The 144,179-nt window shown below is 37.6% G+C and overlaps 2 protein-coding genes across 9 annotated transcripts; one reads left to right on the top strand and one right to left on the bottom strand.

Moving 5' to 3' along the window:
- Positions 1-19,057: 19,057 nt before the first annotated feature.
- SPOPL (speckle type BTB/POZ protein like) lies at positions 19,058-87,995 on the bottom strand. Of its 8 annotated transcripts, XM_033231635.1 has the most exons (13): positions 87,645-87,774; positions 55,032-55,215; positions 51,855-51,926; positions 43,097-43,234; positions 42,787-42,908; positions 42,361-42,512; positions 40,682-40,809; positions 34,174-34,351; positions 34,037-34,092; positions 32,427-32,549; positions 28,684-28,826; positions 28,541-28,594; positions 23,898-24,418 (listed from the first exon to the last, which is right to left on the bottom strand). In XM_033231635.1, exons 4-13 carry the CDS (start codon positions 43,172-43,174, stop codon positions 24,274-24,276), a joined length of 1,179 nt encoding a protein of 392 aa, XP_033087526.1. In that variant the 5' UTR covers positions 43,175-43,234; positions 51,855-51,926; positions 55,032-55,215; positions 87,645-87,774; the 3' UTR covers positions 23,898-24,273. The 8 variants fall into 8 exon arrangements, with proteins under 8 accessions (XP_033087524.1, XP_033087526.1, XP_033087531.1 ...); XM_033231640.1 differs by lacking the exons at positions 51,855-51,926; positions 55,032-55,215 and adding an exon at positions 38,832-38,928 and having other exon boundaries at positions 42,361-42,441; positions 87,645-87,778; XM_033231639.1 differs by lacking the exons at positions 51,855-51,926; positions 55,032-55,215 and adding an exon at positions 38,832-38,928 and having other exon boundaries at positions 87,645-87,778.
- LOC117094221 (collagen alpha-1(I) chain-like) lies at positions 87,182-88,916 on the top strand. Its single transcript, XM_033229415.1, has 3 exons — positions 87,182-87,217; positions 87,316-88,426; positions 88,865-88,916. Exons 1-2 carry the CDS (start codon positions 87,182-87,184, stop codon positions 88,159-88,161), a joined length of 882 nt encoding a protein of 293 aa, XP_033085306.1. The 3' UTR covers positions 88,162-88,426; positions 88,865-88,916.
- Positions 88,917-144,179: the final 55,263 nt, after the last annotated feature.

The raw sequence follows: 144,179 nt of genomic DNA on the forward strand, positions 1-144,179 counted from the left end.
TGTACAACAACAGGAAGGCACTGTCACTGGACTGTATGTTTTTAAATGGTTAATTTTATGTTATGTGAATTTTACCCTAACAAAGACAGAAGGGTATCAAGCAATTCATGGGGGTGAAGAAGAGTATTGTCAACAAAATGGCACTAGGATCAACAGAACAGGATATCCATTCTAAATTTAAAAAGAATAAAAGAACTTTGAAACTTTACCCAATGGCATTCAAAAAAATCAATTCAAAATGAGTCATAAAGCCATATGTATAATCTAGAATTTGGATGTGTTAAAGGAAAACAGAAAAGAATGTCTACATGAATGTAGGGTAGACAAAAATTGTTTTAGACAGGACACAAAAATTACTAACCATGTTTTGAAATAGAAAAATTATATTTTATCAAAATGTAAAACTTCTTGTTCCTCAAAAGTTACCATTAAGAAAATGAAGAGACAGGCTGGGCGCGGTGGCTCAAGCCTGTAATCCCAGCACTTTGGGAGGCCGAGACGGGCGGATCACGAGGTCAGGAGATCGAGACCATCCTGGCTAACACGGTGAAACCCCGTCTCTCCTAAAAATACAAAAAATTAGCCGGGTGAGGTGGCGGGCGCCTGTAGTCCCAGCTACTCGGGAGGCTGAGGCAGGAGAATGGCCTAAACCTGGGAGGCGGAGCTTGCAGTGAGCTGAGATCCGGCCACAGCACTCCAGCCTGGGCGACAAATCACAGACTAAGATTTTCTTAAATGGTCTATTTGGCAAATGATTTATATCTGGAATATAAAAAGAACTACAAATTAATAAAAATTAATCATAAAATAATACAATAAAATAAAAACATTTAAAGTAGATAAAACTCTTGAACAAGGACTTCACAAAAGAAGGTATATGGATAACCAACAGCACTTAAAAATGTTCAATGTCCCTGTATTCCTGTGGATAATAATGTAAACTTAATCATGAGGGGAAAAAAAACAGACCTACTTAAATTAAGGGACATTCTATAAAATAATTAACGGTAATCTTCAAAAATGTCAAGGTCATGAAAGTCAAGGAAAGACCGAAGGAAGGTAAACAGATATCACAACTAATTATGACATGTGACACTGAACTGGCTCCTTTTGCCACAAAGAGCATTGAGACAATCATTGAAATGTGAACGGGGTCTTAGATTAGATGGTGTGATGGTCGGTTTTACGTGTCAACTAGAATGGGCCACAGGATGCCCAGATATCCTGTAAAATGTTATTTAAGGGTGTTTCTGGAAGAGATCAGCAATTGAATAGATGGACCAAGTAAAGCACATGACCCTCCCCAATATGGGTGGGTACCATCCAGTTTGCTGAGGGCCTGAATGAAACAAAACGTGAAGGAAGGTCAAATTCTTTTTTATTTGACTGCTTGAGCTGGGATGTTGATTTTCTTCTACCCCTGATGCTCCTGGTTCTCAGGCCTTCAGACTCTGACTAGAATCCACATCATCAACCCTCTGGTTCTCAGGTCTTCAAACTATACCAACTTGTGGACAGAAGACTGTGGGACTTAGCCTTCAAAGTCATGGGAGTGCATACTTTATAATAAATCCCTTTACATACATGCACATATCCTATTTGTTCTGTTTCCCTGACCTAACCAATATATACGGTCTTGATGCACTGATGTTGATTACCTGATTTTGATGATTTTATTGCATAACATCCTTGTATGTTGGAAATTCACACTAAAGTATTCAGAGTTATGGAGGATTGGGTCAGTAGTTAACTTTCAAGTGGTTAGTAAAATAAGTTCTTTGTTTTGTGCTTGCAGCTTCTCTGTAGGTTTGTGGTTGTTTCAAAAAATATTTTAAAAGACAACTATGTAAAAGTATAGGATATAAAGTATGTTCCAAATGTGAAAATATAAAACAAAATTATGTATTGTTTTATGTAGATAAAGGAAAAAGAAATAGGTCTGTAGAGCTTTAGATGAGGAGTGGTTACATTTGGGAAAGATAGTTGATTGGGGAAATTAGGACAGATTCTAGTTTGTGATTCCAAATCTTTCTATGTTGTTTGACATATTTATACAATGATAATATAGTCATATATTGCTTATATGAAATGAAAAAGGGGAGATAAAACCACCACTGCTTTCTGATTATGTGATTTTAATATTTGGGGAGTTTAAAAATAAACTAGAAAACTACTACAAGCAGTAAGAGAATTCAGTAAGGTAGCAGATTATAAAATTAATACACAGAAATCAATAGATTTCATGTATACCATGAAATCAGAAAATGTACAAGTTGGGAAATGTCATAGAAGACAAAAATCTCATTCTAATTGCAATAAAAATGATATAATGCTTAGGAGTGAAAATAACAAGAACTATATAAGTCCTATGTGAGACAAGCATTTCAGAAGTTTCAGAAGGTCAGGAGACTTAAGCAAATAAAAAGGTATTCTTGAATGAAAGACTCATCACAGAAATGTTACTTTTCCCTAAATTAATTTAGAAATGTAATACCAAAAGTACAAACAGGATACTTTTAAATAACTTAAAAAAGGTGATTCTAAAACTCTGAAAAAGAAGAGCATTGGAAAGGGCCTAGCACTACCAGATGTTAAAATTGATGATAAATTCTCCATAATGAAAACAGTGTGTTATAGGTGCAAGATTAAGCAGAGTAAGCAATGCACAAAAGAAATACTCTCCCAGCACTTTGGGAGGCCGAGACGGGCGGATCATGAGGTCAGGAGATCGAGACCATCCTGGCTGACACGGTGAAACCTCGTCTCTACTAAAAAAATACAAAAACTAGCCGGGCGAGGTGGCGGGCGTCTGTAGTCCCAGATACTCGGGAGGCTGAGGCAGGAGAATGGCGTAAATCCGGGAGGCGGAGCTTGCAGTGAGCTGAGATCCGGCCACTGCACTCCAGCCCGGGCGACAGAGCTAGACTCCACCTCAAAAAAAAAAAAAAAAAAAAGAAATACTCAGAGACGGACCTAAATTAAGGTGGCATCTGAAATGCTACCTGACAAGGCTGACAAGCTGGACTTTTCAATAAACGATGATGGAAAAATTAGCCACATTAAGAAAGAAATAATGTTGATCCAAATCTTACATTCTATAATATGAAAAATTTTAGAGGAGTCAAATAATTGAATGTCTTTTTTGAAAACTAAAGATACTAGAAGAAAACTTAGCAAAATCTTTTATAACCTTGGAGTATGGTCTATGACTCAAAATCTAAACTCTATTAAAGAAAAAACAGATAAATATATATGTTCACACCCATAAAAATAAAATCTTGCTCTTGGTAAAACAAAAACATAAGCAGAGTCAAAATATAGGTGAATAACTGGGAAAAATAATTACAATTTATATTAGAAACATAGTACTAATTTCCCTAATATACAGAGAGCTCCCAGAAAATGATAAGACTAAAATCCATAATTTAACAGTAAAAGGAGAAAAAAGATGAATAAACCTTTTAGGGGAAAAATATTCAAATGATATTTAAATGAAAAAATACTACGCTTTATTCATAATAATAGAAATACAAACTAAAACACTACTTTCCTCTTATTATATTGGCAAAAAGCTCAATCATTTTACAGCACATTTTGTTGATGATGCTGTGGAGAAATGGCATTTTCATTCCATACTCAGTAGGAGCACAAACTGGCTGTGTGGAGGCAATGTGGCAGTAACTATGAAAACTGCAAATATATTTACCATTTGATTCAGCAACTGTGTTTCTGAGAATTTATCTTAATATACAGTCCACATACATAGACATAATGTCAATGTTATTCACTACAACATTATTTATAATAGCAAAACATTTGTCTTATGTTATCAGTAGTCATCTTACAAAAAATATTATAAACCTGAAAAGTCATCAGTCAGGGCTGGTAAAGTATCTCATGTTACATTCTTACAATGGAATACTTACATTATTAAAAAAAAAGGGGGGGGAAGGAGGGTGACAGAAAGCTACTGATATATAAGATACATTTTTTTAAAAGCAAGGCCTGTAACGGTGAATATGGTGTATTCTTTCCAAGAAAAGGAAAAAAATAAAGAATAGATATTTTTACTTGCTTACATTGATGTAAAGATATTCTGGAAGAAGATACAATAAACCATTGAAAGGATCATTAGGTTTAGATGGAGATGGGGTGGGAGAAACTTTTCTCTATATAACTGATCTTTTAAATTCCATGAGATATGGGGTAAACCGACAAGAAATTGGCAATATTTAACTATTGCTGACCTACAAAAATGTCTATTTTTAATAGTTACTATTACAGTAGTTCCTCACCTCCAGCTCACTTATCTGCGGTTTTGCTTTCTGTGATTTCAGTTACCTGTGGTCAACCTCAGTCCAAAAATATTAAATGGAAAATTCCAGAAATAAATAATTCATAAGTTTTAAATTGTACACCATTCTGAGCAGTTTGATGAAATCTCACACCATCCCACTCCAGCCTAGCTGGGATGTGAATCTTCTCTTTGTCCAGTTTATCTGTGCTGTAGATGCTCCCACCCATTAATTACATAGAAACCATTTCAGTTATCAGATATGCTGTCCCAATACTGCAGTTCTTATATTCAAATAAACCTATTTTACTTAATAATGGCAACGGTAGTGGTGCTGGCATATTGCTATAATTGTCCTATTTTATCATTAGTTATTATTGTTAATCTCTTATTGTGCCTAATTTTTTAAAATATTATTTATTTTAAGTTCTGGGATACATGGATGTGCCCATTTGTTACACAGGTAAACTTGTGCCATGGTGGTTTGCCGCACCTATCAACCCAACACCGAGGTATTAAGCCCCACATGCATTAGCTATTTATCCTGATGCTCTCCTTCCCTGCCTCTCTCACCCCCTGACAGAGCCCAAGTGTGTGTTGTTCCCCTCCCTGTGTCCATGTGTTTTCATTGTTCAGCTCCCCCTTATAAGTGAGAAAATGCAGTGTTTAGCTTTCTGTTCCTGTGTTAGTTATCCTCAGCAAACTTACTGTGCCTAATTTATAAACTAAACTTTATCACAGGTATGTATGTATAGGAAAAGAAGAGAATATCTAGAGTCCAATACTATCTATGGTTTTAAGCATCTACTGGGTGTCTTGGAACATATGCCCCTTAAGGATTCTGAAGATACGTGAGAATATTGGAGAACATGGGAAATGCTAGGTTTATTGAAATGTTGTAATCTATCAATTACATTAAGAAATCAAAATTTAGAAAAATGCTATTTGAGAAATCGATACCTTCCTTTGGTAATGTATACTATCCATTAACACTGGATAATGTTAATTGATTAGCTTTCTCTTTTTGCCTTGGCTAACTGGAATCTCAAAAACGTCTTATTTAATGATTGTCACATTTTGTCTTGGTTTTTGTTTTAATTTTTCAAGTTTCTATAGTATTGGAAAGTTTATTTGTAAAAGGTGTGGTATAAAAATAATTGTAGTTGGTGTAACTGGTGATCTTCCCTATCTAAGTAAATGGAGGACCTAAATAGTAGTGAGATGTAATTTGATAAATTAAGCCTTGAGTTCAGACAGTAACTTAAGAGGAAGAGAAGGGCACTGAGTGTGTTATCAAAGAGTCAAGAAAAACACAAAATTTTGTTGTCATTTGGACCATTGAAGATATATCCCTGGTTAGAGTAAGTGGAGGAAGACTCAGGAAATAAACTATTAAGGAGAACCCTGGGGATGAAGTGAGGAATGTGCATTAAACACAGATAAAAATACAGATTAAATCTCAATTTCAGGTGGCTGGAGACATATACTATCTCATCCAAGGGTTTTCAAACTTTTCTGCACCATGAATGAATATTTTCTCAAAATGACATTTCAAGCAGGATTACATTGGTACCTCTCCCAGAAGCAGAGAGATAAAGTCCAGTTCACTACAAGAGAAACTTAAGAAATACTTCCCTCTTACCCTAAGTTCATGATAATTCACTTCTATTGGTCTGAAAAATAAGTGACTCGCAAAGTCTTCTCTCCTAGTAAGTGTGATGTTCTGATTTCACCATTTGTTGCAACCCATCCTTAGATCCCAGTGGTCTCTAGGCAGAAGCTGTCCTCTTGTTTGATGTCGTCAGCAGTCATTTTGTCAAGGTAGAATGAGTCCCACCTTATCCTCCCAGTAGAGAGGATAAAAATTACCAGGTATCGGGAGGCTGAGGCAGGAGAATGGCATGAACCTGGGGAGCGGAGCTTGCAGTGAGCCCATATCGTGCCACTGCACTCCAGCCTGGGCAACAGAGCGAGACTCCATCTCAAAAAGAAACAACAACAACAAAGAATTACCAGGTAATTTCTCTCTCTCCAGCTTTTCTTGAATGACAACAAAATGCAGGAGAAGTGTGGCCAGGGAGAAGAATAAAGAACAGGGAAATTGAGGGAAAAAAGTGAGGATCAGCTAAAAAAAAAAAATACGTTTGAACACTGTAAGCAGAAGGTCACTTAAACCAAGGCAATTTTGGGAGAGGTTCTGAGCATCTTTTTCATAGAACAGACTCAGAATCCTAAGAGGTAAAAGCATTGACCAAGAAGATAGGAAATCACTAAACTTAAATGTAGATGAAATATGGAGGTAAATGTTTTATTATACCAATAGCTCCAAAAGGAATAAAGATAGCCATTACTTAAAGGCCTTTCTACGAAAAATAAAATGAAGAAAAATTTTGGAGAGAAAGGGAAGAAATGAGATGCTGCCCAATTGGAACACACAAACGAGCAGATACCCGATCCAGGCAGGAGGCATAGAGATGCTGTGAGGAACACTGAATTTACCGATCAGCAAGATGCTGCAGCTTCATCTATTTGTTCTTCCGGCATTTCATTCCCCAGCTCAGCAATTCAACTTCCTGAGAGTTGAGAAATAGAACATAGGTCATCTTATTAAAGGACAGCTTGTTTCAACCACAATAAAAATATAAATAAATAAATAAAATGATGCAAGTCAAATTTGAAATAATTAGCTCTTCTTTAAATTGATTTGAAGTTGCCCACCTTTTTCTTTACTATGTATTGAAAGTCATTTTTCTCCTAGGGAAACATCAAGGGACGTGGCCTTAGAAAGTAAGAGATTGGTAAGTGCAAAACTCTGAAAAAAGATCAGAGGAAACTACCCAATGCAATATGACAACTGTCCCTTACATGAGAATTAATCCTATGGTAAATCAATCTATTGGGCTGGCTTGCTCTTTAGAATTCCATGAGAAAAAAAAATTCACAGTGGAAACCTACTTTACTCCTTACTATTTTCAATGTGCAATTAATGACAAGATCTACAGAAGTTTACCCAGATTCTTGATGGCTAGTAACAGAATAAATTGAACACATTCTTAATAGGAGTTTGCATTTGAAATATTACCTTGTGAATATCTGCAATGTTAATATTGCATTTGTAATCACTGAAACACAGTGCACCTGGTTCTGTTTCAGAAAAACATTTAAGCCCAACTTCTAATTAGTAAAACATAAGTGAGATTTCCTTGGTTTACCCTAATTTTTTTTTCAGAGAGAGAGAGAGAGAGTGAATTAAGGTAAAGTGTTTCCTTGGAGCAGTAACAGAGAACATCACAAACTTTTATTTTGGTGTCTCAAGGTCCTATTTCCTGATTGCCCCATATTGCTAGAAGGAAACAGGAAGGCTTGAGAGGTCTCATGCTCATTTGAAAGAGAAAGTCATTAAGCACAAAGACACCCAAAGGCTTTGGACAACATCTGCTCTAGGATGCAGCTGATCCATTATGCAGAATTAAAGAGTCCATAGCTAGGTACTAAAAGCAAATAAGTCAATTTCTGAGAGTAGTCCCATCTGTGGAATGATTCATTCCAGCTTAATAATAAACTGGGTGCTCTCAGAGCGTTAGGAGTGAACTGATGTCCCTTTCCATAAAACCTGTCCTATCTTGCATTTTCTCACTGTCAGGGGCCATTACAGGCATTGTGAGGTTTGAAGTTTATACATTTTTAGGGGGCCTCTATAAAAAAAAACTAAATAATTATAAAAAATTTGTTAGAAAAGTGAAGATTTCAAATGAGAAAAGGTTATAATAAATTACAAACCTCGAAAAGCTGACACAGACATCACAAAATCAGTGTAAACAACACAGTATTTTATTGTCTGATATACACTATGTTTCTTCTTTTCCCACAATTTGTTTGGCTGCATAAAACCTTTGAACACTTCCTCATATTGACAATTTCTAATATCTCTAAAAAGGTAATGGAAACAAAGTTTAGTTTGAAACACGGCTGATGAAATTTGTGTTATAGATCTGATTTTTTTTAAAAAAAACTTTTGCCTTCACAACTTGTTACTGGTAAGGAGATGCAGTATGTTAGGATGCATAAAACATTACTTCACATGTCATGAAGCTGTACAGCTGTTAGGAGTACTCATACAGGTTTTGTGCCCTACATACATAGAAATTGTGATAAATTTCACACAAATTCCATCAAAAAAATATGATTATGCATTGGTAATTATATATGTGCATTTCTGAATATATTCTTACAGAACACAACTTCCATTTTGTCTAGGTATTAATGAGAACTGAATTTACCTCTTGAAATGTTACATATCTGAGAGTTGGAAGGCTTTCCCACAGGCCATTTGGCTCCATGTGTTTCAAACATTGTTTCTCTATTTAATTACCCATATACTTCAATGCCAGGTGCAATAGGACATGTTTATATCATGTAGAACATCTAGCTTTTCACCTTTTTTACATGGTTTCAGAGAGTTAGCATGGTGGGCAAGATTATTCCTAGAACCTGTTGTGTGCCCCACATGCACATGCGCAGATCCCACAAAACACAGCAGAAATACACGTCCAACTCAGTTTCCTTAGTTGGAACTGTGGCCACTCCATTACCTCTCCAAAACTAGGGGAAGAGTGACAGAAAGTTGGGGAGTGAATAGAGGCAAAAGACTTAATTGCAGTCAAAATAGTTTATTTTGTAAATCTTATGAAAATATATGAATATGCAATTGCATTACTAGAATCCCTCCCAGAGCCTTTAAAGGAGCTCATGTGTGCAGTGATGAGCCTTGAAGCTGAAGTTTCATTAGTTTCACTCTAAACCTACACTTTCATGCTAGACACAGCAGCACAGTTGGGCAATATTGGGTCTGCTCCTACCCTCCGTGCTCATGGTCATGAACTTGAGATGGGACCTCAGCACCTATTGTCCTGGAATTGCTTTATCCTCTTCCTATTCCCAATCTCAGCCTCTTTCCCTTTTCTTATGCTAGTGACATCTTCATTTTGTCTTCACACTTCCCACGTCAGAACCTCCAACTGATTGCCAGTAGCCTCAATGAAAGGCAAAAACTCTTGACTCTCTGAAGAACAATTTCTTGCCTGCCTTCCTTTCCCTCCCTCCCTCCCTCCCTCCCTCTTCCTTCCTATCTCCCTCCCTCGTTCTTCCTTTTTCTTTTATCTCTTTCTTTCCTTTTCTATTTTTTGAGACAGAGTCTCGCTCTGTCACCCAGGCTGGAGTGCAGTGCTGTGATCTCAGCTCACCACAACCTCTGCCTCCTGGGTTCAAGCGATTCTCATGCCTCAGCCTCCCGAGTAGCTGGGACTACAGGCGAGTGCCACCATGCCTGGCTAATTTTTGTTTTTAGTAGAGATGGGTTTTTGCCATGTTGACCAGGATGTGGTTTATGTTAACTACTAAGTGTCAGTTGGTGGTGGAGGGCAACTGAGAGCTATTTTCTCCAGTAGTCAGAATGTACCTGTATGTTTGCCGGTTGTGATAGCTGCATTCACAAGCCAGGCGTGGTGGCTCACGCCTGTAATCCTAGCATTTTGGGAGGCTGAGGTGGGGGGATCATTTGAGGTCAGGAGTTCGAGACAAGCCTGGCCAACATGGTGAAACCCTGTCTCTACTAAAAATACAAAAATTGGCTGGGTATGGGTGGTGCTTGCCTGTAATCCCAACTACTTGGGAGGATGAGGCAGGAGAATCACCTGAATCTGGGAGGTGGAGGTTGCAGTGAGCTGAGATGGCGCCATTGTATTCCAGCCGGGGGGACAAGAGAGAAACTCTGCCTAAAAAAAAAAAAAAAAAAAGATAGCTGCATTCACATCTACTCTATCATTCAATCCTCACAACATTACTATGAGATAGTAAAGTTATCAACATTTTTAAAGATGAAGCAATAAACTCAGAGGATAAGTAATTCGACCAAGATTACACAATAAGCAGTGAAGGATTTAATTGCAGACATTGATTCCCAATAGCTTTGATTAAATCAGTATGTGCTGAGAGCAGGGAAATACAGCTGATTGGCTGACCCAAGTCCTAATCATCTGACTTAGACTGAGTGTCCCTTCAATATCTATGCAGCTCTCTCTAGTCACTATATGAGATTTACCAAATCCTTCCTCCAGGCACAAAACATATCTATCTGGCTCATTAAGACAGAAAGTTATGCACAGGAGGAGACTTTGCTCTATACCCCCTATTGGATTTTAAGCTTGTTGGAAATCTTGACTATATACCATCCAAAGCTCAGAAGGGGTTCAGAAATTACAGAGATGACACGGACAATTATGATTTTTCCTCAGATGCTAACAGCTCTCAGATAGTCATAAATAAAGCTGATTTGGGTTATTCAGAGAGCAGAAAAAGAACATACCTTTGAAAGCCTACAAATGTCTTCTCAGAAAATAAACCTGAGACTAAGTGGAAGAAAAGGAGAAACTCTAAAAGGAAATACAGATAAAATAACTAAGAAGTAACATATCAGGCTATAAGGATGAACATGACAACAAAAATAGCTAAAAGAAAGTTAATGAAAATTTTGAAAATGAAAAAGAAATCTTATCTTTATCACTGTTAGTTCTCAGGTGAAAAGCATTTTGATTCTGTGTTTTCATTTCACTCTCATGCTGATTTCTTCATAGAGAAAACAGAACCAGAACACCTGTTTCCTACAACCATATATATATATATATATATATATAACTGTTACAGTAGGTAGCTAGTCAGGTAGGAGTGAGGCAGGAGAGGGTTCCCCACCAACCACCCTACCCCCACCCCCACCCCACCACCAGAAATGTCAGAGGTGATCATCAGATGATGGTCCAGCAGTTATCACACTGGCTTTCTAAAATAACAATTGGTTGCAGCCAGTGCCAGAGGAGGCAGTTTCCTGATGGTCCGGCAGTTGTCATACTAAAATGATAATTGGTCCAGCCAGTGCCAGGGACAGGCAATCTCCCAATAGATAAAAGCACTCGAAATTGGTAATCAGCAGCTTCCAATAAAATATTCAGGAATTGGGTGAGTGGGCACAAGCATGCACATTAAGAAGCAAAATGGTGGAGTATAACCTTCCAGGGGCATTTCACTGGAAATGGGAAGAATGCTTTAGGCAAGCATGCATACAACTCCAGTAAACACACTGCACATCCTTACCTCCAAAGTGTTAGCAGGTCACCGTACGGGTGACTCACCCTAAGGGAAGAATCATTGGAAAAGGGATTCAAGACCCTGGAAATAGGCCACCATATAAACTCCAAGTCAAAAGGTCAAATGGCACACTTGACCCTCACAGTGCCCGCTTGGGTCTCTTCCAAGTGTACTTTTCCTTGTTTTCCTGCTTTAAAACTTTTTTTTTTTTTTTTTTTGAGACGGAGTCTCGCTCTGTCGCCCAGGCTGGAGTACAGTGGCTGGATCTCAGCTCACTGCAAGCTCCGCCTCCCGGGTTTACGCCATTCTCCTGCCTCAGCCTCCCGAGTAGCTGGGACTACAGGCGCCCGCCACCTCGCCCGGCTAGTTTTTTGTATTTTTTAGTAGAGACGGGGTTTCACCGTGTTAGCCAGGATGGTCTCGATCTCCTGACCTCGTGATCCGCCCATCTCGGCCTCCCAAAGTGCTGGGATTACAGGCTTGAGCCACCGCGCCCGGCCAAAACTTTTTAATAAACTTCTACTCCTGCTGTGAAACTTGCCTCGGTCTCTTTTTCTACCTTCTGACCCTAAGTAGAATTCTTTCTTTTGAGGAGGAAAGAATTCAGGTTGCTGCAGACTGGTCAGATTCATTGATCATAACCTGGATATTTGCCACCACTAACGAAACCTACCATAACCTACTTTGATCCTACTCTCCTTCCCTCTTGTTAAATTGGACAAAAGTAACTATCCTTTCTCCTATTTACTTTATTGAATACCACCACAACGTGCATGAAATTATACACAACCCATTAGCCTGTTTCCTGTATATTTATGCCCTTCCTCTCACTTGGGTATTCCCATTAGCTTAACAATTTTTGTTTGTTATCAGAGTAGTACATGTACATAATATAAAGAGTCAAACAGTAAAACAAATGGACAGGACTGAAAGGAGAAATAAACAATTCAACAACTATAGTTGGTGAGATCAGCCTCCCTCTCTCAGTAACTGATAGAAAATAGCACACAAAAATTAGTAAAATATAGAAGATTTGAATAGCATTACCAATCAATTGGACCTAACACACATTTGTGTGTTGCTACAGAAAACAACTGACAGTTACATTCTTTTCAATGCATTTGAAACATTTACCAAGATAAACTACATGCTGAGTACTAAAACAAGCATCAGTAAGTATCAATGGCTTGAGTATATCAGAGAATTAAGTTAAAAATTAAAAATGAGAGATATAGAAAAATACCAGCTATTTGGAAATCAAGCTAAAACACTTCCAAATGACTCAATGATAAAAGAAAAAAATCACGAGGAAGTTAGAAAATGGTTGAAATGGAACAATAATGAAAACACAATAAAAATAATTTGTAAGATGCCATTAAAAGATTTTCTTAAAGTTATGGCTTTAAATGCTATGTCTGGAAGGAATAAAGGTGTAAAATCCATGATCTAAGCTTCTAACTTAAAAAGCTAGGAAAAAGATGGACAAATTAAACAGCATAATGAAAAAGAAGGAAATAATTAGTCAAGTTGGAAATCAATAAAATAGGTAATACACAACAGGAAAAAAATCAAGAGATAAAAAAATTGACCTTTGAAAAGATTAAAGCTGATAAACTTTTACCAAGAGCAATCAAGAAAGGGGAAAAAAATACTAAAATTAGAAATGAAGAAGGGCTATTACTTCATGTCATACAAACATTAAAAGGTTAACAAAAAGGGAACATAATGAACAAATAACTTCATGCAAATAAGTCTGACAACATCCATAAAATGGTTACGATAGGAAATAGTAAAAGACCCAGCTGTGGCCTAGAAATTGAAATTATCAAAGATTTGAAACTATAATAAAAATGTTGAGAATATAGTGGAAAGATGAACAATATGCATGAAGAGAATAAGAAATTTTAGTAGAGGCATTGGAACACTGAAAGAATCAGATGGAAACTCTGGAAGTAAACTCATTAGGTAGGTTTAACAGCAAACTGGACTCGATTTAGGAAATAATGTGTGAACTTGAAAATAGGTCAATAGATAATACCCACATTGAAAAACAAACCAGTTAAAGAATGAAAAAAAGAAAAACAAAACAAAACAGAGCATCTGAGATATATGAGGCAACATCAAATGACTTAATATATGCATAATTGGAGTCACAGATGGAGAGGAAAGAGTATGAAGAAGAAAAAATATTTAAAGAAATAATGACTGGAGATTTTTGAAAATTAATGAAAGACATTAACCTATACATCCAAAAAGCTCAAGAAATCCTAAGGAGGATCAATTCAGAGAAAATCATACCTGCAGTAAAACTGCTGAAAATCAAAGATAAAGAACAAATTTTAAAAGCAAATGAAGCAGGGGAAGAAAACACATATTACACACAGTGGAACAATACAAACCACCGCAAAACAAAACAAGAAACAAAAACAAAAACCACAGAGCAGGACCCAGTGAAAAAACATCTTTAAAGTCCTGGGGGCGGGGCGGGGGTGGGGAGGTGGTGCGGGGCAGGTTGGGAAACACCTATCAATTTAGCATTCAATATCCAGTGAAATGGTCATTTAAAAATGGATTCTTTCTGATCATTTTAGAAAGAAAAAATAAGTTTTAAAAAATGAAGGAGAAATAAAAGCAATTTGAGACACACAAAAGCTTCACTAGAAGAAATGCTAATAGAAATTCTTCAGGCTAAATGGAATTTACGCTAGAAGGAAATAAAGATCTGAAAGAAGGGACAAAGAGCCCTGAAAGGGTAAATATTTGGGTAAATGTAATTGATATTTTTCTGTAAGAAAAAAAAAAAAAAAAAAAAAAGGACCAGGCGCGGCGGCACACACCTGTAATCTCAGCACTTTGGGAGGCCAAGGCAGGCAGATCACGAGGCCAGGAAATTGAGACCATCCTGGCTAATATGGTGAAACCCCGTCTCTATGAAAAATACAAAAAATTTAGCAGGGCGTGATGGCGGGCGCCTGTATACAGTCCCAGCTACTTGGGAGGCTGATGTAGAAGAATGGTGTGAACCTGGCAGGCGGAGCTTGCAGTGACAGAGATCGCCCCACTGCACTCCAGCCTGGGCGACAGAGCAAGACTACCTCTCAACAACAACAACAACAACAAACACTCCGTATGTATATGTTTTAAATGTACTTTAAAAACTCTTGCCTATTTTAAATTTAAAAAATTTATCTTGTGTTTTATATCATGTGTAGAAGTAAAATATAAGCAGATAGAAGCACAAAAGGTTGAACAGAATGAGACTGCTGGATGTGAAGTGTCGTATTAGTTGAAATAGACTATGCTAAAGGTACTGTAATCTTTAGGGCAACTTGAAAACAGATGAAAGGAATTGTAGGAAAAGTTTGAATATGCAAGATAAAACGGAAAATGTTAAAGAGCAATTCATTCAGTATAAACCAGGAGAGGAGAGAGAAGGGAATAAAAAATGGATGGAATAAATAAATATTAGATATCAAGATGGAAGAGTTAAACCAAAACTTAAAAATAATCACATTAATTGAAATGGAGTAAACACTCCAAGTGCAGAGATTTTCACATTGGATAAAAGGCAAGATTCAACTATATGCTATTTACATGAAACACACTTTGGAGAGAAGTAAACTGAAGGTAAAAGAATGGGGAAAGATAACTTTTAAAACAGTATAAAAAGCTGATGTGGCAACAGTAATCATTAAAGTAACTCTAAAATGAAGAGTATATTTCCTCAAGTATATTTTTATTAAATATCGGTACATGATAGTATGGCTTATTTTTTCTACTTTATGTAGTATTCATTTATCACTATTGATAAAGATCTTTCGTGAAAATTAAAAAAATCAACAAATCAAGAAGACATAACAAACTTAAATATGTGTGCCCTTGATAACAAAATTTCAAAATACACACAAAGTTAACAGAACTAAAGGGAGAAGCACACCAATCCATGGATAAAGTTAGAGATTTTAACACCATTGTTCAGTAATTGCTGGAAAAAAGGAAACAAAAATGAGTAAACATATAGATTTAAATAGTACTATCAATCAGCTCTACCTAATTGTCATTCATAACACACAACAATTAACTGCAGAAAACAGTTTTTTCAAATGCATATAAAATCTTCACACAGACTATATTCTGTGCCATAAAACAAGTATCAATAAATGTCAACTGATTGAAATTATACAGAGTATATTATCTGACCACCACAGATTTAAGTAAGAGATCAATAAAACTATGATACCCAGGAAAATTCTCCCAAATACAGAAGGTAAACCCATGAGCCACAGAATAAATTCCAAGGCACATTAGAAAATATTTTGAACTTGTGATAATGTACATACAACAAACAAATTATAGAATGTAATTAAGGCAGCAGCTAGAGAAAAATTAAAAACTTTACATGCTTATAAGAAAAGAACTATATAAAAATCAGTGATTTAAGTCTTCACCTTAAGAAGCTAGGAAACAAAGGGTAAGTAATAAAGCTAAATGAGGACACACTGATAAAACAAAAAATGGACACCAACAGAGAAAATGAACAAAGTCTGTTTTTTATAAATATCTAGCAAGATTGATCATTATTAATAACTGTTTCTCTAATTGTCAGCAAGGTGAACTAAAGTAAAGGACACGTCTATTTTTGTATTTTTTTGGCATCACTGTATCTTATACCAAATAAGGGCTCAATTGTGTAATTATTACTAACAGGAGACAATTGTCCATTCAGCCTAAAACCTTAAATCCCAAGAGGAATGGATTTGATCAAGATTTTGATGTGCTAAGTTCTTTTATGCTTGAATGTTAACAGTTCTCACTCTCTCTCTCTCTCTCTCTCTCTCTCTCTCACACACACACACACACACACACACACACACACACACACTCGGTAAGTGTCTTTTTTAAAAAAATTTTTTAGACAGGGTCTCAATCTGTCTGGAGTGCAGTAATGTGATCTTGGCTCACTGCAGCCTTAACTTCCTAGGCTCAATCGATCGTCCCCCTTAGCTTCCCGAGTAGCTGGGACTACAGGCCCATGCCATCATACCCCGCAGTACAAAATTTCTGCAGTTTTCGTAGAGACGGGGTTTTTGAACTCCCAGGCTCAAGCGATCTGCCTGCCTCAGCCTCCCAAAGTGCTGGGATTGTAGGCATGAGCCACCTCACCCGGCTGGGAAACGTCTTTTCAAAATAAGAGGAATTTACATTATCCTAGCAATTGCATGCCACATTACTTCCAAATGATTATAAACATCTCATCACAGTAATGATGGTCTGCGTAAGAATTAAATACAAACTGCCAAATCAACCACATGACCTGTATTACGTTTCCCAAGCTTGGTGTAGTCAATTATTTCACTGATTTACTGTTCTTGATTTTACCATCTTTGCCATTCTGGATAGCTTTGATATACTGACTTGCCCAGAGTGTACATTTTAAAAATATTTAACCTTTTTTTCTTATTAATAATGTAATACATTGTTTTATGAAAAGCTTGGAAAGGCTGGGCGCGGTGGCTCAAGCCTGTAATCCCAGCACTTTGGGAGGCCGAGACGGGCGGATCACGAGGTCAGGAGATCGAGACCATCCTGGCTAACACGGTGAAACCCCGTCTCTACTAAAAAATACAAAAAACTAGCCGGGCGAGGTGGCGGGCGCCTGTAGTCCCAGCTACTCGGGAGGCTGAGGCAGGAGAATGGCGTAAACCCGGGAGGCGGAGCTTGCAGTGAGCGGAGATCCGGCCACTGCACTCCAGCCTGGGCGATAGAGCCAGACTCTGTCTCAACAAAAAAAAAAAAAAAAGAAAAGCTTGGAAAATGCGGTACATTGGAACAAATGACCCCGGTACATAATCTGAAGACAAATATTATCATTATATTCTTGTCTTATATTTTCCTCAAGTATATTTTTACTAAGTATCGGTATGTGATAGTATGGCTTATTTTTTCTACTTTATGTAGTATTCATTTTTTTTCTCCTATCTTCCAGTAAAATTTTGTGGGATATTTTCTTCCTTGTAGAGTCCGTAAGTCTCAAGAAAATTCCTAGACTTTTTCCATTTTATTTTCTGCCACTGTGTTGAGATCTTATTTCCCATCGATGGTTTCTGTCAGTACATGTATCTTGTGGATTCTCTCTGGATTTTCCTAGCCATTTTACCAAGTTGGCATGAAATTCTAAATTTGAGTCTCCTAGGAAGACAACTGTATAAAATTTCCAAATATAGGCCTACTTTCTCCTATAATTGGAGCATCCATTTCCTCACTCAGATTCTACTTCTTTCCTCAAAGATTCATTTCTTCTTTGAAAAATCTTTTACATTTTAACTTCCTATTTGGCCACTCAGCAGAACGTGACACTGTTAGACATTTCTTTTCCTGAAACATTCTCCTCTCCAACTTCCTGGAGGGAAACTTTCCTGATTTAATCTTATTATGCATCCTCTTTAGCATAATGATAAAATTTTTTGTTTCTGCCCTAAGCTGCCTTCTTTTCAGCCCACATAAGCAGATTATCATTTGTGTATTGATGATTACTTCCTTTATAACTGAGATCACTTTTATGATTCACATATCCAACCCGAATGCACCACAGGAACCCTAAGTTCAACAGCCTCCAAATGAAATTTTTTTTTTCCCAAAAATATTCCCATTCTTGTGATTACTCTATCAGTGAACAGAACTACCCTCCACCCAGTTAGCCAAATGCAAAACCTGGAACCTGGAAGCCACTCAACTCCTCTTTCTCCCTTCTACCATATGAAATTTATTTTCAAGTTGTTTCAATGTTTCCTCTCAACTCTCCCCCTAATGGAAAAAGCCCCCTCCAAACTAAGTAAAGATTGACAGATTGTTGATCAGCATGAAATACCCCCATTTGAAATACTTCTGTCCTCCCAGGTTGTCAGATTCCTTTAATAAGGTCTGTAATAAACTGTAACCCCACCTTACTGGTTTGTGTTAGTCCTTTCTTCCCTTTACACAGTAGGATATAGTCATGTTCATTTTCATTTCTATAAATGTTCTATATGAACCTTAGTCAGCCTCTAAGACTTCAAATAATGGGCTGGATGACACCCTCACTAAACTGCTTAGTTTCCACTGAATCTCAGTTTAGACATCACTTTCTCAGAAAAGTCATCTGGGACTCCCACCCTCACCCCAGTCTAGGGGCTCCTCTTGTATTCCTATCACAATTATCCCCTACTATTATATGACTGCACTTTCTTCAAGAAAATAAACTTTATGAACACACAGACCATTTCTACTTTATCACTGTAAACAGCTCTACACAGTGCCAGGCACTCCATTTAATTAACCGCTAACATAAATTAAATTGAATTGTCTTTTTCTTCATCTCTCTATTCTTGTCCTTATAATCTGGAACATTTCTCAACCTTGTCTTCTACTGATTCAAATGTCTGCTTTATCATTTCTGGTGTTGATCAAATTTAATGCACCTAACTTTAGTACCTTTTTTCAATTGCATGTCATTCTCATTTTTCATCTTTGCCTGTTACAATGACTATCACAATTATTTTACGACTTTATAAAAACAGTCTAAAAACCTCTGCTTATGGCAATGTATCTATTTTAGAGCAGAATAGCAGAGTTCTTGGTGCACTGTTTTTTTTTTTTTGCTGTAATTATTATTTACCAATCCCACCTTTTTTTCTTTGCTTGTTATCGATTAAGGCTTGGTTTGAATCTGAGCAAATGGGTAGGATACCATTGAAATTGTTCAGGTGTTATGTCACAGGCTGGCAAAAGACTACACCTGCACCCTTTACAAAAGGAACAAGGGGGTGGGGGAAGAGCCAGGGAGAGATGGAAAGGAAGCACAAGAGGACAACAGGAATGACAAACCTTTTGCTTGCCACTGTACACCGCAGAGGCATGCAGACCTCTCTGGTATTCCCCAACACCCCCCCAAAAGCAAAAACATATTATGTGAAAGATTTCTACCAATGTGTCTTCTATTTAAAAACAGTGATCAAAGCAAATGCCACTCTTTGTCTTTTCTTAGGAACAAATGATTCTGGGGTGGTAGATGGAGACATCACATCCCAATGTTCTCAAACTATTAAGGGGACTAGCTGCGGCAGAGTAGGAAGCAAAAGGTTACACAAAGTTCATTAGTAACATTTATAATATTATTAACCACTTATCCTACTTTACTATGCTTGCATATAAGATGTTCTAAATTTTTCAACCCGCTTTTATTCTATTAGAGAAAATTCAGTGCATGTATGTGTGTCTGAGATACATGGAAGGTTTTTCACTGTGCCTTTCTACTACCACATTGGTCATAATTTTAAAGCACGAATTGTGTTACTGTTATTAAACTGATTCAGGAATATCCTGCCCCAATTTGCTTTTTGATAGCATCACATGATTAAACTGTCTGGGATAACTGAAATTAATACGGGATAGGAATGACAGGGAAAAGGTGATCTCTAAGTGTTACATTAATCGTACGTAGCATTAGAATAAGTCATCCAGTATTGATGGTTCATACATATTAAAATAAATGCATATTAATATTTCACAGTTAAGAATGTCTTCAATCGGTTCCAAAAAATAAAAGCTTACCTATATAGAAAAGGCAATTACTATGCATATCAAATACATATCAAATACATGGCTCTTTCACAAAGCATCATACCAATCTAAAAAAGAGTATGCATTTTTCAAATAAACACAAGATAAGCCAATTAATTCTGAATAAGTAGTAACAACTTTATTTTAACTTATGTTGAAATGCAAAAAATATTTTCAGCAACAAGATACAAGTATTATGTATCTTATCATTAACAACAGCTAATTAAAAACGAGCCTGAAAAGTTCAATATAAGTTTTTATACACTTGAATCTTGAAAATCAATTTCCCCAAGAACTAATCTTTAAATAATTTTTGCGGAATTTCATTTTCAAAAATGAGACTCACGTAAGTTACACCTTCATTTTTTAAAACTGAATGCAAAATTTACTGGGTTACAGTATACAATGATAAATTCTGACAACAGAAAGATTTAAATATAATAATTTCTTTTCAAACATAAAGTTTACATACTGCAAACAGAAGACACTGTGTGATTTCATTCCCAGTAAGGAGTTAGTCTTGCATATGGTAGGCACTCAATATTTGTTCAACTGGACCTAAAATTTACATCATTCCATGAACACTTAAATAAAGTAGAGCTCATTAACTTGTATAAAAAAGGTTTGTAAAATATACTTATGTGTGCGGAAAGTGCTGTCTTTATAATCTGAGAACACTAAAACAAACCCACTCACCCACCCATCTTCTTTTGTAAGAATACATTGAATATTTTTATTTTATCCATCAAAGAGCATGCGTGTCCAAGTCAGAATAATTCACCTCTTCAAGTATGCTTGGCTCTAAGCCAAGTATATTTAAGTATGTTGAGTTGGATTTTCACAAGCCCTGTTCTATTTTAGTAACACTGGATCATATCTATGACCCACATTTTATAAGGAATTCTGATTAAGATTTTAAACTTATGCACAAAATTTAAACGGGTAAATTATTAATTCTAATTTTGGTCATCTAAGCTCTTATTTAGATCCAGTTTTAAAAAAACCAATAATGTTCATGACAATTTTTTGAGATCTTTGTTAATATTTTAAAACAATTTTATTATAACTCATGTCCTAAAAAGGCACTGTTTTCACATTTCATCATGCAGTAAATTGATCACATTTTTGAAAATTATCATTTGCTCTGTTAATCAATTGTCCTCCAAAGTAAAGCACATTTAAATGAAATATTTCTGCTAACCTGAACTTTCAACATTTAACTGATTTCTATTTCCAGAAATTCACTCTTTTTAACATACCACACACAAGCCTCAAGCAAATAAAGGTATTTACACACACACAGACACACACGCATACACACACACACGATCACATATTTCATGCAAGGTTCTCCAATTACCATTTCAAGACAATGACACATGACTATTCAAGGAGGTAACATTGGCAAGCCATATTATGGCACCTTCATTATTTGTGCTCCAAATATCAACACACATTAAAATTAAAAAATGAAAAGGCACAAATATAGTATTTCTAAGTGTTGGTCTAAACAACAGTTACTCAATGATTATTTTTATAGTATGTAACATTTTAAACCATTCACTACTTTCTCAGAAAAAGCCCTGCTTAAGGTGACAAAGGGAAACAGGAACAGGCTAATAGTTCAAAAGGCTGGACAGAATATCTATGCCCACTTTGAAAGTAATGTATGTAGTTTAAAATGAGGGGGAGGAGGCTATTAGAGCACTCATGTCAGAATACATTAAGTGTTTTTATCATTGCCTCAAGAACCCACAATACCAAAAATATACATAATAAATAAAAAAATAAATCAACTACCGTATGATTCTGTTAGTATAATGGTAGGCATTATATTATCTGAAAAGTGGACATTTCTACAAACATGGATATTCTTACAGCACAGTGTTTGACATTTTTGGTACAAAATGTGCTACCAAACTAAAAAAAAAATCTTTATAATAAAATCCTTAAGATTTGCAATAAACTCTTGAGTAAGTAGAAGAAGCTGAAATGTTCATTATATGGTATTTTTACTGAAGTCACTGTGGTTAGAAATATAGATTCAAGCGGTGAATTAATTCACAATGTGCCGGTGTGGTATGCATTGGATATAAATGGATACATCAGTACTTTTCTGATACATGACAACATAATTCTATAGCCTGAGGGAATTTTTGTTTTCTTATAAGACCCTCGCAAAATCTTAAATTGGAAATGTATACATATGTATGTGTGTACGTGTATTTTTAAAATTGTAATATTGCAAACTTAAGAGGCTCAATCTTATGACGGATTTAAGGAATTGAATTTCTACCTCCCATAATACCTTTACACAGGATGAAGGGTGAAGTCCATCACCAGGTAAGAATCTTTCTTCTATCCCAAGAGATTCTTCCAATTTATAATTTAAGTTACCATGACAAAGAATGAAACTACATAGAAAGTAATGAAGACAGGTGAAAATACGATCTTTTTAAACTCCAGGTTGTTGTGGATAACAAAAGGTTATTTGAGATTTTTCAATGTAAATATGAATCCAGATGAATCTGGATACATTAAAATTGCTTCAGTTAACACCTAACAAAGAGATAGCAAAAATAAGGTCTATTTGAAAACACCTCAAGCTTCATTTTTACTTTTGTCCTGAATTCAAACATTAAAGAAACAAATTATACAGATTTTTATCTGAAGAATAGTTACGTTTGCAAACATAGGTATATGCATTTTTTTCCAGTGACACACTTTTTCCCTTGTGGTCAAACATAAATCTTGCCCTTAAGAAGCACATTGTCACCACCACAGTAAGTCAGATATGATGCCCCGACACTGACTACTTCTGCTTCTCCAGGACAATGCACCAGAACAAACCTCCCTTAAGAACACAACTATCAAACACTGAACGTGTATATGCATTTAAAGCTAAAATTCATTTATAATAAAGAACTGGCCCATGAAAAGCAGTTTATAAATAGTTTATCCTGTTCACATTATGCAGAATTTCAGTATCATCCACAATGTTAGTACAGTAACCGAAACACAATGAAGAAAAACGGGAGTCGGGGGAGGTTCCTAGTGTGACCTGACATAGTCTAAGGGTTTTCTCCTTTTGTATGCATCTCCCACAGGCAAGTATCAGTTCACTATGTGAAGGAGAGTTGACTATCCAGGATTCATTTATTGTTCGGGTGTCTTTTCCAAAGTGTGAGAAAATAGGAGTCAATTCAATAATGTCTGTAATCCGAACCAATTTAACTACAATCAAGGATACCTTTCTTATCTATTATCACAAACATCCCAGTTGTCTCCATCTAAAAATTTCTTTCAAAAGACACAATTAATTATACCTTATTAATTCCCTCAAAAGCAAAAAAATATATGTACCATTCAGCATACAAAAGTTACACAGTAAAAGTGCATATATATCTTTCTTAATTGGCCCACTCATTAAATCTACATTTGGTCATCCTTACTTTTAACATGTACAGAATTCTTCATATAAATGTAGGTCAGTATAAATTAAAAAAAAATTACTTCCACACAATACATGCTTTCTTCATGAAATCTTAACCTCAATCAGTTCTTAATCATTGTAAACTTAGAATAAACCCACAGTTTGTTGGACAGTTAACATACAAGACAAACATCACAAATGTCACTAAAAATCTGGGCCAACTCATTGCATATTTGCCCCCTGAAATGAAAAATAAATTAGAACTGAAGCAGTGTATTGCCATAACTTACCTTGAAGGTAAGAGGGTTCTCCCATATTTATAGAACTTAGACTGGAGACATTACTGGTAATCTCCAATACAAGTGCTTTTAAAGAGAACTTAGTTTTAAACTTTGAGATAGCATAGGACAAACCCTATAAAATTCATTTTTCTTTTTGCAAAATAATGGAAGATCCTTTTGAAACTTAATATCTTCAGTTATCAATATTACTGCATTATGGAGCTAGTGCAATCCTGCATAGCCTTGGTCAAAATGACAAGGCACAATAAAAAAAAAATAAAGTATTATATGAACAAGAGAAGTCATTGAAGATAATTTAAGGCCTTGAAGTGAATTAATCAGTCTAATTTAAAGCTGAAGAATAAACCATAAATTATCCACCTGAAATGCAAGCAATATGCTTTTTCAGCTTCTGTTCTGTGGACAAAATAACAGAAACAACTCTTGCTTATGGTTTGTGTATTAGAATCCTTCTGGACCTGGAGGAGTAAAAGTCAGTTCCATTTTTCAACTGTTCATGGAAGATTTCAGGACTGTTTTAGCCGTTTTCGTGGAATGCCAAACTGTGGACACTGTGCAGACGCTAGTGCTCGAAAAGCTTCTGCTACTAAATGAGGGTGAGACTGAATCATGGACTTCCACCCCGATGTTTCCATTATGTCGGTTGCTTGGCTGAAAAATAGAATTAAAAAGATGTTTACTAAAGAATACTTTTCAAAATGTACTGTTGCACTGTCAATTTTTTAAAAACTTGCAAATTTCAAAATATTTGGATACTTTTTACCTAGGTATTTGAATCATTTGCTTTTATTAAAATACCATCTTTATCTTACTGGTATTTTCTGTGGCAACTGAAACTATTAAATTTTTCTGGAAGTTCTACTCCCTTAAAGTATGTGACATGGGTCTTCACAGTTCAACTCTCATTGTTACCATTTCTGTACCAGCTCTTTCAAGAGCCCCTTTTTCTTCTTTCATATGCCTCTTTTTTTTTTTTTTTTTTTTTTTTGAGACGGAGTCTCGCTCTGTCGCCCAGGCTGGAGTGCAGTGGCCGGATCTCAGCTCACTGCAAGCTCTGCCTCCCGGGTTTATGCCATTCTCCTGCCTCAGCCTCCCGAGTAGCTGGGACTACAGGCGCCCGCCACCTCGCTCGGCTAGTTTTTGTATTTTTTAGTAGAGACGGGGTTTCACCGTGTTAGCCAGGATTTATATGCCTCTTATAAGGCAGATTTTCACTTGAGTTACAAATATTGAACTCTACTCTTCTCCCTTAACATGCATGCATTATTCATTCTATCTCATCCACTATTCACAATTTTAACTATGAAATTCAATGATGTTAACTACTGATTTGCTAAATCCTAGGGCTCCACACAAAGTTCATTCCCAACCACTTGGTTTTCTCACTTGGATGTGCCTCAAGACCCATAAATTCAGGATTGTCAGATGAGAGCTCAACACCCCTCTCCCCAACCCCAATTCTTCCTCCTACCTTTCCAGTCAGCTAAAGCTTCCACCATCATCCAGTGATGCAAGCTAGAAATCTGGGAGTCACCATAGACTCTCCTCTCCAATCATCAAAACCTTATTTTAAGGTCTGAAAGGCTTCAGAGATGTCCTGAATCCCAGTTTAAGGCCCACATCATCTCACGTTTGGATTATGACAACAGACTCCTAGAGTGGTCTTCTAGTCTCCTGCGCCTCTCAAACCGAGCTTCCATAATGTTACCTTGGTAACACAAATATGAATATAGGAGGCCCTCTTCATTGTTCCCCACTGCCCATATCCAAGTTCTTTAGAAAGAGAAATACAGCATCATATTATGTTTGGTTTCTTACTCTACCCACACTTCCAACTCCCTCTTCCATGATCTGGCATTTTATACTCTGGTATTGAACTACTTTTGTACCCTATGTACACTATGCTCTCACCAAACAATAACAGTAAATAAATGCTCCAGCAACAAATCTAGTTACCCTTCCTTGCCTCATTTCTCTCCTTTATGCCATCTACCATCCAAGTAATATCTAAATATTAGATTCTCCCTTCAAAATATTTCTTTCTTTTCTCTCTAGCCCCACTGTCACCAATCAAGTCTAATTTCCACCACTCATCTCTTGCCTGAACTACTCCAATAACTTTCCAACTAGCCTACCTGTATTCAACCTTGTTTCTCAACTACTATCGCCACTGTAACCTCCCCACAATTAGTTCTCCACCCTGCATGCAGAGATTGTTAAAAACGCAAAACTAATCATGTCCCACTCTGGGTGAAAACCCTTTACTGGTCACCTACTACTCTGAATATCTAAAAATTCTAATGTTATTTTACATGGCCTTTCAGGAACTGACCTCTGCCTACTTTCTCCTGCTTCTTATTACCTACCTCCCCACTGCAACACACACACACACATATATACACACACGTACACAGACTATACTGCTCTTTCTCATTGTTAAAACTTTGCACATCTCATGCCCTTTTTCTGGGGTGTACTTTTCTTCCTCTCTTCCCTCTTGTTTACCATGGTAACCTCTACAATATTTCTGGTATTTAGTTTCATAACAATTTTTTGAGAAGGCTTTCTCTGATTCCTAGGTTAGGTTAAGTCTCTGCTATATGCTCCTATGGGTATGCTACATATTCCCTATCATCATTGCAATTACCTGTTTAATTAATCTGCTGCTAGACCATAAACTCCATGAAGGCAGGGAAAATTTATATCATGCTCACCACTGTATTCTCTATACTGTGCACCATAACTTGGGAATTTACTGGATAATAAAAGATAAGTATCTGTCAAATGAATGATCAACTACTACTTTACGCTTCTATACTTTGGTTCATGCTGTCCTTCTGTCTGCAATGCTTGCCACTTCCTTCTTAGTTCTGCTAACTCCTATTTGTGTTTTAACACTCAGCAATCTCCAGGAAGCCATTTCTAAATTTCCAGGGTTAGTCAAGTGCTTGTACATATTCTTCTATTGTATTACTTACCATATTATGATGAAATTATATATTTATATATCTATCTATATTAGATAACTTTCTCAAGACCAAGAATTTCTCTTGAAATTATTTTTATATGCATTGTACTTGAAACATAGAAGATGCTAATGTTTGCTGAACTAAATAGTAGCTGATATCAACAAAACAATTTTTTAAGTTGGCAAACATCAAATTATTAGGTTGGTGCAAAAGTAATTGTGGTTTTTGCCATTAAAAGTAATGCCAAAATCTGCAATTATTTTTGCATCAGCCTAATATCAGTGTGTCATTGTGTTCAAAATTTCAATTAGTTGTTTAGAATCACATAGATACCTATTATACCTTTTTCATTTATTAATAAATATCTATTGATGAATATGAATACAGCTTCTCCAAGGGGGTACAAAACAAGCTATTTTTTTGACACTGAAAAAGTTATAAAACGTAAAGTATTTCCTTAAGAGTAAAACTAGAGCTTGAAAATGGCTAAGTACAAAGGAGCCTAAACTGACATTTGATGCTAATATATTTTAAACGCAAAACAATTTTTCTCTAGGATCAAATACCATGATGATATCATACTAGCATACACTGATCAACATATTATATAAGACAACCAATAATTTTAAAGTTGTTATTACTTTTTACTTTCAGAAAACAGAATCTACAAACTAATAGGATGAACTCAGTGAAACAACTTCACATATATCAAAACAGATTAAAGCAATGGAAAATAATTAAGTCAATAAACTAATTCATTTCATTCTTTAAAATATTTGGCTGGGTGCGGTGGCTCACGCCTGTAATCCCAGCACTTTGGGAGGCCAAGACGGGCAGATCATGAGGTCAGGAGATCAAGACCATCCTGGCTAACTCTGCCTCTATTAAAAACACAAAAAATTAGCTGGGCGTGGTGGTGGGCTCCTGTAGTCCCAGCTACTCGGGAGGCTGAGGCAGGAGAATGGCATGAATCCAGGAAGCAGAGCTTGCAGTGAGCTGAGATTGTGCCACTGCACTCCAGCCTGGGCGACAGTGCGAGACTCTGTCTCAAAAAAAAAAAAAAAATTTTTTTCCCAGTTTCTTATATCAACTTTTGATAATTTGAGGAAGTGAAATTTAAGGGTTTATAGGCAAAACTAATCAAAATCAGACGCAAACACTTCAACCTATTGACTCCCCATTTTGATTTCAAATAATTACAAAGAATATTAAAGTAATGAAAAATAAGAGAAGGGAAAAAAGTAACAGTATGTTCATGTTCACAAGATCCAGTCTTAGAAGATATAGCAACTATCCAATCCCTTATAGGTTCACTAGGGAAAAGGGAATATCAAACTGCTACCATTTTTGGAATATTAGGAAGCTAGTCTAATATAGCGTATTACTCAAGGTTCCTGACTAACCTAAGAAGCAGTGAGTCAGCCTTCACAAAGGCTTTCTCAGCAAATCTGGAGGGTAACATTCCTCATAAGAGTAAATGAATTATTTCCCACACTTTTTGGAATGTTTTTTGAAGGGGCACGGACTGGATCTCTAGCAACACCTGGACTCTGCTATATACCACATGGCATTATGCACTTAAGATATTACAGCATCTATCCGAGGTTGCATTAGAAGCTGACCTACAAGGGAGCATAGCCTCAGGAATCCACTAAGTAGTCTTTGTTTGTTTGTTTTGAATAACTGGCAGTTTGCTTCATATAATATCTGGATTCATACTTATTGTAGATGAACAAAAGGCTATGCAAACACTTAATTTCACTTATGCAGAGCAACTTTAAGTCAGAAACTGATGTCATCTTACTTGCTGTTCCAGTTTTTCCCATCTTTACACCCAAGTTGTCGAAGTACACTGCACCTGCATTGAAGATTTAAACATACTTAAAAAAAAGTCCGGTGAAAAAATATTGAAGGTGTCATGCCCACTGAAATACAAGCATAGCTTACCTATTAATAAAGTCTATGGCTTGTGCTTTCAACTGTTCTGCACTGTGCAAATCTGCAAGGACAAGGGTATCCGCAACATTCTCTACTGAGAGGTTACTACACAAAGCTTCTTCGCACATGACCTTCAGTCGTTCCAGTGCATACTATCCAAAATGAAAACATAACCATTAAACATTTACTCCAACTAAGTTCCTGAATACATGACACATTTGTAACTTGGAAAATAAAGGTAAAGTAGATTATTCTTCACAATTATTTTAAAATTCTTTAAGTTACTGTTTTAACCTAATATGAAGAAAATATAAATGAATGCACTTAGAAAAAAGACTAATTTTCTTTAGGAAACTGCAATTTGCATAAGTGTATTTTTTAAAGTAGGATTTATTCTAAAAAGCTACCTTATTACTCAGTATTCTTAATAAATATACTTCTCTACTACTTCAAACACTAATGTGTACCACCAAGTATATGGCATGTTGCCACCACTCAGTAATGAAGAATGAATTCATTATAATGTCAAATAAATCATACTTACAACTACTAAACACTCTTGCAGTTATTAGTGTATGTTATGTAACATGTCGAGCAGCTTTACTATGGTATAACTGACACACAATAAAGTACACATAAGGTTCACACTCTGGTAAGTTTATACAGCCATAAAACCATCATTAACTCTGTAGTAAATATACCAATCGTCCCCCAAAGTTTCCCCCTACCTCTTTGTAATCCTTCCCTCTCGCCCTACCCTAGGTAATACCTCTGATATGATTTCTATCACTATAGATTACTTTGCATTTTCTGGAGTTTTCTATAAATGAAATCATATATTACATATTTGTTTTTGTCTGACTCCATTCAGTATAATTATTTTGAGAATCATGAATGTTATTGCCTATCAATAGCTCAATCCTTTTTATTCCATCATACATAGATATACAACAATACGTTTTACACATTCAACTGCTGATGAATATTTGGGTTGTTACCAGTTTTTGGCTGTTACAAATGAAGCTGTTAGTCATATACAAGTGCCTGTATGGGCATATGCTTTCTTTCCTCTTAGGTAAAAACCTAAAATTGGATTCACTAGATCACAGTGTAAGTTTATGTTTAACTGTCTGAGAAACTGTCAAACACTTTTCCAAAGTGGTTGTACCATTTTACATTTCCATCAGCAGCATATCAGAGCCTTACTTTTTCCATGTCTTTAACATATGAGAATCCTCTTCTTCCACATCCTTGACAACACTTAGTATGGGCTTTGTACTTTTAGCCATTATAATAATATGTAGGAATATCTCATGATGGTCTGAATTTACATTTCCCTAACGACCTAATGATGTTGAGTATCATTTATTTTTGAGACAGGGTCTTGCTCTGTTGCCCAGGCTGGAGTGCAGTGGCACAATTAGGGCTCATTACAGCCTCGACCTCCTGGGCTAAAGGAATTCTCCCATCTCAGCCTTCTGAGTAGCTGAGATTACAGGCACATGCCACCACACCAGGCTAATTAAAAAAAAAAATAATAATAATTGTAAAGATAGGGACTTACTATGTTGCACAGGCTGGTTTCAAACCCCTGGGCTCAAGTGATCCTCCAGCCTAGGCCTCCTAAAGTGTTGGGATTACAGGTGTGAGCCACCATGCTTGACTAGAATATCTTTTAAAGTATTTCAGAAAATGTCTGCTCAAATGTTTTGTCTACTTTTAGAAATAACATTGTTTTCTTATAACTGAGTTTTGAGAATTCTTTATATAGCCTGAATACAAAAGTCAAATATATTCTGAATAAAAGTTGTTCATTAGATATCTGCTGTGCAAAATACTTCCTCCCAGTTTGTAGCTAATCTTTTTATTCTGTCTTTTGAAGAAAAGCAGTTGAAATTTTATTGAAGTCTATTTTATCATTTTTTTCTTTTACAGATTTTTTGGTGCCACAGCTAAGAAATCTCTGCCTAACTTAACATCACAAGGACTTTCTCCTATGTTTTCTTTTAGAAGTTTTAGATTTTTAGGTTTATGATGCATTTTGCATTACTTTCTTTTTTTTTTGAGATGGAATCTTGCTTTTTTTGCCCAGGCTGGAGTGCAGTGGCATGATCTTGGCTCACTGAAACCTCTGTCTCCTGGGTTCAAGCGATTCTCCTGCCTCAGCCTCCCAAGAAACTGGGATTACAGGCACACACCACCACGCCCAACTAATTTTTGTATTTTTAGTAGAGACAAGGTTTCATTCACCATGTCGGCCAGGCTGATCTTGAACTCCTGACCTCTAGTGATCCGTTCACTTTGGCCTTCCAAAATGTTGGGATTACAGGCTTGAGCCACTGCGCCCGGCCCACACTGTCTTAATTTCTAAGGCTTTATAGTAAGTCATGATATCAGTAGTGTTAATCCTCTACTTTATTCTTTTTTTCCCCAAAGTTATTACACATAAAATCTTAAATCAGCTTGTCAACTTCTAGAAAAGAAAAAAGAAAAAAGACTGCTAGAATCTTGAGAGGAATATGGTGACTCTATCAATTTTAGAGGAATAAAATTGACTCTATCAATTTTAAAGATAACTGACATTTTAATAATATTGAGACTTTCAGTCCATGGACAAGATTTATGTACTTATTTAAGTCTTCCTGAGTTTCTTTTAGCATATTTTGCAATTCTTTTTTTCAACTTTTACTTTAAAATCAGGGAGATATATGTGCAGATTTGTTACAAAGGTATATTGTGTAATGCCATGGACATAAAGATGGGAACAACAGACACTGAGGACTCCTTGAGGGGGTAGAGAGGGAGGGGGGCAAGGAATGAAAACTTACCTATTATTGGGTACTATGATCATCACCTGGGTGATGGAGTCAATCACACCCTAAACCTCAGCATCACACAGTATACCTTTGTAATTTTCAATGTGCAGGTTTTAAACCTCTTTTTTCAAATGTATATCTATGTATTTAGTACTGACGATGCTGCTATTGTAAATGGTGTTTTTAAGTTTTTATTGAGACAGTCACAGATTCATGTACAGTTGTCAGAAAAAACAGATTCCATATACACTTGGTCCAGTTTCCCCAATAGTAACATTTTTCAAATGATGTGTATATATACACACATATCATCCATCGACACATACACATGCATAAGTACATATACACATACATACATGCATATGTGAACTTGTACACTGAATGTGCTTTTATAATTGAGAACCATTGGCTTATACATTTTTCTGATGTTTTCTGCAGTTTCTCTGCCTTCAAAAAAATCACCATTACAAAAAAAATTACAAAATTGTTAATATTGTTTTTGCTCTTTCTATGCTGTCATAATAAAAAACCATCTCTACATGGAAAGAATCAAATTACATAATATCCAATATTTTTTCCTTTTTTTAAAAAAGGTCATGCACTACATCTCAAGACTACAAATATCTGAAAATTACATATGCCACTGTGTGTGTTCTTTTAAATGGAAGTCCATATACACTTAAAACAACTGAGTTTACAGGTTACTCTCCCATGAAAAAAAACCACTTCTTTCTGGTTCAAGATGCTTTACACATCGTGACTTAAAAAAAAAAAAAAAAATTCATTTCCAGATTACCCCACTATATGGTATTTCATAAAACTCTCAAGAGCCATCTACAAATAATACAAGTTATTTGGAGTTTTCATTTGATGACAGTTTTCTATATAAATCAAGCTTGAGGGTATATTTTGGTTCCTTAAGACCTAATTACTTACTTTGTCTGCAGCTGCCAACAAGTTGTCAGCCATTTTGTCAAGGTTTGGTGCTCTCCCTGTATAAATGAATCTCATCATTTCTTTAAAAACTTCAGGGTCTAAATCATTTATTTCCACTCGATTCTGATATTGAAAAACAACACAAAAAAGTTTAAAAAAAAATGCACACACAAATGAACCAAAGTGAATCTTTGACAGTAATTTAAAAGCCCTACATCTACACTAAAATAGTGTATAACTCAAATACACATATACAGATATTTCTAAATTCTACTTTAAAATTGAGGTAGGTACATCTTCATTAAGTACTTCGGCAAAGTGAAGTGGACAAGTCCAAGAGGAAAAGCATACACTATCGGAGAGGTGGGAACCATGGCCAGCTGGAGAGCCCACATCCGGATATTCAGACCAAGCCAAGCACCACCATGCGGAAAAAGGAGCCCCAAGTTTTCAATTAAAAGCAGTAAAAAAAAAAAAAAAAACACACACAAGTAAACAAACAGAAAACTATAAGCCAAATAAAACACATCTGTGTTAAGTTTCTGATCACTATTCTAAAGGACACTGGCTATTTAACCCTTTCTTTGTTGAATCCCTAGGTCCTAATACAACACCTAAGACTCTATAACAAACAGTTCTATTTCCAGAATTTATCAAAAGTAGGGCAAGGTACCAGAGAGGTAACAACAAAGCCCACTACCTCAGAATTCTCTAATTTGCAAAAATGGCATATATTATCAAATACTGGCACTTCCTTGCTTACCTGAAAAACAGTCAAGTCCAAAGAGGACTAGTGCTTTTTTACTGCATGTTTTTGTATTTAGTTTTTTTGCTGAGATCAATAAGGCTAAATATCTAACTAAATGAGAGCAAATTTTTCTGACCCCTTGATGTCAACAGTATATGATATCATTGATGTCTCCCAACTTGAAAGTGATCAGAAGGCTGATCACAGCATCTCCCCAAACCAAAATTTGGAGAAAGAAAGCAGTTATTTTATTGCAGCATCTAGTTCTGCAGAAAGAATAAAATTGAGCCACATGAATAAACTCTGGAGTTGTCCAGCTGGAGCACCCTCCGGTCCACAAGTTATGCAAACAGCAAAGAATTAACCTCTGATCTCTAACATAACTACATTTCACGATGACAAGTGAAAGAGAAATATCTGGGGGAGTCAAGTAGGTAACATCCTGATTTTACAGTTGGTATACAATAATACTGATGTCATCTATGTTATTTTTGTTGCTAGAAAACAGATTCCAAAAATCAATCCATAAAGTCTACAAAGGGAGAATATATACCTTGAACAGAGACTTCTCAAATAGCTATGGACCAGAAGAGTCCTTTGGATAACTATCCTTTTGGATAACAACTATCCAATTTACCTACCAGATGGGCATAAAAAATAGCTGTTCCCTGGAATATTCACTGCACATCCACATTGAGCTACATCTATTGTTCTATTATAGAACACATTTTTTCTTATTTGTAAAAATTTTCCCTGCTTATCACAGTATGACAATAAGAACATTGCACTACTACTTTTAAAACATATAGCCAACTACTTTACCTTTGTATAAATTAAATATTAGCCTTTAAGCCATGTTTACCTTTTTGCTTTCTTCCATTTCATGTTCAAACATGGCGTTAAAAACTGGGGATCGAGCTGTAACAAGATTATGCATCATTATTTTATGCATAAATGTATTTTTTAAATGTACTATATTACCCCGTAAGTAGAAAGTACCTGCAAGCACAGATTTATGAGCTTTAAATTCTTGTCCTCTCACGAAAAAACTGCAATCTGTAAATTTTGTGTTTTCCCAGAGATTACCTAAATCTTCTGCTAGACGACACTCGGGCACCTTCAAAGTATTTGTATTAGTATGTCCTGATATGTTTACTGAATCTTGGACCACACTCACCTAATAAAAAAGGAACAGCAAGAAAAACACTTTCACAAAGTAATATCAATAATTAGTTTAAGTCTATACTTCAATTTTTTTTATGTTTAAGATTATTTGGATAATTCAATGTACTCCTAATCAAAATTTATAATATCTAGAAACTGACATTAAAAACACAATTTAAAGGAGAGAAATGAAAAAATTAGAAATAATATAGATCTTTTTCAATTTATTTTATGTAAATAAATGGCTTATCAATTGGTCAGAATGCTTGATTATTAAAGTAATTAAAAAAATACTTCTCAATAGAAAAGCCACAATATGATATAAACTCAAACAAGAATACATCTTTGTCAGGTGGAGAAATAAATTTTTTTATTTTCTTACACTTCAAACCTATCTACATTTAAATTTTACTATATGTACATAAACATAGTATTTTGTTTAGAAGTCAAAATGACTTTTTACAGTATAAAAAAGGTGATAAAATTACAGTCTATAATATGCAAATTGAGAAGTGTTTAAAGTGTTATTCCTAATGTTTCACTTCCAGTAAAACTAATTTAAATACATATTAAACTGATTTAAATGTTAAGGTACAAAAACTTCCACAAAAGCAACTGTAATTATTAAAGTTCATGAAAATCTTTTATGGAAGATCAACAGCCAAGAGCAATATAATTTAGTTCAATTTGCAGACTCTTATTTACTTAATAATCAATAAAAGTAGGTAATGATTACAGTATTTTTTTTATGGAAATTCCAATATAATATAGATTAAGTTATTTCCCATAAAAGATGACTACATACTGAATAATATCCTAAAACACTACTAAGTCTTGCACACAACTTTTTAAAAAATTTTATTTATTTATTTTTTATTTTTGAGACAAAGTCTGGCTCTGTCGCCCAGGCTGGAGTGCAGTGGTGTGATCTCGGCTCACTGCAACCACTGCCTCCTGGGTTCAAGTGATTCTCCTGCCTCAGATCTCCCAAGTAGCTGGGATTACAGGTGTGCACCACCATACCCGGCTAATTTTTGTAGTTTTTAGTAGAGAAGGGGTTTCACCATGTTGGTCAGGCTGGTCTTCAACCCCTGACCTTAAGTGATCTACCTGCCTTGACCTCCCAAAGAGTTGGGATTACAGGCATGAGCCACTGCACCTGGCTGCACACCACTTTTTTAAAAAACGAATTCTACTATGCTATTAACAATTTCACATTACATTTAACACATGTAAAAAATACATTTAAAGAAAACACTACCTTAACTACTAAGTAAATGTTTCAAAGTAAATGACTTTAAAACAAACAAACAAAAAGTGCTACATTATTCATCTATTGCTGTTTTCAACTTCTAAGTTTTGGGATCATTTGTTACGCAGCAATAGATAGCTGTATTAATTTAACAATATTTCATCAGGCTTTTATTAAGTAAAATATAAATAAGGACACACATATATACAATAAACTATGCAGAAAACAGAATCAGAAATAAATAAATTTGCTAAACTACCAACATGCTAACAAACACAAAGTCTAATAATGTAAAATGTTTGGAGAAGATTAAGTCTCAGAAGTCCCAATACATCCAAACATACAAACATGTATCTCATGTGAATGAATACACACTTCTAAAGAAAAATCAGAAAATTTTTATTTTTCTGAGGATATTTTTATTAACCACTTTTGCCCTAAATTTACATATTAACCTTTTGAAATCATGTGTGTCATAGAAATCATCCAATCTATTCACCTTATTTGATAAAGAGATTTCAAACCGTGCTAAAGACAAGGTAAACAAAGTGTTCCAAACCACATTGTGCTGGCTAGTACGAAAGGAAGACTACACCTAAATCTCCAGATTCCTTTCTTTTCTTTTTTCTTTTTCAGACAGAGTCTTGCTTTGTTGCCCAGGCTGGAGTGTAGTGGCGCGACCTAGGCTCCCTGCAAGCTCTGCCTCCCGGGTTCACGCCATTCTCCTGCCTCAGCCTCCCAAGTAGCTGGGACTACAGGCGCCCGCCACCATGCCTGGCTAATCTTTTGTATTTTTAGAGACGGGTTTTTAACCGTGTTAGCCATGATGGTCTCAATCTCCCGACCTCGTGATTCACCCGCCTCAGCCTCCCAAAGTGCTGGGATTACAGGCATGAACTACTGTGCCTGGCCCAGATTCCTTTCTTTATGGCTGTTTGTGCAATATTTTTTTGATATTTTTAAAAATTAGCAACATTAACACAATTATGATCAAAAAGCATTTATTACAACAATCTTGTGAGATGTTTCTCTAAGTATGGGAGCCACTAGATATTGTATAAATAAATAAATCTGCCAATAAAGGTTCTCCTATCTTATCAAGTTTTTAATCAAATTATGTCTAAAATTTTAATAACTGTAAAAGAGAAAAAAAGTTTCACTAATCCTTACCCAACTGCCCTATTCTACTACACTTATAACCTAATGATATAGACACAAAAAATGTTGGTGTTAATATTCAAGGTTTCGTAAGGGATCAGCTCTTTAGACCCTAATAGCATTTATTTGTTCATATCAAGCACTGCTCTTGAAATTTCTAGAGAGAAAAACTGGATCTGTTCAATGTCTTGCATGATATATACAGCAGAGTTACAAAATGTGATGATGTATTTAATTTCAGAAATGATTTCTTGAATTCTATTTACTGTCTCTTAACGAATTCAAAATAACGTATTTAATTAAAAATTTGGCAAAAAATCAGGTAATAAAAGGATTAAAAAATAAAGACAATATTATCAGACACAGATATTGATATTATATTTGTATCCTGTATAAGCAAGAACAATTCAGAAGATTTGTATTATTGACATACCTATCTACATAGTATTATCACAGCAACCACAAATTTTAACTAAGATACATAATTAACACTTCATACTCCAAAGAGTATTCAAGAGACTACTTATAGAGCAGAAATTAATGATCTAATTAAAAATTGACACATGCAATGGATTCTGATTTTCTTGATACCTATATTTAAGAAAATGTTAAAAATTTGGTTTTATCTATTACATACTCAAATGTAGGTAATGAATACTCTTACTGAATGGAACCTAGAATAAAAAATTCAGGAAAAAGGCTGAGATTCTTTTCTGAGGTCAAATTTATGCTTCTTTCACACACACACAGACACACACACAAAGGCAAATGTGCAATCCTCAAAATTGTTACATGTTGCAAAGCAAAGCCTCAAAGTCATTTGACAGTCCTTTTTCAAATTTGCTTTTGGCTCAACTCAAAGAATATAGTTTAGACTGACAAGGAGCATTTGAGGGATCTAATCTGTGACTATCCTGAAAAATGTGGGTCTCTTCCAATGCAGAGCTAACTATTGGTTCCAGTTTTTGAAATCTGAATTTTCCAACTAATTCTAAAAGCCAGGAATTTCCAATGCTGCATAGTACTACAATTTTGCCATTATAATCAACTAGCCAAACACCCACCACACTGGCTCCAAAGTGAGAAACTTTTAACAGTCGAATTTCACATGAATATCTTCCAGAACAGTGAGTTTTAGACTTTTTGACTTTCACAGACTGGTGTCATTTTTTTAAAAATCTGGTGACAGAAATAGGGTAGTCAACTTTTCATTTTGCCAAGAAAGGGCTTTTTAGAAAATAAATCCCAACTTCCACCCACTATCATATATAATTATTTTAAAACAGAAAGGCTATCTGCTATGCTTTGAATGTATTCCATAAAGATCATATGTTGGAAATTTAATACCCAATACAACACTCTTGAGAGGTGAGACCTTTCAGAGGTAACGAGGTCATGAGGACTCTAACCTCATGAATGGATTAATGTGTTTACTGAGACAATGGGTTTATTAAAGCGAGTTTGGCCTGTTCTTATACACATACACCCTCCTACCCTTCATCAACCCCCACTCTTCCCCTCACCTCTTCTCTGTCTTTCTCACCATGTGATGACTTCCACCATGTTATGATGTGAGAAAAAGGACCTCGCCAGATGTAGCCTTAATCTTGGACTTCAAAGCCTCCAGAACCATGAGCCGATAAAAATTCTGTTCTTTTAAAATTACCTAGTCTCAGGTATTCTGTTAATGGCAACATGAAATGGACTAAGACACTATCTTAGCAAAAGATAAACAGGATGGGAAAAAAGATGTGTCCTTAAAATGAGCTAGTTAAACCTCATGAAATACTTGTTTATATATATTTTATCTGTATATATATTTTTCCTGTATATCATGAAATGGCATGGGTCTGTAGACTATCAGAGTATTTAAAATCTGTTGGATTTCAAAAGACAAATTAAACTAACCAGTTTTCTAGTTTTCCTACTTATTTCTCAATTCCTGTTTTCTGCATCACTTTGGGAAAGAGGGCAGAGCTGCTTACACTACCAATCTCTATCTCTGGCTACTTTAACCACTGTAGGGAACTTGCAAGACTAAGTTATGTTTTGTGCAAAAAAGGGTAGGACCCAACTGCCTTACCTGTCTACAGCACCACTTGCAGGGGAGGGGGAGGAGGCAGTTCTTTAGGAAGGGTAGTGCAATGCTTCCTCCTCTTCTGCAAGCAGTGCTGGAGATTCTGTAGAAGGAAGGGCATCCGTGAGCGGGGTGGAAGAAATAATGGAGGGCATGAAGAATGTTAGTTAAAAGTACCTTTTGCCCACCTATGCTAAATATGGTGCCCAGGGTATAATTATCTATATCAGCAAAAAGATGTATATTTCAGGATCCAAAAATGAATATGGTCGATGCCAAATTTAAAATATATGTCATGCTGGGTTTTGTTTTTGGGGGTCACTAAGCAGGTGGCATATGGATACCAAGCATACAAAAAAAAAAATCTTAAACTTAATTTCAGCCTTATTTCTGAATTTCTTGGTTGTCTAGGTTCCAGCACAGTGTACTTAGGAGGATATCTGTAAATACGATTTCAATTCTAAAAAAAAAAAAAAAGGTATTTTCTAAAAAGTTTCATTTCTAAAACTATTTTAGCTGGTCATTTTTTTTTTTTTTTTTGTTAAAATTGGATCAAATAGCCTTTAAGATCCTTTCTGTTCTAAGTTAACATTTTAAAAATTTACATGTTGAAATTTAGGATAACTGCTAAAATTCTGGAAGACTCTACAGTAAGTATGCTAAAAATTTTATATAGCATAACCTATATTTATTTAGAATACTACTTAGAATATCTGCCGATTAGCAACAAATACTGTTTTCTTCCCAATTACTTAATAAGACTTGTGCTATGTGCTTTGTCAACCAAATAACTGTATTCATAATAAACTCATCATACAGTTAACGAGTCTAAGTAAAAAAATAAGATGCAATTATATAGTCCCTGGTGGCATATTTCAATTATTCTTCTGACATAATGTCATACAATTAGTTTGTAATCTTGTCAAGAAATCTTACACACTTACTGTAAAAAGATTACAGCTAACTTAAAGAAGTTATTATACTCCTAACACACTCATCTGTCCATGATAATCTGTTGAAATATATCTACTGCTGAATACTTGATAAAAATCTTTTCAACTATCTTTCTTATGAAAATTATCAACTGCCTTAAACATTTTGATAACACTGTTACTGATGTATATTCTCTATAAACTGTACTGGTTAAAAATATAATCCTTGAATTCAGTCCAAAGGTGAATCTCAAAAATTCATATAGATAAAACTACCTAATGATAACATGACAAAAGCAAATCCAAACATCAAATGAGGACAAATCGTTAAGTGTACGTTATTGGCAGAGGCAATGCTAGTAACTTTCAAAATATGCCATTCTATGCACATAATTACACCTTATAAGTTTGTCAACAGACACAGGCATATCTTAAAAATTTGAGAATTATTTCTTAGAATGCTATTTGATTAGATTAATCCAACTGCTTGAACAACCAGAAAGCTTCTTAATGTTTTCCAGGTACTCCTGGGTTCAAACTGATAAACTCTCAGTAATAATGTTGAATACAATCAATTTGAAAATTTTTTTAAAAAGTGACAATCTATGTCAGTTATTCAGAATGAAGAAAATATTTAGGAATGTTCACATATTCACATTCACAGTCTTTTCAAGAGAAGAAGGATGCAGTGTTGTAGTGTAAGTGTACACATAAATTATAGCTAGAAATATGACATGTTTCCAGACTGGGTCATTACACTGATTTGTAGTCAATAATTTTCTACAGCTTTTTCTAGTCGAGAATTTACAAAGGAAACTTGATGAACTATACCAATTAATTTTTAAAGGGTTATTAATCCAGTTTATACTTTTGCCATATCACTAAATAAACCATGGGGTTCCTTAGAATAAAAGATGTACCCACCTCACAAAATAACGTAAGCTTGTCATCTGGTAAAAGACCATTAGCTTCGTCAAGCAAAAAGTCCCTTCTAATGAATTTTTTAAAACCCCAGTCCTTCCCTTGCACAAATCGATATGCTCTTTGGCTTTCTGGTGGAAAACAGAATAGAGTTTAAATAAAATAAATATCCAAGAGACTTTTTAAACATGTTAACACAATTAAATGTGTGAAAACAGGACTTGCCGATACATCCATCATAAAAATTGCAGATATTTGTGTTTATAAATCAAATGTCGTAAGAGTTTTAAGTCAGGTAGAAACAGTAACTTCACATGCCTACTCAATTTTGGCCATTGTCAATGAGCTCAATTTCAGACTTCTGGATCTCAAATAGAAAAGTCAGATCAAATGTTATGGAGAAGGAAGAGACCTTTTTAACAATGTAGGCCCTAAAAGACAATGAAATAGGATCAAAATATGTTGGTACAGGCACACTACTCATCATCTAATATCAGAATCTGGTAAGAAACATACATCTTATTTCCTGCTTCTCCCTTTAAAAATGGATGTTCTAAATATCAAGGCATGTTTAAGCTTTCCTGGCATAACCATCCCCACTGATTTAAGTTTTATCCAACTATAGAAAAATCCATGAACCTGTGAAAAAGCTAAATAAAGTCCTTTATCATTCCTAAGTCTCCAGACATAACCTCCTCTCCCCTAAAAAGAATTTTTCATAAAAGTCCAAAAGATGCTTTTCATGTAATTTGTAATAGATTTAATAAATATCTGAAGTAAATATTTCAAATGCCTAAGGTACTCTATAACAACTATATACTAGGCAGTAAACAAGAACCTCTACAGAAAGTATTCATCATCTATTATACAAAGAATAAAATGGAAGTGGAAAATCAGTAATCAATCTATCTGAAATACTCCACTATCTTAAGGTAAGACAATGTGAAAATATATATTATGTTAGCAATATATTATTTAAAAATGTATGTGAATGTGAATTTTCTGTAATCAAAAGTTATTTGATTCTGTGATTTATTTCTAGAAAATATTATTCTCCTGCCATACACAATGTACATTTCCTACATCACTCTTCTATTATGAAGCTCAAGGCTACTACTGCATTTCAGCTGGCTATATATGTGAATTTTGGACTGAAATTAATAGGCCCTGAAACTAAGAAAAACAGCTCCTTTCAGTCAGTGTTCAATCCACTGCTCAAAAAATTCTAGTGATGAAATATCAGGGCACTCTATCTCTTTCTCATTGTTCTTCAGATTTTATTACCTGGCAAAAAAGGCAAGAGAGAAATTTTTCCTGAGCACCTATTATATATACCAAGCACTGAACCAGACACCTTACCCTAACAGCAACTATTTTTCATACCAAGCACTGAACCAGGCACCTTACCCTAACAGCAACTATTTTTCTAAGTGACAACTGGGATGTCATTTTAGGACACGCAGAAGTAATATTATTAATCATTTTTACATGTTTTACGAAGTCTAAGACTCAGTAAAATAATTATAGCTCTCTGCTGGATTTAAATAATGGTCAAATTAAAAGTTTCAGGTTAAGCAGATTTTAGTGGAAAAAAGTCCCAGACTTTTCCAGGTAAAGGTGCAGAAGAAGTCACAATATGTAGTTATACAGGAATGTCTTCACTCAGTTTGCAAATCACTTACCCATTGCTTTTGTTTCTTCCCTTTTAGCATTCAGAAGGGAAAATTTGAATTTTGCTCGAACTTCACTTTTGGGACAGCTGACTAAAAGCAAATACAAGGACAAGTAGTCTTTACTTTCATCATCTAATCCCTTTGGGTTTACCCTCAGGCACCTAAAATAAAACAATAAGCTCACATGGAGGAATACAATACTTGAAAAGCATGAGACAGAGAGAGAATACTGAAATCATATGTTAATGTCACAAACAGCACTCCTGTCAACATCCTCACAGTTCTTTATAATTCCCCACACAATAAGGAACATATTACCAATCTAATATGAAATTATAGTAATACTCATTCAGGAACAATAACAACAAAATCATGAGCAGATGATGATCACATCAAAAACAAAAAACAAAAATCCAAAGCAAACAAAAATCTTACCATTTCATTTTGTCACTTGGGCCAGATGAAAATGTTGAACTTTTTAACACTTCACCCATTTCCTCTCGACAAAAACTGAAGTTATTAATGGTCCACATGTAGGAAAATTTTACTACTTTAACCTAAGAGATTCAGAAAACCACTTTTATAATGATGACACTAATACTTTTAACTTGTTACATGTTCAACATCCTATGATCCAGTCTTCTAACACTTCTAATAACTATGGCAAAGTGTTTCACAATAATATTCTCAACATACTGTAAAATTTATAAGTGACATAAAGTGAGGGATTTTTAAGAGCATGTACCTGTGTGTAACACCAGCTTTCTGCTATGGGACCAGTAGACATATCTCCAGGTAGAGGTGGGGTAGGTTCCCGAGACATTGCCACTTTATTGTAGTCTTTTAGGATTTACGTAGTACCCCACACAGTTGACTACCTTACCTACAAAGGAAAGAAGTCTGATGTACAGATTAAAAAATTTAAATAACAGAATCAAGAGGGAAGACATATTTAAACAGACATGAAACAATTACTATCCCAAACTAGGTTATGAAGGAACATGTGAGAATTTTAAATAAATTTAATGATTTTAAGAAATATAAAATAAGTTTCTGTAACATATAACACTTGAAATCTAAACAAACATAGTATTTATAGATAAGATTATTTTGTAAAGACGTGTTCTCCGAAAAATCACAAATTTTAAAATAACGTATAGTTTAAGAGTAAGAGCATATACACAAAACCACAAAATACCTTGGAAACATAATGACATCAGTTAATATCTGGTTTACCTTCCTTCACCCTTTTATTGACATAGTCATGAAAACAAAAAGGTTTGCAAAGTTAGAACTATAAATACTAGTTACCCATCTGTCAGACTACAGAATTTTTCATCAAGCAAAACATAGAATGGAATGTAACAGGCAATGAATGCTCTGTAAGAAGAAATACAGACTTTCTGCGAAAGTTTACGTCTATCTCAGACAACAGGTTCTCTGATAAGATTTCATCCCTAACAGAGTGCTTCTTACCGAGATGTACTATGTCATAAAATTTCCTCCCAGTTAGTTGTACTATACTTGTACTATATACAATGGGATGCATAATTACCTCTTCATAACCTAACCAGGATATTAGTGACTAGATGCTGCTGCTTTGTAACTTACTAAAAGAAAGAGGCACAATCAGAATAAGCTACATAAGCAGTGCACTCTTGAGGTGCAAGATGGTTTCAAGATTATATAACAATATATGTACTGAAGTCTGGAGAACCCTATGCTACCACAGATAAAACAGACTTTAAGACAAAAATTGTTATGAGAGACAAAGGATATTATATATTGATAAAAGGGTCAATCCATCAAGAAGGTATGACAAGTACAAACATATATACACCACATAATAAGAGTCCCAAACTATATCAAGCAAAAACTAACATAATTAAAGCGAGAATAGACAATTCTACAATAATAGTTGGAGACAGCAATACCCAACATTCAATAATGCATAGAACCAGGAAGATGGATAAAGAAATAGCAGACTTGAATAGCAGTATAAAATAGCTAGACCTAATAGCCATTTCACCCATCAACAGTAGAACACACATTCTTTTCAAGAGCATGTGGAACATTCTCCAAGACAAACCACTATTGTTTTCTACAGAGTTGGGAGTAGAAACAAAAGCAGAAACAGAAGTTGAATATTTATTTTACGCAAATTCATAGTTAATTAAATAAATGTGCTGAAAGAGTAATGATTATTAGACTTATCTGTTAGAAAAATCTCTAGTAATACAAGAGAAGGATGTGTCCTGGTCAATACTTTTGCCAGTGACTGTAAACAAACCTGATAAAATAAGCCATCATGACCAATTTCAAAAATAATAAACCAATAAAAAATATCTGAAATGCATATAGCACATGAAACTAATTTCCTTAATATATAAAGAATTTGTACAAATAAAACAATAAGTGAATAACTCACAGGAAAGAAACTTATAATTAGAAAAATAAAAGTCAAAACTAAATTAAAAAGCCACTTTTTCCCTATCAAATGAGGAACAATACAAAAGATGAGTGAGAGTATAAGGAGAGGTGCTCTCATACTTTTCTTGTGGGAATACAAATAATATAATAATCTCCCTTACTATTTCCTGGTGAGATTTCTGGCAAGAAGGGAATGATGCTAAAATACAAGCTACCAATTTCTAAAAGTATAAAAATGCAGAGAGTGTTATTTGATGTCCATGAAAGCATTTATATGATTTCTGGCAACTTGCATTGATTTCAAAAACATTCACACACACAAAAAAATGATGAGATGAGCAAGCATTTCACAGAAGAATGATTACCAAAAAAAAGAAAAAAAAAAGGTTACCCTCACTTGTAATCAGTGAAATAGAAAAAGAACTCATAACATTTTCTACCTATTGCATTGTCCAAGATTATTTTAAACTGTCAAGCCCTACAGCCAGCAAAACTGCAGAGAAGCAGATGTCACTATACTGGGAATAAGGCTTTGCTATAGATCAATTTTATAATTAGTATCAAAAGAAATTTTGTCAGATTCATCCTATAAATACATCCTAGGAAAATGACTACAACTGTGAAAAAGATAATTTTGAGCACAGTATATGTAATATTAACACATGGAAAATGTGCAACCATTAGGAGTGTATTAAATTTTCTTAATGACAGGGAAACATGTTCAGAATATGTTATATATCTAAAAAAAAACAAACAGAATGCCTAACAGGACATCGCTTTTATAAATATAAATAGTATATGGAGGTACTGGTGCATAAAGAAAAACAGACTGGCAGGTGGAGGCCCTGAGTTGCACTTTGGCATTTCAGTGATAATGTCAAATACATCTAAATATTAAAGGCTATCTCTGAGTGATGAGCTTTTTTTCTTATTTTTATTTATTTATATTTCATCAATGTGTTATATTTTAATTAATACAGAAATACAAGTAATTATTTTTAAAAGTAGTGGGAAACATGGTTATTTTGAAACTCATACGGACCACAACAAATATGTAATATCTTGTGTCTATGTTATTATTTAACTAATAGATCCTGGGGTAGAAGGTAAAAAGAAATCAAAGAAAACGTTAACCTGAATCTTTAAGCTTTTATAAAAAGATACTATTATAATTTAACACTAACAAAATACATAAATAAAAAGTTTTAGAAACGCCAGAGGGTAAAGAGAAAGTTCTTCAATATCTCTAGAAGAGTTATTATCTTCCTGAAGTATAATTCACAACATACCTCATATATAAAAATATACTTCATACACACTTCAAGTGTAATTCATATATAAAAGCAAACCATGGCCAGGCACGGTGGCTCATGCCTATAATCCCAGCACTTTGGGAGGCTGAGGCAAGCGGATCACTTGAGCCTAGGAGTTCAAGACCAGCCTGGCAAACATGATGAAACCCTGTCTCTACTAAAAATACCAAAATAAGCCAGGCATGGGGGCAGGCGCCTATAATCCCAGCTACTCTGGAGGCTTAGGCAGGAGAATTGTTTGAACCTGGGAGGTGGGGTTGCAGTGAGCCAAGATCGCAGTACTGCACTCCAGCCTAGGCAACAGAGCGAGACTCCATCTCAAAAAAAAAAAAAAAAAGAAAGAAAGAAAAAGCAAGCTACATAAAAGGTTACAAGGATTTTTTGTCGTTGTTGTTGTTTTCTCTCCAGCTACTCCTTCAAACCTTCAAAGGATGTAGTTACAAGATGGGGGTATGGAGAATCTGAGTGAACAGACTATATGTGTGAGCGCTTTACAAGATATCAGATATGTTGTTTATTCTTCAGTAGCTCTGTGAGATGGGTGTTAATACCCCATCTTAATGATGAGTAAAGAGAGTTTGGAAAGCTTACTTTAGAGTTTAAGTAATTAGAAAATAGTTGAACATAAATTTGCCTGGCTCCAAAGTCAATGCTCTTTCCAAAGAATCACAGTGCCCTTCCAGATTTTACAAAGCTGAAACAGGCCTTACCGATCTGTTCCAATTCTTATTTTACAAATGAGGACCAAGATGAGAGAAACGGACTGGCACAGAAAATAAGAACTGTCCAAATTTACACTGTTAGATGGATACTAGAACAAAGAACAAAGACAAAGATCTCCCAAAGTCCACTTTAGTGCTATTTCCAGGATTCTACTTTTTTCCTCCTCTTCATAAGAAGAAAAATGAAAATAAAAACAGCAGACTATCAACTACCTATTAACATTCAGGCCTTCCTATTCTCATTCTTACAGAAAAAGCTTGCAGAGAGGGTACAATGAAACTAAGACCTAGAGAAAAACACAAGACAATCAATCCATATACATCAACAAATAAGTAAAAGATTCTTCCCTATCCCATCGTATAGTCTTAAGCATTTCAAGTGTGATATTTCCTACTTTTACTTATTAAAGGGAAAGCAAGATTTGTTATTTGAATAAACATATACAAGACTTTCTACTTCAACAAAATGCTTGAGTGTCACAATGTTTTATATATGTCATATAGACACATACAACTATCTAACTTTATATAAAAATTTCAAGTATTCAGAAAACATAAAAAGAATCACATGTCAAACAATCACATACCCACCATCCTGGTGCGTCCCTACCACCATCATATTTCCTCTCTTTACCAGAAGTAACCTATATCCTGAATTGCTGATTATCATACCAATAAATTTATTGACATTCTTTAAAAATATCTACGAATCCCTAAACTATATAGGTAGAAATTCATAGATATGTAATAATGTATATACATGTAGATGTCACAAAATAGTAGAGAGCTCCAAAACTCTATCCCTCCACAAAAGAAATGAATAGCTGGTGAAATGGTCAGAATCAGCTTGTTTGAAACTCTGGAACTGAATCAAAAACTTAACAGCTAAGGGAATGCTTAGTGAAGACAGAAGCTACTGAATTTCAGTGAGAAAGGGCTGTGGCATTTTAACACATCTGCTTATTATGGCCTCCTCCCCCAGTTTGGTGGTCCACCCAAGTCATCAACCCTCATTCCTGATATAGGATGCTGGTATAAAGTCATTTGCCCTCATTCCTGGTATAGGGTGCTGGTACCAAAGGGAGCAATAGGGACCTTATTCTAAAACGTATTGTCATTATGTACTTTGACCAGTCTGGCAATTCCCTGAAGGACTGACTGAAGGGCCAGTGTCACCTGCCTTGGAGCTTCCCCGAGGTAGGGGACAGCATTCTGGGATCTGGCATTTATCAAAAACATTAAGAGGCAAATGTATTAGTTACAGCCACCTAAAGAAGGAATCTGAGTTGGTACAAGCAACGGCCAAGCAAAAAAGCATGGGAAGGAAGAAGCTGGGGAATAAAAGCTTTGGAAAGCTCCCACATATACCAGGAAATCTACAAAGCCATGGTATGGCCAGGGGCAAACACATCTTGAAAACAGGTAAGAAGGTCCTAAGCTGGCTCACAGTGCTGAGCCAACAGGAAGTGAAGACTAAGGCAGAGTTGTAAATGGCCCGGCTAAGCACTGAAGAAGTGATCCAACAGACAGGCAATCAGCAAAGACTGGAAGAGTATCTTTAAGAGTTCTTATGTTTATGGAAATCAAAAACAAGTTGAAAGTGAAACGATGAAAAAAGATATTTCATGCAGAAGAGAGTTGGGGGGTTATGCTACCATAAGACAAAACAGACTTTAAGTCAAAAATTGTTACAAGAGACAAAGGATATTATATATTGATAAAAGGGTCAATTCATCAAGAAGGTATGACAAGTACAAACATATATACACCACATAATACAGTCCCAAACTATATCAAGAAAAACTAACAGAATTAAAGAGAGAATAGACAATTCTACAATAATAGTTGGAGACAGCAATACCCAACATTCAATAATGCATAGAATCAGGAAGATCAATAAAGAGATAGCAGACTTCAACAGTAGTATAAAATAACTAGACCTAATAGCCATTTCACCCATCAACAGTGGAACACACATTCTTCTCAAGTGCATACGAAATGTTCTCAAGGATAGAACATATGCTCTCTAGGCCACAAAACAAGTCTCAACAAATTTTTTAAATATTAAATTATACAAAGTATCTTCTCTGATTGCAGTTGAATGAAACTATAAATCAGTAACAGAAGAAAAAAAATTAAAATTCACAAATGTGGAACTACCAGAAAACTGACTCAGGAAGAAACAGAAAATGTGAACAGACCCCCATAACCAGCAAAGACTGAACCATTAATGAAAAAAGCTTTCAGCATGACAACTTAAGGAGTTACATGGACACACTCCCCAGCAAATTTGGTGAAAAATATAAAAACACTGCTGGAAGCACAGAACAAATGAAGAAACATTTATTCAAGAAAATTTAGTAGAGACTATGAGAAAAGTGAGAGTCTGTGGTGTTTGAACCAGGTCCTGCTCTGTCCCAACTCAAGGAGTTAGAAACTCCACTCCAGACTGGTGTAGCAACAAGCACTGTGTTCCCTCTTCCAAGAGGTCCAGTCAAAGTCTTCCTGTGACAGGAAGGATGTCAACATTCTTATCCTGCCTCTAAGGGAGGAGACCACCCCTCATACTGTCTTATGCCCAATTTCTGCCTCCAAAGAAAAAAGAAGTAAAAACTAAAAGGCAGGCCGGGTGTGGTGGCTCATGCCTGTAATCCCAGCACTTTGGGAGGCCGAAGTGGGTGGATCACGAGGTCAGGAGATCGAGACCATCCTGGCTAACACGGTGAAACCCCGTCTCTACTAAAAATATATAAAAAAAAAAAAAAATTAGCCGGGCATGGTGGCGGGCGCCTATAGTCCCAGCTACTGGGGAGGCTGAGGCAGGAGAATGGTGTGGACCCGGGAAGTGGAGCTTGCAGTGAGCCGAGATCACGCCACTGCATTCCAGCCTGGACGATAAAGCGAGACGACTCCTCAAAAAAAAAAAACAAAAAAACAAAAAAACTAAAAAAACTAAAAGGCAGAAATGAAATCCACAGGCAGACAGCCCGGTGCTACACCCTGGGCCTAGTAGTTAAAAATCAACCCATGACTTAAGTGCTTGTGTTATCTATAGATTCCAGACACTGTATGGAGAAGTATCATGAAAATCCCCATCCTCTTCTGTTCCATCCTGATTACCAGTGCATGCAGCCCCCAGTCACGTACCCCCTGCTTGCTCAATCGATCACGACCCTCTCATGTGGACCCCCTTAAGAGTTGTAAGCCCTTAAAAGGGACAGGAATTGCTCATTTGGGGAGCTCGGTTATTTGAGGCGTTCAGTCTGCTGATGCTCCCGGCTGAATAAAGCCCTTTCCTTTCTCAACTTGGTGTCGAAGGGGTTTTGTTTGTTTGGTTGGCTCATCCTGCTACACCTCTAGCTACCTAAAGCTGATATTCCACGTGAATGCAGCCAAGAGGTAAGGGGCTGGCTCCCTTCTTCAAATCAGTCACTGCTGGAAAGGGGAGGCTCTACTTTGGGCATGGTGCTGTCAGGGTAACAATCACTGTTGTCTTGACTTCTAAGCTGTGGGTTCCATACCAGGAGCGTGATGATAAGAACAACTGAGGTTACTGCCTCTCTCCAGCACAGCTCCTACAGTAGACATATCACTGGGAAAGAAATACCATTGTTCCTTACTCCTTACTCCAGAGCCTGGGCTTGGAGATAACTGCCTGTGGAAAGAGGTGGACCATAAAGCAGACTGCTTTTAATCTCTTCCCACAGAAACAAAGTTCATTTGCAAAGAAACATGTAAGCATGATCTGAAAAATAGTAGAGGCTGTGAGAGGCAAATGAGAAGTGACTGGAGGAATCAATGGACACAAAAGCTAAACCGGACAGGTGATTTGCCCCCTCAAAAAACAGGAAAAGAGACGGCTGAGAGGAGTCCACCTGGGTTCAGAAGAAATTTCAAGCACTGACTTAGGGAACTATTTCTTCAAAGGAAACCAAATTTGATGAGTCTGCAGAACAACATAATGCCCCAGGGCATTGTTGAAAACAGTGCAATTAGCACTAGATTAATGGACCTTAACAGATGTGTGTAGTCAGGCAAAAAGAGAGCCCTGCCAAACCACTATCACCCAGGATAACTGGGAATACCCAAGGTTGCTTCCTCAGAGGTGCAACATCAGAGGCTTAAATTAACAGTGTGTGTGTGCGCGCGCGGGGGACGGGGCGGGGAGGGGGGGGCACTAAATAGACTCCACTTAAAACAGTCCATAAACAAAATAAGCAAGAAGCAACAGCATGCACTGGAAGGAAGAAACCAGTTCCAAGAATTTCTCAATATACTACGTAAAATGTCTAGCTTTGAATAGAAAATTACAAGGCATGAAAAGACAGAAAGTATGACCCATATGCTGGGGAAAAAAGCAGATAACAGAAACTGTGATTACACTTACATGTTGGATTTAACAGACAAAGCATTCCAAATCGTCATTAATAAATATGTTTCAAGAACTAAAGGAAAACATAATCAAGGTAGAGGAAGGTATGATGACAATGTAAAAAAATAAAACAAACAAAAAGAATGTCAACAAAAAGGTAAAGGTTATTTTTTTTTTTTTAAAGAACCAAATAAAAATTCTGGAGCTGAACAATACAACTGAAATGAAAATTCACTAGAGGAGGTCAACAGTAGATGTGAACTAATAGAAGAATTAGTGAACTTACAGACAAATCAATAGAGTTTATACAATTCAGATAGAAAAATATGAAGAAAAATGAACATCTTCAGAGAACTGTAGGACATTATTTCAGGCACACTGACGTACACATAACAGGAGTACCAGAAGGGGAAGAAAGACAAAAGAAGCAGAAAAAAATAGCTAAAACAATAATGGCTGAAAACTTCCTAAATTTATTGAAAAGCAGTAACATATACATTTAAGGAGCTCAATCAAGTCCAAGTAGGTTAAATGCAAAGAAATCCGCAAACATATGGATCACAGTAAAAATGCTGAAAAAGACAAAAAAAAAAAAAAAAAAAACTCACTAGAATGGCTATAATTAAAAACAAAAACAAAAACAAAAAAAACGGAGTGGGGAATCACCTGCATTGGCGAGGATGTAGAGAAACTGAAATCCGTGCACATTGCTTGTGGAGATGTATAACGGTTTAACCACTGTGGAAAACAGTTTAAGGATTCCTCAAAATATTAAACACAGAATTACCCTATGATCCAGCAATTCTACCCCTAGGTATGTATCCAAAGGAACTGGAAACAAGTGTTCAAATGACTGAGACAAAAATGTTCATTGCTGCAGTATTCACAATAGCCAAAAGGTTACTAGCTAATAATCCATCCATTGATGGACAGTCCAAATGTTCACCAAGGAATAAATGAATTTTTACAAAGTGGTACATATACACAATGAATTTTCCTTTTTTTAAACAGTGTCTTGCTCTGCCACTCAGGCTGAAATACAGTGATGCAATCACAGCTTACTGCTATGCCTAGGTAATTTTATTTTTTATAGAGACGAGGTCTCACTGTTGCTCAGTTTGGTCCTGAACTCATGGGCTCAAGGGATCCTTCCACCTCAGCCTCCCAAAGTGCTGAGACTACAGGTGTGAGCCATTAAGCTTGGTCACACAATGAAATAATATGTAGTCATAAAAAGAAATAAAGTATTGATGCATGCTACAACATGAATGAATCTTCAAAACATTATGCTAAGTGAAAGAAGATAGGCACAAAAGGCCACACTGTATCATTTCACTTGTATTAAATACTGGGCAGATCCATACATACAAAAAGCAGATTAGTAGTTGTTAGGGCCTCTCGGGAGGGGGAAATGGTTAAGTAATTGGTTATGGAGTTTCCTCTGGGACTGCTAAAAGTGTTCTGGAACTAGACAGAGATGCTAGTTGCACAACACTGTCAATGTACTAAGCCACTACTGAACTGTACTTTTTATTTACAAAAAATGATAAATTTTGTATGAATTTTACCTCATTTTAAAAAAGTACCTGCACATACATGTCCATATGCAAATATATACACATTTCTTTTGTGATTGAAAAGTAATCAAAGTTGTCTCTTTGTTTCCATGGGAGACTGATTCCAGGACTCCCATGGATACCAAAATTCACAGAGGTCAAGTCCCTTATATAAAATGGCATAATAGTTGCATTCGATGTACACATATCCTCTGGTATCTTTAAATCATCTCTAGATTACTTAACACCTAATACAATGTAAATGCTATGTAAATAGTTGTTATACTGTGTTGTTTTATTTGAATTTTTTAAATTATTGTATTGTTAATTTTTTTCGCCAAATATTTTTGATCCACAGTTGGTTGAATCCTCAGATGAGGAATCGGTGGATACAGAGGGTCAACTCTATAAAACATCTTCTGTAACTATTGAGTCTAAATCAGCCACTATTAGAGAATAAAGTACTAATTGTTATTTTTAATCAGCCAAAGGAAAAACTATTAAGTTTCTTTAACAAATGTCTTCAACTGTGCAGTATATCAAGTGTGTTAGCTATCAGGCTTCTAGACTAATAAAATATATAAATTCCCCAGGAAAGTAGGGTTAAAAAAAAATCATGCTGTCTAAAGAGTATTATCAAAATTTTATACAGTTATAAAATGAGATTGATGTTTATGAGCTACGTCTTTCATTGTTATCTGCAATCAGCTCATTCATCTTCTAGGAGGTAGCTTAATCAATTGTGATTTAATTATACACATAGCATTTTTGTTTATTAATTCTACAATTAACAAATGGTAAATTACTTAACAATTTTGAAATACCACCATATTTATGCTAAAAGTCCTCTGAACTGCTTCAGGATGTTTTAACAAAATACTGCCTGAGGTCAAAACAACTTTATATATATGATGAAAAAGAGTTAATATAATATGTAATTTAACATATAGTTCAACAGTTTTGCTAAGACTGTACTAGGGAGTATAATTAGATTCTAATAAGTGTTTAAGGTGATAAAATAGTAATACACACATACATTTCTTAAATCCATTCAAATTAAGTATACAATGACTTTAGGGAAATACAATAAACATTTATTATATGCTTAGGTATATCATGCACTCTAATGAACCCTGGGGTACAAAGACAAAACACATTCCCTACTCTTGGCAAAAACTATAACACAGTAGAGGATACAGACACTGAGATATTTTGAATATGATAATATGAGACAGAACTGTACAGAGTGATAATGAAGCACTTCAGGACAGCAAGAATGTCCTGAAGATATTCCCTGAGCTGTATTCTATAGGAAGCAAACAAGATTATAGGAAGACCATAAACAATAGCATAGATTTTAATAGCAAGAGTTACATACCGAGATCAATGTGAATCAGTGCTTTGCCATGAATTCTGTGATCTTATAGATACTGGGCCTCTCCTTTGTTTATTAAATTATTATAGCACCTCATTGCCCTATGGTTCCTGAGTGGATAATAGGGAATTTTATACATATACACACTCTTACCACAATGTGAGTACTGAATAGAAACAGTAAGTAAAACTTTACTGCTGACAGTTGATGGTAAAGATGGGCAGGGGAGATAAGGCTGGTAATGATCAAAACAACGTATATAAAAAGTAGTCAGAGGCTATCATGAGATCTTCTGCTTCTGGGGATAACGGAATAACTGGCAGGTAAAGTAAATTCTGCTGAGAAATAGAAAAACTCGAATAAAAATAAGTATGTTTAAAGGTATCTAGAGCTGCTCAAGCAATCAGGACAAAAGGTCACAAGATTCCAGAGAAGGGAGAACAACCTAAAGATGGACTGACATTTCAAGTCATCACAGAAGTAAAAAACAAAAACAAGGCCAGGCATGGTGGCTCATGTCGCACTCTGGAAGGCGAGGCAGGCGGATCACGAGGTCAGGAGATTGAGACCATCCTGGCTAACACTGTGAAACCCCATCTCTGCTAAAAATAAAAAACAAAAACAAAAACAAAAAATTAGCTGGGCATGGTGGCGGGTGCCTGTAGTCCCAGCTACTCGGGAGGCTGAGGCAGAAGAATGGTGTGAACCCGGGAGGCAGAGCTTGCAGTGAGCCGAGATCGTGCCACTGCACTACAGCCTGGGCAACAGAGCGAGACTCCATCTCAAAAAAAAAAAAAAAAAGCAAACAAAAATAAAAATAAATAAATTGGGCTGATAGACTACCACCACTTTTCTCCCCAAGAATATTTGTGGATTGTAACCATAATGCAAGAGCGAGAATCCATACTTTACCCAGACAGAGCCACTGCCATGGGATGAAACTATCAACAAAGATTCTGTTGGCCTCATGGCGCTGGAGATAAAATAGGATACCCAAGGGGTTAAGATCCTGGTGAGGTGCTCTTTAAGACTTCTGCCAAATGCTGACTTTGCATGAAGCAGTAATTCAAGCAGCAAAGTTTTCAGACATCTTACACTGCAAACAAGACAAGGATTAGAGTTCAGATTTGCCAGAGAGTGTCCCAAGAATTTGACTCTAAATTGAAACACCTGTAAAGTAAAGCTAGACTGTATGAAGACAAATCAAATGTACAAATAGCCTTAAAACAGTCTTGATTCACTTTAGTCCCTGACTGGATAAAAGCTATCAGCTCCCACACTAACATGTCTAAGAAAAGAAATAATAAATCCTGTCTAAAAGAAGATTATCATCTGGAGCCTTCACAATTTTTACAATGACAATTATTCAATCAAAATTATCAGGCTGCCAAAAAACAGATGCTTATGAATAAAAGCTAGGAGAAAAAAAAAAAAAAAAAACAGGCAATGGAGTTTTACCAATAATTTAATTTAAAAATAATCAAATGGAAATTCTAGAACTGGAAAATAACTGAAATTACTTAATATAAGTTGAATAGACTAAACAGCAAAAGGTAAGACTAGAAAACTTTTTAAAAGATCAATGAAGATATTTTCACTAAACCAGATAAAAAAATATAGGTATTACAAAGAGCCTAAGGCAAACGTGAGACACAGTGCAAGAGTCTAACACCTATTTAGTGGAGTCACAGAAGCAAAAGAGAGAAGCAATATTTGAAGAGATAAGTAAGAATTTTCCAAAACTGGCCAACGAAAAATTGTAATGTCTTGGGGCTTAAATATAAGTAGAATTAAAATGCATGCCAACAGGAATGTAAAAACCAGGAGGGATAAATGGAGTAAAAAGTGTTCTTCATAGGGAAAAAGGTATTCTAAGTAAGGTTTTAGCATTCTTGGGGAAGTGGGGTAAAAATAATGCTTGGTAGTAGCTCAAGTTACTCCATTAAGTACACCGTAATCTCTACAGTAACCACTACAAGAAAAGATGGCATAACTAAAAATAAAATAGATTTTAAAAAGGAGAGAAAAAAGATTATAAATAAGTACATAATTATATTATTTATAATTACATTTTTATACATAAGCCAAAATATTCCAACTGTTAGACAAGATTAAAAATTAGAATTCATTAATGTAATTTATTCCATTAACAGAATAAGAAGGGAAAAGATCACTTTGATAGTTGCAGAAAAAGCATTTGATAAAATTCAATATCCATTCAGGATGAAAACGCTACACACTAGGAATAAATCCTTAATTTTAAAAGTGTCTTAAAACACACACACACACACACACACACACACACACACACCCTACAGTAAGGTTTCCCTGAGAAATGGGAATGAGACAAGAAGACTACTATTACCACTTCCATTCAACATGTACTAGAGGTCCTATCCAGTACCTTAAGGTAAAAATAAATAAACGAAAGCATAAGAATTGGAAAGGCATAAAGAAAATGGTCACCATTCACAGATAACATGGTTGAGTCAGACAAACTAACAGGATTAACAATGAAGTTTGTCAAGGGTGCTGTATACAAAGTTAGCATATAAAAATCCATTATATTTCTATGTTAGCAACAATCAGAAAACAAAAATTTTAAAAGATACCAAAGTATAATTTAAAAGTCTACTTCCTAGAAGTAAATCTAATGAAGGATGCAATCCTTACACTGAAAACTACAAAAGATATTAAGAGAAAATACAGATAAGGTAAAGTAATGAAGGGATATATAGTATTCATGAATTAGAAAATTCATTATTGTAAAGACATCAATTTTAATATATTCAGACTGACTTCAACCATTGTAGGAAACAGTGTTGGGATTCCTCAAAGACCTGAAAACATAACTACTATTTGACCCAGTAATCCCATTATTGGGATATAGCCAAAAGAATATAAATCATTCTGTCATAAAGACACATGCACACACATGTTCACTGCAGCGCTATTCACAATAAAGACACAGAATCAACCTAAATGCCACCAGTGGTAGACTGGATTAAAAAAAGGTGGTACACCACAGAATACCACACAGCCATATAAAAGAACAAGATCATATCCTTTGCAGGAACATGGATGGAGCTGGAGGTCATTATCCTTAGCAAACTAACACATGAACAGAAAACCAAATACCACAGGTTCTCACTTATAAGTGGCAGCTAAAAGATGGAAACACATGGACACATAGCAAGAAACAACACACGGGGGCCTATTAGAGGGTAAAGGGTGGGAGGAGGGAGAGGATTAGCAAAAATAACTAATGGGTACTAGACTAATACCTGGGTAATGAAATAATCTGTACAACAAACCCTCATGACAGGAGTTTACCTATATAACACACCTGCACATGTACCCCTGAACTTAAAATAAAAGTTTAAAAAAGTATATATTTTCAGACTAACATATAAACTCAGTGTAATAACAATAAAAATCCCAATGCTGCTTTTTGTGGAAACTGACAAGCTGATTCTAAAACTTACATGGAAATGCAAATGGGTCAAGAATACCAAAGCAATTATGAACAACAAAGTTGAAAGACTTAGAAGTAGAAAACATAAACCTAAAATACAGCAACTGTAATTAAGACAGAGTGGTACTGGTGGAAAAACAGAGAAGTTGACTAAAGAAAAAGGGAGTCCAGAAACACACACACAGGCACATGCATACACACACACACCACACACACACACACACACACCCTACAGTAAGGTTTCCCTGAGAAATGGGAATGAGACAAGAAGACTACTATTACCACTTCCATTCAACATGTACTAGAGGTCCTATCCAGTACCTTAAGGTAAAAATAAATAAACGAAAGCATAAGAATGGAAAGGCATAAAGAAAATGGTCACCATTCACAGATAACATGGTTGAGTCAGACAAACTAACAGGATTAACAATGAAGTTTGTCAAGGGTGCTGTATACAAAGTTAGCATATAAAAATCCATTATATTTCTATGTTAGCAACAATCAGAAAACAAAAATTTTAAAAGATACCAAAGTATAATTTAAAAGTCTACTTCCTAGAAGTAAATCTAATGAAGGATGCAATCCTTACACTGAAAACTACAAAAGATATTAAGAGAAAATACAGATAAGGTAAAGTAATGAAGGGATATATAGTATTCATGAATTAGAAAATTCATTATTGTAAAGACATCAATTTTAATATATTCAGACTGACTTCAACCATTGTAGGAAACAGTGTTGGGATTCCTCAAAGACCTGAAAACATAACTACTATTTGACCCAGTAATCCCATTATTGGGATATAGCCAAAAGAATATAAATCATTCTGTCATAAAGACACATGCACACACATGTTCACTGCAGCGCTATTCACAATAAAGACACAGAATCAACCTAAATGCCACCAGTGGTAGACTGGATTAAAAAAAGGTGGTACACCACAGAATACCACACAGCCATATAAAAGAACAAGATCATATCCTTTGCAGGAACATGGATGGAGCTGGAGGTCATTATCCTTAGCAAACTAACACATGAACAGAAAACCAAATACCACAGGTTCTCACTTATAAGTGGCAGCTAAAAGATGGAAACACATGGACACATAGCAAGAAACAACACACGGGGGCCTATTAGAGGGTAAAGGGTGGGAGGAGGGAGAGGATTAGCAAAAATAACTAATGGGTACTAGACTAATACCTGGGTAATGAAATAATCTGTACAACAAACCCTCATGACAGGAGTTTACCTATATAACACACCTGCACATGTACCCCTGAACTTAAAATAAAAGTTTAAAAAAGTATATATTTTCAGACTAACATATAAACTCAGTGTAATAACAATAAAAATCCCAATGCTGCTTTTTGTGGAAACTGACAAGCTGATTCTAAAACTTACATGGAAATGCAAATGGGTCAAGAATACCAAAGCAATTATGAACAACAAAGTTGAAAGACTTAGAAGTAGAAAACATAAACCTAAAATACAGCAACTGTAATTAAGACAGAGTGGTACTGGTGGAAAAACAGAGAAGTTGACTAAAGAAAAAGGGAGTCCAGAAACACACACACAGGCACATGCATACACACACACACACAACACACACACACACACGCAAACAGTTCATTTATGACCAAGGTAACAATGAAGAACAGTATGGAAATGGGGTGGTCAAAAACATATTCAAAAGGGCCATAAAGAATACATCATATTCATTATAACTTTATAGAAGTACACACAGAAAAATGATACAATACAAGATGGGTATTACTTATTGGCTTCCTATGAGCCCAATTATGCAAAGGGCTCTACTATTTCAGCAGGTGCTTCCTAAGAGGGACAACCATTTCTCGTAGCTAACTTCTCTCTGCAAGTATACTTGCTACTCATTCCAGCAAGCCACTAACAAACTTCTTCACCAAGAGCTTTCAACTCATAATTTTTCTCCCCAGATATTATAAAGAGAACTATTTTGAAATTTGGTTTGTAATAATCTGCTTCACAGTCAACTTTGCAAAAACTTATCTGTCCTATAAGGAAGGGGCTATCTAAAATGTATAAATAACATTTTCCTGAAAAGAGGCAATTTAAAAACAATGAGAACAGATTTTTTTCTAAAGGTTTTCAATATGCCAGACTTAAGTATTTATCTAATTGATTCTCAAATTAACTCTAAGAGGAAGATAATAACTGCCTCTGCCAATATTACAGATAAGTAAACGAGGTTGCAAAAATGCAAAGTAACCTACTCAAAGTCCTAGCACTAAAATTTGGCAGCACTTGACTGGATTTGAGTCCAAGCTTACACTAAATTCCTTAAGACATGTCCTTTCCAGAATGTAAGTAACAGACAATGCTTGGTTTTAAAAACCCAGAACAAAAGGGAGTCATACCGTCTTGTTAATTCATATGTGACAATAGTATACAGTTTTTCTATTAATTTTCTGATTTCTAGATACCTGAGTCATATATTGCAACCAAGATGGAACTTTGAGAAAAATGTATATGGTTCAAGGCAGTGAAATGAACACATGTATCAATCTCTTGTATTTCCCAACACCATACTCAATGAAATGACAACAAATTTTTACAAAAAAAAATAAATAAATAAACCAATAACAACGTCAGAAAATAAGAAAGGGTGTGATACTGGTAGATCAGACATTTTTAAAAATTCAAGTCAGAGGAATGGCAATAAATTAGCAGAGATATAAAGGGAGATAAATCACAATCCAGGGTACTGTAAGTATCCATGTTTCTTTCAAGGAGGCCCAAAGAAAAATTAACCTTTCATCACGTACACAAAGAACAGGAAAAGGTCAAGAGGCAAGCCTCAGAGTAATTATTTTAGAAACAGTATTTAGGCTAGATGAGACAGCTGGGGCTCTACCCTTCCCCAGGGGTGGCAGTTGTAGCTTTTACCATCATGGCAAAGCCAACAATTGCCCTCTAAAGGAAGAGGGCCACCTGTCTGGGTATGTTTCTTGTGAGAGTGCCAATTCCTGAGAGACAAACAGGATACAGCGTGGACTAACTCTCAATACCATAGCAGACATTAGGAATGAGATGTGAAGAAAAAGGAGGAGAAAAGATAACTTCTAACAGAAATTAAATAGTATTAGAGCACCCTCCCACACAAAATAAAGCCCTCCTTAGTCTGACATGTGTGACAGTTCCCAACTTATGCATGCAACTTCAGGGGAGTCATCATGTTGAGACACCTTGCCCACTTATACCAAATGTGCCCATAACCTTTCCATTCAAGAAAGAGGATGCTGGGGAAACAGATCTACACAACTGCACTGAAGACCATGACAGCCAGATACCGTCTTTAAGCAACACAGTCCCTCATCCTAACATATGAACGGAAAGCCAAGGATAACAGACATTTGGGGAAAACTAATAGATAAAAGAGAAGGTACAAAATGGGAAGAAAAAAAATTAACAAAGAACTCTCACAGAAATGGAGACAATTCAGGGGACTGAATGGTATACTTTTAAAAAATTTCTCATAAAGTACAATTGAATAAAACAAGAACAAGCTGCTTTGAAAAAGTGGTCAGAAACAAAGACTTCTTGATTAAAAATAAATGACAAAATAAGTTTAACGTGCAAGATAAATAATAATATGGTCATAACTGATGCATGAGTAGAAAATAAAAGATAAAGGCGACTTCTGAGGAAACAGATTAAAAACACAAATATAGGAAATATGAGAAATTAGGGAACTGCGGGTCAGACTGGAGAGGTCCAGTATTGATCTGACAGGTGCTTTTAAAGAAGGTACGACTAGGAGCAACAGAGATATGTAAAGAGAAAAACACAAGATTATTTCCATAATCTGAAGGGAGACACAAGTTCATAGACAGGCCTCATCAACTGCCAAGAATGATTACTGAAAAAAGATCTATACCTAGACACATCTGGATAAAACTCCAAAATTCCATTAAAAAAAGAAAATCCTAAAACTTCTATGTTATCTACAAAGGAACAAGTCAGACTAAAATCTGAATACTATATTAAGGCAAAGGGTAAATGCTGTTAAGAAAAAAAAAGCTGAACTTAGAATTTCATACTCAGGTTGGGTGCCATGGCTGCTGCCTGTAATCCCTGCACTTTGGGAAGTCGAGACAGGTGGATCACTTGAGGTCAGGTGTTCGAGATCAGCTTGGTCAACATGGCGAAACCCTGTCTCTATTAAAAACACAAACATTAGCCAGGTGTGGTGGCAAGTGCTGTAGTCTCAGCTACTTGGTAGGCTGAGATAGAAGAACTGTTTGAACCCAGGAAGCGGAGGTTGCAGTGAGCCAAGATGGTGCCACTGCACTCCAGCCTGGGTCACAGAGCGAGACTCCATCTCCGGAAAAAAAAAAAAAAAAAAAAAAATTCCATACTCAAATTTATTCAAGAATGAGGACCAAATAAAGGACATTTTCAGATAACATGTACTTGAAAAGTCTGACATCCTATATTTAAAATGTATTCTGAACCCAATTAAACTCTAAATTTTTTTGTATGGCACACCCTTATGAGTAAAAAAAAATCTGAATATACTCTCAGTATAGTTTTATAAAATATATACATCACTATATTAATATATGTATTGTAAAACATACCAAAATAAAAATTTAAAATTATAGATAAAAATTAACACGATTTAATTTCTAATAAATCCTGATACTCCCATAAATTATTTTGTGTGCCTCCTTTTACATTAATGTCTAATTTTAAATACCACAGCTCTAACCAAATGAAGAAGAAAACACGGAAGTGAAGACACAACAGAGCTGAATAACCTCAGAGGAAGAGTAGGAAACAACAATCAGATGAGAATCCACAAGAATTTTCCACTTGAAAAATTTTCAATTGATGAAATTTTCATGTACAGAGGATTACATTTCATACTGTAGAGATATTCCACTTTGTTCCATAGTAAGTATTCATATAATCATCTATTTCTAGACTTAAAAATCATTAGAATTGATTTAAAAAGTAAAAAAAGTTATAGTCAGAACAAAATGCAAATACCTTGATGATGCAAAATTAACAACTAATTAAAATTGTGAGACTGAAGGAGTAAGGAAAGGAATAAGACTATGATTCAGAAACATGGGTAATACTATCTAGAGCTAATAAAGAACATATAGAACATTATAGAAACCACTTATATAAGTAAAAGCAAGCACAATAAAACTGACAGTGAAGGTGAGAATGGATGATATCCTATTCTCTCTACTCTCTTACGTAATGCAAAAATTGATACAGTTACAACTTTTTTTTGAGACAGGTTCTCATTCTAACTCAGACTGGAGGGCAGTGGCACAATCAAGGCTCACTGCAGCCTTAACTTCCCAGGCTCAAGTGATCCTCCTGCCTCAGCCTCCTGAGTAGCTGGGACTACAGCCATGTGCCACCATACTTTGCTAATTGTTTTTTTGTTCTTTTGTTTTGTTTATTTTTTCTACTTTTAGTACTGATGCAGGTCTTGCTGTTACCCAGGCTGGTTTCAAAGTTCTGGCCCTGAGCAATCATCCCGGCTCACAAAGTGATGGGATTACAGGTGTGAGCCATTATGCCCAGCCAAAACTTCTCTTTTTATAAAAGCACTATTAAGTAGGAAAAAAGCAGTATGTAACACAGTATGTCAATCATCTGGAAAACTGAAATCAGTTACTGACTGCCAGTCAGCTCACGTGAAACACTTCTACCACCCTGATACAGTTTGGCTCTGTGTTCCCACCCAAATCTGATCTTGCAGCTCCCATAGTTCCTATGTGCTGTGGGAGGAACCCGGTGGGGGATGACTGAGTCATGGGGGCGGGTCTTTCTCACACTGTTCTCCTGATAGCGAATGAGTCTCATGAGATCTGATGGTTTTTAAAACAGGGATTTCCCTGCACAAGCTCTCTTCTCTTGTCTGCCACCATGCGAGACATGTGTTTTGCCTTCTCCCATGATTGTGAGGCTTCCCCAGCCATATGGAACTGTAAGTCCAAGTAAATCTTTCTTTTGCAAATTGCCCGGTCTCAGGTATGTCTTTATCAGCAGTGTGAAAAGGGATTAATACAGTAAACTGGTACCAGTAGAGTCGGGCGCTGCTGAAAAGACACGTGAAAAATGTGGAACCAGCTTTGGAACTGGGTAACAGGCAGAGACTGGAACAGTCTGGAGGGTTCAGAAGGAGACAGGAAAATGTGGGAAAGTTTGGAATGTTGAATAGCTTTGATAAAAATGCTAATAATGATATGGACAATGAAATCCAGGCTGAGGTGGTCTCAGATGGAGATGAGGAACATGTTAGGAACTACAGCAAAGGTGGGTCTTGTCACTTTTTAGCAAAGATATTGGTGGCATTCTGCCCCTGCCCTAGAGATCTGTGGAACTTTGAAGTTGAGAGAGATGACTTAGGGTATCTGGCGGAAGAATTTCTAAGCAGCAAACCATTCAAGAGGTAACCTGGGTGCTGTTAAAGGCATTCAGTTTTATAAGGGAAACAGAGTATAAATGTTTGGAATATTTGCAGCCTGACAATGTGATAGGAAAGAAAATCCCATTTTCTGAGGAGAAGTTCAAGCCAGCTGCATAAATTTGCATAAGTAATGAGGAGTCGAATGTTAATTCCAAGACAATGGGGAAAATGTCTCCAGGGCATGTCAGAGACCTTTGCAGCAGCCCCTCCCATCTCAGGCCTGGAGGTTTAGAAGGAAAAAATGATTTAATGGGCTGGGCTCAGGGTCCCTCTGCCCTATGCAGTCTAGGGACTTGGTGCCCTGGGTCCCAGCCACTCCAGCTGTGACTAAAGGGGGTCAAGGTACAGCTCAGGCTGTGACCTCAGAGGGTGGAAGCCCCAAGCCTTGGCAGCTTCCATGTGGTGTTGAGCCTGCAGGTGCACAGAAGTCAAGAATTGAAGTTTGGGAATCTCTGCTTAGATTTCAGAAGATGTATAGAAACACCCAGGCAAAAGTGTGCTCCAGGGGTGGGGCTCTCATGGAGAACCTCTGCTAGGGCAGTGAGGAAGGAAAATGTGGAGTCAGAGTCCCGCCCCTGCCCCCCACAGAACCCTACTGGGTCATCTCTTAGTGAAGCTGTGAGAAGAGGGCCACCACTCTCCAGACCCCAGAATGGTAGATCCACTGACAGTTTGTACCTTGTGCCTGGAAAAGCTGCAGACACTCAACACCAGCCTTTGAAAGCAGTCAGGAGGGAGGCTGTACCCTGCAAAACTACAGGGACAGAACTGCTTGAGACCATAGGATGCTGCATCAGCATGGCCCGGATTCAAGACATGGAGTCAAAGGAAATCATTTTGAAGCTTTAAGATTTGACTGTTCTGCTGGATTTTGAACTTGCATGGGGGCCTGTAGCCCCTTTGTTTTGGCCAATTTCTCCCATTTGGAACAGCTATATTTACCCAATGCTTGTACCCCCACTGTATCTAGGAGATAACTAACTTGCTTTTGATTTTACAGGCTCATAGGTGGAAGGGACTTGTCTCAGATGAGACTTTGGACTGTGGACTTCTGAGTTGAGACTTTGGGGGTTAACTACTCAAAACCAGTTGGAAAGGTTATGATTGGTTTTGAAATGTGAAGAAGATATGAGATTTAGGAGGGGCCAGGGGGAGAATAGTATGGTTTGGCTCTGGGTCCCCACACAAATCTCATCTTGTAGCTCCCATAATTCCCATGTGTTGTGGGAGGGACCTGGTGGGAGATGACTAAATCATGGCGGTGGGTGTTTTGCGTGATGTTCTTGTGACAGTCTCATGAGATCTGATGGTTTTAAAAATGGGAACTTCCCTGCACAAGCTCTCTTATTTGCTGTCATGTGAGACGTGCCTTCTGCCACGATTGTGAGGCTTCCCCAGCCATGTGGAACTGTAAGTCCAATTAAACCTTTCTTTTGTAAATTGCCCTGTCTCGGGTATGTCTTTATTGGCAGCATGAAAACGGACTAATATACACCCCCACTAGCCTACCTCATTTATTGTCTTTTACTATAAAGTTTATGTGCATGGCTGTGGTATTACCTGAGTATATCATCTCTATTTTATTCATTTCTGTAAGGCAAAGCCTAGCACAACACTTAGTGTTGGTTTAAAAATAAAATGAAAAAGGAAGGGGGTTAGTTACATGTTTTGAGATAATTAATGGAATAGCTAATTTTAACCTACACATGAAAACAGAAAGTCCATCTTGTAGTTTTAATTATTCAAAACCAGTTTACTTAAAGTTGACTAAAATTTGTACTAAATTTTAGTCAATTTAGGCTCCTCTCTGAAATAGAAACAGCTGTGTCTTTCAGCAGACTGATTAGACTAAGTGGCAGAGCTGGACACCATTGCTACTGAAAAGAATGTTGCAGGGGCAAGAAGAGTGGGTGGTTAAAGATGCAATAATGGTAACAGCTGAACCCTCAGGAAAAAAAATTGGCTAAGGACATGAAAAAATATTCCTTCTTCTTATATATATTTCTATTTAAGGGGGAAGCCAACAGAGCTGGGGGAAAGGAAGGAGAGGATGGGTACACTGAAGTAATTGGCATTGGTAATATATTTACACAGGACCCCAGTTTTTTAAAAAAAGGGTGGGGATGAACAAATACCTTCATTTACCTTATAGTCTACTTACCTGGGTCCCTGAGTCATAAGAGAAATAGCTATTCTATAGTGTTTTTTCAGTCAATTGTATCAGGTTGAATTACATGACACTGACATTTTTGTATGTCAAAAGCAGAATATTGGTAATTTCATGTGGTCCTAAAGCAACAGTCCCCCACTCTAAGTGATTACAATGGTAGACCTTAAAGCTTTATGTTTTTCTAGGGTAGTAAGTCTCAAAGTTAAGTGTGCGGTAGAATCACCTTGGAGGGCTGGTTAAACAAAATGCTGGGCTTCAGTCTGGGTGTTAAGGGTTCAATGGGTCTGGGTCAGGTTCTCAAATTTGCATTTCTAACAAAGTTTCAGATGGTCCTGGGATCTCACATTAAGAACCTTGGTTCTAGTCTGAAAGCTGAACCAGGAAGCTATCAATATTACTAACACACACAAAAAAACTCATCACCGTCTCCCCAGCTGCTCATTTGTTCTCCATCTCTGAATAAGTCTTCCATTTTACTTGGGTACTATCCTGAGGAACCGGACTACTTTCAACTTCTTTTTTGGGAGGTCTTATTGGAATGTTAGGGAATCTCTTTTGAAATCCACAACATCCTCCAACACTGAAAGCAAGGAGATAGTTTTAGTTACATTTTATAGATATATGAAAAGTTTACAAGGGTAGGCAAAAGACTTCCAGATATTTTTGGAACATTTCTTTTTCTGCTTGATAATTCCTAAAGGCTAATAACACATGCTGTTATAAAAGAGGAGATTTAGAGCCTCTGTTTACTGCTGCCTTGTCACTTACTGCCAGGGTTCTCCCACAAAAAATAAACAACTGAAAATTAAACTAAGAGTGAACCCCTGTGTACCACAATATAACCCCACAAAATCACTTCATTTCTGTTGCTTTAATGTATTTTCAAAGAAAATATTAAAAGCAAGAAATCATCTAACATTTCTAGATATAGGCATAATGTCGTTTTCCATGGCAATAGTAAAAATGGAGAAAAAAAAAAAGCTCTAGGGTCCATGTGCTGAGATACCTGGATTCTACTTCTACCCGTTTCATGGTTCAGGCTATGTACTCTTTGGCACATCACTGAGCTTCTGGCTATAGACAGAATTGGAGGCAAGAATTACTAAGTTCTGTCCAGTTCTACCATAAGTTAATACAGATTCATAAACTGTAGTGTAAAATTTACTCAACATCACCAAATAATTTCCTCACACTGCAATTACCTTCTTTTAAAATACAAACTATAGGTCACTGCAGAACCTGACTACTTTTGCTATAGCATAACGTATTCAAGATATTCTGGATCTCTGGAAACCATTTTTTAAAATCATCATTTGCAAACAACTACATTTATATGGCATGCTAGTTGTGACAAGTACAATTTTTTCTATTATTTATTAATAATATTGTATAAACAAGGCATATAAGAAAAAAGGAAGCCCAGTGTACCTATGTTAACAGTCTTATACAGTATTAGGATTTTTAAAAATCAACTGTATTCAGTTAGCACCACAGTTTATAATTACAGTTATAAGAGATAAGATTTTAAATTATAGTAATATATAAACAGGGTAGTAAACTACAATGGGCCAGACTAGCAGTCAGGTGACTACTCACAAAGGAAACCTGCACAGCCTCTTCCTTTTTTAAAAAAAAATCATTCATCCGTTTGTTCACTCTCTTTCTTATTCATTGATCCATTTGAGTATTTTGGGGGAACCTACACTAATGTAGGCCAGGTGGAAATAAGGAAAGACAACACAAAGACAGTCTCTGACCTCATAATTTGAACTAGCTCTCAGAGGTCCTCCAGATAAAATCTTCTACAACTTCCAATGTGCTTAAGTGAATAAACAAAATAGCAAAACTTGGCCATACCTTTTTTGGTAAAAATTACAAATAGCTGAAACCAAATGTTGTGACCAAATGTATGTCTATGTACACGTACGTATGCAGGTATGTATGTATTTTTAAGCAACACAAACATGATAAAAGGAACAGGATTATCCAGATACTCTTAATGCCAAAGCAGTACCTCCAAGTTCACTATAGTCTCTAAAAATAAATTTACTTGAGCACTGGTCTACAAAGTTTTGCAAATTTCAGCAATGGCTTAAAGTTCTTAAAAGAGAAGGAATCAGAAATTACCTATGCATAATTAATCTTTTATAAAACATTACGGAATACAAAAATATACATTTTTAATATAACAAAATTCTTAGACAATTTAATTCAAGCTCTAGTTTATAAACTATAGTAACACACTTCTTTTTTTAATTTTTATTTTTTTATTTTTTTATTATTATACTTTAAGTTCCAGGGTACATGTGCATCCAGCATATAAACAGAACCAAAGACAAGAACCACATGATTATCTCAATAGATGCAGAAAAGGCTTTTGACAAAATTCAACAGCCCTTCATGCTAAAAACTCTCAATAAATTCGGTATTGATGGCGGAGGGGGGAGTAACACACTTCTTTTATTCAGTTCATAGAGGAGTAGGTTATTTCAACTAATAAGTGACAGATAATTTAACCTTATCTCTTTAAGCACCAACATTGCATTTTAATCTTAAATGTCACCTCTTCGTAAAACTTTCACTAACCACCCTTTGGCCCTCCAACATTTTTCTGGGTAAAAATTACTCCCTAGCTACCTGGGACTTTCAGAAAAAATGCTACCCACACAGAATTAATCAAATGTATTGTAGTTAATAGTACAATAATCTGTAAGAGTTTGCTTTACACATTAAAACTTAACTTTTTAAAAAAAAATTATTTTTTATTTTATTTTTCTGACAGAGTCTCACTCTGTCACTCAGGCTGGAGTACAGTGGCATGATCATGGCTCACTTCAGCCTTGACCTCCCAGGCAAGCAATCCTCTTGTCTTAGCCTCCGAAGTAGCTGGGACTACAGGCACATGCCATACCTGCATAATGTTATGTCTGTTTTGAGATGGGCTCACACTATGTTGCCCATGCCAGTCCTGAACTCCTGGGCTCAAGTGATCCTCCCACCTAAACTTTATTCTTCACACACATTATTTCATTTGATCCTCTAGACAAACCTGTTAAGTATTTACTTCTGTTCTACATATAGGGAAACTAAAACACAGAAAAGCAACACTATTTAAGGTCACAGAGTTTTTGTTTTAAGCCCAAGAAATCAGAAATTGAATCCAGAATTTTTAAGTGAAAACACTATGACTTTTCCAACTCATCAAATACGCTAAGCTCCTTGAGATCACTGTATTTCCATCTTTATGCAACCACTGCCTAGTATAGAATGTGACAGACAGTAAGCAAAGACATGCTGACTGGATAAGAAGTCAACCACTAGTAAAGAATTAGATGTTTACAAAACAGTACATAATTTAATGCCTTGTAAAATAAAGCATCAAAAATAATTTAGTATTACAGAATGATCCAGAGAACACCATCAGGGTTAAAAGTTCAGTTTCTGGTATCAGACTTGAGTTCGATCCCAAAGCAGTGTAAGGTCTCTGGGTCTCAGTTTCCTTGTATATAATATGGGAATAATAAATGGTAATTCTCTCAAATGACTGGTATATTGAATGGGAATGTACAGAAGACACCTAGTACAGTGTCTGGTAGACAGAAAGCACTCAATAAATTATTCATGAGTATCAATATAAAACTCAAAGATAGAACTTGTTTACAAAGTAGTAATAATCTTGGAAACTATGAAGGACAGCAGAGTTAAATTTGTCCAAATATAGTTTTTGAGGTTTTAGTCTTGCTGTTTAAACTTTTATTGCTTGGCTCTCCATTAGGTATATACCAGCTATTAACTCTGCTGTTCTCACACTGATTATCTCCAGCAGCTCCCATCTGTCTTTTAATATGAGCAATGTGGAGGTGCAGCTGGAAGAAGACAGACTGATGTCTAACACGTCTCTTATGAACTGTGTAACCTTTGAGGGAACTTTCTGGAGTAATGGAAATGATCTATATCTTGATTTGACTGTTGTCACACTGGTGAATACCTCCTTCGAAACTCACTGAAATATATCTGTAAAGTCTGCGTATAAAACTTTGTAAATTAAACAAAAACTTAGGTTTTATACCCTTGAACAAGTTACTTTTCTGGCCCTTAGTTTTCTCATTTTCAGAAAGGGAATAATTCTTTACTCAGAAAGGTCATATTGAGTATTACAGGAGATAAGGTCTATAAAGTACTTAGGGTAGTTCCTGCACAGTTAGTTGCCATTTCTGGACCTACTAATATTAACCCTAGGCATTTTTCAAATTTACCTTAGTTCTAAAACATTCATCTATAATAAAAGCTATGTTCTCTCCCTCTCCCTTCTCTCATTCTTCCCCAACCTCTTCTGTTTCAGAATAATTTGGCTGAACATTTCATTAAAGCTTCCCCAACTTCCAAAGTTTTCTGTCTTTTTTTCTTCTTTGCTTTCATTATTTCTCTTCCTTCTTCATTTAGCAATTCAGAATTTTTTTTTTTTTTTTTTGAGACAGAATTTCGCTCTTGTAGCCTTGGCTGGAGTGCAATAGCTCGATCTCAGCTCACTGCCACCTCCGCCTCCCAGGTTCAAGTGTTTGTCCTGCCTCAGCTCTCCAAGTAGCTGAGATTACAGGCATGTGCCACCACACCCAGCTAATTTTTGCATTTTTAGTAGAGACCACCACATGCTGGCCAGGCTGGTCTTGAATTCTTGACCTCAGGTGATCCGCCTGCCTCAGCCTCCCAAAGTGCTGGGATTATAGGCATGAGCCACCGCGCCCCGGCCTAGGTCAGAATTTTTTTTTGAGACAGAGTCTCCCTCTGTTGTCCAGGCTGGAGTGCAGTGGCGGGATCTTGGCTCACTGCAAGCTCGCTTCCTGGGTACACGCCATTCTCCTGCCTCAGCCTCCCGAGTAGCTGGGACTACAGGCAGGACTACAGGCGCTCGCCACCACACCCAGCTAATCTTTTGTATTTTTAGTAGAGACGGGTTTCAACATGTTAGCCAGGATGGTCTCGCCCTCCTGACCTCGTGATCCTCCCGCCTCAATCTCCCAAAGTGCTGGGATTACAGGCGTGAGCCACTGTGCCCGGCCAGAAAGTTTTTACTTTAAATTACTGAAGATTTCTTTACCCATCTTGCCCCAAAATTAATCTGCTACAATTCAGTCCTCAAAAGTCTAATGCTCCAATGAAAGGAAACAACAAAGAAAGCAGCAGCTAGAGATCAGAGGTGTAATAACTGTCGAAAGTTCTAAAAAATATGCATTAATTTCATAATATCCTCCTCCTGCCAACCTCTAAAAATCAAGAATGTTCTCCCAAACATCCCAACTACCCTTTATAATCCATCAAAAAACTGTCATCCACCTATTTATGTAAAAAATTATGTAATTTATTTCCTGTATTATGCCTGTAAACACAAACATGTCTCATTATAGTTATGGTACTTAATTCCACACTTTGAAAATATAATTGTGTTAAAGAAACAGTTCTTTTACTAGTTTTCAAATCACTTTTTTAAATATCTAAGCAATGTTCTTTGTTCTAGAATTCCAGGACACTGGCACAATTTCACATTTGTCTAGCATTTACAGAACAAACATTTATTAAGTACCTAAATAGGTCAGGCATTGGTGAAACAAAGATTATGAAGATAAGGTCAAAGAGGTAAATACCTAATTAAAGCAGATAAACCAGAACTGCTCAAATAATATTCTTTTCTTACACCTGTGAAGGATCTAGACAAAAGAAGTATGGAGCAATTAGAGTTCTTTCAATTCCCTGATGTTGTTTCTAGACAACTCTTCCAGCCTTCTTGCAAAACTGGCAACTGTGTGAGTCAAATGCAATACCCTCTTCCCCTCTTTTCCCTGGCTATCATGGGCTCACCTCTTCTGTTAATAGTTAGGTTCCCTTTTTGAGGACTTCAGCACTTGTCTCCCTCCATAGTTTTCTTCACTATTTCTATCATCACCTTGGATGAGTGTACCCTGTGGACTTTCAACCTACCAGCATCAAATTCCTTGACATTCCTGAATGATCTTACCCACATAATATTATAGCAATCTTTTCCAAACAAACTTATTACCTAGAATAGCCTGACCAACTCTGAAAATAAACCTCAGTATATCTTTTAAAACAGACCTTAGTCCTGTTTTGTCACCAATTTAATCCCTCAATATCTCTTATTACCAATACTTCCTTAGCCCCTTCCCATTTTTTTTAAGTCATTATTCCCATTATGGCTTCACTTCCTTCCTTATCAAACCTCAAACCCACAATGCATCACTTCAAACACCCTCTAGCAAGCATACTTAACATTTCACTCCTTTGTTCTTTTACCGCAACCGTCCTGTAAACCCTCCACCCCTTAACAATCTAAACACCCACTGTCTGCTTATTTGAGCTGATGAACAATGCTGTAGAAAATTTTAAAAAGCAGAATAGCAGCTTCATAAGCGCATGCTTTCATTAAACATGTACTTGTGTGTTTTTTTTGTTTTTTAGCTAATTGTTGTCAAACAGGTTTATTTCAAAATAAAAATCTTACAAATAATGAATGACATCTTAGTTCTTCTGATGATGAGCTAATAATTCCAAGAGTTCTGTGACTAGCAATAATCAGTAAATACTTGAATATGTAGAGCAAAAGTATTTATCAAATGGTTGCTCTACCTTAAAACAGTAGTTTGCAGCAGTAAGAAATGAAGCCAGTTATAAAAATAATAGCTGTAAAAAGGTAGGCATAGAAAATGTAGAAAGGGAAAACTATGGGCTTATCTGGAGTTAAGAGTTTATGTGCATATCTTAAAAGAAATCAACAAATATTATCCCCAAAAGGTACAGGAATGACACTTCCCTACATACGATTCTAACATAATCTACAATGATTAAGGAATGAGAAAAGATTAACTACAATCCTAACACTGAAAAGGATACAAGGGAAAAATATTTTTTGCACTCTTAGGCTTTCATTACAAAATGACAAAAAATACAGCTTAGCAACACTTCTGTGAAACTTAAAAGAAAAACACAAATAACAAGAAATTAAATATAAAACAATACACAGGATGCTGTGAGGAAATGGTTATTTGGTCAACTTTTTTCAAGTTCTGAAAATTGAGAAATATCTGCTCATACAGTGTTTCCCTTCTTTAAACTGTAGCAAAACCCCACAGAATAATGAATGAGCACAACCTGCAATCTGGGTAGATGGTCAAGTAAGAACAAGCACATTCCAGCATTGTGTAATCAGAGCTTTGGGCCAATGTTGCAAACTCACTCAGTAAAATAAAAAAGCCTATAAAACTTTTCGCCAGCCTGCAAAATCTTAAAATTCAACCATGTTTAGCAAGTCAGAAGTGCACTATTTGTCAGAAAATCAATAAACTACACTGTGGCCCTATAATTTTCATGACCATCTCGTTTTCCCTAAATTATACTTAAATTTGTTGTATATTCTGCCTCTTACCAACTGGCAAGGCGACCAGAATCATCTGATGGGTTTTATGAAAATACACAGGTCTCTGTTCCACTTTCCCCTGGTGTGCACAAAGGAGGGGACCAAGGGTAGGAGTAGGGAAAGGAATCATGTTTACTTTGAGAAAATAGTCTACCCACAACTTAATACCATGTTACACCCACCAAAATGGCTAAATATATGAGAGAGAATATCAAGTCAATGTTCCAGAGAATATGGGACAACTAGAACTCTCATCTGCTGCTGATGAGGTTATATACATTGGTACAACTTTGGAAATCACTGGGTTATACTAAAATTGAACAAAGCACACATATGACCCAATGATTATATCACAAGGTACATTCCCCAGGGAAAAGTCAAGCTGGGAACTGCTCAGGGCAAACTTGCTTCCCATTCTATTCAAAGTCACCCCTCTGCTCACTGAGATAAATGCATATCTGATTTCCTCCTTTGGAGAGGCTAATCAGAAATTCAAAGGAATGCAACTATTTGTCTCTTACTTACCTATGACCTGGAAGCCCTATCCCAGCTTTGAGTTGTCCCACCTTTCTGGACCAAACCAATATTCATTTTACATATGCTGGCTGATGTCTCATGTCTCCCTAAAATGTATAAAACCAAACTGATTTGTTTTTCTAAGACCACCAGAGTGGGCACAAAAGAACCAGCGAGTAGGCAAGGGTAGGAGCAAAACTGCAAATTTATTTTTGGTCACCTAGCTTCAGAGAAGGAGGTGGGTAGGGAGAGGTCTGTCGGCCTCCGGCAAAGGAGGCCAAGAGAGTCGCCCGGTGAGCTCTCGGAGGGAGTTCCTGCAGTCCCGACAAGAGTGGGGGGCTGGGAAGTCTGCGCGGGGCGTCTGCCGGGAGCAGCTTTTCTAGGAGTGGGAGGGCAATAGGCGGGGCACGGGCGTGTCGGGGGGGCGTTCTGCAGGTGCGACCAGGTAAATCTTGGTCTCTTTGGATTGACGTCACCTGGCGCATGCCCAGTTGGTCTCCACCTTCCCGGGCACCGGCTGCATTTTCGCGCGCGTGGGAAAAGTTGGTGATGAAGAACCTGGAAGTGTGCCATCTTGCCTCCGTTTGTCCAAACACAAACCATGCTCTGCCCACCTTGGGTACATGTCATTAGGACCTCCTGAGGCTGTTACACCAGCGCGGGTCCTCGACCTTGGCAAAATAAACTTCCTAAATTAACTGAGACCTGTCTCAGATATTCGGGTTCACAGATCACATAACCATATATGTACGTTTAGAGTAAGAAGCCAGGATAAAAGACCATACATGATGTATGATGATATGTGCATGTCTTTGCATGTTATACTTCAAAAGTTTACTTAAAAAAGCAAAAAAAAAAAAAAAAAAAATTAACAAATAAATAAGCACCCTTGATGCCCTGAAGTGTGTAATAAAATCCTGCTCCCAGTATCATACTCCCTCTACCCTAAAATGGGAACAGGATACTTTTTTGAATCTTCCCTCACGCTAATTAAAATTTTTTTACATTAAAGATTTGTTGGCCGGGCGCGGTGGCTCAAGCCTGTAATCCCAGCACTTTGGGAGGCCGAGACGGGCGGATCACGAGGTCAGGAGATCGAGACCATCCCGGCTAACACGGTGAAACCCCGTCTCTACTAAAAATACAAAAACTAGCCGGGCGAGGTGGCCGGCGCCTGTAGTCCCAGCTACTCGGGAGGCTGAGGCAGGAGAATGGCGTAAACCCGGGAGGCGGAGCTTGCAGTGAGCTGAGATCTGGCCACTGCACTCCAGTCCGGGCGACAGAGCGAGACTCTGCCTCAAAAAAAAAAAAAAAGATTTGTTTATATCAAAACAAAGGTATGTTAACAGAATGCAAAAGCCAATTTTTTTTTTTTTTTTTTTTTTGTGAGTTAGGGTCTAGCTCTATTTCCTAGGCTGGAGTACAGTGACAAGACCATAGCTCACTGCCTCCTCAAACGCCTGAGCTCAAGTGATCTTCCTGCCTCAGCCTCCTGAGTAGCTGGGACTACAGGCATGCACCGCAACACCAACATGTGGCTAATTTTTTAATTTAATTTTAATTTTAATTTTTAAGATGGAGTCTCACTCTGTCACCTACGCTGGAGTGCAGTGGTGCAATCTCAACTCACAGCAACCTCTGCTTTCCAGGTTCAAGCATTCCTGCCTCAGCCTCCTGAGTAGCTGGGATTACAGGCATGTGCCACCACACCTGGCTGATTTTTGTATTTTTAGCAGAGATGGGGTTTCGCCATGTTGGCCAGGCTAATCTCAAATTCCTTACCTCAGGTGATACAACCGCCTTGGCCTCCCAAAGTGCTGGGATTACAGGCGTGAGTCACCATGTCCAGTCTAACTTTTTAATTTTTTTTTTTTTTTTTTTTTGAGACGGAGTCTCGCTCTGTCGCCCAGTCTGGAGTGCAGTGGCCGGATCTCAGCTCACTGCAAGCTCCGCGTCCCGGGTTTACGCCATTCTCCTGCCTCAGCTTCCTGAGTAGCTGGGACTACAGGCGCCCGCCACCTCGCCCGGCTAGATTTTTTTTGTATTTTTTAGTAGAGACGGGGTTTCACCGGGTTAGCCAGGATGGTCTCGATTTCCTGATTTCGTGATCCGCCCGTCTCGGCCTCCCAAAGTGCTGGGATTACAGGCTTGAGCCACTGCGCCTGGCCACTTTTTAATTTTTTATACAGACAATGTCTTGTTATGTTGTCCAGGCTAGTCTAGAACTCCTGGCCTTGGGAAATCCTCCTGCCTTGGCCTCCCAAAGTGTTGGGATTACAGGTGACAGCCACCAAGGCCTCAAATCGTTTATAAGATAAAACACTAAATTGAAAAAGAATTTTAACATCAAAGCTCTCCCCCTTCACCACCACCATTATCACACTCAGATTGTCACCTCCCTTTGATTCCCTAAGAGTTCCCTCTTCTCTGCCATCTATTAATAGAAACATTTGAGAAGCACTGACCTATCTTAGCAGTGTAGTTATGAGGATTAAATCAAAAGATGTATATATAAAGTCCTCGGCACCATGCCTAAATACTCAATGACTAGACATTTAATAAATAGTGAGTTCTTTCAGGTCAAGGGCTATTTCCAATTCATCACTGTAAACACAGGACCTGGCATTTAACAGTCGGTCAATAACTATTTGTGAAGTAAATGAATAATTTGAGTCCAAAAAAAACCAAAACAAAACAATGAAAACAAAGCAAAAGTGGGAATAAGGGAAAAAGCAAGAAGTTCAAAGGAAGGTCTTAATCCATTTTTGTTGCCAGGGTATATGAAAAGATTTTATTTTATTTATATAGAACTGTGGTTCAGAAAGATGATAAGATTTAAATCTCAAAGTGAACCAACAAAATCATCCGCATACAAAGCTATTACAAAAACTGTCTCGATATTATCTTTATACATCGTGCAATGAAAAGGCAGTGTATTTTAACTGAAATTAAAACATGCGTCAATAATACTGAAACTCTTTTAAAAAATTTCTGAATCAGTTTCTTATGAGGTTGACAGGAATCTCAACTGTATCACAGGTTATTTTCAAGATATCCATCATAGCACATCAATATTCTGACTAAATATGTCATAACAGAGATGAAAGGAAAGCAGATTTCAGCTAAACATTTATACAGTATTATTTTTACGAAAATAAAAATATAATTTAGATGTCAAAATTGTCAAGACTGCAATCTTACATTAATTTTAAAGGACAAATCAATAAGTTACTTTAATATTTATTATGTGCACAAAATATCAATGAACCATTTGATAAGGCTCTTTTCCTCTCCCTTTTAAGCTTAAAGCATCTACTTAGATCAGAAACAACAATACTGTTTTAATTAACCAATCTATGTGCAGAGCATTTAACCTCATGGAAAGCACATTATAAATGTATATACAACTCATTCAGTTCTCATAACTATATGGTTTTACCATTGTCATTTCTATTTCCATTTTATGGAAAAGAAAACTAAGACTTTAAGTAACTTCCCTGAAGTCATACAGCTATTAAATGGCAGGCTGGCTGTATGCTCCTAGTCTTCTATGCTCTGATGCCTGGAGAGCTCTGGAGTAAAGCAGACCTACATTTGTCTTGACTTCACATCATTTTGGGAGGTGAGTTGTCTGGAGAACCCTAAGTGATAACCACAAAACAAGGTAGCACTAATTCCACCTTTCACTAATTCTAAGACAGCTATTTTGTCACACTTTAACATTTCTGAAATTGATAGCATCTTACAATTAAAATCCGCAGCGCTCTCTCTCTGGGGTACATAAAATAATAATCCATCTGGTAATTGATAGCAACTGTGATTCAAAAAATTATGATATTATCTATATCTCATGGGTTACTGATAAGAAGCAGATGAGATAAAATGTCTTTAAGTACTTGACACAGTGTCTGTCTGGCACAAGGGCTTTACAAAGGGTACTCCTTCTCTTTTAATAAAACAATCCATGAGGAAATTTGATGTAAAGGTTATATTTACCACTGTAGAAAGCTGTCAGTTTCTCAGGCTCATGTGCGAATACACCTGGTACACTCTCATAAGAAAAAATAAACTAAATAAAAAAAAAACTTTTTTAAATAAAAAACTGAACATGCTACTCATCAATCATGGTCCTTGGTATTTACCAAGAGCTGAAAACTTATGTCTACACAAAAACCTGCACAAGGTTGTTCACAGCAGCTTTATTCATAATCTGCAAAACTTGTAAATAATAAAGATGTCCTTTAGTAGGTCAATGGATAAACTGTGGTACATCCAGATAATGAAATATTATTCAGCATTAAAAAGAAATGAGCTATTGAGCCATGAAAAGACACAGAGGAAACTTAAAATGCATAATACTAAGTGAAAGAAACTAATCTGAAAAGGCTACACTCTTTGGAAATGGCAAAACAGTAAAAAGATCAATGGCTGTCAGCGGATGCAGGAAGGAAGAATGAATACGCCTAGGTCAGAGGAGTTTTAGGCTGTGAAAGTACCCTGGAAAAGACATCATAACGGTAGACTGATGTCATAAAAATTGTCCAAATCCATAGAATATACTATACAATACCAACCGTGAATCTAATGTAAACCATGTACTCTGGATGATAATGATGGGTCAATGTAGATTCATCAGTTTAAAAAATGGGTCACTCTGGTGGGGAATGGTGATAATGGAGGAGGCTATGTCTGTATGGGTGCAGGGGATATATGGAAAATCTTTGTAGATTCTGCTCAACTTCTTCAGTGAACCTAAAACAGCTTCAAAAACATAAAATCTATTAAAAAAATCATTTAACTGGGGGGTTTGAGGAGGGGAGATACAAATGTATTTTACACAAGAAAAAAATTGTTAAATTTGCTTCAGAAAACATACCCAAACAGGAAATAATAGTATTTTCTTTGTCAATAAATATAACATTATATCTTATTTGTTATTCTGTTCAACTTCTTCAGTGAACCTAAAACAGCTTCAAAAACATAAAATATACTTTTTTTTTTTTTTGAGACGGAGTCTCGCTCTGTCGTCCGGGCTGGAGTGCAGTGGCCGGATCTCAGCTCATTGCAAGTTCCGCCTTCCGGGTTTACGCCATTCTCCTGCCTCCGCCTCCCGAGTAGCTGGGACTATAGGCGCCAGCCACCTCGCCCGGCTAGCTTTTTGTATTTTTTAGTGGAGACGGGGTTTCACCGTGTTAGCCAGGATGGTCTCCATCTCCTGACCTCGTGATCCGCCCGTCTCGGCCTCCCAAAGTGCTGGGATTACAGGCTTGAGCCATAAAATATATTTTTTTAAAAAAATCACTTAACTGGGGAGTTCGAGGAGGGGAGATACAAATGTATTTTACACAAGAAAAAAATTGTTAAATTTGCTTCAGAAAACATACCCAAACAGGAAATAATAGTATTTTCTTTGTCAATAAATATAACATTATATCTTATTTGTTATTCTGTTCAACTTCTTCAGTGAACCTAAAACAGCTTCAAAAACATAAAATATACTTTTTTTTTTTTTTGAGACGGAGTCTCGCTCTGTCGTCCGGGCTGGAGTGCAGTGGCCGGATCTCAGCTCATTGCAAGTTCCGCCTTCCGGGTTTACGCCATTCTCCTGCCTCCGCCTCCCGAGTAGCTGGGACTATAGGCGCCAGCCACCTCGCCCGGCTAGCTTTTTGTATTTTTTAGTGGAGACGGGGTTTCACCGTGTTAGCCAGGATGGTCTCCATCTCCTGACCTCGTGATCCGCCCGTCTCGGCCTCCCAAAGTGCTGGGATTACAGGCTTGAGCCATAAAATATATTTTTTTAAAAAAATCACTTAACTGGGGAGTTCGAGGAGGGGAGATACAAATGTATTTTACACAAGAAAAAAATTGTTAAATTTGCTTTGGAAAACATACCCAAACAGGAAACAATGGTATTTTCTTTGTCAATAAATGTAACATTATATTTTATTTGTTATTTTTGTTTAATTTATTCTCAGCTCACACCTATAAAATAAGTAAAGCATGATACTACTTTTTAGGTATACTATTAACCTTACAGTTCTGAAGAAAATAAAAACACCTCTTTGTTTTTAATTGTTAACACTAAATATTTATATTTATTTATCTAATATAGGATGAAGGCAAACACACCAACTCTAAAGAAGTGTGTGTACTGGGGGAAGGGGAGTATTTCTAAATATATTCATATTGCAGAGATGAGTATCTTCATCATATTTTCACTTCAGGTATATCTAACCTGTCTCAATGATGCTCTGAGGTGCAAAAATTTTATACTTGAGAATAAAAAAATCATTTTAATCTGCTAGCTTTTACCTATGTAAAGTTTAGTCTCATGTATTACACAATTCAGAATATAATGCTAATAATTATTCTGACCTCTTTTAGAACATATAAGCAGGTATAAAGAATACCAAACAGGAGCTATAGTTACGTTCAACATAAAGATAAAAGGCCTCTAAAAGGGTACCTATAAGAGCCATAATAAATACATGAAAAGCATAGAGTTGTTATATAAGACATACAAAACTTAAAACCAAGAAGAAGGCAAGAACAAAAGATTTTAAAGCCAGTATGAACTAGGAAAAAGAAATGCTTAAAGTTATAATTTTCTTAACATAAAATTTCAGGAAGACCACCCTAGCAGATCAGAATAACACAATGATGGTTCCACAATAACTCAAGAAGGTATTTCAGAAACAGGTTTTGAAAAAGTTGACCCCCTTTTAAAGTATGTTCCTTCTATGGCTGCATTGGGTAGCTCACACCTGTAATCCAGCACTTTGGGAAGCCCAGGTGGGAGGATCGCTTGAGGCCAGGAGTTTGAGACAAGCCTGGGAGATACAGCGAGATCTCTGTCTCTGCCAAAAATAAAACAAAGTACATGTCTTCTAGAACTTTTCATTTACTGTGTTTTTAAAATTCACTTTGGCCAGGCCTAGTGGCTCACGCCTATAATCCCAGCACTTTGGGAGGCTGAGGCGGGCAGATTACTTGAGGTCAGGAGTTTGAGACCAGCCTGGCCAACATGGTGAAACCCCATCTCTACTAAAAATACAAAAGTTAGCCAGGCATGGTGGCTATGCCTGTAGTTCCAGCTACTGGAGAGGCTGAGGCAGGATAATTGTTTGAACCCGGAAGACAGAGGTTGCAGTGAGCTGAGATCATGTCACTGCACTCCAGCCTGGGCGACAGGGGCAAGACTCCATCTCAAAAAAATAAAATAAAATAAAATAAAATAAAATAAAGAATAAAATTAATTTTAACATAATTTTCCTTTCTATCCCATTATTTCCTATGAGACACTGCCCTTGTCAATTAAGCTTTTACCAACTACAGTATTCTTCAAAAAGTTTACCCGTGTCTATAAACTGTATTCTACCCATGGTTCAAGAGAGAAGTCCAGGGATTTGTAGACTCTTTGATGTAATACAACCACCTAAAATAACATTTAAGCTATCAGGGGACGGCTGTCATTCTACTGAGCCCAAAAACACCATCACTGACTATATACCCAAGGTTTAATAGTATATCTTCACCAATCCTTAGCAAGGCTTTCCTTAACTCCCTAAAATTGAGAGAAAAAGTTACATGTATAAAATTTCTTCCACACTAAGTCACTGGAATGTAACTAAAATATTTAAGTATGCTATCAGTTATTGAATGAATCTGTAAGTATGGGTTTAATACATATAATGTAAAGCTAACTAGCAAAAATAAAACACTATCTTGAGCAATAAATACTCAAACAAAGAAATATTTCATTCTTAAAGATAGTAAAAAGATACCTCCACAATTATTGACTGTATGGGTGGTAAGGATATTAATCAAAAAAACAAATCCAAAAAAGATACAAGTTCAAGTAAGAAACTTTTAAATGGTACGGCCAACCTCTCCAACCTACTACCCATGTACTCTAGCCCCAATTTCTGCCTTTGCAGACTTTCAAATTACTTAAAGTATCATTTCTTTAAACTCCTCTGCCACCTATGTTTAACTCGCCCTCTCCACCTATGTAACTTGGCTTTCAGAAACACTCTGCTCAAGGGTCACTTTCCTTAGAAAGCCTCCCTTGATGCCCCTGCTCTGTGCTTCCAAGGCAACCTGAATAAACTGCCATGACAGCACTCACTACACAAGAAAAACAAATATTTGTTTAATCATCCATGGTCCCTAATCTCTGAATTCTAATCCCATACCTAGAAGTCTAGTATTCAGTGTCTGATAAATAGTGACTATTTAAAAAATACATACTATGAATGAATAAGCTGTAAAAAGTTGTAGATATTTATAGAACAGCCAAATGATAAACAAAAACAGAAAGACAGATATGGCTCATGTTACAGATTTAATATTTTAATTTAGGATTGTAGCTTTAGCAGATTAATACAAAATTCATTGTCAAACAGTTTATGGGTGGATTGACTACCAGAAATATAAAATTTTCTTCCTGTTGCTGAATTCAGCATGTGCTCCTTAGTTTGCCACTTGATTGATTTCCTAGTTGCACTCAAAATATTCAACTGGCCACTCCCTTCTTTTTCAGTCTATTGCCTTGTCTTCAGTGATACCAACAAAATTTTCCTCCAATCTCTAGCTTCTTCCTTCTCAGCCTCTTTAGTTCCATTTCTTTCTACTAAAGTTCGAATGCAAAAGATTCACAGGGCTTACTCATAAGCCCCCTTATCTTCTCTATACTCTCTCCTTAAACAATCTCATCCCTCACTCCAAGACATCAATTATAAACTGTACGCTGACTATTCCCAATTTATTCCCAGTCCAAACCTCTTTGCTGAGGTCCAGACCTATACATCCAATTGCTAGTAGACGTCTCTACTTCTGTGTCTTAGTCTCAAGTTAAACAAGCATCAAATTGAAAAATGACCAATACCTCCCCCTTCCCTGAAACTACAAAATAAAAAACTGCTCCTCCCCCAGTACTCCCACCTTAAGCACAAGAACTACTGGCTCTGGAAGTCAGCCTTTTCCTCTCCCCAGGATCCCTAAATCTCATCCACCTCTGTATCTATTATATCTATATAATTTTTCCTCCCAAATATTTGTCAAATCAGGCTAGTTTATCTCTATCACTGCCATCCCGAACCAAGGTTCCACCAACTCTTGACTACATTATTATAACAGTTAATCTCAATACTATTCAAATTGTGATCTGTGCACTGACACTGATCCACAAACTTTTGTTATTGGTTTGAAATGAAATAAATATAGAAACCTTGAGAAAGGATTTAGGAACTTTCACAGCAATTTGACACTGCCACAACAAACATCTTATTGTGTGTTACTAAATACCAGTATGAACTGAAAATTAAAACAAAACTGGTCCTTCAACACAGACAAGTTTGAGAGGCAATGACTTAACTAGTCTCCCTGTATTTATACTTGGCTCCTTCCAACCTATTCTCTACAGAGCAGCCAAGTGATTTTTTTAAAGCAAAAATTTGGGTAACTTATTCAGCTGTTTTCTCTGGTGGCTTCCTATTGCTCTTAGGATTAAGTACAAAATGCTTAGCATGGATTTTGGCCATTGTGATATGCTCCAGTCTATTCCCCATCAACCAACTTCATGTGCTAAGGTTCAGTTCTTACTAGGCCTGTCAGTTCTAGAAAGTTGAAACTGAAACATCACTTGGGTCACTAAAGTCCATCCTTTAGGTTTCTGTCTAAAAGTCATTTCTTCAGAGAAGCATTCCCTGATGGATTGGTGGGCCTTCATTCTTTACAATGATTTTCCTTTTTTGTAGCAGTAATGGTAACTAATTACTTTTTATAATTTTTTTTTTTTTCTTTTTTGAGACAGAGTCTCACTCTGTTGCTCAGGCTGGAGTGCAGCTCACTGCAAGCTCTGTCTCCAGGGTTCAAGAGATTCTCCTGCCTCACCCTCCCAAGTAGCTGGGACTACAGGCATGTGCCACCACACCCAACTATTTTTGTTTGTTTGTTTTTTAAGAAGAGACGGGGTTTCACCATGTTCGCCAGGCTGGTCTCGAACTCCTGACCTTAAGTGATAAGCCCACCTCAACCTCCCAAAGTGCTGGGATTATAGGTAGGAGCCACTGCACCTGGCCTGTAATTGTTTTTCTTTATTTTATTCCCCAAACAGACTTCTGCCTCCATGAATACAAGTAATATCTTTCCATTACCACATGTCACCAGAGACTAGCACAGTGCCTGGCACAGATGAGTTGTTAATAAACTTTCGTTAAGTGAACAAATCCAAGTAAGCAAACAAAACAGTGAGCATGACTACTAAATGTAAATGCCTTCAATATCTAGTCATACATAAGGCTTGACATAAGACTTTTGACGAGGTGCTTAACAAGAGTTACATCTCCTTTACTTTCTTTACTAAACAACATGAAAAGAGAAGGAAACTCTGCTGTGAAGCTTACATTTATAAAAATAAATAAATAAGATATTCAGAAAGGTGAAGAATTTTCTCTGATCAACAAGGAAGTGAGTCTTCTCTAACGTAAATCAACAAGGAAGTGAAAGGTATGAGAGTCAAAAGAGTAATCGATGAGAACTATGTTGCCTGGCTGCAACACTTTCTCAACTGTCTGATTTTACAGAAGTTAAGTCATCTGTTTCTCAAGTTCCTTATTTGTAAAATAGGAATAAAAAAGTCTTCTTAAATAATTATTATGGGGTTTAAAAAAGTTAATATATATAAACTGCCTGTCAGTGCCACATTAGAATATAAATTACAAAAAAAGCAGAGACTGCATATTACTCTTCTCTGTACAGGAACTTTTCTCAACTAGGGCTTTGCAGAAATTAAGCCCTACAAAAACTGACTGGAGTAACTACTTCCTCAGTTCTCTCAAGAATGGTACATAGCTAGTACCATCCTAGGTGCACAGGAGATGAGATAATTCATTACATAGCTTAGATGCCTCAGAGCATTAGGGTTTGATTTTCACCCAGAAACATGGTGCAGAAGGGCCACTCTCATGTATCCCCAATGCCTGGCACATGGTAGATGCTCATTAAATATTTTTGGAAAGAATATTTACAAAACCAAAGAAATAGTGCTAGGCATAGAGTAGATGCTAAATGTCAATTTTATCCCAGCCTTTCAAAGTTCTATAAGCTTTAAAAGTCTGATTCTAGGGGAGTTTTCTTCAATCTGCACTGCTTATAAAAATTCATGGCCAAAAATGCAGATACAGATACTAGGAAAGCCAGGAAACGAAATGTTGGAAGGAACTAGGTGGAAGCAGTGAGAGGTGGAATACAGGTAGAACCTGGATATGCAGGAGAAAGAGCAAAGGTTATTCTAGGTCAGGGAACAGGATTACCAAAAACAGTGTCACCCCAAGTATGGAATATTCTCCATGGTGGCACAAGAATGATTTTAAACTATAAACGAAAAAACATTTTTATTTTGATAGTTACATATGTACATATTTTTACATGTAATTAGGACAGCAAATAGTGATTTCAAACTTTTACTATTTAAAACAACACTAAAGTAAGTAATACCTATTCAGATCCTTTAATGTGAGTCCTTTAAAAATGTAATAAGCAAGCTATAATAGCGCACAAGAGATAAGCAAATGAGGCAAAAACTGTCAGCATTTTTTAAGTGAGTAAAATTCTGTAAACACCAAGACAAGAAGACATGTGAATATGAATGAACGTAACACATGAAGAGAAAACTGCCACCAGTCTTCTGAATGAAGCCAAGCCAAAGCTCTATCTCGAGTAGTGATTGAAGATAAAGGTCAGATGAGTACGAAGAATACCACCAGTTTTGAGTATTTAACTTACAGTACTAACATTTTTATTTGTAAAATCTCAGTTTCCAGTAGATGAATCTATTATATACAGTACTTTCACTTTGTTTATTCTCAAAACAAAGGTAAAATTGTAGAAGTTCCAAATAGACATCTGAAATAAAGACTGACCTATCTGTAGCTTGGCAGTCAGTTGACTCGCAACTGGTGGGCTACAATCCTGTAGTTTTCAAATCAGAAGGAATTAATTTATACAATAACAAATTATAAATGCTATCTATGTCAAAAAAAAAAAAAGGATGTTAAATGTCAAAAAATAAGACGGTAGCTTTCCATTCCCACCTTCCTGTCTTGGAATTAACCGACCCACAAGTCGGATCAAGTAAAACCAAGAAGTGATGATAAAAATAACATTTATCAGATATTTGCCCTGTGCCAGGTACTGTTTTAAGTACTTTACTTGTATTTACTTGTTCAATTACTAGCACCATTCTATGAGGTAATATCATAATCCCATTTTACAGCTGTAAGAATACTGAGGCCAAGAAATATTAAATAACTTCTCCAAAGCCAAAGCTGGTAGATGGCAGAGCAAGGATTTACACCCTGGCAACTATACTAGTTTAAGCTCTAGAGAAGAGTTCTTAACCACTAGGCAACATTTCTCACAAGAATGATGAAATGGTAATTTGACATATTTCACCAATCCCATTGTGGCATGAGAGAAGTAATTTTCCAGGTATGAACCTTTTACCTCGTCAGTTTCCAGTCTAAGAAACAGTGAATTCAATTGCAAGTAGGAAAGTGAGTACTACAATGGGTCACACTAGGCCCAAGTTTATTCAAATATAGACAAAGCATCAGAAGCCTGGAAAGAATCACTGAATGACTGAGTTCAGTCAGGAAAGAGAAGCGAAATGTTAGGATAAGCAGACGGTGAATCTTATTTCTACTGGATTCTGTGACTGTTTTGAGAGAGAAAATGCTACCATCCCTTTTCTTTTATGTTGAATCAGTATAGAAATACATCGACTCAAAAAGAATTAGGAAAAAGGAGAGCAGCAGGAATAAAAGTGGGCTCTCTCAAGACTTGGACCCCGAACTGCTCGGTTAGCTTGATGTACTCTGGTATAAGTGAGCAAAAATGTATTAGAAAGCAGGTGGCGAGGTTAAAGGCATGACCATGGGAGTGGAGGTACTGAGCGGTCTGCGGAGCTAAGAACTCTGCCTAAAATGGGCTACCAGGGATGCGAGTTTCAAGTGTCTGTATTTGGGATGAGGAGGTATGAAAGTGGACGCTGCGCGGTGGGAGAGGAGGCAGTTTCTGGCTTTGGGCAGCACTCAGGTAAAAAGGGGCAGGCGTGGAGGTATACAGGTATAGAGGAGGAGGGAGACCAGAGGAAAAGAAGGGGCGAGGCCCGGGTGTAAAACGAAAAGGGATCCTGGAAGGCGGAGGCTAGGAAATCAAGGAGGGAGTGGGGGCATCCCCGGGGAAAGCGGCGGCGCAGCGCGAGAGAAGGGCGGTCCGGCGGCTTGGAAGGTAGACCCCAGAGCAGGCCGGAGCTCGCCGCCCGAGCGCGGGTCCCGGAGCCAGAGGGAAGAGGGCGCAGTGAGGCGCGAGCCGGAGGCCGCCGGTCTTCGGCTAGCCGGGGGAAGGGAGCAAGCGCCCGGCGCTGCCGCGGGACCAGGGGGAGGGGGAGGGGCGCCTACCTGGACGTGCTGGCCGGCAGCGGTCAGTCCCGGCGGAGACTCTTCTCCTGCAGAGGCAGCGACGGCGTCGGCCCCGGGAGCCCGAGGCTGCGGTGGCAGCGGCAGGGGTGATGGCGGCAAGTCCCTGTGGCGGCCGCCTCCGCCGAACGGCATCCCTCCTCGCCGACCCGCCCTCCTTCCCTATCTCCCGCTCCTAAACTTCTTCCCCGGGATAAACAAACCCGCCGCCAGGGGCGGCCACCTCCGCCGCTCCCGCCCCCGCGCAGCCCCCACCCCCCCCGCCGCGGGCCCGTCTGGGCTCCGGCTTCCGAGTTACGACTCCTGCCCCAGCCCCAGCCCGCGAGGGCGCGTGCGCGCGGCGGCGGCGGCTCTCGGGCTCTTGCGGGCTCTTGCTCCCTCCTCCAGCGCCGGGCACTTCCGGGCGGGCCCGGATCTGCCGCCACGCTCGGGAAGCCACCGCCGCCTGGCACTGCGCTCCGGGCTGGGCAGGCTCCGCAGCCGGCACCGCTCTGGCTAGGCGCGCGGAGGCGCCTTGCTTAGCCTGACCCTTATTTGGCCAAGTGTAAAACTTGTCCCGCTGAAAGCCTACTGAGACCTCCTAAGTGGTCTAATCCGCGGGAGACGCCAAAGGCGGCGGCCGTATGTGCACGCCGGATTTTCTTGGGTCCAGGAAACCAGGGTAGAACTTTTGCTAAACTCCCGTTGTGAGCCCAGATCTGTAAGAACTGCTGAGACACAACCAGCAGTATACAGGCTCCAGTTGGAAATCGAGAACTTTCCAGGTAGATGTAGTGCCCCATGGAGCAGTTTTCGGGTGGAGGGGATGAGGCTTAGCTGGAAGTCTCAGGCCAGAAGGAGAGCCTGCCGAGGGGCGGCCAGGGATGCCTAGGAAGTGAATGCAGGAGAGCAGGCAGCCTCCTGGGACTGCACGGTGGGAAATAAAGCTACACCTGCACAAATGTGTGAAGAGAGGATGGGACTGCCCTGTCTCTGCGGCCATTTAGTTTAAAAAGGGGGTTACAACTGAACTCTTTATTCCCCACGGTCATGGGACAAAGATACTTAATCGAGCTACTCCTGAGCAACAGGAGTAAACTTCTTTAAAGAAGTTTGGGGGACCAACAACTCGGGCTTTGCCTGAACAGGCATGGACGTCATTCAAGGATCCCAACTCTACTTTAACTGCATATGTCGGCAATTTTTTTTTTTTTTTTTTTAAGACAGGGCTCTCTGTCACCCAGGCTGGAGTGCAGTGGTGCCATCACAGCTCACTGCAGCCTCGACCTCCTAGACCCAAGTGATCCTCCCAACTCAGCCTCCCAAGTAGCTGGGACTACAGGTGTGCGCCATGCCCAGGTAATCTTAATTTTTTGTAGAGATGAGGTCTTGCTATGTGGCCCAAGCAGATCTCGAACTCCTGAGCTGAAGGGATCTTCCCACCTTTGTCTCTCAAAGTGCTGGGATTTACAGGCGTGAACCACCACACCCAGCCATAAGTCAACTTCTCATTGCTTACCTGGCTTTCCAAGAAAAGAGGTGGGGGAGGGAAAATATTATTTTGCTATGTGCTGAGTATTCTAAGCATAGACTTGTATCATCTCTATTCTCTCAACAACCTCTCTACAACTTCAAGGTAGAAATTATTTCCATCTTAAAATTAAGCAACAAAAACTAGAAATGGCAAGTAATTCATCCAAAGTTTACTGGGATTTGAATACTGGACAGTCAGATCCCCTCATTTCAATCTTTTTTGTTTCTTTTTTTTTTTTCTTTTTTCTTTTTGTTTGTTTGAGACAGGGTCTCGCTCTGTACCCCAGGCTGGAGTACAGTGGCGTGAGCTTGGGTCACTGCAACCTGCACCTCCCAGATTCAAGCAATTCTGTGCCTCAGCCACCAGGTATCTGGGACTACAGCCGTGAGTCTGACTAAATTTTATATTTTTAGTAGAAACGGAGTCTCACCATATTGCCCAGGCTGGGCTGAAACTCCTGGACTCAAGTGATCCTCCCGCTTTTGCCTCCCAAAGTGCTGGGATTACAGGTGTGAGCCACCGCATCTGGCCTTACAGTAGCAATCTTATTGACTTATTTACAAAACGTGCTTTAAAACAAAATCTGTGCCAAAAGTTTTCAGGTAAAGATAAAATTAGCAGTGTAACCATAAAATTCAAAGTTGCTTTGGGCTGAGTTCGTAGAATGTTTATGCAGATCAAGGAACTCCAAAAGTTAAAAAACAGAAGTGGAAGTGAGTATAGGGAGTGGGGAAGAGTTGGTGGAGAGAGGAAATATTAGTGCAAACATTTCACCATCTCCAAACACCAGCAAAGAACAGTTAAAACTATTTGCTATACTCACTGTGCACCCGTGTTAACTTTATAGTATGTGACATACAGCAAAAATTACATGTAATTTTTGACTAAGGCTTTTAGCTCTTTCAACCCCTTCATAGTATGTCACCCCCTTCTCTTCCACTAATTAAAAATTTTAAGACACCTGGTAAATATAATACACTCAAAGAATTAAATTATAAGTCCGTCAAGTACATTTCCAATTGGAAGTTAAGAGTAATGCTGACCGTTCACAGTTGACTGGGCTAAAGTTGGGAACTGATTCAATAAACTTCCACCACAAGGATGTCAAATTGCTCCTCAGGGTATTCTCATAGAGTCTTTTCCCTAGGCTTGATCTCCTTACCATCCATAAGTGTTAGGACACACCATTCCTCTCTTGCTTGCAGTATTCAATGACTTTACCCACCAATAAAATGATAGTAAGAGTGAATATGGCTTGTAAGTAATGCTAACAAAACTGTAAGGGTTTAGCAAAGTAGAAGATGGTTTTATGGTCAATAAGCTTAGATTAAAGCTTATTAAAGAGTGATGCTTTATTACCAATCTGCTAAAGAACTACCTTCTTAATTTGATTTCCTACTTACTAGATACCTATTGGAAAACTAGAGAGATATGGTAGGCTTTCATTTACTGCTGCCATAAGTAAATTTTTAAAATACATAAATAACAGCTTTATCATTAGTGTAGAGCGCAGTGTGCCTCTGCTAGGCCAGTATCCGGCTTGCTTTGTTTAAGGCATTAACCATTAGGATCACCCAACCTGTCCTGCCTAAACGCCTACTGAATAAATATGCATATAACTTTTGCATATTTATTTTGCTACTTATTGTTGATTTTTCTATAGGAAACTATTTATACTCTTCAGTGTATATGGCCAACTTGGAAGTTCTACTTCCTATTATTATGTCAACAGTTAGTGAAGATGATCAGAACAGCTGTTCTGAGTTTAATAAACACAGATGAGCCTCAGACTCTGGATCTCCATGACCCAACCCTATGAGGCTCTGCCTAAAGAACCAATCAAGCTTCCCACTTTGATGTTTTAGTGACTGTAGCATCTTGTTCCTCTTCTAAATTAAACACCACGGATGCTCCCATTTCATGGCTGTGTAGGCACGATGGACTCATCACTGCCTTCCATACCACCACCTGCTTTATGCAATAATTTTCCAATTCTAGTTGTCAAAAACTAAGCTATACAAAACTCACAAATCCACTATTATCTTCCATGTAGAGATAAAAAAGCAAGGAATATGCTTGTTAGCAAACTTGCAATACTTTATGAATCCTTGGTGATGTACTTGTTGGGCTCACTGCTTCTGGGGATTTTGCTAATGCCCCTACAAGTTTTAATGCAGTCTACCAAGCTCTTTGCTAGTAAGCTGATTTCCACTATTTTTCTTTTTCCTTTTTCTTTTCTTTTCTTTTTTTTTTTTTGAAAAAATAAAAAGAAAGAAAGAAACAGACAGGGTCTCCCTTTGTTGCCCAGGCTGGAGTGTGGTGGTTATTCATAGGCATGATGATGGCTCACTGCAGTTTCAAACTCCTGGACTTAAACAATGCTCTCTCAGCCTTCTGAATAGCTGGAACTTACAGATGCACACCACCATGCCTGGCATCCCACGTATTTTTCTAATTATCATTCCCTTCTTTCCTAAATTTTCTTCAAGGAAACCAAACTCAGTCCCAACTTCCACAAGCTAACACTTATACGATTAGAATGACATTTAGTTTCTGGAGTCAATGTGGAAAGAAATGACAACTCATTTGCTGATTATTTTTCACTGTAATAAATATGAGGCCTTTTATCTGGAAGGAAACACCAAACCCTTGTTTAATATTAATAGCTTGTAAATTATTGTACGCGTAATTTCATTCTCTCTTCTCATGTCTTCATTTTTCTGCCTCTGGCTTTTCACTTTGCTTGTGAATTCCTAGTTTTGTAGTACTTTTATATTATATGATATTGACTTCTTAAGGTTGCAAAAAACTTCAGAACTCAAACAATTATACCTGTAACCCTTGTCTAGTGATGCCTATGGCAAAAAAGGACCCATACATTTGATGTACTTACTCAAAAACCATTCCCAGAGCATTTTCAGAAAACTCAGAACAGGGCCTACCCTGAATTCTGAGAACAGGACCATTTTTAAGTCCTTTAAGTCCTTCATTGACACCTTTCCTCTTACTTTCTTTTCTTTCTCACCTTTCTCTTTTTCTTTCTTCTCCTTTTTTTTTCTTTTCTTTTCTTTTCTCCCTTCCCTTCCCTTCTTCCCTTCTCCCCTTCCCTTACCTTCCCTTTCTTCTCTTCTCTTTCTTTCCGCCTTCCCCCTTCCCCCTTCCCCCATCCCCATTCCTCCTTCCCCCTTCCCCCTTCCCTTCCTGTGTCTTGCTCTGTTACCCAGGCTGGAGGGCAGTGGTTCCATCATAACTCAGTGCAGTCTTGACCTCCTGGGCCCAAGGAGGATCCTCCCATCTCAGCCTCCTGCAGGCATACACTATCAAGTCCAGCTAATTTTTTTTTTTTTTTTCATTTTATTTTTTGTAGAGACAGGATTTCACAATGTTGCCCAGGCTGGTCTGGAACTCCTGGCTTCAAGTGATCTTCCTGCCTTGGCCTCCCAAAGTGTTGAGATTACAGGCATGAGCCACAGTGCCCGGCCAACACCCTTACCTTTCTGTCCCCAGTCACATTATGTCAAATATTTCAGAATGCTTCTGTGTTCCAAATTAAATACATGTTCATAAATTTACTGCTTTGATTATTTGGATAATCTGTCAGGTCTACTATAGGAGAGATGATTTTTGTTGTTTTTCTTGTGAAAAATTTAAAGAATAAGTTGAATGGTTGGCATACTGCTACATCTTATAGCCATTCAGTTAAATATTCATTTGAATTAGGTTTTAAACATGGTGGAGGCTCTTAAAATGCTAGTAATTCCTAGATTCTGTATCAGTGTCTCACACATTAGAAATAGCAGTACTTCTGCTGGGGAATATATCATCTGGGAAAAGTCTTGGCTACCCTACCTGCAGGTCTTCTATTCATATGTAGTAAAAGAAAAACAATAAAAATGATCTCTTCTACAAGATTATCCAAAACTCCTACAGCATCCCTCCAGGCATTAGCTGAGGGCTCTTATCCAAAGTCGCTTACTGTTGCTGGAATTCTTTTATTCTGCCAGGATCCAGGCAGTTGCTGCTGCCATGATCTAGTCCCTAATGACCTCTCTCTTCAGCTTGGCCAGCTAAGCTCTCTCCTGCTGGTGCCCTGGCCCTGCCCCTTCTCTGCTCTCAGGTAACAGAGAAAGAGGAGTTGTGGTTGGCTCTGGACCTTGGATACAGACCCAGGGGAAGTCTAAAGCTCTCCACTCTGTTCTTCAGCCAGAGGCCACCAGCATCTGCATCAGCCCTAATTGGCTCTAGAGGTGCAACTGATTGGTCTCCTCCTCTTTTATCTCTGCTCAGTCATCACAGTGTCTCCCTGTCAGGGTCTGTGGTCTCCTCAGAGAGACACACCCTCCTCCCTATCAGGGCCGTACCTGGGTAGAAGAGTTTGTTTAAACATCTGCCCCTGCAGTGCCTACTGGGTGGTTTCCTGTCTTTGTGTCCTTCTCCTAAATTGGAGCCACTTCACCCCAGTCATCTTGGAACCTGACTCAAGAAATGGCAGTTCCATGCCTATTTCTCTGGACACACAAAGGGGTCCTGTCTCCAGGGTAATCTCTGATTGGATCACTCCCTGTTTCACTTAGACTCTGGTGGCCCTTCTCCCAACGAGGATGCATATAGAATAGAATTAGGCCCTGATCACAGACAAGCAATCTAGAAGTCCATTCTCATTGGTTGACCTTCTGTGGTGTTCCTGAAATTGCCTTGTAGCCAATCAGACACTAAGTAAACCCAGGAGCCTTGGAACCTCTGGACCTCAGTGTTCATTGACTCACTGATTTTCCACTGGTCTGGTGCCTCAGAAGAACCAGATTCTCCTGTTCAGTTGTCACTTCCCTTCTGCTGCCTCCCTGCTTTAGAAACTAAGCCCTGTCTTACTTTGTCAATTCTGTATTTATACCCCCACACAACACTGAATGGCCACTGGCCTGTAGATGGTTCTCCTAAACTTCAGTCTTTTACTGCTAGCCTGCCTGCTGAATTGGAAATCCTGGTATGACCATTTCCAAAATTAGAAACCAGACTGCACCATCTCCAGGGGCACTGTGCCTGCATCTCTCAGCAGTCAGTCAAGCCAACCTCTGCAACTGTCCCAGACACCCTTCCTTCCAGTCTCTTCTCTTCCCCTCCCCCACATTTCTGGCTATGTGTGATTTGGACTTTTGCCTTCCAGTCTTTGCCCAACCTTGCTGAAGTCTTAACAAACTGAACCTCCGCTGCCCGAACTATGCCAAGCAGAAGAAAGACCAATTCAAGGGTTACATAAACCCTGCATATTCTTTTAGAGGCCTCATCCCACACGCTATCAAACACTGGAAAATGTAGTCCTATCCTACATGAAAAGTACAATGTTTTGTTATGAAAAATTAAAGGAATTCATATAACTTTTCTCTTGAAGTATTTATTAATTTCATTTTACAGTCTGCTTTGTATTTTAGAGCCAGGGCTTTTTCTTGTCCAGCTCTCAAACAATTTGATAAGACTGGGAAAGGCTTATGAGCTCTGGGCACTGCACCTACCGTGAGAACTTGAGCCTCAAAGGATTAGAAAAATGCCACTGGGAGGGAAGCAAACACTTACACACATCTCTATGACACAATTCAGGCCCCTCACCCCCATCATCACTTAAATCTCTCTCTTGCCCAGTTTCTATATCCTAATGGGCTTCTTTGCCTGATCCTCTTTCTTGGCTGCTCACCTTCTGCCAGTAGCTGTCAGACAAACACTCCCCTTATTCCCAAAGCGAGCTGGCCTGCCTGGATTTCAAGAGTTTCACTAGCTCCTAGATTCCCTTTCAAGCTCTTGTTCCATCTCTGAGGACCCTGCCCCCAGGCAACTGCTGCTTTGGACTATGGCATTTGTTTGCTTGACCCTGTAGAAATGATAACTGGACTCTCTTAAGGCTGCAGCTTCATCTGGCTCTCTGGAGCCCCCTTCAAAGCCCTGGTCGGGGACCGCATATTGGGTCCTTCAGTCTTGCCCTGCCTGCTGGGACTGACCAGCAAAGGCCACTTGTGTCCCAAGTAGGACAGCTACCAGAAATCACACTTCACATTTTCCTACTTAAGGTGCCTGCTTACATTTCCCTGTGCTTTGAGTCTCCTTCTCTAAAGGAGCCTTTTATGACTCTGTTACTTGTGGCATCCCTGCTATACTTCTCTGTGGCTTTTCTGATCATTTATGCAGATCAAGAACATATACAAGAAAGTCAAAGTATCCCCAGCAATTACCCCAGATTACATCTCTTCTGAATGTTAACCATTACTCAGTAGAAATAGCCATTAATAGTTGGCTTTTATGTTCCAGGATTTCTGAGGTCTCTATACTAGTGATTCTGCAATTTCAATATATTTATTAGAATTGAATTACACATATTTTGGGTACACAGTGATCTAGTTAAGAAGGAGAGTCTGCAATTATATATTTTTGTCTCTTTAGTCTCCTTTCTCATTTTTTCCCCCAAAAAGGAAATTAGACTAGCTTTTTAAAAATGGTGTTCTGCTACAGTCTGCAATTTTGAGAGGAAAGGTGATGAATGCCTTTATTTTCATGTCGTCAAAAGCTCAGCAAGAATTTGCCTCTATTTTGACTGTGGAGCCTACTGTGTGCAAAACAGGTGTGACAAAATCCCACCTATTAGAGCTGTTTTCTTTCTGTCTTCTATTTTAAAAAAAGCTTTTCTCTCTGTGATAATCACTTAACCCTACGAGGCCTGGATATTTATACAAAAAGGTACAGTGCTTCATTTGTCAAACACTCTTTCTCTTCTGAGTTTGATTTTTATTTTAGTTATTTAATTGTTTGGTCCAGGATAGACTTAAAACATCTTATTTTGAAAGAAAACATGATTAAGCTCCTGGAATATTTACTTGATCACTTGAACCAATCCATGGTGTTCCTCCATTGGCGTTCCTCTGAGAGACATGTGATGACTAGCCTACTAGTCTTGGAAGATACTCCTCCCTTGCCCTTCTCTCTTCTTATCTCAGCTGGCTTCTGCAGGCTGTTTTCCAGACCCCTGTGTCAGCTGGCTTCCTACTGGGCTAGGCTAACAGGGAGCACTGTCAGGTGACTGGAGGGTGTGAGAAGCCAATGTATCTCCCTATCTCTTTCTGCCTTAGGCACCATCCCCTACAGCAGCTCTCTCCCCAAAGGCTCCCTCTCTTGCTGGACAGGCCTACCATGAAATCAGCGCTGGGATGTGACAATACCACCTCCTCCTGCCACCTACTAAAAAGTGTAATAGTTTCCTGTGGTTGCTTCTCTAGAGAAGAATTTCCCCTGGATTCTCAGTTTTTTCATCACCTGTGCAACAGATTCCTTGTATCACATTCTTCATTCGAAAAAATAAGTGTGGTTTCTGTTTTTCTAGTTGAATTCAGCAGATTCATGCATTTTGTGTTTTCATAAGGGTGTTGCCCTGCTTAGGGGAGAAGGAATGATTTTCACAGGAAAGCAGTCACATTCAGTTTAGGAATCTGCCTGTGCTTCTCCAGGTGGCTTTAGTAATGTCATTGTTTTTTCCACCTCTTACTCCCCATACTTGCTCCTCACCTCCCATATCCAACCTATGTCTCTCCTGCTTCCTCCATTCTTAGAGCATATGACAGCTATCTTCTGGGGTCAAATTCCCAGAGGTGCACAATGATTTATTTGTTTTTGTTTATTTTTACATTTCTTTTCATATAGTGTCCTTAACAAGAATGTCACCACTGTAGGATAGGATAGCAAAAGAGCACTGGGTTTTTCATTCAGAATGCGAATCAGTATCGCTTGTTTGAATCCTATAGCCTTGTCCTGCACAACAGTGCCCTGGATAGCAGAACAGAAAAAAAGATAATTTCACCACAAATCTATGAGGAGAAAATGAGATGAAACATATGAAAAGATTCTGCAAAAGATAAAAGGCTAAAAGAAAAGAAAAAGAAAAGACTAGGTATGGTGTTTCGTGCCTATAATCCCAGCACTGTGGGAGCCCAAGGCAGGAGGATCACTTGAGCCCAGGAGTTCAGTACCAACCTTGGCAGCATAGAGAGGTCCTGTCTCTATTAAAAAAATTTGTTTTAAAGATAAAATGCTAAGCAAATAAGTTATTGTTTTGAAATAGTAAATAAGCCTAAATTAGTTGTTTTTCTAGAAACAATTGTAATTTTAAAAGTTACCACAAATGTATTTCTCAACTAGAATTTATACGGAAGCTTAACATCACAGAGTCTTGATCTAACATGAATTCTCAATTTCAGTTCTACTGACATGTGAGGTTGGATAATTCTTTGTTGTTGGGAGCTGTCTTGTACGTTGTAAGATTTTTGGTGGCATCTCTACCAGTAGCACCCACATGTCTAGTTGTAACAATCAAAACATTTCTCAACATTGCCAAAAGTCCCCTGGGGGAAAAAAATGAGAGAGACAAATGCGCCCCAAATTGAAAACCACTGATCCAACAAAACCTACTTGGAAAAATGTCACTTCTTTTTAATATAAGTTGTTACAACAAACAATAATTAAAAGAAGTCTGGTTTTTCATACATTATTTGGGAAAAGTCTTTTAAAAATGTAGTTCAGTCATGAAATATAATCTTAAAGATCCATAAACTCTACAGTGAAAGTCAGTGGTGATTGTCACAGCAGTGGTATGTGTAACTAAGTATTTATGTGGGAGAAGCTAATCTTCCTGTTAAGTATTGTGGTTGGACTACCCAACCAAGATGGCCTTTCTTCTTCATACAATTAATACCATTGTTATTTTTACTAGGTGTTAAAAAATATACACTAACACTTTATATCTGACTTTTGTGTGTTGAAATCCTTTGATGTCCTTTAAAAGGCAAGGTGACTCTGATTGAATATTAGTAGGAACATATATTTCACTCATAACATGACTCAGATGTTCTGGGTTTGTACTTGTATGGACTACCTTGAGTAGCTGCAGGACTTAGAATTTTATGAGCATCACAGCTAAGTCACAGTCTATAGAATCATTCATATTTCAATTCCTAATATGATAGTCTTAGCTACCATTTAATTTCTAGAAAACTGTAAATCAAAGTATAACTATTTAAAGTCTAGAAATTGTTGTATTTAAAATGTTGATTCCAGCTCTCCAAATATGTCTCTTCTGACTTATATCAATAGGTTTCTAAAACCAGTTTTCCATCTCCACTGTGTCAGTTAGCTTTCTTCCCAGCTAAAGAAAATATTGACCAAAGCAAGTTACAAAACAGGTGAAACTGGTTGTAGTAAAAGAGTTACTTTTTGCTGGGAAGATAAAAGAGATGTAACTACTCTCCTTGACATGAGTATATTGCTAAGTTTTGTGGACACACATTCTGAGATTGGTAAAATACTTACTGCTTCAGGAAAATTTCATGTATTTCCTCATCTCTCATTTTGCATTCTCCTAGTTAATCTTCTTTTGGGGGACAATGAGCCTTCTTTGAAGGACTTATGGGCATTAATAATAATATCACTATACAAAAATTAATATGTATTGCTCTTCTTTTAAAGATATTTTTGTACGAGATATTTTAATAAAACAATCTTATTCAGTGCTGTTTTTTGTAGTTGGTGAAAAATAAATAAATAAAAACTATCTTATAACCGAGGCAGGTGGTCAGAGTTTTGGATGCAGACACTGGGATTATGTTCAGTCAGAAAGTTAGGACATTTTCATTTGCTGTCATCCTTTTGAATTTGAAGGACTTTGGACCAAGCCTGCCTCTCCAGTTCACTGCCATGTTCTCAGTTCATCACATTTTACATCTGGCCTACACTTCACATCTGTCAAGCCTCTGTGTAGACATTTGGATCTGTAAACTCTGCCAGGACAAAGCTTGGGCTAGCATCCCATACTATACATGACTATTCCCCAGTGGAATATTTTGTTTCCAAAAAAGAAATCTATCTGAGGTATCAGTGCTTGCCCCATCTGTTTTTTAAGATCTGAGAAATAGCTATGTAAACATACATAGAAATGATTTGAGTCAAAGCCCTCATTCTCATCATAAATAAGGAAGGAAAGGCATTGATGATGGGCATTTCAGAGTCCTCCCTGCTATCTCTGATTTAGAAAAAAATATATGGTCAAGATGGAGTAGTAGAACTAGATTTACCCTCCTACCTGTAACAACTAAACAATAACAAAAACAGACAAAGGACATGCAACAATGGTTTTCATGACACTAGACATCAAGCAATGGACATTGTGATTCTTGAAATACAGGAAATAAAATGAATGAGAACTACTATTGCCCCAGCTTACTAATTTGAGAGTTTTCAGGTCATGACATGTGGTAGGAGAACAGAGGTGAATCCCAGTTATGATTCTGAATTGAGGCAACGTTGCTGAGAGTCCAGGAAGATCAATGCAGTGAGATTTTTTAGGAGAGAGTGACAGAGAGAGAGAGAGAGCTGTGCAGAGTGAAGCCTGGGGGTCCACAGAAGGATTTCCGTCAAGTATTCAGAAGACTTTTGATCATGACTATGAAGAAACTACGTGAGGCCTAGAAAAGGACCATCTGGAGGAAGTAGACAGAACCTGTGGCCATAACATACATAGGGCCAGGAGGGCCAGAAATAGTGTCTGTTCCCACTACCAGCCAGATTGGAAAAACTCATAACTCACAGGCACTGGATAAAGTACTCAAGAAGGTCTTGCCTCAGTGGTGGGAAATAATTAGCCCTAGCCTGAGAACTGCTTTCAACCTGCCAAACAAATTATAAAAGCAACATCTGAAAAGATCAAACTGTTTCCAAGTAACTTAACATCGTACCTGTAGGAAGCTCAAGAAGATTTATGAGAGTTCAAAAATATCCAGCACCCAACAACTTCACAAAGTATGCATGCAATCAAAGATTACCAGGCATACAAAGAAACAGAAAAACACAACTCATAATGGGGAGAGCAACCAATCAATCAAAACGGTCCCAAGATGATATAATTAGCAGAGACAGACACTAAAACAATTATTGTGACTATGTTCCAAATGTTCAAAAAGCTAAGTAGAGATGGAATATATTTTTAAAAGATGCAAATCTGGTTGGAATTTCTGGTGGGAATATAAAATGGTGCAGCCACTTTAGAAAAGTCTGGCAGTTCCTCAAATTTCTAAACGTATAGTTACTACATGACATAGCAGTTCTACTCCTAGGATGTACCCAAGAGAAATGAAAATATTTTCGCACAAAACCTCATACATGAATGCTTCTAGCAGCCTTATCTTTAACAGCCAAAAGGTGGAAACAACCCAAATGTCTATCATCTGATGAACAGATAAACAAAATATGGGATATACATAAAATAATCGAATATATTTAGTCATAGAAAGGAATAAATCATGGACACACACTGCAACCTTGCAAACATGCTAAGTGAAAGAACCAGACACAAAGGCCCATGTGTTGTATGACTTCACTTGCATGAAATTTCCAGAATAGGCAAATTCATAGAGACAGAAAGAAGACAGTGGTTGGCAGGGATTGGGAGATTGGAAAGTGACTGCTAATGAATGTGAGGTTTCTTTGGGAAGTATTGAAAATATTCTGGAATTAGATAGTAGTGATAGTTGTACAATCTTTTCAATACACTGGATACCACTGAATTGCATACTTTATATGGGTAAATTTATGGTATGTTAATTATATCATAACAATGATGGTTAAAAATGGATTTAATCAGAATCAATATTACTTTCTACTACCATGTTAGTTGTATAAACTCTCTTCCATTTCACTCCTCCTATTCTGTCCCTAACCCATCCCATCTTTTTACTAGTACGGTTTCACAAGGTTACCAATGACCTGAATGTATCTGATTCATTGTCAACCTCTGTTCAATTTTTCCTCAATCTCTCAGCAGCATCAAAATCTCTCAACATTGCATCCTTTTAGTAACAGCATCATCTTCTATAGATTTCATGAAATACACTCACCTAGTTTTCTCTTACTGGACTTTATAGCTGCATACTCATAATCTTCACTTAAATGTCCAGTAGGTACCTAAAACCTAACATGTATATGACAGAATTCTTATCTACTTGCTATAACCACATCCTGCAAATGCACTTTAGGTAGGCCCATACCTACTCTTCCCCTAGTCTTTCCCATGAGAGTTAACACACAATCATTTATCCAGGTGCTCAGGCCAAAAACTCAGGAGTTGTTTACCATGTTTTATTGCTGTCTTCCCCTAATCCTACCATATCGAATCCGCTGGCAGATCTTAGTAGTTCTACCTCCAAAAATCTATGTGGAACCTGTCTCCATTCTCCAGTTATTTATTCAGAAGTTAAAGAGGTAGCATGTGGAATGGTGCCTGAAGGATTAGAATCTATCTGGTCTTGTGAGCAATTGTATGAACATTCACCTTTATTCCAAATGAGATACAGAGTTTTGATCAAAGTAATAACATGATCTGACTTAAGTCTTAAAAGGATCACTCTGACTTCTATACTGAAATTAGACTGGGGGGGAAAATGAAAATAAGGAACCCAATCAGGAGGGTATTGAAATTTTAAAAAAGGATTATGGTTCGTACTAGAATGTTGGGAGCAATGGAGGTGTAAGTGGTGATCGAGTTCTATTTATACTTTTAATATAGAGCCAAAAAGATTTGTTGATAAAGTAGATGTGGAGTGTGAAAGAAAGAGAAATTAAATGATGCCAGGACTTTGGTGTGAGCAATTGGAATGATGAGTATGCCATTTCCTGAGTAGAGGATCATTGAGTAAGCACGTTTGGATAGGAGGATATAAATTTGGTTTTTAAAATTTCCAGTTGGAACTATTTATCAGGTACCAGATAGAGCTATCAAAAAGGATAGTGGATATATAAGTCTGGAATTCAGAGGTGAGATCAAGCTGGATAAATAAATTCTGGAATTTTCAGTTTATATGTGATATTGAAAGCTAAAGAGATTTAACAAAATCACAATGTAACCAGCACAGATAGAGAAAAGTTCATGGGCTTAGCCCTGGGGGCACTCCAATAGTTAGAATCAAAGAGACAAGGCAAAACTAGCAAACTGGGTTGTGACAAAGTAGCCAGTGATGTAGAATAAAAACCAGTTGAGCATATTATCATTTTCAGATGGTCAAAATTGCAGCATATTTGACTGCTGTGAAGAGGGAAAATTTGCCGGGCGCGGTGGCTCAAGCCTGTAATCCCAGCACTTTGGGAGGCCGAGACGGGCGGATCACGAGGTCAGGAGATCGAGACCATCCTAGCTAACACGGTGAAACCCCGTCTCTACTAAAAATACAAAAACTAGCCGGGCGAGGTGGCGGGCGCCTGTAGTCCCAGCTACTCGGGAGGCGGAGGCAGGAGAATGGCGTAAACCCGGGAGGTGGAGCTTGCAGTGAGCTGAGATCCGGCCACTGCACTCCAGTCCGGTCGAAAAAGCGAGACTCCGCCTCAAAAAAAAAACAAAAAACAAAACAAACAAACAAACAAAAAACAAAAAAAAAAAAAGAGGGAAAATTTAGGATGCAGATAGAGCAAGATGAATTGCTAGAATTATGTCCTTCAGTGGGCAGGAAAGTATGGGATTAGAACACTAGAAGACATGTTGGTCTGGATAGGCACAGGGTGTTCATTTATAGTAACAGAAAAGGCAGTAGGTGGGCACAGATGCAGAGCCATAGGTAGGTATTTGGTAGGAGATTCTGGAGGTTCCCTTAGGAAGGACAGGTAAGATCACTGAAGAAGAGAGAAAGTCAAGGAACTGAGAGGCCATAGAGTTGAAAGAATCATCCACATGAATATTACAGTCACCAAGAATTATTATAGGAATAGCATTTGATAAAATGTCAGTCAACTAAAAGCTAAATCTTTAAGGAATAAGGAGGAGTGGTCAAGGGAAACACAGTGAATCATAGCAATATTGTGGTGGGAAGATATGATATTAAAAGCTGGAGTTCTAGGGGAAGAAGAAGAGAAAATGATCTGGAAGGAGTATGGAGCCCCCGACTGGCCTAGTGGTATGTGGCATCTGAGAGAAGATATTGGCACTACTTGAGAGGGCTATAGGAAAAGCTCTGTTTCCAGGGGAGAGAGAAAGACACGTGGAAATACGGAAATGCATGTATTAAGTTTTTGGCTGTCACAGTAGCTAGTGGAATTTTGTGTCTAAAGAAGAGACAAGCTAAACATCCTGAAAGGTAGTGGCAGGATTGTATGACATAGACATATGCTACCCAAATGCCAGGAGCACCCCTGTTAAGAATCTAAAAGTAGAAAGAACATTCAGAGAAAAGGCTCGGATTGATTGTCTTAGTTGAATTTCTCCAGAAACAAATCTCGATTTTAAGTAATTTATTCATAAGTACTGGAAAAACCAGTAAAGGAAGAGGGAAGTGATCCAGGGAAAAGAAGGCAGTCATCCAATGGCGCGGTATCGTGCCAAGGTACTGCCATAGGCAACTGGAGTTTAACCTTATGGGAAGCTCAAATGAGGAAATCTGAGAAAGAAGAAAAACACACTCCTCACAATTATTTAACCTTTAGAGTGAGATAGCTGAAGTGAATACACACCAACTTCTGAGAGTCATTGATAGGAGGCTGCAGATCTGATGAACATGAGCAGAGCACCGACAGCGTCTGTTACAGGATGTAGAATAAAGTTTATCTCTAGGATAAATTACAATGAGAAAAATCTTCTGCTTCTAAGAATAAGTACATGTGTAATATTGATAGATACCTCCAAATTGTCCATCACAGGAAGTATACTAATTTATATGCACCCCAGAAATGTATGAGAATATTTCTTTCTACTCTCCCTAAGATTATATTCTATTAAACTCTCTTGTTTTTGCTAATCTTTAGTAAATATACATTTCAATGTAATTTTCATTTTCATTTATCTTATTAGGAGTGAAATTGAACAGCTTAATATATATTTAGAAGCATTTTTTATTTCCTTTTCTGCAAACTGCCTGTTAACATTCCTTGTTCATTTTACTTTTAGTTTTCAGTCTTTTTCTTACTGATCTGTAGAAAACCAATATGAGGTTTAAATATTTTCCTAGTCCATTATGTTTTTGGAATTTCCTTCCTTCCTTCCTTCCTTCTTCCTTCCTTCCTTCTTCCTTCCTTCCTTCCTTCCTTCCTTCCTTTCTCTCTCTTTCTTTCTTTCTTTCTTTCTTTTCTCTTTCTTCTTTCCTTTCTTTTTGAGATAGAGTCTGGCTCTGTTGCCCACGCTGGAGTTCAGTGGCACGATCTTGGCTCACCACAACCTCCGCCTCCTGAGTTCAAGCGATTCTCCTACCTCAGCCTCCTGAGTAGCTGGGACTACAGGTGTGCACCACCATGCTCAGCTAATTATTGTATTTTAGTAGAGTTGGGGTTTCACCATGTTAGCCAGGCTGGTCTCGAACTCCTGACCTCAGGTGGTCTGCCCGCTTTAGCTTCCCAAAGTGCTGGGAGCCACCGCACCCGACCTGTCTTTAGAATTTCTTTATGGAATTCTGTCCATTTCTCTTCATCTCCTCTACTGATCCAAGCCTCCTTCTCTCAGCTCCCACTTACACTAAACCCTCGCCTCCTACTAAATCTCTCCTTCCACTCTGCCACCAAGACACTATTATTTTCTATGTACAAGACAGGGTGCAATATGAAAAATATGGATCAGATCATACTACATCCCTACTAAAAATACCCCAAGAACTGCTTCTTAGCACACATAAATCTAGACCCCATGCTATGACCATTATGGCCTGGTATGATTCACACCTTGCCTACCCATGTCCTACCCCCAAAATTCCACGTTGTTCACTTTCTTCTTCATTTAGCAGTCAGCATGATGTCACCCTTTGAGAGAAGCCAACCCTTGCCTTCTGAGTCAAAATGGCATGCACACCACAGTGTGTATGAGATACCAGTGAGATACCCACATCTTCAGCTTTCTGATCTCTTTCTGCCTCTTTATATTATATTTCTCTTATTATTTAGTATGATGCCAAGCACATAATTGACTCTTAATACTTTGTCCAAAAGTATGCCTTAGAATAAAAGTATGTTGTCTTACATTCAAGTTCTTGTAAGTCTTTCACATTTTAGAGCATTTTCTAAATTACTTTATTTTGAACAAATATTATTTGGAGAATACAAACTGAAATAACCCAAATCAATACTAGATTTATTTATTTATTTATTTATTTATTTTTCATTCAACTTTTGTTTTAAGTTCCAGGGTACATGTGCAGGATGTGCAGGTTTGGTACACAGGTAAACATGTGCCATTGTGGCTTGCTGCACACATCAACCCATCACCTAGGTGTTAAGCTCAGTGTTCATTAGCTGGTCTTCCTGATGGCCTCACTCCCCCCACCTCCCCCATAAAAGGCCCCAGTTTTTGTTGTTCCCCTCCCAGTGTCCATGTGTTCTCATCATTTAGCTCCCACTTATAAGTGAGAGCCTGTGGTGAGACCAGCCTGACCAACGGGTGAAACACTGTCTACTAAAAATACAAAAATTAGACAGGTGTGGTGGCATGTGCCTGTAGTCCTAGCTACTCAGGAGGCTGAGGCATGAGAATCACTTGAACCTGGATGTCAGGGGCTGCAGTGAGTCGAGATCGGACCACTGCACTCCAGCCTGGGTGACAGAGCGAGGCTCAGTCTCAATAAATAAATAAATAAGTAAATAAATATATTATAAAGATATATGCACCCCTGTGTTCATTGCAGCACTATTCACAATAGTAAAGATATGGAATCAACCCAAATGCCCATCAGTTTTAGATTGGATAAAGAAAATATATACCATGGAATACCATGCAGCCATAAAAAGGAGTGAGATCATTTCCCCTGCAAGGATATGGAGGGAGCTGGAATCCATTATCTTCAGCAAACTAACGCAGAAGCTCGTAACTTCAAGTGATCCGCCCACCTCGGCCTCTCAAAGTGCTGGGATTACAGATGTGAGCCACTGCACCTGGCCTATAACAGAATGATTTATATTCCTTTGGGTGTATACCCAATAATGAGATTGTTGGGTTAAATGGTGTTTCTGCCTCTAGATCTTTGAGAAATCACAACACTGTCTTCCACAATTGAACTAATTTCAATTGAACTAATTTACACTCCCACTAACAGTGTAAAACTGTTGCTTTTTCTCTGCATCCTCAACAACATCTGTTGTTTCTGGACTTTTTAATAATCACCATTCTGACTAGTGTGAGATGGTATCACTTTAAATCCCTATCAAGGTCATTTAAGTGCTTATAGAACTGGTTTAAGGTGGATGGGGGGAGCGGGAATAAGGCATGATAATGCAAACGATTCAGTTTTTCTGGGAGGATTTTACAATTGCAAGAATACCATGTAAACATGCTTTTCAAATCTCACTTAGAAAGCAATGTGGCAAATATGAATATTGTGAAGATATGGTGAATGAAAACAAATCAAGTGAGAGACAAACCTATCTTGCAAAATATAAAATAGGAGAGAATATTTGCAAGCCGTAGGTCTGTATAAAGAATTAGTATCCAAAATATATAAAGAACTCTTACAGCTCCATACCAAAAACCCCCCAAAAGCCTGACAACAAATAATCTGATTTAAAATGGGCAAAGGATCACAATAGATATTTCTCCAAAGAAGACATGCAAATGCCCAACACTTATACAAAAGTGCTCAACATCACTAATCAGGGAAATGCAAATCAAAACCACAATGAGATCATTTCCTCATACATATTAGGAGGACTATTAATAATGGAAAAAAGCTAACAAGTATTGGCCAGGATGTGGAAAAAAAAGGAGCACTTGTATACTGTTGGTGAGAATGTAAATTGGTGCAGCAGCTATGGAAAACAATAAGGAGATTGCTCAAAAAATTATAAATAACCCTGCCATATGATCCAATAATCCTACTTCTTGGTATTTATCCAAAAGAATTAATGTTAGGACCTTGAAGAGATATCTGTATTACTAGATTCATGACAATAGCCAAAAAATGGAAACAACCTAAAAGCCTGCTGATGGATGAATAGATAAAAAAAATGTGGTATATGTTTACAGTGAAATATTATTCAGCCTTAAAAAAGTAAGAAATCCTGCCATTTGCAACACCATGAATGAACCCAGAAGATATTATTCTAAGTGAAGTAAACCGGACACAGAAAGACAAATACTGCATTATCTTGGTTATATGATGAATCTAAAATAGTCAAATTCATAGAAGCAGAGAGTGGAATGATGGTTGGCAGGGGCTGTGGGGGAGGTATTAATGGGAAACTATTAGAGTGTACAAAGCTTCAATTATACAAGATGAATAAATTCTAGAGATCTCCTGTACAGTATAATGCCTACAGTTAACAATACTGTAATGTATAAGGTAGACTTTTTGTTTCATATTCTTATCATACACACATACAATAATAGTAAGGGCAGGAGAAAACTTTGGAGGTAATGTGTAGATTTATGGCATAGATTATGGTGATGGTTTCATGGGTGTATGCCTACTTCCAAACCCATCATGTTGTGTACATTTAATATTTATGACCTTTCATATATCTATCATACTTCAATAAAGTGGTTTAACAAAAAATTACACAAAAATCTAGTAAGCATTGACATGAACTTATTTGTTATTCTAGAAACAATTTCAATGTGCAAATATACATAGGCATCATCCTCCCTAAAACACAAAAACAGAAAACAAAAAATATATATCCTAACATTATATCAATAGATGCTTGTGGCTTAGAACAAAATTTAGACTTGATAGCATCATATACCATTTAAATAATTCTTTAACTAAAAAAATTTTGACAAAACTAAAAATGATATTCTCTGAAACCCACTGGAAGGTGATAAATGCAGCATCAATTTTTTTAGTCTTTGGATGAAAGACATTAGCCTTAAGAGTCACCTTGACCTACAACAGACTTACAGTAGATAAGTTACAAAATTCTGTTTTATTAATCTAAGATATGTTTTTCAAGCAAAGTATAACCTAGCCTATACTGACAAATACAACTGGCTACAATATTTCCTTGAGTTAACCTAGCCATCCGAACATAGATTCATACTGTTTGTATCTTTGTAATGTCCTTTACTTTCTTTTAGGGAGAAGACCAGTGTATAAAATAACACTTATATAAATAAGTCACTCCAGAAATATTCTTACCTACAAGGGTAAAATTTAAAAGACTACCACTTTTGAAAAATAAAAATCTTTTTAAGTATCATCAATCGTATGTTTATATTAATTTACCTTTAAATATTGTTACCACAGTATCTGAAAAATCAATTTGTAGATCTTTTTAAAAAATATCTGCATTTCTGGCCTGGTGCGATGGCTTGTGCCTGTAATCCCAGCACTTTGGGAGGCCGAGGTGGGTGGATTGCCTGAGGTCAGGAGTTTGAGACCAGCCTGGTCAAAATGGTGAAACCCCATCTCTACTAAAAATACAAAAATTATCTGGGTGTGGTAGCAGGTGCCTATAATCCCACCCAGCTACTCGGGAGGCTGAGGCAGGAGAATTGCTTGAACTGGGGTGGTGGAGGTTGCAGTGAGGCATTGTGTCATTTCACTCCAGCCTGAGCAAGAGCAAAACTCCACCTAAAGAAAACAAACAGAAAAAAAAAAAAAAAAAAAACTGCAGTTTTACAAGCAATATAAAAACCAAACAACTTTTTATGGCCGGGCGCGGTGGCTCAAGCCTGTATTCCCAGCGCTTTGGGAGGCCGAGACGGGCGGGTCACGAGGTCAGGAGATCAAGACCATCCTGGCTAACACGGTGAAACCCCGTCTCTACTAAAAAATACAAAAAACTAGCCGGGCAAGGTGGCGAGCGCTTGTAGTCCCAGCTACTTGGGAGGCTGAGGCAGGAGAATGGCGTAAGCCCAGGAGGCGGAGCTTGCAGTGAGCTGAGATCCAGCCACTGCACTCCAGCCTGGGCGACAGAGCGAGACTCCGTCTCAAAAAAAAAAAAATAATAATAAAAATAAATAAATAAATAAAATAAAATAAGATAGGAATATGCATGGTCACACACTTGGAATTAGAAATGATAATTTACCAGATAGAGGTCTTTGTCTACATTGTCAATGTAAAGAAACAAATCTCTAGTTTCATAAAAATGTGTGTTAAAAACATTTCACAGGAATATATGCTTCAATAACTTTAATAACATTTTATAACAAGATGTGTTTTGTTTGTTTGTTTGAAATGAAGTCTCGCTGTGATACCCAGACTAGGGTGCAGTGATGCGATCTTGGCTCACTGCATCCTCCGCTTCCTGGCTTCAAGCAATTCTTGTGCCTTAGCCTCCCGAGTAGCTGGGACTACAGGGGCCCGCCACCATGCCCAGGTAATTTTTGTATTTTAGTAGAGACGGGGTTTCACCATATTGGCCAGGCTGGTCTCGAACTCTTGACCTCAAGTGATCCGCCCGCCTTGGCTTCCCAAAGTATTGGGATTACAGGTGTGAGCCACTAGGCCCAGCCCATAACAATATATATTTTTGATAGTAAACTGTATTTTCTATATCCCCATTTTTTCCATTGGAAATAAGGATTTCTCAAAGACTAGCTTGAGCGACCGACCCAACCATCTTGAGACTATCTACAGAAACACCACTTCTCACTTCTTAGTGCATACCCTGTGGTAATCTGCTACCTCAGAAAACCAGGGTTTTGGTTTACTTGTGCTTGGTGGCGAATGATGGCTTTCTCTGGAATAAGGGTAGCATAGTAGAAAGCCCATTATTCCAATTTAGAAATATCCCATTTTAGGTTTCCTATATCCTTCTTTATCATGTCTTCTAGTCTCATCCACCAAGAGACACAGGGAACACATGCAAATTTTTTTACCACACTTCACCAGCATGTGCTACCATATCTTTCTGTATAGTGATTTCTTTTTTTGTTTGTTTCTTTGATTACAGTCTTAACTTGAACTTTATCGCCAGCCAGAATATATTCATTGTGATACGAAGAAATTGTATGATTATAAGCATTGGTATGAGAATATTAGAAATTATAAACAATGACTCTCCTATTATTTACTGCTTTATTTATTTATTTATTTATTTATTTTGAGACGAAGTCTTGCTTTGTCGCCCAGGCTGGAGTATAGTGGCGCAATCTCGGCTCACTGCAAGCTCCGCCTCCTGGGTTCACGCCATTCTCCTACCTCAGCCTCCCAAGGAGCTGGGACTACAGGCGCCCGTCATCATGCCCTGCTAATTTTTTTGTATTTTTAGCAGAGACAGGGTTTCACTGTGTTAGCCAGGATGGTCTCGATCTCCTGACCCCATGATCTGCCCGTCTCGCCCTCCCAAAGTGCTGGGATTACAGACGTGAGCCACCGCGCCCAGCCATACTGCTTTATTAATAGTAAAAAAAAGCTGTATTATTACTGACACTTACTCTACAAGATCTATTTAAATTTTGATAATAAAGTTGTTTTTGATAAGACACTCTTTAATCATCTTTTTTTTTTTTTTTTTTTTGAGACGGAGTCTCGCTCTGTCGCCCAGGCTGGAGTGCAGTGGCCGGATCTCGGCTCACTGCAAGCTCGGTCTCCCGGGTTTACGCCATTCTCCTGCCTCAGCCTCCCGAGTAGCTGGGACTACAGGCGCCCGCCACCTCGCCCGGCTAGTTTTTTGTATTTTTTAGTAGAGATGGGGTTTCACCGTGTTAGCCAGGATGGTCTCGATCTCCTGACCTCGTGATCCGCCCGTCTCGGCCTCCCAAAGTGCTGGGATTACAGGCTCTTTAATCATCTTAATCTAGCTTGGAAATTTCACAGAACTCAGTTACTGAATTAATGTCTATGGCCTGATTTATAATAACATAGCTTAAATCAGCCACAGATCTGGAAGAGAAGCAGCATGGTATGGTAAATCAAGGCTCTTCACAGAACTCAGTTACTGAATTAATGTCTATGGCCTGGTTTATAATAACATAGCTTAAATCAGCCACAGATCTGGAAGAGAAGCAGCATGGTATGGTAAATCAAGGCTCTCCACAAGAGGTACACATGTCCTGGATTCTCTACCCTCTTATTTGCTGTGAGACCTGAGCATAGCATTGAACTCCGTAAAATGAAGGCATGTGTCTACTTATCGTTTATTGGTTAGAATATAGGGGATAGGGCAAGATAATCTTTTCAGACCTCTTATAGCACCAAAACCATTGGCTGCTATATTAGAGTTAAATTAAAAATTGAAAGTTACGGAAATTACTTGACTCTTTGGAGGAGATCTATTTATCCAGAAATGATGTGCCTATTTATCCCCAAACCATTAACTAGATAGAAAAAATTACCTATCCTCTTTAAAAAAAAGTATCCCAACTACTAAAGGATATTTTAATTTTAATTTTTGTTTTTAAATAGTGGAACTTGGAGAAATGAAATAAAGAAAAATCACTGAATGAATTTTCTGTGAATCAGGACAGCCTTTATAAGGGGTGACTTCACAATTTTTTCCTTGCAAATGTAACAGACGGACAGATGAAGATGTATTCCAAGTTTTCCAGGTCCAGGTTTACTGTATCTGTGGACTAAGGGGAAAGTAGTTGGATTGGGTTGCTGAATAAAGCTCTTTTGGTAGGCCAAGACATGTTTCCATCCACTTTAAGTCTTCTCTTAACAGAGAAAGTAGAATGACAGCCTATTCAGACTTGGAAAAGTGCTGATTGATACCCTGCCGTTCAACATCCTGCAGCCAACACTGTGGGATTGGTTGGAATGAAACAGGAAAAAACAAAACAACGACAAAAACACTTTCAGCCACTTCATTAAAGATATAGCTATTTAAAATCTCTTTTTGACTAGTTGCTTTTCTTGATGACTTCTTCAGACATCTTTTTTTTTTTTTTTTTTTTGGTTTGTTTGTTTTGGTTTTTGAGACAGAGTCTCACTCTGTCACCCAGGCCAGAGTGCAATGGTGTGCTCTCAGTTAACTGCAACCCCTACCTCCCGGGTTCAAGTGATTCTCCTGCCTCAGCCTCCACAGTAGCTGGGATTACAGGTGTGCACCATCATGCCCGGCTAAATTTTGTATTTTTAATAGAGACAGGGTTTTGCCATGTTGGCCAGGCTGGTCTCGAACTCCTGATCTCAGGTGATCCGCCTGCCTCAGCCTCCCAAAGTGCTGGGATTACAGACATGAGCCACTGCACCTGGCCCCAGACATCTGCTTTTATTTCCCAAGTTTTTTTCAAAGGCTAATGAGATTTTTTTTCATACTCTAGTGGAAAAATAAAGTATAGATTATTTATGTCCTTGCTTTGATCATAATTTCCATGACTGTCCAGTAGGCTTCATGAACTATTACTGAGCTCAAAACATAACAATTCCTGTTACCACACTGAACAAATATCTCCCTAAGTAAATGTGTAGAAGTTTCTTTTCATTCACCTGCTCAGGAGCACAGTTCCTGGAAATGTATAGTGTAGAACTCCCATAACCCTTTTCATTAAAAACTCTGATTCCTCACTGACAAGGGTTCCTTGGAAACAACATATATAATAGCTTTGAAATAGGACTCGTGTTGCTTCTTTTTATGTAGTTACAAATATGTGCCTGTTGTCCTTAATGAATTCATTTTCTTTACTTTTGTGTTCTCCAGGTCCATCCAGCTGAAGTCAAAAATGCCCCTCTCAGGCTGCCCCCAGTGACTCCAGTTTCCTAGCAGAGCCTAACCAGGTCAGGTGGTAAAAGCAGTTTTCTTAGCACCACCTATAGACAGAGTCTAGAACTATTCTTCCTAATTTGTAATTGGCATGGCCCTGCCAAGCTCCTGGAGCATATAAACCTTTTGTTGCAGGGTTTTTGTTTCTCCCCTGTTACCCACCAAATTAATTCAAATCATCAATTTGCTACGCTTTCCTTGCTGGGCTTGAGATACTCCTCAAGCTGCAATTCACTTGGCTGTGACTCCAACTCCCTATATGGCTTGTACCAAGCCTCTGTCCTGTGGATCCTGGCTCCTGTCAAGAAGCTTGCTGTGACAAGAGTTATAATCAACATCAGATGGATTTCTGATGCTTTCCCTACCTTACTGATGGGGACCCTTACTGATGGGGACTCAGCATTGGGCTTCCATATTTTTTTTATTTTTGGGCATTGGAATTCCTGGCTGGTCCCTCAGAAGCTAGCTGTTCAAGATTGGCATGTCTTATATTCTTCAAAGTCTCAGCTTCTGCTCCTTTCTTGTTGATACAAATTGCTAAGGTACCAGGATGTCTCATGTCTCAGTCTGCCTAATTTGTAATACTGTAGTACTTTTCCCTATATACACATATAAATCCATTTGTTTTTATTACTGTAAGACAAAATATACTAAAGAATAGGGCATTGTATCTCCAACTTTCATTAGAATCCTCATATCATGATGTGGAAGAAATATCTTGAAGGCTCTGAAGCCACTGCTTGTTTGATCCTTGAGAGCCATAACTACTATCTGTAACTTGTTCATGTACTTCTACATCTATGACTCACCTAAATGAAATTTCATAAACCTACCTGAGGTCTAATAGAATGCACTGCTCTTAATTCCTTGCTTAATTTCATTACTTGATGGTTTCTGGACTACCCAGAACTTCAGAAGTCATTCCTTTCCCTAACAATCTAATTTACATCTAAAGCTGCATTAAATTTACTACTTGACTAAGTTGAGCCAAAAACATGATGCTGATATCTAAATAACATGATTTTACTTTATAGACTCTGATAGTTGAGAGCTATCAAAGGTGTCACTCTGGTACCAAAGTTTTATCTCCCACAGCACAACTTTAATAGTTCTGAATTTCTTTCTATCAACTAAACACATTTTTCTATCAACACATGTTTTAATTCCCCTTTGCCTCCTGGAAACCTTTTCTTTCTTGGCATATTACCATGATCATTTTTTAAATGCTATTCAGAAACTTTCATTTTCTCTAATACAATAAAGCATGGTGAAGCATTCGTTGCTCAGACTTTCTTTACCTTGGCTTTTGTAATGGAGAGTAGATTCTTCTTCAGAACGTGAAGTTTATATTAATAGTAATCTCAGGTAAAACCATAATTATGGCATGTCAAGGCTCCAGAACAGTCTCATTGATGTCCCTGCTTCCTGGGCTTACAGTGAACTCCAGACAGACTTCTATGGTTCCACCAGTGAACTGCCGGGCAACTTTTGTCTTAGTCACTAAGAATTACTGTCAATATTGTTTTTGAATCTTTCTGACTTTCGTCTTCCTCTCAAGCTAACTTCCACTAATCTGACACGTGTGAGTAAACTTTACCTTATAAGTATCTGTTCCTGTTTCCCTTATGGACGTTAGACATCCTATTGTATATGGTTCACAAGTGTTGTCCCAGGGATTTTTAGTCAGTTACCATCATCGAGGGATTCCCTTTGTCACTCTTTTAAATTTAATGCTCTGTTTGCTTGACACTAGTCTTCCTCTTTCTTTATTTACTTTCTTTTTCATGAAGACTTTGCCTTTGTCAGGCAACTAATGGAGAAGTTCAGTCAGAGTTCAACCAGAAAAACAGAACTAATAGACAATATGTACTAAGGATTTTTTTTTTTTTTTTTTTTTTTTTTGAGTCAGGGTCTCACTCTGTCACCCAGGCTGCAGTTGTGGAAGCTGGCTAGACAAGTCCAAAATGTGTCAAGCTGAAGCTGATAGGTAGAATTTCTTCTTCCAGGAAAACTCATTCTGCTGTAAAGCTTTTCAACTGATTGAATTAGGGCCACTCAGATGATACAGGATTATCTCTTTTACTTAAAGTCAAGTGACTATAGATGTCTATTTTATCTATTCTTTCTTTCTTGAGATCTGAAAGATTGTCTCCAGTCTGTAAGAAAGCTTGAGATCTGGAATATTGTCTCACCAGGCTGTAAGCTTGGTGAACCACCCTTATTTATTGATAGAATCTACCTCAGGTGACCTATAGTCTCTCTCTTCTTGGATAGTGCAATTTTTATAAATCTTTATTTTTCATACCACCTTTTCTAGCTTCGGTTTAAATTACTGGGCTTCTGTAAACACATCCCATCCTTTCTACAGATGAATTTGATTAAGTTACATATTTTTTATTTACATTTGATTATTTGACTGGATTGAGATCTCAGGAAAAAGAAAATATCTCTTGAATATGAAACTTCTACAGTCGGTGACTTTCAACTTCTGTATTTTAATTCTCAATGGTTTTATTCTCATATTTTGGCCTTTTTGTGATCTGGCCTAAGCTTCTGAGAGTTTCCAGTTGTAGCCATCCAGATAATATAAGCTACATATAAATTTGAACTTCTAGTATGAAGATTCTAAGAATCTGGACATTCTGTTCTTTAATCACTGGAAAGCAACTTACAAAGTTTAGCATCCAATTTCCTGCTACTATGACAAATTCCACTCTAAACATCATGGGAAAGATACATTCCAGCTTCATCCACATTAGCAATGAATTTCAATTCATAACCTTACACAGTTGGCTTTAGAAGTACTAGCATTCCCTTCCCACATTCTTATCTATAGCTGCAGCCTCCAACCCATTTCCCAAGACATATGGTTCTGTATTTCTTGGAAGGTTCGCAGCAATTCATTACTACATTCAAAATCCCCTGAGTCCAGCTACAATGCAGGGTAATTACTCCAGTGTGGAGAAGAGTCAAACTGCATGTGAACGTGCTTCTCCAATAATTATAAACCATATCTTCAAAATAGTGACAAGCATTTTTGCTTAGCTTTTAGAATCATAGGGTGGAAGCTCAGTTAAGTGCTTTGCATAATGCTACTTTGGACAGTAATCATTGGGAGTACATAGACTTTATTCCATTGGTAAGCATTTAAAAATATTTGTACACCAAAAAAAAAAAAAAAAAAAAAAAAAAGGACTTTACAATATCACTGCCCCTGCTCAATAGTAGCTTTGTCAACAAGCAAGTAAAGTCACCGAAGTGAAATATTCACTGTCAATTAGCAGTTGGGTCAATGTTGCTAATTGTCAAACTATTTTTATGCTATTTTATGCTATAAAACACATTACACACAATCTTGTGTAGAAGCCCACTATATCAAACAGACAAGGGCCAGGTGCAGTGGCTCTTGCCCGTAACCCCAGCACTTTGGGAGGCTGAGGCAGGAGGATTGCTTGAAACTAGATGTTTGAGGCTAGCCTGGGCAACATAGGGAAACCCCACTTCTAAAATCATACAAAAATTTGCTGGGTGTGGGGCACAAGCCTGTAGTTCCAGCTACTCAGGAGGCTGAGGCAGGAGCATTGTTTGATCCCAGGAGATCGAGGCTGCAGTGAACCGTGATAGAGCCATTGCACTCCAGTCTGGATGACAGAGTGAGACCCTGTCTCAATAAATAAAAAGGATTAGGACAGAGTACCTCAGCTTGAAGGATATGGGATGTGCAGAGTGACGTTGAGTTTAGCCTCCTCTTCATATCACAGTGGTCAGTGAAGCACATCTAGAGAATCCCAGAGCTCTGCAGAGTATTCAAGGAAACTACAAATTTATGTTATTTACAAGAACATTTTGGTTATTCACTTAGCGCATTGGCTATTTTTGCCATATAAAGTTGTCAAAAGACAAAATTACAACAAATTTAGTTATAGATAGAATTGGCTTTTATCTGTGACTCATGAATTGGAGCAGCTTCTATTCTTCAAGATAGAGTAAAGTTCCCACTGGGCAATGGCAGAACAGTGGGTGTTTTAAAGTGGGGACAAGGAAAACAGCAATATAAAAACTGAAGCTGGGCACGGTGGTTCACGCCTGTAATCCCAACACTTTGGGAGGCCGAGGCGGGCAGATCATGAGGCCAGGAGCTCGAGACCAGCGTGGCCAACATGGTGAAACCCCATCTCTAATAAAAATACAAAAATTAGCCAGGTATGGTGGTGCGTGTCTGTAGTCCTAGCTACTCGGGAGACTGAGGCAGGAGAATCGCTTGAACCTGGGAGGCGAAGGTTGCAGTGAGCCAAGATCATGCCACTGCACTCCAGCCTGGGCGACAGAGCAAGACTCTGTCTGAAAAATAAAATAAAATAATAAAATAAAATAACTGAGTGGGGCTGGGCCCAGTGGCTCATGCCTATAATTTCAGCACTTTGGAAGGATGAGGCAGGAGAATTTCTTGATGTCCAGAGTGTGAGAGCAGCCTGGGTAATGAAGCGAGACCTCATCTCTACAAAAAGCAAAATAAAAAATTGGCTGGGCATGGTAATGTGTGCCTGTAGTTAGTCCCAGCTACTTGGGAGGGTAAGGGGAGAGGATCTCTTGAACCTTTATAGGCTGCAATTGTTATGCCCAGACCATTTATTCCACGAAGAAGACCACCAGAGTCCAGAGTCAAAGCCAAGCGGCAAGGATCTTTAATGCAAGTTCAAACTTGGTCCCTCCGTTCTACAACATACAAGAGGGCCCCGAATGATGCATGTGCCCGCTTTTTATAGCCCGATGCATACAGGATATGTAAGGTTACAGAGGTACAAAGGAATTCTTTTGGTTGCAGCATCACAACTGGTAATTGGTTAATATTTTAAGTTATACAATTAACAGTTTTCTATTTGTTCCTGCGCATTTAGTAAAACTACAAACGGTTGTGACCTTATCAGGGGCTCTCTAGGTGGTGTTTCTGAGGTGTGTGTGGAGGGGGGGTGTTTGTGTTGGGCTCAGGAAGTTGGGACAAAATAGAGGAATGTGTTTGTACTGGGCCCAGGACTAAGATATGTGGCAGACACCGGTAATTAGAACAGAACAGAGCAGGACAGAGACTTTCACAACGTTTGTCCTTACAATGTCTGGAGTCTATAGATAACCTAATCGGTTAGGTCTGGGGTCGATCTTTAACTAGGCTCAGGGCGCCGCCCGGGCTGTTTGCCTGTGGACTTCATTTCTGCCTTTTAGTTTTTTCATTTGATCTCTTTCACAATGAGCCATGATTGCATCTGTGCACCCCAGCTTGGGTGACAGAGTTAGAGAGTGAGACCCCACCTTAAAAAAAAAGAATAAAAATAACTGATTATTTAATATCAGGTTACTTTTTTTGTGCAGGTTCAAGGAGAGAGGACTTCCTTATTACTCTAATTCAGGTAGACTAGAGCCTCCCGTTTTCAGGAAAAGTTGGTCAATTTGGGATCTGTCTGATTTCTTAAAGCTTTAGTTTGATTATGTGCCATTTAGCATGGGTGTCCCCGTTTTGATTTGGTCTAGTTTGTTAGGGACTAGTGCAGGAGCTCCATCCTAAAACAATGGCCTCCCATAATTTTTGTTTCACAAAATGTAGCTGGTAAGTACCAGTTAGTGGCTAGTTTTTGAAGAACTCATTGTGCATAGCATTAACATAAGCATTGAGGGGAAGAAATTGCTATGAAAAAATAAAATCTTGGAGCCTGGAGACAATCTGAAATGAAAACAAAAGAAGGAGTGTATTATGAGAAAAAGCTTGAAACAAATGAATACAATCACAGGAAGACATTAAACAATACACTAAATAGAGCACAACTGATCTTGTTTGATCTGGGAAACTAAGTAGAGCTGATCTTGTTATGTTGATAGTAAATGCCTAGGGTTACCAAGAGCTATCTAGATACCAGGTAGTTTCAGGGCAAAGATGTTCTCGAGTTTAGCAGGAATCTATTCAATATAATGCTTCACTCACCAGCACTTTGGCATAGTTGTTTTGCTTTTGTGAGCATCAATAAAACAGACAAACCATGATCCTAAAGTACTTGATGAGTCACCAGGAGAAGATTATACTACATTCAACAGAAGTACCCATATATGATTATAATATGATTTAATATAATACAATGTAATAGAATATCATGTGTTATTATTGTTGGAAACCTGTTGGGAATGTTATATGGTATGTCAAAAGCATATCTTTCCAGTAGCCAGAATATTGTAGAGCTTGGATATTGCATTCCCTGACTGTATCGTGTAAGAGAAGTTTCTCTGTACAAGTACTAAAGAGTAGCTAAAGTCATTGAAGGGACTGGAATCAAGGACATGAAACAAAAAGGTTTTGAGAATTTTAAATGTAGAAAGAAGATTTGGCAGAGAAACTTAGAAGAGGGCATTTCTGTTAAAGAATCTCCTCATACTTACATAGCTTAAATTCACTTTGCTTATTTTTCAGTTGGTGTATTTGTAAGGCCCTTGTCTTCCAAAAGTAGATTTGTATTTCAATGATAATGGCAATAATGCTTTCTTTGTAGAACCTATCTATGTGATCTTGGCCAAATCAGACTGGGTGAAACATAGAGCACACATTTGCTTCTTCTGAATGGTGCTTCATCTCAGTGGCTGAGCCACGTGGATGGCATTCGGAAATAACAGTTGTGCTTACACACAGCAGTGAGCCAATCCCCAGTGATTCTAAAGGCTGAATGTTCTGGTTCTGTAACCAAATGAATACAATTATAGATACTTAGCCAACCCTGACTAGGTTTCATTCTTTCATTAATTAACACACGTATTTAGTTTTTTATAGGCACTTATTTGGGCACTGCAGAGCTGCTGTAGATCATCTAAAGTTTAATTCAATATGGCTTTCCCCCCTTAGAATCTTGTGATGATTATTCTTATATCTTCTCTTCTGCCCATCTCTGAAAATTTCTCACTTCCCCTCTTGGAACACCATACTATGATTAGATTCGCTTCCAGGGACTGGCCATGGCTTAGAAAAATGATTCTCTTACTTGCCAGGATCCCTGTACAGACGCTACCGAGTCAAATTTAGTGCCAGAGGGAATGTCTGCTTTATTTGATCAGGCTTGATTTCTGAGTTAGGCCCTGGAAAAAGAAAACATGGATTTTTTCAGTATCTATGGAGCCAGAAAAAAGTATCCTGATCGCAATCTGTCGTGATTACAGCTGTGCTGGTACCAAGTGTGGCACTCAGAATACCCAGTATGCTCTCATGGAAACCAAGCTTAATTTCTGTATGCAGCAAATGTTAGGGCCTGTTAAATGGATGAACTGTACAGCTTGTAAAATATCTGCTTCTTAAGTCGGAAGTGACTTTGTCTTTGATAACTTTGCCTCTCCAAAGAAAATCTTCTACCACCCACTCAGAATGTCAGGTTCCTCCTGGTCCCCATGATGATCCATAAATATCTACCCTGAACTTATGACGATGATTGGATTCAACATTGTAATTGCATATGCCTGACTTTTCCACTCTGTCAACCGCCTCTTTTCTGGAATATCTCCCAGTGATCATGTCATATCCTGTTAGGTAAATTGTGAACCTATAGGATTGTATCTCCTAGTTTTATGAGTGAAGATCACATTTAATTCTCTGTCATTTTCAGAACATAATACATCGTTAGTGCTTTTAAAGGATGAAACATGCATTTGTAAACTTTAAAAGTACTTTTTTATCTGTTATTTTATGCAATCCCTACAGTTATCCTCTGAGGGCTGGCAAATCCTGGTTTGACAAATGAGAAAACTGAGGCATAAAGGCTAAGTGACTTCTCTGAAATCACACAGTGACAGAACCAGATTTAGGATCCAGTTCCCTTGACTCCTAGACTCAGACTTTTTTTGTTAAATATTGTCTAGTCATATTACTACTCTCTGAAAGCTATTCCCACCAGAAGTCTCATTTTAATTAGGTATTTCATACCTTTAAACTCTGTAGTGTGGCTAGCATTTAAAAAATCATGCTGAGTAGAGGCAGTGAACACTACTTGGGTTGCCCAAAGCCGAAAAAAGATATAAAGATGAAATCATCAGACAGATTTTATTTATGACTGTTTTAGAGAGGGTAGTGCAACCTCAGATTCTCCTTGACACCAAGTTATGTTGAAACTCAGTCTTTATCACAGGAACCACTGGGTGCCTTTCTCATGGCCACGGCAGCTTGGTTTACAACAATCTTCAAACAGCCAAGCTGTGCCCCAGAACTTCACTGGGCTTTCTTCCATAACTGTATCTGTGAGCCTCACTTTAATTTCAGAATGTGAAAGAGACCTTAATAAGGATCATGAATCACATTTTACAAATGAGGATTCACAAGATGTAAGGTTAAGCGACCTGTCCTATCAGGGCCACAAAGCCAGCTAAGCTTATTTATTTATTAACTGAGTCACTCAAAAAACATTTATTTAAAAACCTATTTTGTTCCAGGAACTATTCTGGGTACTGGAAATACAACAGTGGAGACAGAGAGAGGGAAAATAAAAAACCAAGACAAAAATGATTGCTTTGGTGGAGTTTATATATTCCACTGGAAGAAGGTAGATAATACATAAAAGTGAAAAAGTAAGTTATAAGGTGGGAGGAAGCCTTGAGCCTAGGAAGTTGAGGTTGCAGTGGGACGAGATTGTGCCACTGCACTCCAGCCTGGGCAACAGGGCAAGACATTGTCTCAAAAAAAAAAAAAAAAAAATTAGAAAGTGACATTACATGAAAGAAAAACAATGCAGAAAGAAAGGGTCAGTAGTTCTGGGCACTAAGTACATTTTAAACAGGGTTTAGACAGGGTAGTCAGGGGGTTATTGACTGAGAAAGTGACATTTTTTAGCAATAACTTAAAATGGCAAAGAAGTAAGCAATGAGAATATCTGAGGAAAGCCTGTACAAAGCCCCTAAGGCCGGAACATGATGAATTCATTGGGAGACCAGAGCTAGGAATATTGGGGCAGCATGAGCCAGATGCAGAATAGTTTGATATGAAATCTTAGAGGTCATGGGGATCCAGACTTATGTAGAATCTTGTAGGCCATAGTGAAGATTTTGGTTTTTAACCTGAGTGAGTAAGATGAGGAAACATTGAAGAATTTTGAGCAGTGGAATGATATCTTTGAGCTTAGTTTTAAATGAATTATTCTGGGTTTTGTGGTAAAGAACGATTTGGAGTGAGGACAGCATAGAACTAGGGAAACCAGTTCGAAATCTATCACAATAACCCAGTCAAGAGAAGATGGTGGCTCAGATCAAGTGGTAGAGGTTGAAATGGTGAGAAGTCCGATTCTAGATGTATTTTGAAGAAGGAGCCAAGAAGATGTGTTGAAAAATCAAATTTGGGGTGAAAAAGAAAATGAAAAATTAAAGATGACTTGAAGTTATAGCCTGAGCAATTGAAAAGATATATTTGCAGTTAGCTAAGATGGCAAAGCCTTCAAAAGGACCAGGTTTGGAAAGTGATGAACAATTCCGTTTTAGAAATATTTAGTTTGAGATGTATATTGGATATCTAAGCAATAATGTCAAATAGGCATTGAGTATGAATTTAGAGTTCAGGTAAGAGAATTGAACTAGAGAATTAGCTGTCGGCAGAGTATAGGTGATATTGAAAGCCGTGAGAAAACCAAAGCAGTGAATGTAGATAGAGAAAAGAAGAGTCATCTAAGAATTAAATCCTGGGATACATTTGGTATGTCAGTCTAGAACTCAATCATAGGTTCTTAACAAAGTGCACCCTGGAATATTGGTTTAAGGCTCATAGAATTGGATTAACCCTACTTTGTGCTACTAAAGACAAAATTTCATAAAAAACCTCTCAAGAATCCAAAGTTTATTATAAAACAAGCTTTCCTTAAATGTCAAGTATGTTGAAGTATTGCTCATATTCATGGAGTAAAATGAGAGCAACATTTCATAGGGCTGCCCCCACCCCTAACCTTTTGGGTCTGGTGCTAGTTTGTTCTTCACTGTTTCTGTGTACTTTCTCCATGTAGACTGCAACTCCTTGAACAATTAGTCGCAACAGACTAAGTACTAGCCAAGCACTGGATTCCTACAGTTATGTTAATGTGTTGCTTTGGGGACTGTGGAGCTTTCAGATAACGATGCTCTTTTTTTCTTGCAGAATGAGAACATTTTTCTAAGAGTTAGTTTTAAGATGGTCGAATCTATGTTAGCTTTGTCTCCCTATCCATTAGGCACTAGTTCAAGGATTTAAGTGTATGCAAGAATCAGAATATGCTTATTTAAAATGCAGATTCTCTGGTCTTTTTAAATCATAATTTTTAAAAATTTATATTTTTAATTTTTTTTATTGGGAAGTATATAGTTGTAGATTCTCTGGTCTTATGTCTTCAGAGATTCCAATACTTTAGTTCTGGAGTGGAGCCTATGAATTGGTACAAGCAAGTGATTCTGATGCTGATTCAGAATCAGAAGAGGCAACTTACTTTTGACAGTGGACAAGTGATTCTGTTAGGCCATTTCTTTGATATAGGAAGAAAAATTTCTAGGGTTGCTAGGAAGATTGTGGACAGATTATGATCTTGAAAGAAGTCCTAAAAGTGGACTGTATTAAATAAAGTGTACATTCTAGGAAAGGATGTAAATCCATATAACGGAGATTTCTTTTTCTAATAATCAGCTTTATCAAGGGAAAGATACTTGTAAATGTGTTTCATCTTTGAAGAATAAAAGAAAATATCAATTTGAGATGTCGCAGAGGAGGTTCCTCTGTGGGAAATAAGGTTTTACTAGTTGACTTCTAAAGCTGCCATAAATTATTTTTTAGATCAAAACGTAGAATGTATAAAGAAGTAGCCTCTTGGGTTCCTGCCAGCTCACAGATTCTTTGAGTGTTTTTAAGGCATTCAGAAGACAAAGGACTAGCTCATATTTTTATCATAATTTTTGCCTACTTCCTTCAACATGTGGACATCCTGGTAAAGAAAAAAAAATTAAAACTGTTTCCAGATATTTTGGTAAAAGTTTCCACTCTACTCTGGGTAAGTAGTGAATTAGAATTGGCATGACTAGGATTGCTACTATCTTTTGATAAACCACATGAATGATAAGAAAGAAACTGTTATATGAAGAGTTTGGCCTGGATGATTTCTAAGAGCTCTTTACTTCTAGGTTCTCTAAGTTCTAAAACTCTATGGATTCACATGAGTTCTTATCCACCCTTATGAAAAACTGCCAGAGAACTCACAGAATCTCATCTCTCTACCTCATTGCCTGACTTCATTCAGGCAAACAAAGTGGCGAGATGATTCCAACAGCCCCAGCTCCTTATTCCATCTTTTAAATGATTTTTTTTAAATCAATGTCAGTAGGTTTTTGGGGAACAGGTGGTGTTTGGTTACATGGATAAGTTCTTTAGTGGTGATTTCTAGGATTTGGTGCAACCATCACCCAAGCAGTGTACACTGTATCCAGTGTATAGTCTTTTATCCCTCACTCCCCTCCCACCCTTCCCACTGAATCTGCAAAATCCATTGTATCATTTTTATGTCTTTGTGTCCTTAGAGCTTAGCTCTCTCTTATGAATGAGAACATACAATGCACCATTTTCCATTCCTGGGGTACTTAACTTAGAATAATGGTCTCCAAATCCATCCAGGTTGTTTCGAATTCCAATATTTCATGCTTTTTATGGCTGAGTAGTATTTCATGGTGCATATATATATATATATATATATACCTCATTTTCTTTTTTTATTATTATACTTTAAGTTCTGTGGTACATGTGCACAATGTGTAGGTTTGTTACATATGTATACATGTGTCATGTTTGTGTGCTGCACCCGTTAACTCGTCATTTACATTAGGTATATCTCCTAATGCTATCCCTCCCGCCGTCCCCCACCCCACACATCTACAACCATCTGATCTTTGACAAACCTGAGAAAAACATGAAATAGGGAAAGGATTCCATCTTTAATAAATGGTGCTGGGAAAACTGGCTAGCCATATGTAGAAAGCTGAAACTGGACCCTTTCCTTTTCCTTTATACAAAAATTAATTCAAGATGGATTAAAGACTTAAATGTTAGACCTAAAACCATAAAAGTCCTAGAAGAAAACCTAGGCAATACCATTCAGGCTATAGGCATGGGCAAGGACTTCATGACTAAAACACCAAAAGCAATGGCAACAAAAGCCAAAATTGAAAAATGGGATCTAATTAAACTAAAGAGCTTCTGCACAGCAAAAGAAACTACCATCAGAGTGAACAGGCAACCTACAGAATGGGAGAAAATTTTTACAATCTATCCTTATGACAAAGGGCTAATATCCACAATCTACAAATAACTTAAACAAATTTACAAGAAAAAAACAGCCCCATCAAAAAGTGGGCAAAGGATATGAACAGACACCTCTCAAAAGAAGACATTTATGCAGCCAACAGATGCATGAAAAAATGCTCATCATCACTGGCCATCAGAGAAATGCAAATCAAAACCACAATGAGATAATCTCACACCAGTTAGAATGACAATCATTAAAAAGTCAGGAAACAACAGGTGCTGGAGAGGATGTGGAGAAATGGGAATGCTTTTACACTGTTGATGAGACTGTAAACTAGTTCAACCATTGTGGAAGACAGTGTGGTGATTCCTCAAGGATCTAGAACTAGAAATACCATTTGACCCAGCCATCCCATTACTGGGCTTATACCCAAAGGACTGTAAATCATGCTGCTATAAAGACACATGCACACATACGTTTTTTGCGGCACTATTCACAATAGCAAAGACTTGGAACCAAACCAAATGTCCATCAATGATAGACTGGATTAAGAAAATGTGGTACATATACACCATGGAATACTATGCAGCCATAAAAAAGAATGAGTTCATGTCCTTTGTAGGCACATGGGTGAAGCTGGAAACCATCATTCTGAGCAAACTATCACAAGGACAGAAAACCAGACACTGCATGTTCTCACTTAAAAGTGGGAATTGAACAATGAGAACACTTGGACACAGGGTGGGGACATTATACCACATTTTCTTTATCCACTCATTGATTGATGGGCATATGAGCTGATTCCATATTTTTGCAGTTGCGAATTGTGCTGCTATAAACATGCGTGTGCAAGTGTCTTTTTATATTATGACTTCTTTTCTTCTGGGTAGATATCCAGTAGTGGGATTGCTGGATCAAATGGCAAATCTACTTTTAGATCTTTAAGGAATCTCCATATTATTTTCCATAGTAGTTGTACTGGTTTACATTTCCACCAGCAGGCTAAAAGTGTTCCCTTTTCACCACAGCCATGACAACATCTATTATTTTTTGATTTTTTAATTATGACCATTCTTGCAGAAGTAAGGTGGTATTGCACTGTGGTTTTGATTTGCATTTCCCTGATAATTAATGATACTGAGCATTTAAAAAATATGTTTGTTGGCCATGTGTATATCTTCTTTTGAGAATTGTCTATTTATGTCCTTAGCCCACTTTGTGATGGGATTATTTGTATTTGTTTTTATTTGTTTTTGTTTTTGTTTTTTTTTCCTGGTGATTTGTTTGATTGCCTTATAGATTCTGGATATTATTCATTTGTTGAATGCTTCTTTTGTGAAGATGTTCTCCAACTCTGAGGGTTCTGTTTACTATACTAATTATTTATTTTGCTATGTATAAGCTTTTTAGTTTAATTAAGTTCCACCATTTTGTCTTTGTTCTTGTTGCATTTGGTTTTGGGGTCTTGATCATGAAGTCTTTGCCTAAGCCAATGTTTAGAAGGGTTTTTCTGATGTTACTTTCTAGAATGTTTATGGTTTCAGGTCTCAGATTTAAATCTTTGATCCATATTGAATTGATGTTTGTATAAGGTGAGAGATTAGGATCTAGTTTCATTCTCCTACATGTGGTTTGCCAGTTATCCCAGCACCATTTGTTAAAAAGGGTGTACTTTCTCTACTTTATGTTTTTGTTTGCTTTGTTGAAGATCAGTTGGCTGTAAGTATTTGGTTTTATTTCTGGGTTCTCTATTCTGTTCCATTGGTCTACATGCCTATTTTTATACCAGAACCATGCTGTTTTGGTGATTATAGCCTTGTAGTGTAGTTTGAAGCCAGGTAATGTGATGCCTCCAGATTTGTTTTTATTTTTTTGCTGCTTTGTCTTGCTTTGGCTATGCAGGTTCTTTTTGTTTTAGTTCCATATGAATTTTAGGGTTGTTTTTTCTAGTTGTGTGAAGAAGTATAATGGTATTTTGATGGGAATTGCATTAAATTTGTAGATTGCTTTTGGCAGCATGGTCATTTTGACATTATTGATTCTGCCCATCCATGAGCATGGGATGTGTTTTTATTTGTGTCATCTATGATTTCTTTCAGCAGTGTTTTGTAGTTTTCTTTGTAGAGGTTTTTCAATTCCTTGGTTAGGTATTGCCTAAGGCCACGAAAGCCCAACTCTTGCATCAGCGTGACCTAGATGTGAGACATAGAGGTAAAGGAGATCATTTCAGAGCTTTAACATTTGACTGCCCCACTGGATTTCAGACTTGCGTGGGGCCTGGAGCCCATTCATTTTGGCCAATTTCGCTCATTTGGAACAGCTATATTTACCCAATGCCTTCACCCCCATTGTATCTAGGAAGTAACTAACTTACTTTTGATATTACAGACTCATAGGTGGAAGAGACTTGCCTTGTCTCAGATGAGACTTTGGACTTGGTCTTTTGGGTTAGTGCTGGAATGAAGCTTCTGGACAGCAAAAGAACCATCCTCAGAGTGAATAGGCAACCTACAGAATGTGAGAAAACTTTTGCAATCTATCCATCTGACAAAGGGCTAATATCCAGAATCTACAAGGAGCCTAAACAAATATACAAGAAAAGACAAACAACCCCATCAGAAAGTGGGTGAAGGATATGAACAGACACTTCTAAAAAGAAGACATTTTTGGGAGGCTGAGGCAGGAGGATCACTGGAGGTCAAGAGTTTGAGACAAGCCTGGCCAATATGGAGAAACCCTGTCTTTACTAAAAATACAAAAATTAGCCAGGCGTGCTGGTGGGCGCTTGTAATACCAGCTACTTGGGAGGCTGAGGCAGGAGAATTGCTTGAACCCCAGAGGCGGAGGTTGCAGTGGGCCAAGATTGCACCACTGCACTCCAGCTTGGGTGACAAGAGTGAAACTCCGTCTCACAAAAATAAAACAAAACAAAACAAAAATGCCTGTAATCACAGTACTTTGGGAGGCTGAGGAGGGTGGATCATGAGGTCAGGAGATCGAGACCATCCTGGCTAACATGGTGAAACCCCGTCTCTACTAAAAATACAAAAAAAATTAGCCAGACATGGTGGCAGACACCTGTAGTCCCAGCTACCTGGGAGGCTGAGGCAGGAGAATGGTGTGAACCCAGGAGGCGGAGCTTGCAGTGAGCCAAGATCGCGCCACTGTACTCCAGCCTGGGTGACAGAGTGAGACTCCATCTCAAAAAAAAAAAAGACATTTATGCAGCCAACAAACATATGAAAAAAAGCCCATCATCACTGGTTATTAGAGCAATGCAAATCAAAACCACAATGAGATTCCATCTCACGCCAGTTATAATGGTGATCATTAAAAAGTCAGGAAACAACAGATGTTGGAGAGTATGTGGATAAATAGGAACTTTTTACACTGTTGCTGGGACTGTAAACTAGTTCAGCCATTGTGGAAGACAGTGTGGCAATTCCTCAAGGATCTACAACCAGTAATATCATTTGACCCAGCAATCCCATTACCCAGTATATACCCAAAGGACTATAAATCATTCTACTATAAAGACACATGCACACATATGTTTATTGCAGCACTGTTCACAAAAGCAAAGACTTGGAACCAACCCAATGTCCCTTAATGATAGACTGGATTAAGAAAATGTGGAACATATACACCATAGAGTAGTATGCAGCCATAAAAAGGATGAATTCATGTCCTTTGTAGGGATATGGTTGAAGCTGGAAACCATCATTCTCAGCACACTTACACAGGAACAGAAAACCAAACACCGCATGTTCTCACTCGTAAGTGGGAGTTGAACAATGAGAACACATGGACACAGGGAAGGGAACATTACTCACTGGGGCCTGTTGTGGGATGGGAGTTAGGGGAGGGATGGCATCAGAAGAAATACCTAATGTAGATGACAGGTTGATGGGTGCAGCAAACCACCATGGCATGTGTAGACCTATGTAACAAACTTGCACATTCTACACATATATCCCAGAACTTAAAGTATTAAAAAAAAAAAAAAAAAAAAAGACTTTGGGGGACTATTGGGAAGGCATGATTGGTTTTGAAATGTGAAAGAGACATGAGGTTTGCGAGGGGCCAGGGGCAGAATGATATGCTTAGGTTTTGTGCCCCCACCCAAATCTCATCTTGAATTGTAATCCCCATAATCCCTACGTGTCAAAGGCGAGACCAGGTGGAGATAATTTAATCATGGGGACAGTTCCCCCATGCTGACCTCATGATAGTGAGTTCTTACGAGATGTGATGGTTTTATAAAGGGCTCTTCCCTCTTCACTCAGCACTTCTTCCTGCCACCTTGTGATGAAGGTGCTTTGCTTCCCTGTCACCTTCTGCCATGATTGTAAGTTCCCTGAGGTCTCCCCAGTCATGTGGAACTGTGTGTCAATTAAACCTTTCTCCTTTATAAATTACCCAGTCTTGGGCAGTTCTTTATAGCAGTATGAAAATGGACTAATAGAGTTATATGCATAAGTTTTGTTTGTTTGTTTGTTTTTGGGTTTTGCAGCTATTGTAAAAGGGGTTGAGTTCTTGACTTGATTCTCAGTTTGGCCTCTGATGGTGTATAACAGTGCTATACACCAATGTACACTGATTTGTGTACATTGATTTTGTATCCTGAAATTTTACTGAATTAATTTATTGGATCTGAGAGCTCTTTGGATATGTCTTTATGGTTTTCCAAGTATACAGTTACATCATCAGTGAACAGCAATGGTTTGACTTCCTCTTTACCAATTTGAATGCCCTTTCTTTCTTTTGTCTGAGTTCTCTGAATAGGACTTCCAGTACTATGTTGAATAGAAATGGTGAGAGTGGTCATCTTTGTCTTGCTCTAGTTCTCAGGGGGAATGCTTTCAACTTTTTCTCATTCAGTATAATGTTGGCTGTGGGTTTGTTAGAGATGGCATTGATTGCCTTAAGGAATGTCTCTTCTATGCCAGTTTTGCTGAGGTTTTAATCATAAAAGGATGCTGGATTTTGTCAAATGATTTTCCTGCATCTATCGAGATGATCATGTGATTTTTATTTTTAATCTTGTTTATGTGGTGTATTACATTAATTGACTTGCGTATGTTAAATCATCCCTGCATCCCTGAGATAAAACCCACTTGATCATGATGAATTATCTTTTTGATATGCTGTTGTATTTGATAAGTTAGTATTTTGTTGAGGATTTTTGCATCTATATTCATCAGGGATATTGGTATGTAGTTTTCTTTTCTTGTTATATCCTTTCCTGGTTTTGGTATTAGGGTGATATTGGCTTCACAGAATGAAATTAGGGAGGATTCCCTCTTTATCTTTTGGGATAGTGTCAATAAGATTGCTACCAATTCTTTGAATGTCTGATAGAATTTAGCTCTGAATCTATTTGGTCCTGGTCTTTTTTTTTTTGTTGGTGATTTTAAAAATTATCATTTCTATTTCACTGCTTGTTATTGGTTTGTTCACAATTTATATTTCTTCCTGGTTTATACTAGAATAATTGTATCTTTCCAGGAATATATCCATCTCCTCTAGGTTTTCTCGTTTCTGCGTATACAGTTGTCTGTAGTAGACTTGAATAATCTTTTGTATTTCTGTGGTATCAGTTGTAATATCTCCCATTTCATTTATAATTTAGCTTATTTGGATCTTTTCTCTTCTTTTCTGGGTTTTATAAATTTGGGAGCTCCAGTGTTAGGTGCTTATATATTTAGGATTGTGGTATTTTCTTCTTGGACTAGTTCTTCTATCATTATGTCCCTCTTCTTTTTTAACTGTTGTTGCTTTAAAGTCTGTTTTGTCTGATATGAGAATAGCTACTCCTGCTCACTTTTGGTGTCCATTTGCATGGAATATCTTTTCCCACCCTTTTACCTTAAGTTTATCTGAGTCCTTATGTGTCAGGTGAGTTTGTTGAAGACAACAAGATACTTTGTTGGTGAATACTTATCCATTCTGCCATTCTGTATCTTTTAAGTGGAGCTTTTAGGCCATGTACATTCAATGTTGATATTGAGATGTGAGATACTATTCTATTCATCATGCTAGTTGTTGCCTAAATACCTTTTATTTTTTCATTGTGTATTCTATTATAGGCCATGTGAGATTTATGTTTTAAGGAGGTTCTGTTTTTTGTATTTTGAGGTTTTGTTTCAAGACGTCTATCTCCTTTTAGCAGCTCTTGTAGTGTAGTCTACCAGTTGGCACTGGTAGTGGTGAATTCTCTCAGCATTTGTTTGTCTGAAAAATACTTTATCTTTCCTTCCTTTATGAAGCTCAGTTTCACTGGACATAGACTTCTTGGATGAAAGTTGTTTTGTTTAAGGAGGCTAAAGATAAGACCCCAGTCTCTTCTAGCTTGTAGGGTTTCTGCTGAGAAATCTGCTGTTAATCTGACAGGTTTTCCTTTCTAGGTTACCTGATGCTTTTGCCTCACAGCTCTTAAGATTCTCGCCTTCATCTTGAATTTAGATCACCTGATGACTATGTGCCTAGGTGATGATCTTTTTGTGATGAATTTACCTGGTATTCTTTGAGCTTCTTGAATTTGGACGTCTAGTTCTCTAGCAAGGCCAGGGAAATTTTCCTTCACTATTCCCTCAAATATGTTTTCCAAACTTTTAGATTTCTCATCTTCTTCAGGAACACCAATTGTTTTTAGGTTTGGTCATTTAACATAATCCCAAACTTCTTAGAGGCTTTGTTCTTTTTTTTTTTTTTTTTTTTTTTTTTTTTTTTTTGATTATTTTTTCTTTGTCTTTGTTGGATTTGGTTAATTCAAATGCCTTGTCTTCAAACTCAGAAGTTTTTTTCTTCTACTTGTTCAATTCTATTGTTGAGATTTTCCAGTGTATTTTGCATTTCTCTAAGCATGTCTTTCATTTCCTAAAGTTTTAATTGTTTTTTATTTATGCTGTGTATTTCTCTGGAGATTTTTTCATCCATATCCTGCATTTTTTTTTTCTTTTCTTTAAGTTGGTTTTCACCATTCTCTGGTGCCTCCTTGAGTAGCTTAATAATCAACATTCTCAATTATTTTACTGGCAATTCAAAGATTTCTTCTCAGTTTGGATCCATTGCTGGTGAGCTAATGTGATCTTCTGAGGGTATTAAAGAACCTTGCTTTGTCGTATTACCAGAATTGTTTTTCTGGTTCCTTCTCATTTGGGTAGACTATGTCAGAGGAAAGATCTGGGGCTCAAGGGCCGCTGTTCAGATTCTTTTGTCTCATTGTTCTCTCTCTTCCCCTAGAGATGGGGCTTCCTGAGAGCTGGACTGCAATGACTGTTATTGTTCTTCTGAGACTAGCCATCCAGTGGGGCTGCCAGACTCTGAGCTGGTACTGGGGAGTGTCTGCAAAGAGTCCTGTGATGTGATTGGTTTTCAGGACTTTCAGCCATGGACATCAGCACCTGCTCCGGTGGTGGTAGTAGGGGAGTGTCGTGGACTCTGAGAGAGTCCTTGGTTGTAGTTGTATTTAGTGCACTGGTTTTCTCGAATGCTACTTTTGCTAGTGGTCTCCAGCCAGGAGGTGGTGCTTTCAAGGGAGCATCAGTCGGCCTGGGTGCAGTGGCTCACGCCTGTAATCCCAGCACTTGAGGAGACTGAGGTGGGCAGATCACCTGAGGTCAGGAGTTCGAGACTAGCCTGACCAACATGGAGAAACCCCATCTCTACTAAAAATACAAAATTAGCTGGGCATGGTAGCGCATGCCTATAATCCCAGCTACTCAGGAAAGCTGAAGCAGGAGAATAGCTTGAACCCTGGAGGCAGAGGTTGCAGTAAGCCGAGATTGTGCCATTGCACTCCAGCCTGGGCAACAAGAGCGAAACTCTGTCTCAAAAAAAAAAAAAAAAAAAGAGAGAGCATCAGCTGATACAAGTTTGCCCTAAGGTTGCTTGGAAAAGTATTTGGGTTTCTCAGGCAATGGGTGGGGCCATAGAATCTCCCAAGAGATTATACCTTTTGTCTTTGGATACCAGGGCTGGTAGAGAAAGACCATCAGGTAGGGGCGGGTTTAGCTGGTGTGAGCTCAGACTCTCCTTGGGCAGGGCTTGTGGAAGCTGCTCTGGAGTATGGGGGTGTGGTTCTCAGGCCAATGGAGTTATATTCTCAGAGGGATTATGGCTGCCTCTTCTGTTTCATACAGATCACCAGGGAAGTAGGGGAAAACCAACAGTGACAGGCATCACCCAACTCCCATGCAGCCAGCAAGACCAGTCTCACTCCCATCATGCCGCATCAACAGCACTGAGTTTATATCCAGCCAGCCTGTGAGCAGGGCTGAGATCTTGCCCCAGGCTACAAGCCTTTCTGCTAAGAAAGTAAGCAGGGCTTTCAGGCCCCACCCCTACCCACCGGCCTTGACTTCAGTGCTCCCATCTGCATTTCCCTTTTGCCCCCACCCACCCAGTTGTGTACAGGAAAATTTGTGTTTGGTCAAAATGATTACAAAGATCTGCTGGAAGTTTCCTTCTCCCTGTGATCCTTCCCCCATTTCCACTGGCAGCCCTCCCTAAGGAATCCTGTGAGATAAAATCAGAAATGGCTTCCCTGAGGACTGGCAGAGCCTAAAGGGCTCTTCCCACTGCTTCTTCTACTTTTGTATTTCTCTTGGCTCTCTACATTTTTTGCAGATCTAGGTAAGGTTAGATCTTTCTCCTGTGATCCGGATTGACAGGTTCCCCAGTGAGGGTGTGTGTTAGAAAGTGGACTTACCCCCCTCACACTTTGGGCACTCGTAGTGTTTTGGCTGTCTCACGGAGTTTGCAGCAGCTACCTGCTTCTTTCAAAAGGTCTCTTGTATTCTGTTGGTTTTTCTGATATGTTCTTGTCGTAGTTTTTAGAGCAAAAGTTCACAGTATGAGTCCCCACATGCTGTTCTATCCATCTGAGGTGGAGCAGCAAGTTAGTCCTGCCTCCTATCTCATTTTTTTCATCTCTTAAATTATTATAGATATCAAATACTTAGTTCTGCCAATGTCTCATTATAATCAAGGAAAACAGTTATGAGAGTTTGCAAAAAAGGTTTTAATTTCCATGTATGTTTTTCAAAATTCATATCAAAATATACTCACAATTTTGTTTTGAATTCTTACTATTATTTTACTCCAGGTATTTGGTATGTAATGATTTGCCAATCAATGACATTCTTATAGTACATCTTTTTCAGAATTCTAAAAGCACATTAGCAGTGGTAAAACCCTGAGAGGTAGGCATATTTAACTGTAAGATAACATTGCCTTTTAGGTATTGTTTGCCATGTATCTTTGAACACCTAGGAATTGTATTATCTCATTGTAGCAGAAGGCTTAGTGTTTTCTAATGTAATTATGTGATGAAAGAAAGTGTAGTTTGGAATGAACTATATTGTACTGCTTATGTTTTTAAACGACAGGTTTAATAACAATAAAATAGATAACTGTAAGTAACATACTAAGAGAATAATATAAAATTATTCTAACCTGATGTACTGAGAACTTTCTAAAATAAATCTCTGTAATGATTAAATGGGATAATCTTAAATCAGCTTAGGTATTGGGTTTATCTGAGGCAAATATCTTCTTCTATAAAATGTATTAAATCTAAACCAGACATTTTGGTCTGTAATTTATTTTTTAGTAGTCCAGCATTCTTTTCTTTCTTCTTGATACAATACCATGATTTCCTGTCTTGAGTTACCTTTTGCCCAATGTTTGCAGTCTTGTTCACTGTTAAAGTCCCCTGTCCTCATCTGGCCAAGGGATGAGTATAAGGACCAACCAAACATTCTTTTTCAAGATTTAACTTTTAAAAAGAGTGATAAAAAGATAGGAAAAATAGAGCTAATTCATCCCCACAGAGGTAACCTAATAAAACCACAGAGTAGTTCCTGCTACTTGGCTCTTGCTACCTGCATCCCTGGGTTCTTTGCTGAGCACACTTCAGCAGTTATTACTTTGCTTATGTGAGCCACCTGTATCCTTCCTGTAAGTCCTTTTTTATTTTTCAAGTTTGCCAGTGCTAGCCTTTTTCGTTGCAACTGAAGATCTCTAATTGGTACACAAAATCTTGAACTCCATCACAATCTTTATGTTACCTTTGTTAAAGATTAGACAGAATTTAACATTTAACATTTTATATCAGTATACAGGTATCAGACATTTACCCCTTTCCACTGATGTGTATGTGTGTGTATGCTTGTTTGAATGAATGTGTGTTGGTATGTGAGACTCATCTGCAAATATCAAGCTTCTACTTGCCTCTTTTTTTTTTTTTTTTTTTTTTTTTGAGACAGAGTTTCTCGTCAGCCAGGCTGGAGTGCAATGGCAGCTCACTGTAACCTCCTGCTTCCTGGGTTCAGGTGATTCTCGTGTCTCAGACTCCCAAGTAGTTGGGATTACAGGCGCGTACCACCACGCCCGGCTAATTTTCATATTTTTAGTAGAGATGGGATTTCACCATGTTAGCGAGGCTAGTCTCAAACTCCTGACTTAAGACGATCCCCCTGCCTTGACCTCCCAAAGTGCTGGGATTACAGGCGTGAGCCACAGCTCCCGGCCTCCACTGGCATCTTTATGAGACCTTGATCTTTCTTAATTAAAGGGAACAAAGCAGAAACAGGTATATTCTAGGGAGTCTCCCTTCAACACTCTCCAGTTTATCGGTGAGTTTCTAAGTCCTTTTTTATTTGAATAAAAAGAAAAGAGCCTTTTACAGCCAGAAGTTTCCTACATATTTTTACAATGTTAAATACATACAAATATTATAACAGGTTTGCATATGATACCTGGAGAAAGTAATTTAAGTTCTCTTAATTGAAAAGATTGTAAAAACATTGCAATGATAACATTTCTGGAATGTTCACATAGATTTCTTAAGAGGCTTATGAGAATTTAGAAAGATATATTATGGTCTGTAGTTCTGAAGCCTGGGAAGACTGAGACTTTGGACATATTCTTGCCTATGCTAATGGATGATCTTAGATATTAATTTAACCCTTCTCAGTCATAATTTCCCCAACTGTGAAGTGAAGATAATAATCTCTTTATCTATATCATAAGGTTGCATGAAGATCAAATGAGATGTCTTCCAAGTAGTTAATGGAAAATGTACTTTTGATTAGAAGCCTATAAAAATAAAAGTTAAGATGCGAAACAAAGGAAACAGAAAATAAGGTAACCATTGCATAGAAGGACTTATAGAATCTGTGTGGGGGACCCAAAGTAAACAGATTTAAAACCGTGCCAATCAAAACTGTATCAAACTTATTCAAAGGCAAGTTTATGAGGTGTGCAATCATTTTTAAACAAAAGTACCCTTTATGTTTTTATAATAAGTATTATGAAAATTAATATCCATTAAACATGTACTATTTCTTAAGTTCTCTGTTAGCTATACTTTTGTCTCATTTAATCCCTTAAACCAAGTGAATTGGATATTGTTATCTTCATTTTACAGAAGAGAAAACTCAAAATTTTGAGACTCAAAGAAATAAAATTACTTGTCAAGGTCAAAAATGATATAGCTAGGATCCAAATTTCTTGTGTTTGCCCTTCCCACATTGAGTCTAGGTTTGACCTTGGGACTTGCTTTGGCCAATGGGACATTAGCAAGCATGACATTAACAGAGGCTTACTAACCACTTGGACTTAGGGAGTTTGTCTTCTTTGTAATGTTTCCTCTTGGAACCTTGAGACTACCATGATATGAGGAGCCCAAGCTAAGAGTCAGAACCAAGACTCCAGTCTCAAACTTTCCAGTCTGGCTGGAAAGGCTCAAAGGCCTCCATTGAGCCTTTCCAGCTAGCTCCTGTATGTTTAAGTAAAGTCAGGTGAGGTTCCAGACATCAAAGAACAGAAACAAGTTATTACCATTGTACATTGCCTAACTACTTGACCCACAAAGTCATAAGTATATAAAATAGTAGTCATTTTATGCTACCTAAGTTTGGAGTGATTTACTACATAACAATAGATAATTGATATTTAACTTGGGTTCAGTCTAAAGCTTGAGTACTCTTTACCCTGCAATATGCTGTCACAAATTATTGAACTTTCCTGTATATTATCAAATGAAGTCTGGAACCTTGTTTTGCAAAGACATGAAACAAACTTTATTAAAAAGTAAAAGAAGCTTAATAGAGAGAAGAAACAATCCACAGATTGGGAGAAAATATTTGAAAATCACATATGGGATAATGAGCCAATATCCAAAATATATAAATAAACCAAACTACTCAATAACAAGAAAACAACTCTATTTAAAAATGGGCAAAGGACTTGAATAGACACTTCTTAAAAGAAGATGTACAAATGGCCAAGAGATACATGCAAAAAATGCTCAGTATCTTGAATCATCAGAGAAATGCAAATTAAAACCACAATGAGATACCACCTCACAATTGTAGACTGACTATTATCAAAAACATAAAAGATAGTAAATGTTGGTGAGCATGTGGAGAAAAGGGAACCCTTATACAGTGTTGGTGGTATTATAAATTAGTAGACATTTTGAAAATAATATGAAGATTTCTTAAAAATCTAAAAATAGAATTACCATATGACCCAGCAATCTCGCTACTGGGTATATACTTACAGGAATTAAAATCAGTATGCCAAAGAGACATCTGCACTTTCATGTTCATTGCAGCATTATTCACAATAGCCAAGATATGGAAACAACCTAACTTTCCATCAAGGGATGAATAGATTTTTACAATGTGGTATATATACATAACGGAATAGTGTTCATCTTTAAAAAATAAACTGAAATTCTGTCATTTTCAACAACATGGATGAACCTAGGGGATATTGTGTTAAGTGAAATGAGTCAGGCACAGAGAGACAAATACCATGTGATCTTATGTATACGTAAAATCTAAAAAAGGCAAGCTCATAGAAGGAGAGAGCAGATTTGCACCTAATTCTGATGCCAAAAAAAAAAAAAAAAAAATAGAAGTAGGGAGCAGAATGATGGTTACCAGGGGTTTGGATTGGGGGAGGTAAATGGACAAAAGGAGAGACATTTGTCAACAGGTACAAAGTTACAGCTAGGAGGAGGAGTAAGTTTTAGCTGCTCTATTTCACAGCAAGGTAACTATAATTAATGTATTAGATATTTCAAAATAACTAAAAGAGAAGATTTTAAATGTTCTCACCACAAAGAAATGATAAGCATTTGGGGTAACGGGTATGCTAATTACACTGATTTGATCATCTCACAATGTATATACATGTATTGAATCACATCCTACCCCATAAATGTATAGAATTATTATTTGCTAATTAGAAAAAAGTAGAAGAAGAACACTAAAATGATTCATATCCTTCCATAAAGAGATTAATGGTTGTTGGTTAATATTTTGTCTTGTTTACAGTCTTATTTTTAATAAAATAAATTATTCTATCTTTTCTTGTAAATACTAAGTGTATTTTTAGAAGGAATTCAAACACTGCAAAAAGTACAAACATGGAGATTTAAAAATCAGTTAAATCTCACCACATAGGAAGAAACTTGGTTAATATTAGATGAACTTTATCCAGGCATGTTTCTTTAAAAAACAGACCGCTAGACAGGAAGGAAATGCTTTAAAATATGATTATATTATAGATGACTTTTTTTTGAAAAAGAGTCAGGGTCTCACTTTGTAGCCTGGACTGAAGTGTAGTGGCACTATCATAGATTACTACCACCTTGAACTCCTGGGCTCAAGGAACCCTCTGGGGTAGCTGGGACTGCAGGTGAGTGTTATTATCCCAAGGCAATTTTTTAATATTTTGTAGAGATGGGGTTTAGCCATGTTGCCCAGGCTGGTCTTGAACTTCTGAAATCAAACAATCCAACTGCCTTGGCCTCCCAAAGTGCTAGGATTACGGGCTTGAGCTACCATGCCTGGCCTATTATAGTTTTTGGGTTTTTTGTTTGTTTGTTTGTTTGTTTGTTTGTTTGTTTGTTTTTTGAGATGGAGTCTTGCTCAGTCACCTAGGCTGGAGTGCAGTGGCACGATCTCAGCTCACTGCAACCTCTACCTCCCAGGTTCAAGCCATTCTCCTGCCTCAGCCTCCCGAGTACCTGGGACTATAGATGTGTGCCACCCTGCCTGGCTATTTTTTGTATTTTAAGTAGAGATGGGGTTTCACTCTGCCAGCCAGGCTGCTTGTCAAACTCCTGACTTAGGTGATCTGCCCACCTCAGTCTCCCAAAGTGCTGGGATTACAGGCGTGAGCCACTGCACCTGGCCTATACATGTTTTTTAAAGTGAAAAAGAAGCCAATTTCTTTATGACCCAAACACACACACACATGCGTACATACACACCACACAAACATTCCCAAACACCCTGATGGAAGTGTAAGCTTCAAACAAATATTTTCTTTCCTTTCAATGTAAAAGATTCCTCTAAGACTGTGGAAGAAATTTTGGAAAAACACAAATGTTAAGAGATTGGAGGGGCTGGGCGCAGTGACTCACGCCTGTAATCCCAGCACTTTGGGAGGCCGAGGAGAGTGGATCACCTGAGGTCAGGAGTTCGAGACCAGCCTGACCAAAATGGAGAAACCCCCGTATCTACTAAAAATACAAAATTAGCCAGGCATGGTGGCACATGCCTGTAATCCCAGCTACTCAGAGGCAGGAGAATCGCTTGAATCCAGGAGGCAGAGGTTGTCATGAGCTGCGATCGCAACGCTGCACTGCAGCTTGGGCAACAAGAGCAAAACTCCATCTAAAAAAAAAAAAAAAAATTGGAAAGTCTCAGTTTTAATAGTGATTCCCTGCTATAATAATGAGGACATTAACAGTCACATCCATTCTATCATCTCATTCTATCTACCTTCCAGGTTTTATTAAAACTTATTTTTAACATAATAGGACTATTACAATGTACCATGATTTCCCCCCAGAACCATGAAGATCAGTACAACCAGTCTCCAACTGTCAAGGAATCTGAGGCCAGTGTGATTACTTCCCCGGTGATAGTGATTGGCGTTTTTGGTCTTTTTTGTTTGAATTCTTTTTCTTAATGCTTGATAGTAGCACAACTAGCATAAGGAAAATCACCTAACTAGAATATGAATTGTCGTTGACTACTCTGTGTCAAATTTCTTTCAAATTCAGTGTGTTCTTTCAGTCTGCAGCATTTGCCTTCAATTCAGGGAAATTATTCTTGTTTCATATTTTCAAATAACTTTTTGTATTTGTTTGGTTCTTTACAACCCAGTATCTATGTTAATCCTTTTAGTTCCCCTAATCTCTTAGATTGTTCCTCCTTCTCTTCCTTCTTTTCTTTTTTACATTCACTATTATTATCTTTAGCCATTTCCCTATAAGAACAATTCTATATTTATCAGAACCTTTTTAATTTTCTTTGCTTCTTTGAAATTATTCATTTTTCTCAATTTGGCCAAAGTCAGTATCTGTGTTTGCAACTCAGTTTGGATCCTGTGAGGAAACATAATTTGCCCTGTTTGCTTAAAATTTATACATATTAAGAAGTACTGTTGGGGTGGGAATGAGATTAAGAGAAAAAAATAAGCAATAGTGAGATTCCAGAGACTAACAACTGCTTGAAGCTGCTACAGGCACTAGGGGAGGAGGTAGCGCTCCTGGAGTCAACTGACAATGAACACAGAAAGGAAGATCCCCTCACACCAGCAGAGTGTGGAGTGTTCTATCTACTGTCAGAGACCTACAAAGCAGCAGGGAAAAATTGGAGAAACAACATATTGGCCTCTCCCTCCTCCTGCCTTCTGATCTCCTGCCCAACTGGAAGCCCAAGGACAAAGGAGCAAGGGTGATGAGTCCTCAGGGGTCAGCTTTCCATGGAACAGCACATTAGAGAAGGTCAGAGAATGGTAGTGGTGGAAATAGTATTGAGGGTTTTGCCAGTGAGAATGATTAGCGTATACTTGTCATTTTATGTGATGTTGCTGAAGGAACACACTTTAACTCTTCACTAGGTCTCAAATATTTACTCCTCTCCACTGGCGAGTGTGTGTGCATGCACACATGTGCATTTGCCAAGTTTCCACCAGAGTCTTCATGAAGCCTTGATATTTCCTAATTTCAAGAGAAGGTGTATTATCCTTAAAGCAGGAAACAGGCGGTATCTTAGGAAATCTCTTCAAACAATGAGTCTGGCTTATTTCCTGAGCTCCTAAACCCTATTTTATTTGGAAGAAGAGAAAAGAGCCAACAAATTTTATGGCCTGAGAACAATGTTATCCATCCTTAATTGTTTTTTCTCAGACTGACAAACTTCTTTTTGATCTCAAACCGTTGTTTGATCAACTAATTTTTCAGTTCATTCTTAAAATCCTTTGAATTTGTATTCTTATTAAATTCATCTGTAGCTTAAAGCAACTGTGAGGTATTTCCATGTCATTTTTAAGCTATAATTTCTTCCAAGTTGGGTCCTTTTACTTTGCATTAAATGTTTGTTTGTTTTTGCCATGAGATTTATTTTCATCTTGATCATGCCCAGGTAATTCTCCACTGATACAGTACAGGTGCATTCTTCCTACCCTATGAGAATAATTTGTTTTCCTCTTAGCCACAGGTAGTGGGCTGACTTTTCTACAGTCTCCACTTTTCTACGGCCGGAGAGAATGGCAGGAGCAAGAGACCCGCCCAGCTTGAGAGAATGTGTACAATCTTCATCTTCCTTACAGTGCCTGGTCTTTGTCCTCTTTTGTGAGGGTTTCTCAAAGCCCAGCACCAGCTTTCTATGTTCCAGTCCCATAGAGACAAATTTCCAGCTTTGTGCTTGACAACCATTGCTAAAAAATATTGGAGCAAAGCATAGGTCAAGCATCAAGGAATTAAGTAAATTGACTTGTCTATGTGAAGCCAGAAGACGTTAGATCTAAAAAGCCTGTGGTTTTCTGAGAAGATACAAGTCTTACTTGGCTCTCTTTGGATCTATTATCTGTAACTAGTGGCTACATAATTTCACTGTTGGCTATATAATTAAAAAGAGAGGATGGCAACCAAGAAGTTGGGAAAACCTATGAGCATTATCCTGAAAATAAAAACCTAAACAAAAAAGTTAGGCAGAGATCGTTCTGAACAGTACAACAAGAAGTGAGTCAGTGAAAGGAGCTAAGAAATGGCTGACTTAATTCCATTGACATTTCCATAAACTCCAGAGGGAGATCTATAAAAAACATTAATCTATACAGTTTTTTGTCATTGTAATTTGATTTTTTTAAAATTTTGTTCTCTTTATTTAAAAGTCTTTAAAAATATTAGAGGGCTTTTGTGTAAAATGGATATACCTATGTTTTCTTTTTTCTTTCTAGCATTTCTCTTGAGGACAATCCCTGGAATTTTGCTGAAACTATGAGGAAAGAGACAACTTGCTGGTGTGGGGAGGGCGGGGGACAGGCGTATTGACTGTAAAGATGATGGAAGCCTAGAGATGCTGGTGGTCATCTTTGCCACATGTGGGAAGAATCTGCCCAGAGAAAAACAGAGATAGAATGGGAAAGTCAAATCTTTAAGACGTAATTTGAGCGCTATGATCTAGCCGTGCCTGAAGTTCATTGGTGAAACTTCCCAGCTAGAAAGTCAGACAAGCCTGTTTCTTCCAAGATGTTTGGGTAGGCTTTTTATTACTAAAAGAGGTTTCGTATTAATATATTTTGTTTCCAAGGAACTAATGGCTGGACTTTAGAAATAGCTAGGCCTGCACTTTTTTCCCTGGTAAGAAAGGGAGTACTTAGTAGCTGTGTTGAAGAAAACACAATAAAACAAAGAATAAGAATGCAACAGCTGAATGATTTAAGTCACCAAGTGGCTCCTCCTGGAAGCAAGGCAATCTATGATTATGATGTTTGTCATCCCAGGTGATTTGGCCGATTTGCCTAGCCAGGTGAGTATCCTTTCCCTCCCTTTCTTGTGTTTCCTTAACAAAGTTCCTCATCAGGTAGTGTACACATCAGGGGATTTCCTGATGGGAGGTCAGGATGGGGGAACCCTTAGGAATTGAGGATGGGGTGTTACTACTACTGCTTTCGCTTGTGTATGACTTTGATCTTCCCGAACCACAGACTGTGTCCTCTCTTGCTTGTTCATTACAGTATTCCCAGTGCCCTGGACAGTGTTAGCCCACTATGGAACTTAATAAATGTTTGTAGCAGAAACTATTTACTTCTATGTCAAAATCAGTTCTGCTGGAAGCATTATTCTCAGAGGAATGGCACAAAAAGAGAGGACTCAGAAAGGCAAGGAACCAAGTATCAGCTTAATGCCTAGCTTATGGCTAAGAGGTACTACTAGGTTCTTGACATATTCTCACAATTACTAAAAAAAAAAAAATTGTATGCAAGGAAAAAACAAGTGTTGCAATGTAGTATACATTTGTTTTGCATCAGAATTTTAAAACTGTGCTAATTTTGTGACAAATGACCTATTTTTTAGCCACAAATTTTAGTTCTTAAGCTATCACTCTGTGATTATCAGTATTTTGCCTTTTTAAATTTCACAATAAAATTCTAAATAACAGTGTATCATGAAAATGTAAACTTTGGAAGTCAGAAGAGAAACATTACTTCATTGTTTTTTTTTTTTTTAAATGGAAAGTTGTAAAGCATCTTTGAAACACCATGATAAAGATCCCATTGCAGTTGAAGATTTGCTTATCTGATTGCTTGACTTAATGAAATCTATGGAACAGGCTGACCAGCTGTTTAAAATTTGATAGTAGGTTGGGAAAATGTGACATCATCATCTGAGACAGCCTTAGACAAAGTTATACAGCAGGTGAATTTGGCATTCAGAAATGCTGCCTTTTCTTTTTAACCTGATGCTAGCCAGTTTTCAGTACTGTCTTCTTTCTGTACTGACCCTGTCTGAGAAAATAATCAAACATACCAATCTGGCCATTTATTTTTTCTTTAAAGTGTTCTAATGACCTTTGACTCCTTACAGGATAAAATCCAGCCTCTTTAGCATGATAAATTTTGTTTTTTTTGATCTGGAACTTTCTTATCTCAGGGATTTGCCAACAGATTTGATGTATTTTTGAGTTCACTGTTTTTTGTTTTTGTTTTTGTTTTTACCCCACACTATTGGAGGTCGAGGGGGTCTTCTAAATAGCACACACCTTGTCATCCAAGTTTTGAATCCATTAAAAA

This window comes from Trachypithecus francoisi, unplaced genomic scaffold (assembly GCF_009764315.1).
Source record: "Trachypithecus francoisi isolate TF-2019V2 unplaced genomic scaffold, Tfra_2.0 Lachesis_group13, whole genome shotgun sequence".
Classification (NCBI taxonomy): Eukaryota; Metazoa; Chordata; class Mammalia; order Primates; family Cercopithecidae; genus Trachypithecus; species Trachypithecus francoisi.

Bases quoted from the DNA above. Each gene is read 5' to 3' on its own strand.
- SPOPL (XM_033231633.1), bottom strand. From the start codon at position 43,174: ATGTCTCGGGAACCTACCCCACCTCTACCTGGAGATATGTCTACTGGT. The intron at 34,352-40,681 runs GTGGGTACATCT...CTTTTTTATTAG, and splicing joins AGCTTACGTTATTTTGTGAG to GTGAGTGTGGTCCAAGATTC. The intron at 28,827-32,426 runs GTAAGTAATTAG...CATTTTGGATAG, and splicing joins TGTTGGCAGCTGCAGACAAA to TATGCACTGGAACGACTGAA.
- LOC117094221 (XM_033229415.1), top strand. From the start codon at position 87,182: ATGCGAGTTTCAAGTGTCTGTATTTGGGATGAGGAG. The intron at 87,218-87,315 runs GTATGAAAGTGG...ATACAGGTATAG, and splicing joins TCTGTATTTGGGATGAGGAG to AGGAGGAGGGAGACCAGAGG.